This window comes from Poecile atricapillus, chromosome 3, assembly GCF_030490865.1.
Source record: "Poecile atricapillus isolate bPoeAtr1 chromosome 3, bPoeAtr1.hap1, whole genome shotgun sequence".
NCBI classification, from domain to species: domain Eukaryota; kingdom Metazoa; phylum Chordata; class Aves; order Passeriformes; family Paridae; genus Poecile; species Poecile atricapillus.
The window spans coordinates 59,797,072-59,914,525 of NC_081251.1; the positions used below are offsets into that span (position 1 = coordinate 59,797,072).

The 117,454-nt window shown below is 40.3% G+C and overlaps 2 protein-coding genes across 4 annotated transcripts; one reads left to right on the forward strand and one right to left on the reverse strand.

The window, feature by feature from the left end:
• The first annotated feature begins 669 nt into the window (after positions 1-669).
• On the forward strand, positions 670-21,911 carry OPRM1 (opioid receptor mu 1). Its single transcript, XM_058835184.1, has 4 exons — positions 670-1,028; positions 15,008-15,360; positions 16,270-16,790; positions 21,862-21,911. The coding sequence occupies exons 1-4, from the start codon at positions 709-711 to the stop codon at positions 21,898-21,900; spliced, it is 1,233 nt and encodes a 410-aa protein (XP_058691167.1). The 5' UTR covers positions 670-708; the 3' UTR covers positions 21,901-21,911.
• Positions 21,912-36,526: 14,615 nt separating this feature from the next.
• Positions 36,527-115,168, reverse strand: IPCEF1 (interaction protein for cytohesin exchange factors 1). Of its 3 annotated transcripts, none has more exons than XM_058834531.1 (11): positions 115,108-115,168; positions 78,047-78,097; positions 72,323-72,359; positions 71,490-71,659; positions 63,708-63,781; positions 62,497-62,568; positions 59,499-59,560; positions 55,670-55,758; positions 50,057-50,423; positions 42,088-42,281; positions 36,527-38,610 (listed from the first exon to the last, which is right to left on the reverse strand). In XM_058834531.1, exons 2-11 carry the CDS (start codon positions 78,068-78,070, stop codon positions 38,410-38,412), a joined length of 1,290 nt encoding a protein of 429 aa, XP_058690514.1. In that variant the 5' UTR covers positions 78,071-78,097; positions 115,108-115,168; the 3' UTR covers positions 36,527-38,409. The 3 variants fall into 3 exon arrangements, with proteins under 3 accessions (XP_058690514.1, XP_058690513.1, XP_058690515.1); XM_058834530.1 differs by having other exon boundaries at positions 50,057-50,426; XM_058834532.1 differs by lacking the exons at positions 72,323-72,359; positions 78,047-78,097; positions 115,108-115,168 and adding an exon at positions 72,129-72,276 and having other exon boundaries at positions 50,057-50,426.
• Between the last annotated feature and the right edge of the window lie 2,286 nt (positions 115,169-117,454).

A 117,454-nucleotide genomic window follows, 5' to 3' on the forward strand; every position in this document is an offset into this window, starting at 1 on the left:
AAATCCGATAACAATCAGACCAACATCTTGGGGAGAACATCCTTGGAGCTCTTTACAGAAGATCCTCTGAAAATCGTGAGGATCCATGAAACCCGAGTCATTTTCAAAGGACAATTCTGTTCATAACAACCCCTCCCAAAGCGTTGCCATACAGTTCATCACATTTGATTACAAGGATCTGTTATCTCTGTAATCACTGAGGACATCGTTTTGCCAAGACCCCTGACTCACTACGATAATCAGTGGCACACTGATCTCCTCTCTGCACCAGCAGTGCCAAGTCAGTCTCCCCCGGTTCTCTCTCCCCGGTGTTTGCCACTATACTTGTGGCGCTGGGGAAGGGAACATTTTAAGCTCTTTGCCTTCAAGTGCCCCCCGCAGAGGAGGGGAACACCGCCGGCGCACCGCCCGCCGGCCCCGCAGGTGCGCCCCGCTCGCCGCTGGGGGCGGCCGCCAGCGGCTCCCGCCGGCCTGGGCGGAGCGGCGGCGGGCAGCGGGCTCGGGAGGCGGCTCCCGCCGCTCCTGCGGACACGGCCCCTCCTCCCGGCCCGCCCCGCCCGCCGCACACATGTGCCCGCACCCAGCGGCGGGGCGCGCCGTCGGGGCGGGCGGGCGCCGTCGCCTCGCCGACACCGCGGCAGCATCGCGGCGTGCCGGGCGTCCCTCGGGCTCGGGGAGCGGGTGGCCGCGCTGACGCCGCTGCGAGCCATGGCTGTCGCCTACCTGCTGGGCAACGGCTCCGCGCCGCTCCTCGCCGGCGCCCTGGACGTCCCGTTCGCCGCCAACGCCTCCGCCTGCCGCCCGCCCGGGCCGCCCTGCCCGGCCTGGGGCAACGCCTCGGCGGCGCTGGGCTGGAACCGCTCCGAGCCCTGCGGCAATGGCAATGGCAGCGCGGGCGGCGGCGGGCCCTGCGCGCCCGCGGGCGGCGGCCCCTCCGTGGTCACCGCCATCGCCATCATGGCCCTCTACTCCGTGGTCTGCGTCGTGGGGCTCTTCGGCAACTTCTTGGTCATGTATGTCATCGTCAGGTGAGTGCCGCCCTGCCCCGCCCCGCAGCCCACGGCCGCTGCCGTCGGGGCGGAACCCCGCGCCGGGCGCCGGGACGCGGGACGGGGTCCCGGCGGGGATGCTGCGGTCCCGCTCCGCCGGGCAGCGCGCACAGGGGCACACTGCGGGGAGCGGACGGGCGCCGGCCCCCGCGGGAGAGGGAAGGAGGCTTTTGATAAAGGGCCGGAGCGGGTGATGGGGGGAGAGAAACTTGCGGTGGAACCGTGAGGGGCGGCCAGTCCGTCAGAAGCCGCTGCGCGTCCGAGGGTGTTCTAAGGACCCTCTGAGCTGCAGCACCTCTGCGGGCGGCTCTGGCCGACGGGGCCTGAATCCCGCACCTGTCCCCTAAGGAGCGAGGATTTAAAGGCATTGTAGCCACTGCCTGTGAGCGTGTACGGGTACTGGTTACCACACGGATAGGCTATCCTAGGCACGCATCCTCTTTCTTCCATCCACCTCTCCCAAATGCACGAACAAAATGTAAATGGCACCGCGGTGAAACGCTTCTCTGGCCGTGTTTGGAGAGCCTTTGCCTCATGTCTAGATCTGTATTTGTATATTGAAATACATTTATATATGTATAGACATACACGCGTGTACACGTGTATAAATACATGTGCCGTGATCGCGACCGCTTTCCGTAGTCCCGGCGTTCCGGCTGTGCTGCGGCACTTCGCAACTATTTACCCGCAAGAGAAAAAGCCCCCAGTGGGGCTATTGCGGGTCAGATCACGCGCGATGAATCCATTGCCCGTAAACGAGCGGAGAACGAGTGAGAGAGAGACGAAGGAGGCTCCCCGGGCGGCCTGGCAGCGGAGCGGAGCTGGGCGGTGGCTTCCGTGGGGGAACACTGCCACCTCCCGGGAGCCACGGGCCGGGAGCGGGACGGCGGGGCGCGACAGGACGGGGCCGACCGAGCTCATCCCCTTCGTGCCTGCTCGTCGTTTCCAAACCAAGCATCCATTGAGCCCTGGAGAGCTCAGCGGGCGCTTTGAAGGGGGGAGATGGGGATGGCCCAGGGGCGCGCTCCGTTCCTATCGAGGCAGCCCCAGAACTTCCAATTTCCCCCCCGTCTGGAGCGCCCGTTCTCCCTTCGGGCTCTGCGCTCCTCGAGGAATCGGGGCCGCAAGAAGCGGGGCTGTCTCTTGGCCTCGCTGGCAAACCAGCGGCAGCGGGCGGCTTTGTGGTGCCAGCTGTACAGAAAGCCGGGGAGAGGTGAGGGTGGTGGTCACGGTGGGGTGTTGCAGCAGGATGGAGGATGATTCCTTCGACACGCGTTAGGGATGTCACTGCAAAGCTTGTGCATCTGGTACACCTGGTGGGAACACGAGTAATATCCAGCAGTGGCTCAGACTAGAGCAGTTCAGAAACCTTGTGGGTTTAGCTGTACTTCAGAGGCTGCATGCACAGAACTGGGGAGATTCTCTTCTGTCTTGTGGTTTTGATCAGTCTGAAACTCAAGCTGTCTGTGAAGATTCATCTGCATAAAGGCTTCTGAGTGGGGGCATGACTGCAATCACCATAGCAGTGCTGAATGCATTCCTCTGGGAGGAAAAGCAGATGCACAGTGTAACAGAGACAGGAGAGCTGTCAGCAGAGAAATATGCCACAGGTTGTCCCTGGAATTATGTATTTATTATCCTGGACACAACCCATACTAGGTTCATATTTCTTACAGTAATTAATTGAATTACACTTGCACCACAAAGCCAAATCGAATGAGGCACTTGTGTTTAGATTTCTATCTAAAGAAAGCATCTTTCCCTGAGATCACAGCTTAGAAACAAAAGCCAGAAGCAATAGGTGAAAGCAAAAAATATATTTTCCTTTTCCAGAGGAAAACACAAATTAAGTGGCTTGTCCAAAACCATCAGCAATTTTATGGCAAATCCCCCATTTCCTGTGCAAGAACAGCTTTTGGTATGATAGAATTCCTTCCCAGTTAATACCGCACAGGTGTTTAGCAATTGGGATGACAAGGAATTTACATGCTAATGGCTGAATAGGATCTTAAGCAGCATAAAAATACAGTCCCTTTCTGTGCTTCTCTGTAGGTGTAGTGTATCTGGTCAGCAACAGAGAATTTAGTGATTTAGCTTGACAGTGTTTCAAATCATAGAATATGAACCTCTGAAATGGTGACCCTATGTGCTCGCATTCATTCCTGGTATCCAATATAAGAGGCCAGAGTTTTTCTGGACTGAATTTGTCATCATATGAAACTCCCCTTCTTTATCTGCCTTTCCCATCATGCGTACTCAGAAAGAACAAAACATTGAATTTCAAATTAATTGTGAGAGGAATTGAGGCTATTAAAAATTAAGATTTTTAAGTAATATTTGTACCTAGCTTGTCTTGAAAATACTAGGAATTGGGAGGTAGGCGCTTAGTTATTTGAAACTGTCCTACTCACCTTTCAGAGTCCAGCCCTGGTGGAAGCAACAGTGACTTCAGATCAAGTGTGCTGCATGCTAACATCTCACACTTGGTTTCTTTGGAAATAGTTTTAAAATTATTATGTCATCTTGTAAATATTACTACTCTTAAAATTTTTCCACAAGGCAAATCCAGGGGTTTGGAGCCAGAGCTGTGCAAGTGCCTGACACTATCAGTATCAGGGGACTATCACTGTCGCTCCACAATGCCACCCTGCTGTCCCTGCTGGGGCAAGCAGAGATCAGAAAGCAGATATGTCCAAGGAGAAGTTAGAAATGTATTGTGATTATCAATGTGAAAAGAAGGCTCTTCGTGCAAAGGAGATCCATGGATTTCCAATTTATACACATTACGTTATAATTGATGCATTCTCATCCACTCTCCTCATTCTGCCAGATGGTTTCTGTTCAGCTGAATGCTTTCATCCTTGAATTAATATTTACATGTTTGATATGTAGTGTGTGAGGTTAAACCTCATGTTACTTACACTGAGCTGTTTCCTTTCTCAAGTACCAAAAAAATGCCTTCAAGTGACAGCAGTAGTAATTTAATAGGTTTTACTGCCAGCTATAAATTACCTGTGATCTGAAAAATGTGTAGATAATTTTTATTTTCTGTTTTCCTCGTGTGCTCTGTTTGAATGTAAATTACTAATATGAACACAACGTTGTTATGGCTATATCAACAGCAAATGCTACTTCTAGCTGCTTCAGAGTACAATAAGACAGTGTACAATTAGTACCATGTGGCATTGAATTAATTTACACAGTAATCCAAAGGCTTTTCCAGCTTTCTCATCGAGTCGGTGGGATATTAGTCTCACAATTAGAGTGGAAATAAGAATATACCTTGTGATTAAGGCAATATGCTAGAAAGCTGCAATAGATCCTAGATGAAAATCTTAAGCATTGCATGTCTGGAAGAGAGGAGTAGCTCACAGAAGCCCCAGTCCTCCACAATCCAGATGCTCTGGGAGAACTGTAATTCCAGCAACAGCCACTGAAGCCACTCAAGTTCAGAGTGATTCCTCATTTGTTTTGCTATAAATTTTTCACATATCATAAACAAAGGGGTCTCAGGTTCTCCACAATCCTTTGTAGAGGAAGGAAATGTCTTGTTTCATTGAGTAAATGATTCTACTGCTTCAAGGAAAAAAAAAAAATGGCAAACAGGGAAAGAAGTCAAAGTCCACTTTCTGAAATTAAGAGAAATCATTCTATGTATCTCAAAACCACCTCTTAATAGTGTTTTGAAAAAAAAAAGAGCTGTGACTGAAGCATCATCTAATGTGGAAAGACTGTGCAACACTGAAAACTCTGGTTAGTTCAGCTGAGCTCAATCACAATTCAGAAAAAACTGTTTTATTAAGTAGGAGGGACTTAGAGTTGAAATTTATATTGTAGAAATAATTGATATCACCAGAGGGATAAATATTCTCACACATGTGCACAAAAGTGAGGAGTCTTTTTAGAGCGAAAAGATCTGGAAATTATCACAAACTTGAAAGTGGGTGAAAACAAGTGTTTCTGAAAAATAGGTTGTTTGCAAGGTGACATGGTGTTATGGGTGCAGTTTGTAAGGTGACTTTCAGCATCCTTTTTAACAGCATAGGTCAGGGAGCTTAGAAGCCAAGAAGTGCATAGAATTCCTGCTTTTCTTTCCTGTCCACAGTCTCATGAACTTCTCTGCATTTGCACAGCATTGCTTGGGTGTGTGTGTCCTGACTGTTCCACCGACTGCAAAGGTTCCACCCCCATGCTAAGAGCTGGAAGCCTCAGCAGCCTTATCCAGTCATGTCAATTATGAACTAATACAGCTCACAGCACCAGCCAGAGTAGAGCTGAGGGAGCACTGTTGGGCAGGAGCAGCAGAGGAGCTGAATTAAATCAGCAGCATAGCAAGGGGGTGACCTTCAGCATCCTGCCTTACGGAAAGGCAGGTGTCCCTGTTTGCATACTGTTTGTGAGAGAGTTTACTAACCTTTGCTAGTGGGTAAATGTTTAACAAGCAAGCAGCTCCCCTCCCTCCCCAAGATGAAGGAAAGCAGACAATTAAAATGGAATTTATGTTTTTATATTTTGTTTTTTAAATTGTTTTTACAGACATGATGAAAATTTGACCAAAAATATATGAGGTTGCAACCTGGGGGTAACACCCATCTCACTGAGGAAGCAGAGGCACCTGAGGGATGAGTGAGAGCTCTGCAGCCCCAGACTCATCTCCAGACCCTGTGCCTGGCCCCAGTCTCAGTGAGCTCCTGTACACAGGACAGCATTCCAGGCCCAGGTGCACAGACCCTCTGGCTCTGCTAGTGCCTACCACCAGACAGTCCTGGGCAGAAAACAACCCTTCTCACTCAATTTGCCTGTAAAAAGCTGCTTGATCCCACTGTACTTTTCCTGGAGTGACCTTATGGTAATGACTCCGATGAAAAAACAGTGCTAAACGCTGCCTGATTTTTTTTTTTAATTTCTTTATAAAAACGAATCAAAGGTTACCAACTTTTCAAGGCTTCAATAAGGGTATAAACTATTGTATGCACATATTGCTTATATTATATAATTATTAGCAAGCCAATGACTAATGAGCTATTTAGCTAACGTAATCCTCAAGTACAGTTTTATTTCATTTTAATTTACAGTGTTTTCCCAAACCATCAAGCATAACTTTTGCTGAACACTGTGGATAACCTTTCATAACTTCCTTAAATCAAAAGGTGATATGTTTACAAAAATCTCAAACATAACATGATGCAAGTCAAAATGTCTCAGAATCATAATTTAGCTTCCTAGCCTCTTTTCCAGCCATAGCCAGCAGCTGGTGTTTAGTCACAGAGTGGAAAAAATAGGGGCAACACTGTGATTATCCTTCTAATAGACTTTTAGACTGCAGAGAGACTTTGAGCTGCAGTTTGCATCAGCATTTATTCAGTAGCTTTTTGTGGACATTCCTAATATGCAGCACTTCCCCCAAGAAATGAGGATCAAAAATAAGATTGGAAGAAGAAGGTCACAAAGATTGCTGCTATTAAACAAAGCTGCTTCAAAACAAACATTTGAAGCATTTTTACTGATTATAACTTGGTTATTTTTAAGCTTAGGTGTTCTAAAAATGGTTGTTGTAGAGATCTTCATTAACAGACATTTTCAAAAAATTACATATTTTCATGATGGTTCCAAGTGAAAACAAGTTTTCAATGCTTGGTAAGTCTCTTCAAAATATAAATCCACTCTTGTATATTTTTTTAAAATCCAAAAGTAACTATTTTCTGAATTGTTCTGCTTAAGCTGAGCTCAAAGAAAGCTCTTTTTATAACCATCTGTGTCTTCTTTGGTTTATATGATGAAGTTTGGGTTTATGGTATTAAAAGTGGGAATATTATAATTATCTTTTGGAGACCCCTAGTCCCTTTTGGAAGTGGGCTTTTAATGGTGTTCACTATCAAGGAGTTCCACAGCTTAACTGAGCTGTGATAAGCATTCTCATTCATCTATTTAATGTTAAACACATCTAAATTTTATTTATATTTCCCTTTGAATTTACATGATGAAAAAAGTTAGAGATGACACACCATAGCTAATCAAATAACTGTGAAGGACATGAAATAGATTTTTTTCCACCTTCTTACTGAGAAGTGTTCAATTATCAGCTATAAGATCTCGTATCTCAGATCAGAATAAAACTTCAGAACAAAAATAAGTTTGTGTAAAATGGAACAATCTCCTCCTCGTCGTGTTATGTGGAGCAGTTCCAACTGAGTGAAGTCTCTTTTTTAAGAGTGGACAGGGAGCAGCCCTTGTCACCATGCTAATCTTCAGCCCTGGGATGTGCTACCCCTATAGAAAAATCATCTAAGGAGCCAATTACCCAAAAAATTCTCTTTAGATTGTGGTCTTAGTAACTCCCTCAGAGCCGCAGTTTCGGACACAATCTCACCCTTGCCATGTAGAGACTGAGTTCATGACTTCCAGTACTTCTGATTTGGTGTTCTCACATAACTGTGCTCTTTCTTCCTGTCATGCCAGCTTCCACCATTGCCTGCTTTTCCCTTCTCCCCACATCATAGGCAAGCCTTCCTTCACATTTATTCTCTCTCTAGTTCCTTTGCCTCACCTCTGTTGCTCTTTTCCAGATCACACTCAACAGCTTCACCAGAAGGTCTCAATCTCCTGTATGCAAGAGGCCATACCTTGTGTACCTTGTGTTACTTTGGTCTGTAGTGCCTGTGTATGTCCTGGCCTCCAGCCCCACACCACCTCCCTGCTGCCCTCTGACCAGGGGGATGGATTGCCTGCTGTTCCCTACCACACCTTAAGGGATCTCACATCTACTAGTGTTAAAACTGTCTTCAAAGGCTTGCCTGACAGCTTCCCTGCTGACCAGGGATATTTCATGTACAGTCCTTATCTCAGGTGATCAGTCTACAGATCAGGAGGAGGGTACCAGCACCTGGAAACCAGACAAAGTAGCTGATAACTTGTCCCTCTGGAAAAATGTCACCACAGTTATCAGAGGTGTAGTCAGCAGTTTTACTCTCAATCACACTTCCCTGAAGGCAGAGGGGAAAAAGTCAAATTGAATATACTGACAGTTTTCCTTTATGTGTCTTCCCAGCAAAGAAAAACCTTCGACAATAAGCACCTGCTGCTGGATAATGGCAATATATTGAAGTTAGCCTTTTTAGCACCATTGATTTATTTCAGAGAGATATGTTACACAATAACCGTGAAAGCAGCGACCTTTATTGGAGACCCATATATGCCTCAGCACCAGGCAAACAGAGACTCAAATAAAAGTGGTTTGACAAACAGGCCAGATTAAGTTCTGAAATAATTGGCAGGTAATTTTCCCCCCATTCAACTAGGCTGGAAGGGAAGGAAGTGTACCAGCAGATGACTGTTTGGGCACTGGAGCATACTTATTCCTGTCATTTGTTTTTTATCATTAAATTGCTTTTTATGATGTCTGGGAAAAGAAGTTAGGAGTTATAAGACATGGCAACATCTTAAATATTTTTGTGGCAAGTGATATAGCTGTACTGGTTCTTGACTGATTCTCCACCCCTTTTTGAAAAAAAAGAACGCATCACAACAGCTTTATTTTGTATGTATTTCTGACAGAATATTTTTCACATTTATTTAACTTTAGAAGGCATAAAAATAATAAGAAATCATAAAATAATTACCTGTTATGACTACTGTGAAGTTTGTGTTTGTTCTGTCTGAAGTAATCTCCTTGCTTGTTAATCCTCTCAGTCAAGGGAAAGGAGCAGCCTTCCTCCTGAAAATAGCTATTTTTCCCAAAAGAAAAAAGTTTGTTTTATTTTCTCCAGGGTAGGGACTAAACTCACTGTCTCAAACTGAACAGCAGAAAGAGGACTTCTATATGGTGCCTTTCAGTAGCAAAAAAAATAAGATCAGGAAGGACTACAAAGACACCAGCAAGTAATTTTTAGTCCAAAGTCCAGCACAGGAAAACAGGATGAGTCAGATGCCCTCACAACTCTCTTGGTGCCACATCGTTTCCCAAATGACTGGCACTGAAGTCTAAAGGTGGCTCTGACTAAAAGGCTTTTGTTTAGCTCACCCTGTCTCAAAGCTGAGGTATAAGGTAAGTTCCTGATGGGTTCTGAGTACAAGAAAAATGGCCTTGAGCTGGTGCTGCTTCCCAGGACGTGATGTGCTCTGCTTGGTTCTCCTGCATCCTGTAAGCTGGGTCTGCACATGCCTTGGCAGTGTCCTGGTGAGAGGAAGGGATAAGCTGAGAAGTCAGAGAGGGAAGTAAACTTTGGTGACATTCTGGCCAAATCTCATTTGTGCTAAGGAGGAGAATAAAGAATAAAGTGACAGTAAAGTGGGAGAACAAATTGTTAGGGAGAAAGAGGTAGCAACTGAAGCAAACTACAGTCCAGCAGTTCCCTGTCCTGTGCTCAGATCCAAACTGACCACATATACGCTCATAAAATGGACATTCCTTTGCCAGTGAGTGAAGAAAGGAGAGAAAGCTGCTCCAGGACAATGTATGTGAAGTATGACTGAGTATGTCTAATAACTAAACGCTTTGATTTTAGATCTACAGCACTCCCTCAGTATGTTATGCCTTGACAGTTAAGTGATGCCTAATATTTTTCATCTCTAATTAAACCCCTGTGACAGATCACAGCAGTGACTGGGTAGTGCTGTGCTGTGCAAGGCTTTAACAGGAGGAAACAGCAACTGCCTCTGTCTTTCTTAAAGGCAGTAAAAGCTTCCTCACGTCCCCATTTCACTTACTTTCCATGCAGGTAGTAAACGAGTGCGATGCAAATTGCACAGTTGCATTGCAACCAAGTGTGACCGCTTTCAGCTATATTGTTGTATCTGCTCAAGGTTTTGTTTAGTTTTTCAATTAGTTGTTGGTTTGGTTTCACTCAGGGCTTACTTGTTTAAATTACAGCTTTGTATAAGATCTCTTCAGTAGAACACACATCAAAAGGATGGTACCTCCAATCTGGGCAGCCTTACTGCCTAATAACCTATCAGGGTTGTGCACAAATTTATGGTGCTTGTAGCCAGAGACGAAATTCAGTGGCTTAAGGAATAAGCACTCAGAAGTACCCCTGACTAAAAAAATCAAAGACTTAAGTTTTCAAGCTGATTAAGTCATGTGCTTGCAGACAGGAAGGTTAGACATATCCAGAATATATATGACTTCAAGACTTCTAATAGGTTACAGCCTGCCACAGCACATGTTACAGCAGTGGCTGAGATATATTATGGGTCTTTCACTCTGTAGAGACCCATTACCATGGGAAGAAAAGAAAAGGATGATAAAATAGATGGACATCAGTAAAGTCCATCATTTGAGACCCTTTAGCTTAAAGGTGCTTTCCAGAATGTGGCTTGAGAGACTTCATTTCAGTGTCAAATATTAAAACTGGATTGGCAGACAGAAAAAATTTTGAGGGTTTTTACAGACCACCTTGAATGTGTCATGGCTTTGATCAAAGCTTTAAGGGCTCAAGAAAAATTGAAAGCACCTGATATCTCAAGAAAACATGTCAAAAAAGTCCCTTTTTCCTACTGTTTTTGAGTTGCATGTGCAAGGTGCACCAGAACAATCATGGAGGAAAAAAAGAATTTAAATTTATTCAACTAGGTATACTTCACATGTTTTAAATGTTCCCACCCAAGGCGACCTCAACTAATCTAATGTATGCACATAATGATTCTTCATTTGTTTAACAAGTCATTTATGCAAGAAGAGCATGAATTTGAAATGCTAACCTAATCTCCAGCATCAAGAGGAGCCGTGTCAGGTTGTCTGTATGCAAGACCTAACTGTTGGCTGTTGTTTCTTTCAGCAGCCAAACCATTTTTGAGAGTGACTGCTTTCTGCAGTGAATCTCCAGTGACTTTGTCCAGTTTTTCATGTATTTTGCACTGAACTTAAACACAGATCTTGAAGTAGTCTTTGTCTCCAAATTAGCATTCTGAAGGCAAAACCTTGCATGCCTTTGTGTTGCTCAAAAGTAATTATTACCAGTCTGTCATCAACCAGCCCATTAACTAAGTGCAAGACTGTTTCTGCTTTCCTTCTCATTGATGTTACTCAGAGAGGAAATTTTGCAAATTAGTTTGTAATGTTATGTATTACTCTGAGCTGCAGCACTATTATTATTATTATTATTATTATTATTATTATTATTATTATTATTATTATTATTATTATTATTATTATTATTATTATTATTATTCTTTGCACCAGCCCAGTGTCCAAGGATGCTGTAAAGCTGATCTGGTCCAGAAGGGCAGAAGGCTTTGGAGGAGAGGATAGCTCAGCAATCCACAGGGATGTAAACCACTTGACCAAGGAGCAGCAGGGGCACAGCTACGTTAGTTGTATAGACTACAGTAGCAGTATACAAACTCTGTGAGGCTTAAATAAAGTCTGATACAAACTAAAGATTTCATTAAATTTTAAGAAGCTCAAAAGAAGAGACTCCTAAAAAATATTTGAAGGTAGTAACTAAATTATTGGAGAGGACAGGCCAGAAGCAGGGCCATGGCAGGTGTCTCACATCTCTCCTGTTGCATGAGAAGTGGAAGGTGCTCCTGGCTCCTGTCCAAGGTGCTGTTACGCTTGGAAGCTGGAGTCTCTCTGAGGTTAATCTGGTGTTTTATTTGGTTTACAAACTACAGGTGGCCCGTGGGCAGACAGTTGAGGGATCCATTTCAAAACTTTCTACTAATCCTTGAATGCTAGGAACTTGGTGACTATCTGAGTTGAATTCTCACTCTTTTCTCCATTGTTTTTTCTTATTCCAAGCAAATCTTGGTTGAGTGCATCTGTACAGCTCAGGTCTTCAATCTTGAAGTCTACTTTAAAACTTTGTAGGATTGAAGTTAAAGACAAGGCTGAGCTTTCCCTAAAAAATTACAGACATAAAGTATATTTTTACTGTTGTAAACCTGATTTATTATCTGCTATTACCAACAAAACAACAGTTCATAAACAGGTATTTTATGATACAAAACCTGCACTGAGGAGTTAGATGGGTTATACTAGTAGGTGCCAGTATTATAATGAGCATAAATAATTTGAGTATATACCAAGAGCAATATTGCGCTAAATATTCACAAAAAGCCCCTGAATCATCACATTCTATTAGTCTTTTCATTACAGAATTGTAAAATAAAAGGCCACCCAAAGCCAACTTCTGTCTTCACTTGTAACCTTGCTCATTGTCATGCAAAATTTAATACACTTGATGTTTTAGATGATGAAAATTCAATGTAATCTAAATACCACTATTCAGATTTTCATGAGTTTGCAATTAAGGTTTTTTTTGCTACTCATATGTTAATTTTTAGATTCTCTAATGAGTTTGAATGAAAGTGTGAAAGCAGTGTCTTAAAAGATTGCATTTATAAATTTATAAATTTCTCAACTGTAGAAATCTCATCACATACACATCTAAGTCTGGATGATGGAAATGTTTGTTCTGCTTGTTCCAACAGGTAGACTAGTACCTTAGTAAAATGCATAATAACAGCTAAGATCAAGACTTTGAAAAGCTCCATTTTGATTGACTGTTACTTCTCATGCTGTTAAAATTACATTTAATCAATTGCTTTGGTATTTATTTGTTCATGCCAAAAAAATAATCCTGGGGACACTGGTAATCTACTTATTTGGAAAAATATATGTTTTACAAAATGTACCTTGCAGAAATAAGCCTCTTATAAAATCTTCAAATATTCCACACAGAGAAACGCCCAAATCCCATAGAATTCACTGAAAAGGATCCTGTAAATTTCAACAGGCTTTTGTTGATTAGGCAGTTGTGGAGGTAAATACTTTCTATCACCATAAGAACTCTGCTTCTATTCATTGTAAGAACAGCATGATTAGAAGTACAAAGATTACAGAGTACATCAAGCAAAACCCTTCATTGATAGTCTTTTAAGGCCATTAAACAAAGTAAGTCCAAGAACTTTTAAACTTAAACTGACAATGAAAATTAGATAGCAAAACTGAAAAATATGTGGCATTTAAATGGAATAAGACACATGCCCAGTGAAGAAACTTTATTCTACTCTATTCTATTTATTCAGTGTTTTTCTGTCTATCCTCTTGTCATGCTAACCTGAAAGTCATTTACATAATTGGTTGATGGTTTGGGCTTTTTTGCTGTATCAATCATTCCTTTTAAATCATAATGGCTTTAATTACTGATAACAAAGCTTTATCATTATTATCTGATGCAAGACAGACTTGTCCCAGCATCACCTGTGATGGCAGCAGCACTGAGCAGCATTCATTCCCAAGTGTGCTTTCTTGTCCAGCTGTAAAGCAGGCAGGCAGTCATCTAAGGTCTGAGCAGAGATCAGCAGCCCGAGTGAGGGCACAGAATCCTCATCACCTTTGCCTGTTTGTGCAGAGCTGAGAGCCACTGCCCCTCTGTCACGGTCCCTGCCCGAGCAGATCAGGTGGGAGCAAGCTGGATGTGCCTGCTGACAGCACAATCAAACCTTCAGTTTAGCTCTGAACACACCTTCAGCTACTCCTGGATGTCTCAGACCTTTGGAGAGGCACTCATTTTGATAAACCACAGGGCTTAGCAGAGATAACAGTAAAAGCAAAATACAAATGTTGCTGCTTTCATTCTCAGCTGGAAGATTCTTCAGCAAATTGCCTGAAAAATATTTTCTCCTCCCTCCAAACAGTTTTTAGAGTTGTAGCTTTTATTGTGTACCTCTCCCACACTGCAATCCTGTACATTTTTTCCAATTTCCAAAAAGAAGAGTTGTAGATGCTTGCAGCATTTACCTCCTCCTATATTAGTTACAAACTTTTTATATGAATGGAGTAAGAAAAGTTTTTACAGAACTTTCAGAATATGGAGTTTATTTACAACTTGAAAGTATCATGTTCAGATTATACTTTCTCACAGCAGCAGTCAAGATAGAGTTTGGATCTACTTGAAAATCTGTTTTTAAAAACCACCTTACATTGAAATTAGGATTGTTAGTGTCTTCTCATGCATAGTGCTAAAAATGAGAGAACAGATCCAGTACCAATGACTTAAAATGTTTATCATAAAAGCTTTTTAGGTCCATTCAACATGAAGTCTGCATTTCTGCACACCCTACCAAAAAAATGTTCCAAATGCCCATTCCCTACACAATTGGGATTTTTTGCAACTGACTCATGTTCTGAAGAGATCTAACTCAGAGAGATAAAACCCATGATATAGTGTATTTTATCTTTTTTAGTGTATTTTATCTATCATTTTGTCTTCCCTAGCAGGTTCCCCAACAGGTCTTTTGAAATGTGCTTTTCCTCTTGAAAAGCACTCTAAAAATTGCAAAATACTCAATCAAACACTCTTGTTACTAGTTTTGCAGAAATGGAAGGAAGTTTCATCAAAAGAGCAAGCCATCTGACCCCCCAAAATCCAAGCAGTCACAGGGCCCAGCAACCTCAAGCAGCAATCAGGGCTGCATGGCCAGGAATATTACTTAAATGGAAACGTTTTTTGTACCACTGCGGAAGTACAGCATCCACAGAAAAAGTGGGTCTCAAGTGTTGCCCATTTAGAATGACATTACTACTCCACAACCTACAAATAAATTCTTTATTTCTACAGAATGTATTTATTAGATAGACAGATATTTGGCATGACATCAGCAGGTACAGAAAATCTATCCATGTAGATATCAGTATCTGATCTATTAATACACAACTTTTTCAGCTTCTCAATTCTTTAGCATCTCTAATGTTGTTTCTTCTACATGTATCTTTTCCTTCTGCACAAGTTAAATCTTTTCTTCCTTACACCCTTTAGCTGATGTCTCACTGAACTGCCAACCTGTAGGTGAATCATAGCATGGTTGTTTGGTTAAAAGCAGAAAATGTGATCTTTGGCATTATGTAACACATTATTTTACAGAAGCTTCTTATAGATAATGCACTGAATTGAGTTTTATATAACAATGTCAGTTGTGGTCATTCACATCCTCTGCCAATTTTTTTTTTCTAGGTACACGAAAATGAAGACTGCCACCAACATCTATATTTTCAATCTTGCATTGGCAGATGCCCTAGCAACAAGTACTCTGCCATTCCAGAGTGTGAATTACTTGATGGGAACCTGGCCATTCGGTACCATCCTTTGTAAGATTGTTATATCCATAGACTACTACAATATGTTCACCAGTATCTTCACACTCTGCACCATGAGTGTGGATCGCTACGTGGCTGTTTGCCACCCAGTTAAGGCCCTTGATTTCCGTACTCCCCGAAATGCCAAAATTGTCAATGTCTGCAACTGGATTCTTTCCTCTGCCATTGGCTTGCCAGTTATGTTCATGGCAACTACTAAATACAGGCATGGTAAGTCTGGCTTTCATTCCTAAACTGAGTACTCAACATTTAAACTCCTTTCTGCATTGTTTGACTGTTGTGTAGAGGCATTGAATTAACTTCTGACTTCCAGCGTGCGTAAAGCAAGTATCAGTGCAGATGAGTCCCTTCAGCAATTTTGCATCTGGCTGTAGTTGATTAGACAAGAAGTACATGTGATCTGACTTTTACAACAAGCATCTCCAGCAACTTCTGTGGGTCCATGCAAGTCTTGCTGTCCCACTCAGTTACTGTAGTGTTTGGAAAAGCATCTGTGCCTGCCTGCCTTCTGCTGTGGGGCATTCTGCATTGCTCTACAGCACAGGAGCCTGTGCTTTACCCAGGATACTCCCACTGGGAGGCTGGCAGTTTTAGATATGTTACACCCTGTCCAGCAGGACATGATACAGGGCAGAGAGCACTTTCTTGACCACTGGTGCTCTAAAGGGGCAGTGACAGCATGTCATCATAAATCCAGACCCTCCACAGTGCATAGTTACCAAGTGTCGTGTCATTCTCTTCCCCTCTGCCCTGAAATGCCCAAACTTTCAGCATATATGGTGGCTTAACGATCTTCCTTTTCACCATGTTTTATACTCAAAGTGGAAATGAGTCAAAGTCTAAGCATTTATGACAATTCAGATCTCTTCCTTGTTTAGTATACATAAAATTCCAAGCCATAATTTGCAAAAGAGAACATGTTAATTTGGTTTTGTTTTCCACTCTACCCTACCAATGTTTATGCCAATGACAGGTCACAGATTGCTTCATTTTACATGTTTACTTAGGTGAAAAGTCTTCGTATATTTAATTAAATTATATTTAATTAAAGAAAGGTTTAAAGAAAAGGAAATGAAAACTGACCTGCATGTTCTTCTCTGCTGTTTTCTTTTTCCTCAGGATCAATTGACTGTACACTTACATTCTCCCACCCTGCTTGGTACTGGGAGAACCTCCTAAAAATCTGTGTATTCATCTTTGCCTTCATCATGCCAGTCCTGATCATTACCGTGTGTTACGGGCTGATGATTTTACGCCTGAAGAGCGTCCGCATGTTATCCGGCTCCAAAGAGAAGGATAGGAACCTGCGGAGAATCACAAGGATGGTTCTTGTGGTGGTGGCAGTGTTTATTGTCTGCTGGACTCCCATCCACATTTATGTTATCATTAAAGCCCTGGTCAACATCCCAGAAACTACTTTCCAGACTGTCTCCTGGCACTTCTGTATTGCTCTAGGGTATACAAATAGCTGCCTTAATCCAGTCCTTTATGCATTCCTAGATGAGAATTTCAAAAGGTGTTTCAGAGAGTTCTGCATCCCCACTTCCTCAACCATTGAGCAGCAAAACTCCACCCGAGTCCGACAAAACACTCGTGACCATGCTTCCACTGCCAACACGGTGGACAGGACTAACCATCAGGTATGACTAGCAGTGGAGATGTCATCTCTGGATCCAGGCCAGCCGCTTGGAGATGACATGTGTTCTGAACTTACCACTTACACTGATTTGTAGCTTTTGGAAGGTCTGAACACTTTCAGAGTGTTCAAGGTTATGTTTGAAACTGGTGTATGCATACACAGAGACCCCAGTCCTGCATGGTGCTAGTTGTTCTCTGCCCTGCTTGATGCTCAGAAGCCAAGGGCTCTAAAGGGTACCTTGAGTGACTGGGTCCAGCGTGCATGCATGTACAAAGCACATAAAACAGTGTTTCACTTGCAGGATGTTTGCAGCAGGTTGAAAATTAATCACAGATTTCCTGGTTCATACTCCTTGTCTGAGACAGGAGTGGCTCATTGCTACAATGAATAAAAAGATAAAAAACCGTGCTTGTTCACTTTTGATTGATGTACAAAGAAGGCCTACCTGGCCTTGTTTGTCCTGAAAGTCATGCAAGAAACAGACCTTGTCTACATGCAGTTCTTGTGTCATATAATTATGTGGTGAATAAGGTGGAGTTAGAAATGTGTGTGTGTATACATATATATATATATACATAAACATACATGAAAATATATACACACGTGTTAAATGCAAGTGTGCTATTTTGCCATTTCAGGCATACAAAGAAAATACCTTTTCCATATAGAAAAAGCCTTTAAGAAGTAGGAAGTTTATGGCACATCAGATAACAAGAGTTAGTTTTGGGGTTTTTTATTCAGCCTGTTTTTGCATAGTTTTTGCGAAGAAGCTCTTTTATACATGTTCAGTATCCATGGTCCCATGCTTAGTCTTGAGAATTTCCAGGCTCCATCTCAGCAAAACATGAAAGCAAATCTTAACATTCATGGAATTAGTTCAAGCACATTAAAAGCACTAGAAGTTTGAGTTGTCTCTGTAATTCTTTAAAAATAAGAGCAAAAGGCATGAGCCTGGTTCATTCCTTGCCATATCACCTTTCAGCAATATACTTAGGTTGCTCATGCAACAGTTTCTCACCGCTGCCACTTCAGCCACAAATTGGCTGCCTCCTTGAGGCGCAGAGCTCAGTGGCTTCTTGTGAAAGCAGCTGCCTGCCTGACACTCAGCTGCTGCCAGATAGCCCAAATAAGAATATTCCCATCTCCAAGGAGACTAAAGTAATTGCACCAGAAAGGAGGGAGGTCTAAATGGAGAAGGGCTAAAGCGAGAAGCTTTATCAAGCATCAACAATTGGTACTGTTCACCAGTGTCTGATTCATACATGCCAAACTGTAGCCTGTGAAATCAGCACCTGCTCAGTCTAGTGGTGAAACAGAACTGCCAAACTTGGCATAGGTGCACATATGTATGTAGGTATGTATGTTTGTATATATCTGTAGTAAATACTAGGTGTAGCAAATTACTGCATTCATCTGTTAATAATGCATTTGTAATCCTCAATTGAATCAAATTTGTGCATGCAATGACAGTAAGATTGTATTTCTGCCTAGTACAATTCCACCTTTCTAGAGTGCAGTGTCTCTTCTCTCATTTTCTACATTTAGTTATATGTCTTTATATTACTTCTAGATCTGTAGCCACCTAAACTTCTACCCATAGAAAAGATTAATGTGGTACTGCCTAGAGGCTGAGTGAAATAAAATCTGTTTCTCTGAGCACTGAGCAAGCACAGAATATGTGATGTTTCCCAGAGAGATGTTTCAGCCTACACCACCGAGAGACAGCCTGCTGGGGCAGGGATGGAGCAAGCAAGTGAACTGATCTTGAGAGTGGCAATAAGGAGGAAGCTAGTCCTAGAGTTGGGTTCTTTGCTGGTTAGGGTTTGGGTTTGTTTTTTTGTTCCTTCGGGGAACAGTGATGAAATAAATTAGTTATGAAGAAATAAAGTATATGTAATATGAAATAAAGAGAAGGAAAGGAAAGGACACTGAAGGGAAAGGAAAGTGAGAGGAAGAATGCTGAGGAGAAAGAGAAACATAAGGAATGAGGTCCAAGTGAGGCAGTAAGGATGGAAACTGAAGCAAAGATCCAGTCTGCATGGAACAAAAAGGGTGTGTGCAGAGCTGGAAGAAATTGACTACTTTGGTAGCTCTTCCTAGCAACTAACCATCAGTTTTCCCCAGAGCCAGGGAGAAGAAGACAGCACTTGGTAGCTCAGGTCCTCACAAGCGGATGGATAGATCTTTGCATGTTCAGGTGTTTGAAAGACTCTGGAGTGGCCAACTCCACTCACCACCATCCCTGCAGTCCTTGCTTTGGCAGCTGCTGATGCTGTCATTGGTTTATTTCTGCCAGATGTGCTCCCTGAATGCTGACCTGGGCCTTCTCCCTGGAGTTCAGCTCAGCAGCTGTTTGGTACAGTCATTCTCACTCTCCACAATTTCTATAGAGTGCATTCACAGCAAGCCATGTTCAAAGCTTAATATTAAACTTAATTTATCTTTTTTCTCCAGCAAACATTTCTGTAAGACATTTTTTGGTGTCTGCTTTTATCAGAATGAGAGACAAGATTGCCGAACTAATCTACACTAAAAGGGTTCTCTGGAATAGTAACTACAAGTGTAATACCTAATATTTTTATATTATTATTTTAAACACAAAAAAGCCCTAGAGTGAATGCAGCTTTAGCTCTCAGAAAAGAAAAAAGAAAAGTCCTCAGACAAACCAGTATTTCCTCAGACAGTGAGGAAATTCTTTTCACAAGGTAAGTGTTTTCTGTAAAAGAAAGTCTAGCTTGTGTATCTATTGATTGAAGACTGACAAACTCTTTCTTCTATGGACAAGCTCTTGGCATTTGTTATCAATTCTAATTTCAAGGCTGTGTAGTACTTGGCACACTTCATATAATTTTCTAAGAAACAGATGTTCTACAAGTTGTTTTTATGCCAAGTGAGAATTTGTTTCTCTTGCTAATGTTAATGAGAACTGCAAGGTTCAATCACATAAGGCCTAACACTCTTAAAGCATTTAAAAGCACTTAGAATTAATACTCTTAAGTATTTAAGTTGTTGGATGGAACAACAGTGTCTTCTATGAGTTCAAAAGCACCAACAGGAAATATCTTACATATTCATATTATTCTAAGTTAATATCATGGCCTTTGGTCTACTCTGTGGCTCCTTGGCATTACCAAAAAAGTCTAGATTAAGTGCTTATAGTTTTCAGGAGGGTTTATGCAATCTTGTAAGTGCATTTGCATGGAGAAGGAGTGATGTAATCCTGGGGGGGGAGAAAAATTGCTTGAAAAGCAAAACTGCTTTCTTTGAACTTTTCTCTATGACCAAGTATTGGCAGGGGAGGGGAATGAAGGACCAAATAGTAGCTTTTGCAGATGGCTGAGGGGTTTTGATGTTGTTGACATTAACTGATTTGTATCAAAATCTTGACAAAGATATTGAAATAGCTTTGACTTAAAATGCTCAGAGGCTCTCTGCATCAATTTATCTCTGAGATTAAAAGAAGGTTTAATTTTTTTTAAATGTTAGATAAGTTGATAGTTATTTTCCCCTGAAAACTAAGTTTTTACTAGTAGCTATGTGTTATAACAAAAAAATCTTAAATAATTAGGGAACTGGATTATTACAAATTATAGAAATCTGAGAAATTTAATTTGTTTCAATGGATTAGTTCCTTTGTGACCCATTTTTATGGCTGCTTTTATAGCAGCTTCACCGGAATGTATCCAAGCAACTAAGCAAATTATGTATAGGCACATCTTCAGGACTATTTAGTTATCCTGTGTGTAACTCTTCTTTTCAGTTTTAACTTCTGATGCTTTCTTGTCAACTACTGAAATGTCTAAATGCCTTAATGGAAACTGCAAATCCTCCCCATATTCTGAAAATGAGGCCTCAGATATGTTCAGTAACAAAAGGCTCAGCCCTGAAAGCTTTGCCTTTACTGCCTGGATTGGCAGACACATGTAAAAATAAAAAGGATATTGGATTTGAGAAAAATGTTTTAAGTTAAAACAAGGAAAAATTGAAAGCTAGTTTCACTGTGATTAAATAAATGAAATGTTTTCTTATTTCTTAATTTTCCTTGTGCTATATGACCCACTGTAAACAAATATGGGCAATGCTGGTGGTTCCTGTTGTAGAAACATGAAAAAAATGGGAAGCTTCTTTGGCAGGTTCACATCTACCTGTATTAACAGAGAATGGCCTTCCTGGGTATTTTTAGAAAATTAATATATCTCCTTTGTGAATTATACTGTATTTCAATAATAATTTTCAAGTACTGGTTCCTTTAAAAGCCTGTTTCTGGCGAGATAGTGACATCCATGAAACATTTGTCTAAGTTCAATAGATCCTTAAAACTGGGCTTTCTTTTGTAGCTGGTATGTGTTGATATGGGCTCTTTGTGGATATCCAGGCTTCATCTGTGCCTCTGCTTTCCATTCCATAAACCCTTGATTTGCAGTGTCTCCCACCCAGCTCTCAATGGGTTTTGGTACAAAATTTGCTGAGCAAAGAGGGTTTGCAGTCTTTCAGGACATGCCATGCAGTAAGCAGGTTTCCTTCATCAAAACATCTGTAGTGCTGCTGTGCCTGCATGCAAGTAGGACTCAGCAGGGAGACTGGGGACATTAAGGGCTGAGAGGTTGCTGGGTTTGATGGCTGATGTAAGACCACATCACACAGAATTTAAACTAGACTATAACTGAAAATCCAAAAGTTAGACACTGTTCTGATATAAGCACAGAATGTATCCAACTAAAATACTAATTCCCCTGTAACTGCTGCAGAAAGAATACAGAAAGGGAGTGAAATTTTTCCATGCTTGTGAAATTCATAGAGTTCCACCCTAGAAAGAGAACAACTGGCTCTATATGAAGCATATTCTAATTCTAATTCAAATTTCAGACCTACTGATATTTCTTTGTAATCATTTCCTCTGTTGCTTCATGGCAAAAGCATACTCTTGCCTTACTCTGGGCTATGTGCTTAGCTTTCTACATCAGGACTGCAAATGAGAAATCAATTCCTCCTAAAAAAAACACACGCACAAACTTGTGGGTTGGAAGATATCAAGCAATTGTTCATTGTATTTGCAATTTCTTTCCTTTCAGTTGGAACTTCAAGAAGCTGAAACTACTCCACTGCCGTGACAGGGTCTCCTGCTGCATGGCTCTCAGAGCAGTTGCCACTGCCACAGTGTGCTAGTGGGAACATGTAGGATATGCTTTCCCTCAAAAAAATACCACAGAGGAAAGTGCCTGCTTTTCCAATCTGTCAAAAATTGCTTCTGCAGCACATCTGCATTGCACATAACAGAAGCATGAGATGTAACAGCGAGCAGAGCCAGGAGGTACCGGGGCCTTCCCGGCTCCAGTGTTCGCAGCAGTCCTGCTTGCCAGGAGCACATACATTAGTCTAAAACAAAGCTGCTGGGCCTGTAGCAACCTGGCATTCCCTTGGTAAGTCACAGTGCTGTTAAAACAGGTTGGAAACAAAAATTCAAAGGCTAGACAACTATAGTTTGAAAAATAAGGTGAGCTTTTGAGGATGGAAAATAATGGGATATGAAGTTGTAATACTGTTGGGTACACTCTATTTACTCTTAAAATTTATTTGTTGAGGTGTTTTCTGTGCAGGTTATTTGCGTGCTGAGGTCTCACGAGGTCATGTAGAAAAACACATTTGTAGTTCAAGAGGACTTCTCTTGCGAGGGTTGCATGTTCTGCAGTTTCAATAGAAATTTTTTTTTCAGTGATCCCATAACAAAAAAATTAACAAACCCCACATCCAAACTTCATCTTCTCCTTCTAGTTCACATATATTAAAAAAAGATTTTAAAATCAAAACAACGAGCTATCACTTTTTCTAAAAGAGATGAGTAAATTAAAGTATTCTACATTGTTACTGATTGTCAAATGATCCCCAAAACAGCATATATTAACATAAATTTCATTGTGAATAAAAATGTAGCTATAAGCCTGTCAGAGCTTGCACAGGCTGATGATGTCTTCTCTTTCAAGTAGTTTCTCAAATTTCAGCTGCTCTGTCAGCAGCACTTTCAATTTGTAAGTAAACGACAACACCTATGTGAAGTACTTGGAGCAGTTAATGCATTAGACTTTAAAAAAAAAAAAATTAAAAAACAGTTTGCTAGACATCTATTTTTTCTTAACCAAACACATAGTATGTTTGCTTTTCTAGTTTACATGATACAGTCTGCATCTGCATTTTGTGTTAGCTGCTAAAACACATGAAGATTTCAGGAAGAAACATTGTGCTGCAGCAAATGCCTTCTTAGCTGTTTTCTCATATGAAAATTAGAAATACCCTTGTAGATAATTCGTGGTGCAATGGTATTTTCTAGATGTTGTTTGTTACTTGCTTTGTAAATAAATCATCAGTAGTTAACCGGGGGAAATGTACTTTGATGAATTTAAGTGTATTCTGAAATACAACTATATAGAGGAGGGTTGGGTTTTTTTTTTTTGTCTCTTTCTTTTTGCAGCGAAAATGTATTTCTTATTTTCAATTGTTAAAGTCTGTGTATCAATGAGGTTATAATGTGAAATTGTTTCTGCCGTAGACTGCATAATAAAGATTGAAGACCAAATCCTTGCAAGTTGTAAATTAAAGGATTATTTGGGTTTCATCACTGTGTTGCAGCTAAATATGTAGCCTATATATCAGCAGAATATAAAGCTAGATATAACAGAAGTGCCTTAATTTTTTTCTCTTTCTGTTGAAAATTCCACTGTGTGGTCATATATATTTATGTTTAATTTTTGTGTTAGTTTAGCTGTATCACCTCATAGGCATCATTAAAGCTTAAACCAGAGTCATCACCATTCTAAGAAGTTTTGCATCTAGTTTTTAAACAACATAAGATAGGCACTTGGAAGAAGTTGATAAATTGTTTTGCACCACACAGAAGTATTATTTAAATAACAAAATCAACATAGAGTACATTAGATTTAAATGGACTAACATCCTATGACATTATTACCTGATGGATTCAGAGCAGCCTGACATGCTCACATACAACAATCAAATAATTTTAAAATATTGGACAAATATTTGGAAAGTCTTAACTGATAGACCAAAAACATATTTAAGTGAACTTAAGATCATAGTTTTGTGAGTAGACAAAAGTTCAGCTTTCACAAAATTTACATAATTCATTGAAGCCATTATTTCTTCTTTACTTTGCATGAAGCACACAGGCAAAATACTGTGACTTGCCAGCAGACAGCCAAATATTTTCAAGGACATTTTCTGTTTCTGCAGTCCAACAATTGAGAAACCTGACTGTAAATATGTTTAGCAGTAATAATGTAGCCTTGATTGTTTAAGGATATGAGGAAGTAAATTTTATTAGCAGAGCACTAGCAAAAACTAAGAAAAATGTATTTTATTCCATAAGGCTTTACTGTTCATTGGTAGTGCTTTGCAGTAAGAGTATTACTACACAACTTCTGTATCTGCATTGTAAACCTTTAATAAAAGTGTCTGTTTCTTGTGGATTTGCACTCAACCCCACTGTTGGTGTTTGTGGTGAAAACATTCAATAGCCTTGATCCCAAACAGACCCCTGAGGGAGACCATTTGTCAGCAATGTCCATCGGGACACTGAACCTTAGACCACTGCTCTTTGGGTGTGGCTGTCCAAGAAGTTTGTCATTTATTGAGCAGTCCACCCATCAAATACATACATGCCAAATTTAGAGAGAAGGATATTGTGGGAGACAGTGTCAAAAGTCTTACCTGTGTCCAGATAGATGACACCCCAAGGGCCTTCTCTGATTCACTGATGTAGTCACTCCATTGTAGAAGGCAAGGTTGGTCAGGCAGGGTTTCCCTTGTTGAAACCATACAGGCTGTCCCAAGTCACCTCCAGGTCCCCCATGTGCCTTGACATAACTTCTAGGAGCTCCTTGATGTTCCCAGACACAGAGGTGAGGCTGATATCTTGGTTCCCAGGAGCCTCCTTTCCACCCATTTTAAAGGCAGGTGCAATGTTTCGCTTTTTCCAATCACCTGGGACTACACCTGGCTGCCATGACTTTTCAAATATGATGGAGAGTGTCTTGACAATTACATCAGCCAATTCCCTATTTATTTGAAGAAGTCTCTATATATATATATATATATTGAAGGGAAGAGGAAAATTGAAGAGATTTTTTACATAAATGCCCCTTCAGCACGAGGTGCTCAATCCTGGAGGACATTTTCCACTGCAGGGATACCAAGTCTCCATGAAACCAAATCTCTTTGCATGAGTTTGTCTCTCTTGAAGTTGGAACGTAGTTGAGTGTGATTGCAGGTGCTTTAGCAGGAGAAATATGCAGCTGAGTTGGCTTTGCACTGACATGTGCCAGTTTACTCAACTAACAAAGGGAAGGGAGAGTTCAACAGCTGAACTCCCCATCGTTTGGCTTTTTTGTTAATAAAGTCAAGGTAGCATGCGTAGGCTTACCTGTGCTACAGGCATCTGACTCTCATTTTGCATAATGGGAAGAAACCTTAGAAATCTATATCATGCCCTTCTGTATCTCCAAATTAATAAAATAATTAGGCACTTAGATTATGTCATGGGAAAAACAGTCTCAACTAGTTCTTGATAATTAACCATAAGGACTCAGGTAATCGGGAAAAACTATGGAAATCAACTATGCGCCAGCTGCAGTGGTAAAAGTGCTACTTTGGTGGCCTCCAGTGGGCCCCTGCCCCAATGTGGGTTGCCTGCAGACACAGTCTTCTGGGCAGGGTGCTACTTATTTTTCCCAGGTTTTGGTGTGTTGGGGTCTTTTTGATCAAAGCAGTTTTCTATATAAGGTGTTTTGCCAAATTTACAAAAAAAACAGCTTAGGTCTGATTTTCCAAAGACCATTCAATAATTTTTTTTAAGTGACCTACTTCTGCGTTACTTGATTTTCTCAGAACTATGTTTTTAAGATCTTTGTTCTCTTGAAATTTTTTTTGTACAAACAAACTGAAAGACTTTCTTTCAGTTTTTGCTTTGCCTCAAACATTTTCTTCAACATGTAAGATCAAAGTGATGACTTTTGTGTCAGGACTGTTAACAGCCTGGAAAAGATATCATCTGGGAATTGCCAGTACTGAAATCTCCAAACCAGGCGATAAGATCAGCACTTTACTTTCTACTGGTATCCAGTTCCTAATTTCACCAGCTGCTGTTTCTCCTGATCTTTTAAAAATTTCTCTTGATGAGTGATTCCATGTACTACATTTTGTCAAATAAAGTGGAGGCAAAAGTTCTTGGACTTCCATGTATTTTTGGCTGAACTTTTTACCTGACACAGGATGGTATTTTTTCTACTTTTTTCCCCCCACAGATTTCCAACAACGAATTGTTTTCTTTTGAATTTTTCAAAGAAGCAATATATTTGTGAATAAGATGCAGTTTAGTTCAGGATCATCTGAATTCTCTCTCACTTCTTGTCACCAATTCTCTGAATGTACATATCCAAATCACTTATATTAAATGTTTGTTTGGTTTACTCAATAGTGCAGAGATGATACAGGCTGTTCAAATTTAATTGCTTTTTTTGTATTCTTTCACTGGGATGTTTTCTTGTATCTGATGTTCCAGAAAAGAGAAGACAAAAGAACAGGGAACAGGCAGGCCCCGGGCATACACTGTTCACATGTAAATGATGCATCACGTTGTTTCTGCACATCAATTTACTGTCACAGTCTCTTTCTGTAAATATCTGTTTTATTTTTCCCTTGTAATGCTGTCAGTAGGCAGCATTAGAAGAACTTATTCTTCTCAGTTGAGTCAGAGTGATAAATCCAACCGGGTAGATCCAAGTGTGATACGGGGTCTGATGATAAAGGCCGACAAAACTTCTTACTCTGAAAGATTTACAAATCAAGATTGCTTCCCTGTATCATAATGCAATTAGATAAAAACAGAGAATGGTAGCATCATAACACTGACTAACACAAAAGCTATTATAAATGTTTATGAGACTTATTTTCAAGAGAGGATCAGACTGTATCATAGTATCCGCTTACGAAGGATCAAAATTTCATGCATTGACATTAATTCTTGGTAATGGAGAAGATGAACATCACCAGCTGATGTCTGAACAGGAGGTCTCCCATTGGTGTTGCTAATAACTATAACCTCCTTCTGTGCTGATGATCTTGGCTTAATGCAGTTCATTACAGAGCAACAGAAGATCAATTTTTTTAAAAGCACTTGATAGAGCATTTATGTGGCCTTTTATACTGCCATCATCATCTCTGTAATTTGGAAGTTGAATATGGGACAACTATAAGAAAGCTTTTTTTCTCTCCCGATAAAACAATGCCATAGATGTGGCAGAGAGCCCCCGTGTTAACTGTGTGAAAGTAGAAGTAGCAGTGGAATTACAGGATGCCCAGGAAAGTGGTTGAGTTCTGATCCCTGGAGGTACCTAACAGATGTATAGATATGGTCTTTGGAGGTGTGGTTTAGTGGTGGGCTTGGGAGTGCTGGGTTAATGGTTGGACTTGATGATCTTAGAGCTCTTTTCCCACCTAAGTGATTCTGTGATTCTGTGATTCTACTTCAGCTCTACCAATAGGCAGAAGAACAGGTGGTGTGTACAGTTACAGCCACTTCTCCAAAGACCTGTGCTCCAGACCCTTCACCATCTGGAAGTTTTAGTCCCTTCAATAGCAGAGGGTCTTTAAACAGTCAGAAAAAGAACTGTAATCAGTAGGAAGTGAAGCAATGGCCAATTCATGTGGCTCCCCTGTGTAATTATGTACTGGAGACTTTTCAGAAGATGTATCATCAAGGTATAATGGGATTTCAATATGTTGAGCCAATAATACGCTCCCTCCACACTTTTCTTAAAGCAAAACATCATGTGTTGGATCACTTGGACTTGGTAAAAGACTAGCAGAATGCTTGTGTAGAAAGTCTGAACAGAAGGCTGTAGCATTTGGGTTTGGCTTTCAAATCTCTGGATTGGTGAATTTGCCTGTGAGGGATGAGCAAAATACCATCTAAAGAAATCCTCACCATGTTTTGGTTTAAAAGTAGTAATACAGGTCACTAGTTGCAGTAAATTTCAGGTAACAATGGCAAATTTTCAGCCAATCTCTTCCAGGTCCTAAACTAACATACACCAATAATAAAACACAGTCTAGAATTGAGTGAGAAGTAAGCAAACAGTGTTAGTAGTTTTATTATGCAGGAAAATTCAGTGAAATCCATACTACCCATAATGAAGTAAAACTTTGGGCAAATTTTAAATGTCACATAGGTAGTTATCTCCACAGCTGTCTTACTAAGGGTTCCCTTTTCCACTCCTCCACCCCTTTTCCATTAACATTTCCTGCTTCTGCTTTGTAGTTGCTGTTTTACCACTGGTGTAAGTTCAGTGGAAGTACTCTTCTCCAACACAGCAGCAATCCTCTTTCTTGTCCTATTCTTTTGTAGAAAGGATTCTTCCTTTTAAGTGCATAGTTTCTGAAAATGTATTTGATGGCTGCCACTGGGCTTCTAGCAGAGATATCAGTGAGAGTGTTAGAAGAAGTATTACCTTTTTTTTAAGTTTATGATGAAAATAACAGTGAAATAAAATGTTATATAAAAAGTGTTATGAAGAAAAGAAGTATTGGGAGTGTTCAATAGCGTACAGGCTTTCTTCAGTCTCAAGGTGTTTTCTTGCAACCAATATCAGCACTTTCATCTGTGAATCTGTGGGTATGGGCAAATTTATGTGTACTCCAGAAAAGGCTGCTGGATTAGAAAGGATTAATTGGAGCAATACAGAATAAATATCTCTCTTTCATTTTGGTCTGTACTACTTTTACATTCCTCACTAATGAAGCACTTAGGAATTTAGCCTGATACTGCAGCTACAAATTTTTCTAAAACTTACACTGAATCAAAGAAAAAACTATATCTCTTTCTTCAGCTAATGCCAAAGGTGAATTTGGTGCAGTGGAATTAATTGGATGCTACATTAAGAACTGAATACAGATTTGTGTATAACTATTTTTCTGATCTTTATTGTACATTTTTGACAAAGTAGGAGTACAAAATTATTGCAAAGATCCTCATCCAAAGTCATTTTACTGTGAAACTCTGGGAGGCTGCAGGTGGCATAAGATCCCAGAGATAGCTATGTCTTTCAAGGCAATTGTGCAGTGTCTCTGTAGCTTCCCTTGAACAATAAACAGAATTTATCACTATCCAGGAGGTAGCATATCAGGGAAGGTGCAAACCCACACAGTAGGATTTCATGTCTTCCAAAGCAACAAAACCATTGGAAGACTGAAGGCTGGAGAAACTGAATTGTGAACCTTGCCAAAAGTGGCATCATGGTTCAGGCCGCACTCCAAAGTTCAGGCCCAGGGTACTGACCTATTGTAGCTGCCTCTTACATGTCTTTGGGACTGGACCTACTGCAGTCTCCCCTGTCTCACCTTCCCATCCTGTCTTGACACCAAGACACGGTTTACTATGTCTGGAGGCTTACCTTGCCAGGTGGTGTCTATGAAACAAATGGAACTTGGGAACTAAGGCAGTTTTGCATCCTGTGTTATCTCTCCATGGGGTCCTCTTGCCTTGTGTCATTAAGCTAGTTCCAGATGTCAGCTGATGTGCTGTCCAGTCCTGCCTGGGCTGTGGCCAAACCAGGTCACCCTACAATCCTCCAGAGCAGCCGTGCTCCTAAACCAGTCCATACCTTCCTGCATCTGAACTTTATTCCCAGGGGTTACTTCACATACTGATTTTTTTGTATGAACAGTGCTGTCACACAGAGTCTGCCTTCATAATTTCTCAGAGTCCTTATGGGATAGGCTTCCTTTCTCTCTTTAATGAGTGAAATTCCTACATTGTCTATTGAAGATGTCATTTGTGTCACTGTCTCTGAAGTGCTGAGCTCTATTTACTGCCTCAGCCCTGAGGCTCTCATCTGCTTCTTCCAAATAGTACCAGCACCATAAATCATTCTTTTTCTTGTCTTAGAAAACACATTTCAGAAACAACAGAGCCACCTGAATTGCCTCATGTCATCAGCAGCAAGAAGAACAGAATAAATTGTTCCAAAGAAAACAAATTATGCTCATGATGAAATATCACATCTGTCTGGGAAGGTGATATGTGTGTTTTACAACAGCATGAAATCTGATTTGGAGCTCCTCCTGACATTTGTAAAGTAAAATTTCCAAATTTCACAGCAAATGACACTATCAGAGTCATCTTCACAGCTGCTGTAACATATGAACTTAAGTGCTAGCCAAGGTGAACTGAATTTACTGTCTGAAAAGAATAAGATTTAGGAAAATGCACCTTAGAAACAAAGATTCTACTTCAGCAACAGGACCGCAAGAGCACAGGCATGCCTGTCATTTACCAGGACATGGCTGCCATTGCAAAGGCTGAGAACATTGGAAATGCCTGACTTTTCAGCTACTTTCTTGTGACACACCATGACTTTGGGGTTTCACCAGGCATTCACAGAGCATTTCACAAGGGACAGAAACACACCATGGTCCTTAAGTGCATTTTCCACAAAACAATCTCTGAAATCTGAACCCTCAGCTTTCAGGGTGGTCTGCAAAACAGCTTTAACAAACTGCTGGATGAGATACATGGATATTAAAAAACCAGATACTAAGAATCATCCCCATCCATTGCATGGCCAGTTGGGGTGTTTCACTCACTGGCTAATCTTGTGCCACCCATTTTCCATCAGACAATAATTTATACCCCTTTCCCACACTCCCTAATTTACCAGCTGTTTTATGTCTGCCTTTGCTGCTTTTGTGTTCACTTGCTCTTCCTCACAGAGAATCTTTATCTTCTGACTTCTGTTGCATTTTACTGTTTCAGGTCTGGAGAGGGTCGTTGCCCCAGGCAGCATCTCCATTTTCACACCTGAAATAAATACCATCACCTCCCTGAAAAATTCCCTCAAATGTGGGATAAGACCATAACAAACTTGGACACGTGAAGAAGAGGGGAAGGCAAAAACCTTGTACTGAGAATAATGAAGCCAAAAAAATCACGATCCTGCAGCAAACCGTCTTATTTTTGTTTCCCCTCTTACATACAAACCTGATTTCCCCCCTTGCTTGTCGTGCTGCCAGCAGCCAGCAGGCTGTGCTGAGGGATCACTTTTCTCCTTCAGGAACACGCAGAAGCTCTGTTTTCCCACCAGCAGTACAGACTCAAAGCACTTTGCCAAGAAGTGGAAAGGGGAAAGATACAGTTTTGCCCATCAAAACAACAGAGCAGTTTGTCAATGTACGCTGTACCCCATGTACTGATTGTACCAAGGCCTCTGATAGACAATTTGAAATATCCCCTAGTGACAACGAGGATATTTCTTGTGAACAGGAAGATAATACAGGAACTTTCTCACTGACAGTAGGCACTTTCTTCCAGCAATAAGAAAAAGCCACAATAATAATAAGAATGATGGCTGAGCCATTCCAAAATACGCACTGATGAGATAGGGTCAGATGCCGGGGATGGAGCCTTTCCCCTCTGTGTTGCCTGTGATCACGCTCATCCCAAGCATGCAGGAAGCAAGCCCAATAAAGCCCAACAGGTTTTTTCTAACCAGACAAAAGCCAAATGTTCAAATCATAATGAGCAACTCAATGATACCTTTATCAAACGTGGAACAGCTTGTGTTTTGTACCGCCACAAGAGGGTGTAAAGCAAAAGCAAGAGCCCAAGCCAGCGAGGTGTTACAGCAGGCATAAGGGTAGACATATGGTGCCCCACTGCCTTTCCTGACAGCATTCCCACAGCGAGCATGCCAGGAGGGATCCTGAAGAAAGATACCATTGGATGATTTTTTGTACAGTTTTGTTTTCAGGCCCAGAAACCAAATGCTTGGCCGTGCATTAGGCAGTGAAAGCAGGAGCACAGGCTGAGATCACATGAGAACTGTTTCCTCAGGTTGTCTTCACAACTCCCTGTCTAGCAGGGAGAAAAAATAGAAATCATTGGTGGAAGCAAAGGTATAACTTTATGGGAATCTGAGCCAAGCTAATGCTCTACTTCTGGAAGGAAAAAGTCCCCCTCTTCCCTCCCAGTTACACAGTTCTCTCTCCTTCTGCTTCTGCCTGCAGAATCCAGCTGCATCCCTTCTGAGGGTTCTGTCAGGCACTGAACCTCTCCATAAGGCAATTTTAGTTATCATCCCTGTAGATGAGTATCCAGCTTGTTCCCCGCTGCCTGACTTGGCTGAGCAGACAGAGGTGCCAAATGATGAGCTGATTAGCCCAAGGCAAGCAGTGGGAACATGTAGGAGGTTAGGGGAGTAGAGGGGACAGAGACAGGGACATTCTTTTTTCATTCTTTTTTCATTCTTTTTTCCTTCTTTTTTCCTTCTTTTTTCCTTCTTTTTTCCTTCTTTTTTCCTTCTTTTTTCCTTCTTTTTTCCTTCTTTTTTCCTTCTTTTTTCCTTCTTTTTTCCTTCTTTTTTCCTTCTTTTTTCCTTCTTTTTTCCTTAGGACAAGCTCATTTCCTAGGAGTCACACCTTCACCATACTGCTGGCTGGCTGGCCTATCCAACCAGATATCCAGCCTGAAACCCTTTCAACAAAAATACCTATCTTCTTTTAATTGAAACAGGCTGCTCTGTGAGCTTAAAAAAATCTCGTCATGTTCAATACCTGTCAGAAGAGATTAATCTTCCTAAAGGGTGCCTACAATAACCAATTAAATAGAGTTAACTAATTTAAAAGCAGTTTAAGAGGGCATTCCTCAGTCAAACCATTCATTGACTCTTCCTGGTTCCAGATTATACAACTTAATAATAATATTAGTCCCACACAGAAATTGCTTGTATAAAACACCAGCAAAAAATGATTTTATATATTCTATTTTATAGCAGCAAACTGAAAAATCTGCAGTGAAAATAAAAAGAAAAAAAAAGGCTGAGCAAAATATTCTCTCATTTCAGTGTTTAATTGACAAGTGCAAACACAAGGCTCTCGTTCTGCAAGATGTGTGTATCATTCCATGAAAATCAATTCACACGTGTAGGCAACAAGCAATAAAAAGGCAGCACTGAATGCCAACATTGTGCTGTGAGTTTTAAACCAGTGAAGAAAAAACCAAAAAATACTCAGTAGATAAAGTACTGAATTTGGATTCCATGTACTTTTGTGGTGCTGCAAGCCCTGCCACTGCCTGATAGAAGTCCTTGCAAATATTCCTCTGTGCATGGCTTTTCCTCTCTGCACAGAGCACGGCAGGATAGACACACCCATTCTTCCTTTGGGTCAGTCCTCAGCCCTGAAAGCTCAGCACAAGAGCACTGTTATTTGTATGCACAAATGGCTTTTCACCAGGTGAGTTATTTTGCTAAACACTCGTAAGTAAGGTGACTCACATTAACCTCTGCTAGACTAGTGCTAGTTTTTCTTCATGTGGGAGTGAGAGATGTGTTTTCATATCCTCTTTCTATTTAGTTGGGAAAAGATAAAATTGCCCTAAGCAACTTCAAGAGTCAGAATAATTTGGGCAGGTCCTAAGGACCTAGGACACAGGACCTAGGACACAGGGAGTGGTTCCTAAGCTATGGTATGATGACACAAACTATTTGCCCTATAGAATGGTATTCACCTACATCTTCAAAATGGACCTCATATGGATCAGATGGGGTACATAAGCTTCAGACACTGGTAGCTACAGTGTTTTCCCAGAGAAATGGATTTTCTCTGTTACAGGCTGAGTCATCTAAAGTCAACCATTTCCAGATCATAGATTAAGGGTTGTTGAGCTATCAGTGAACGTGCATATTTCATCTTGCAACACCTTATAAACCACTCCCTTTGGATTTTTATCAAGAGGAAATAAATTAGGAAAATATTCATTTTTCCAGAGCAGACAGGTCTTGGAATTTTTCTCATAGCAAATTTCAAGGAATGTAGTACTGCTTTCAACACCTTACAATTTTTTTTCAGTGTTGAAATGCTTAGCTTTTGGCAAGCTCAGCTCCTACTACCCTATGCAGAGATATGAATTTCAGCATGATCTTAGCTCTGAGCTTCTTCTAGTTTCTTTTTTTCACCTCAAATTTTGTTTCAATTCAGAATGAAGGACATTTTTAAAAAATTCAATAATATTGCAGCTTGAAACAAACCAAAATGGGATGAATCTTCGAGCATCAAGGAAACGCTCACTGACATCTTAAAATGTCTGCTGCTTTGAAATGCCCCACACAAAACAGGAAATTCCACTTTGGCTCTACTACTGTAAGAAAACCACTTTGGCTTCCTGTTAGAAGAAAGACGTGTCTCATATAAATGAAGTAAACTCAGGCCCTCTCTTGGTTACAGTTGGTTACAATTAGTTCCTTTTGTATGACTAAACAAGCAAAGGAGTAAAATAAAGCTCAAAGCCCAAAACCCAATCACACTACATGGAGTTTCCCTCATAGAAGTATGCTTACATGGGCTCCTTTGCTACTTGAAAAGTTTAAAAATACAGGTTTCCATATTAAATCTGTAATAGACATGTAAGCTTACAGGTTTACACAATAGACATAACACACCCACAATTTTTCCAAGTTAGAAATAATTTTAATTTCTGAATTTCCACAGAGTTTTAAATAAAATACCATTTTTGTTCTTTCCCTCCCTCCTTGACTGTCCCAAACCTGCCTTTTCTCTCAATATGTTGAATATATTTTGGTTTCCTCCAAAATTCAAATTATTTGTAAAAAAAGAGAAGCAGCACATTATTTATTCCTGTTTATTCCTTGTATCAGTTAGGGTATATTTAATTTATTCTTCAGTAGCTGTTACAGTGCTGTGTTTTGGATTCAGAATGAGAATGGTACTGATCACACACTGGTGTTTTGGTTTTTTGCTAAGTCGTGTTTATCCTAAGTAAAGGATATTTTTCTTTGTCTTGTTCTCTGCCAGTGAGGAAATACACACAAAACCAAACTGTCAGGGAGCATAGCTGGGACAGGTGACTCAAACTGACCAAAGGGATATTCCATACCACAGGAATATGGAATATCCAAAACCAGGGGGAGCTACCTGGAAGGGGGACCTGATCTGGGCTTGGGAAGTGGGGTCTGACAGGTCAGTGTGTGGTGAGCAAATGCATTGTACATCACTTGTTTGGGTTTCTTTCCTTTTTATTATCATTATCATTATCATCTACCATTGTTGCTGTATTTTACTTTATTTTAAATTATGAAACCGTTCTTGTCTCAGCATACAAGTTTTACCTCAGCTCTGCTCCCCATTACACAGGAATTGGGAAGGAAAAGAGAGGGGGAAGCAGCTGCATGGTGTTTCATCTCCAGCTGCACTTACAAATCATGACAAGGTGAAACCCTAGTACTGACTGAATCATCAGAGCTCCATGTAAAAATTATTCACAATACCCACATGATCTCTTCCATCATAGGAAAGGAAATGTGATCCCACCTCATTCTGGTATCTCATGAGATGTACATCACCAGAACAGAGAGATCCAATTTCCAGAAAAGCTGCAGAAACAGTTAAAATTAGATATTGTTACCAGAAATTCCAAAATCTCCATTGCTGGACTTGCTGCGCCAACTGGCTTTAATGACATAGGAAAAATTGTGCATGTGCACATATCCACACACACATACTTTCTCCCAAAAAAGTATATAAAACATGTCCCTTGAGGCAGATGGTTAAAGACTTCTTGATATTCACACACTAGGGATGCACAGCTCCCTGTGCTATGAGTCAATAGTGCAGGTCTTCCAAATCCAGACCAAGAAATACCAGTTACTCCAAGCATCACTGAGCAGAGAGCAGATTTGTCCAAATTTCTCCTGTTGAGGTGGCTCCCCGCTGTAGCTGTCAGCTTGTGCGTAATTCTGTCTCTGATTATGGCTTTCACGCTGCTGGGCAGCCCCCTGTGATAAACCCAGGCAAAACTGTCACAGTAATTAGCAATGCCAGAAAATTAATCCTGTTTCACTGCAATTTTCACTTCGCATTTTTCATGCTTTCCATTATTTTGAGTCTAAATAGTAGCTGAGGAGAGTGGAGTTAGACTTCCTGCACAGTATTTGCATAAAACCCATACTTTTGTTTTCTTGAACAAAGAAATTTGTTAAAATTATAACTGGGATTGAAGTCACCCACCCCATTCATGAATATTCTGTTCTTTTCTAAGCAGAAGTAGAGGCCAGTCTCAGCAGGTGTCCAAAACCTCAATAGTTCAACAATAAATATCTATTGACCATCTGAAGGAGAGTAATTCAAAAGCAATTTTAGGCTATGTAATCTGTCAGAACCTATAGAAGAGTTTGGGCAGTCCAAGGCCATCTCTTTGTCCCTAGAATTGGGAAAGCTGTTTTGTGTATGCTTATACAAGTGCATAAGTGTGAAAAGAGACAGCACAACATGTACAGGCCCCGTAGGCTTTTCTTTGTATCCTGCAAATCTACTTCAGTAAATGGAGTTGGCTCAGACTTTGCCCAGAACTGAAAGGCACTGACTTGTTTGGCCCAGCTCAACAGGCCACTTAAGCATGTTCTTCTTTTCAACATCTAAGTGAAGATGCTTTTGAAGGAAAATGGTGTTTACATGCTTTGTTTCATGAAAAACTTGGCATGTGTGATAGAAAATGTACATGCAATTTGACTTCAAATATTTATTAATTACTTAGCACCAGGCAGTTAAAAATGAAATGGACCGAGCAGGTCAATCCCTACACTCCTAATTTTCAGGGTGCTCTCAGAAATTAATTGACAACATTTCAGTGGGAATGGTGGAAGAATTATTAAAAAAAAAAAAACAACAAACCAAAAAAAAAAAAAAAAAAAAAAGCAATTACTCCAAACCAAATTGCACCAGGTATTAAGCTTGCTTAACTTCTAGTTAGAATTAGTGAAGTGAGGAAATCACTGCTCATATGATGATTTCCTGAAAAAAATGGCTTTTTAACCATCCAGGGTTTTGTGTCTGCTTCCCCATTTAGTCATTTTTCATCTATTTCCTTGCCTCTATTTTAAAATAAAAGCTGCTGAATATTAAAAACACAACGTCAACAGTAAAACTAATTACGACACTGGTGGAAAAGGTTTCATATGCTCCCACTAACACCATTATCTTTTGTTTTCTCAATCAAGCTATGATAAAACATAAAATGTATAAAGACAGATGAATATGGCTGCATCTCTACAGTGTATTTTGCTTTAAATGATAAACTGCATTGAAAACTAATGACAAAGAATATCTTTATGAAATAGCAACAGAAGTGCAGATTGTCACAGTTCATGTAGTGGCATTAATTTGGGAATGGTGGACTAATATTTGCTTTTCAAAATTGGGCTCTGAAAAGTTCCTTATACTGCAGAAGAGGGGAAGACAAAACCCTAAAACCTTGTACTGAGAGCAATGAAGCCAAAAAATCATGAACCTGCAGCAAAACCAATTTTTTTTTCCTGAAAGGGAAATCTTGAAACTTTCTAGAAAGCTTTTTTCAGGCCCTAAGTTGTACAGATTTTCTTCATCTAAAACTCAAAGCTAGAAAAGCAGAAGAGTCACAGCAGCTGTCTCAGGGTAGTTTCAGCTGCAGAGCCATTACTGTGATCTACAGTGGAACACAAAATAAAGAGGCATTTCAAGTCAACCTGTAAGCACTCACAGCTGAGTGGGTTTGGTCCACATGTGCCTATTTATATTAGGAAATTTAGCATATATAAATATATAAATAAAACATCTATACAGTACATAGTCACATTCATATAAGCCATAAAATCACATATATTTACAAAAATATTTGCAGCTTTGTTTTACACTTCCAAGTCCACATTAGGAGTTTAGTTGTTTAGCTTCTGCCTTGTGAATATGATCACCTTCCTTAAGTTGGACTCTGGGATGAACTTGTACCTTATATACTCCCATCTGTCAACAATAAGAAAGAAGAACATAATCTTCCAAGGAATTCTGCCAAGTCCATAAGAAAAGTTGAAACTTGTCTCACTGAAGAGTAAATTACATGTTAGCAAAAACGGAGAGAACTCTTCTTCATGTAGAAAGACAGTACCTTTTTGGTCTGAACTGTATATAAATTTGAAACTCATAAAACATCAGGCAGAGGCCAAACTGGGTGCCTGGCAGCTGTCTACAGTATCAACTCATGCATTATTACTCTTCCATTTGACTCAGTTTCAACTGGTAGAGTGGTGAAAGTAAATGGGTACAGAGATGAAAATGTATACATCAGGTTAACTTAGAGGGTAAAAAGGTAGAGTAGACTACATCCTGTTGGTATCAGTTTAGCTTCATTTCAAGGTAAGTTGTATGCTTAAAACAATCCCAAGGATCTCATATTTATACAGGACATATTACATAGTTCAGTGTCCTCCAGGAGCTGGACACTTATAATTTTCTTCTCCAAAAACTGAAAAAACATTCTTTGCTGCTTTGTTAAATACTCTTCTTACATATGCAGGCCACGTTCAGGCATGCTTTTTTGGGGAACTTGGGCAAGTTTGAGAAACTTGCCCTTTTGACATTAAGTAAGTTCTGCAAGAGCATTCAAAACTTTGGAGAATGGGTTGTTTTCCTTTCAAAGCACACTTGCAAAAAACAAGCCTCAAGATACAGCAGCTTAAATTGCTTGTACATGAAGACCCGTGGAGAAAAATCTTGCCATGTGCCACTGATCAAATAGCACTTTCAGTGATTGGCTGTGGAGTCATCTCTTGCTCCTCACTATTCTCGGTGGACATGTCCTGGACCTCCTGCTGCTGATAAATATCTTGGACCAGCATGATGTTTGTGCTCCTCCACTCTCTGTACTTCACTGCTGTCAACTTTGGGTCCTCTAGCAACTGGTTAATTGTGGCCAGGTCATGCTCCTTACACTAGGAAGAGAACAAGGCATTATTTCCACAGAAAATGTTGATACAATTGTCCCTAACAAAAAGTCTGAGAAAAATAGAGTCATGTCACAAGGAGACATCCAATTACCCATCCTCCTGGCAGCTTGTTCCCATTTTTTGGGCATAGGTCATCAAAGTTATGTTTAACAGCAAAAAATCTTTCCAGTTAAAGGTAAGTTATGATTTCATCTAGATTTTTTTTTATAGGCTTCTTAACAAAACTTGATGAGAGAATGGGAAATTTGCACATTATTATGCTGTCTCTCAACAAGACAGTACTTGCATGAAGCTAGACACAAAAACATTTATTTCTGTAATATTCTGTAATTATTTCAGTTCTAACTTTCTCAAAAAAACACTTATTCCATGTAATAAATGTCTCTTCTCTGGGAGCTGGACTGAACATAATTTTGGATATAATTTGTGCACTGGCAGTAGAGTGGCTACAGTACATGTGGCTGCCATCTACCACCAGCTACTGCTAATAAATCAAGTATCTACTTTTAGGCAAGAGCAGCTCAGACCATTTGTTGCAGGCACCCTGGTTCACTTGTAAGATGTGAGCAGTGATGGATGCAGGGACTCTGAGTCTATGTCACAGAACTACAGAATGGTTGAGCTTTGAAGGGACATCTGGAAGTCTTTTGATACAAAACCCTTCCTCAGACAGAGCCACCTACTGCAAACAGCCTAGAACTGTGTGCAGATGACTTGAATATCTCCAAAGATAGAGACTCAACAGCTTCTCTGGACAACCTGTGCTTGGTGACCTTCTGTGTTTCAGTTTGAACCCATCACTTCTGGTCCTGGTCACTGAACACCACTGAAAATAGCCTGGCTCTGTGTTCATTACACCCTCCTTTCACACACTGATATTCTTTGATGTCCTCACATGTTGTGGCATAACAAACTACTTTGCTTTTCCAGCCCATATTGCCTATCCATGCAATGGACCACAGGATAGAGAAGCCTCAGTGAGCAGGGATAATTTCTTAAGGAAGCACCATGCTGCACTAACAAAACTTGACTACTTTTTCCACGCTGCCTCCTTCCAGTCTGTGGGAAAGTGATGGAATAGTTGTAGCCATCTTCTCCTGCTGCCACCCATTCATCACACCCAAGGACACCCTGTGCTGGTGGCTGCCTTGAAAACACCCTGAAAGTACTCCCACACAATTCTTTCACCTTCTGATAGCATCAATCAGCTGTTTATACACCCATATCCCACTTACACTCTAGTGAAGCTTCAACTGCTCCAGTCTCTGTGACTCTTTATCTGCTTTTTAAACCCAAAAGCTTGTTCAAGTGTATTTTACACACATCCTACCCTCAAGACACAGTGCCAGCCCTTTTAAGGAGACTTCTGACATTGATGCAGGGATATGTGCAGTTAGCTTAAGAGGAGAGGAGATAAGGAGAGGGAAGGGAGAGGAGTATTTCTATTGGACAAACTTGGCAGCAAAAAGTCATGCCATGGAATTTCTCCTGTAGCACTAAAACTATTTCCTACATTCACTAAAACTGTGATGCACTTACACATAGCTTCCCTCTCTTCTAAAGTATTCAAAGCATGTTTTGTTAATGATAAATTGTGGCAGCAACATTAATCTGTTGTTAAATATGTGGAGTCAAAAGTCTAAAATTAAAATTGCATTGAGACTTGCATAAATCACTTCTCAAACTAATAGGGTTTTAATTAAAGCAGAGTACATATGGATCAGAAGCAAAAAACTCCTGATTTTTAAATTTTCAGTATATAAGTTCCAATTATCTTATGTCTTATATTATACATTAAGAAAATTGACTTTAAAAGCTCATAATTCCACTGATGTAAAGAATATGGCACTTTCCTACTGTAGGGACTTGACTTTCAGACAGGCTAACTTAAATACTGCTGTGTACAGAACTGTGATTATGAAGAAGTGCTTGTGCTTTTTTATTTGTCTTGTCAATACTCCAGTTTTTTAGTTTGAAGAAAGAAAAAAAAAAAATCAAAAAACCCTCCAAAGAGATGAACACTCCAAAACTAATTTTTCCGTATTAATAAAAGAGTTAGACAAGCCTAAGTTAACTGCAACTCTTATAATGCTCCCATGCTAAATCAGTTCACTGTTACCATCAATGCACCACCTTGCTTGTGTCTGACATTAAGGCTTCCGTTCAACCCCATACTAATGAAAGTGACTGTCTCACAAAGCACAACTCCATTTTGCACTACCTGGTTCTTAGATTTATTAGTGAGGCTCCTGTCAGAGAAATCCTTGCAGAATGTTTCTGTACATAATTTTCTATCCTATAAAACTGGCATATTTTTAAACTAACTTTCTGCTGTGTGGGGGGCTCACTTTATTAATGATGCAAATGAGTACTTCTGTAGTCACTGCCACATCACTGAAAACTCTTTGGTACTAAGAAGAGACTTCACCAGGTCTCATATGGAGCCAAGAAGATTGTCTCTCTTCCCAATTCCCTTTACAATTGTACTTTTCAGGAATTTCAATACAGGCTGAGGTGCCAAACCTAAAACTCCCATTGCAACTAAAAATCAAACCAATGATTGTGCTGACAGGATAAGTTTTTAGAATCATAAAGCTGCTAAGGTTGGAAAAGACTTCTAAGATCATCAAGTCCAACGATTTTGCATGCATTTCTCCAGCTTACAGTGCCTGAAGCCAAATACATCTATTTGAAACAAGATACTCAATTCCTGCTTCTAATGCATACGAAGAGAAACAAGTGAAGCCCCAAGTTTGCATTTATTTTCTCCTCCTTACAATATAAAGGCTATGGTTAAGCTTTTTGTTTCCCTCAGTACCATTCAGAAGCAGGCTTTGAAATCCCATGACACTTGATTCTGGCAAATAAACCACTTCATAAATTCCCATATTCCACACAGATTTACCATCTCTTTCATGGAACATCTCCTGAACCCCTGCACCCCTCCAGTTCGTGATACATTTCCAACATAAAAGCAGGATGCTTTTGTTATTAAAAATATTTTAGTTACAGGAGGTCTTTACATAGCTTTGGCACATCCTGTACATTCTCTGATAATCACATAAGGAAAAGTTTTTTTGGCTCAGGGTCATTTTCAAGTCCTTTATCATCAATGTACTTTGTCTGCTCTTCCTTTTTTAAGGCTCCCCTGTTTATTGCATTTAGCTGAGCTTGCAAGTTTTACAGTTAACTAAGAGTTTTCTTTATTAAATTTTCCAAATTGGCTGGAACTTCTGCAAGAAGAGTCCCTCCTGAGCCATAGCCTCTGCTTCCAGTTCAAACTGAACAACATAATGCAGATCAGTATTCACAATGAAGCAGAAAAAAAAAATTAAAAAACTTAACAAAATTCCTTGGGGTTTTCAGTAAATATGTAATTAGTTTGGCTGAAGTCTATACTGTTTCTTTTTCAGCCAAACTGCTTTTTTCTCTCTTTTCCCTTGGCAAGATCTGCAAACTCACCTTTAATGTGCTGTTCAGCATTCGAATTTTGTGGAGTTTCTCATTAATGGAGGGGTTTTTGCTGCGCTTGATAAATGACTTCCGAAGCTCCTTCTTGGTTGACAGTCGACGATCCCCAATGGGAGACAGGCTTGCTTGCTCCAATGACTTGTAAAGCCTCTCCATCTCATCATCATCATCACATTTTTCCTGGTCTGCAAAGAAAAGAATAAACTGGGTATGAGAACATGAATGTGACAGCAGATAACAGAAAAGGTATGTTCAGCCATCAGGAAGACTCTCAACCAACTCAAAAAATAATGGTATTAGAGTTAAAACTAAGGGCAATTAGGGTAATTTCTAGGCTAATAATGCCTAAGAGAAAGACATACTTCCAAACTCACAATGTTGTTAAGAATCAGGTTATGATCCAAACAGATGTGAGCCTGAATCTCCATGCACAGAGTGCTGCTTTAATGCTCTGAATATATCACAGACTTCAAACAACTGTCAGTAGCTCTATGTTTGAATGAAACAACTCTGATCACATCTACACCCATTCACCCCTCCCTGCATGCTGCACACAGTGAATTATGCTTCTACCTCACAGGTATGCTTCTAACTCACAGGGCAAATTCTCTTTGGTGTACTGATTCATCACCAGGTTTTTGGTAATTATTGAAAACAAAGTTTAAAAAAAAATTAGCAATTAAAAGAAACATAAAAACATTTCAGGGGCCCCAAGAGAAAGTCCCTAGAAAACATACTAAAGAAAGAACCCTTGGTGCATTCAATGTCTTGCCCCTGAGTTTCACAGACAGCAGCAGAGAATTTACTTGTAAGGAAGGCCTCACAGCAAAGTCTTGATTATCTCCACCTTAATTATTCTGATGGCTCCCAAGCTGCAAGACCATTTCCAAGGCAGAGAGTCCACGAAAGGAAGAGTGAGTAAACAGCCAAGAATAGCACAAAATAAGATGGAAATTGAAGCAAAGGCATTTCTCAGAATAAAACAAAAATGAACAGACAGAAACTAAAAATGTGCTGGGCATATGCAGGGGTGTTTTAGCAGAAGGCCAATTTTAGCATCAGACTGCGCAACTCACTTCTTGTCCATCAGTCCCCAGGGCTTCAGTGAGCTCTAAAGGAAAGTCTTACAGCTATTGCTGTTTTCAGGGTGCTAATGAATCCCTCAAGATCCACTTTGGATAACACTTAATCAAGTGTATTACTGGCAGTATTGGTGTTAGTCCTTCTCAACTGCAGTCCTTCCTATTCCCATTGAACTGGCTGGGCACTTTTTTCTCTTAAAGTAAACATTTACTTTTCTAAATCATCTGCAGTCAGCGAATATATTCTGAACAAAAGGAACAAGGCCTTCTGCTCACTCATGCTGCTGCAAAAAGACTTCTGCAATATGTCAACATGCTATGGAAGCTGCTTCTTATCTTTTCCATGTTTTATAAAGAACAGCATCCTCCTACATCTCTGTTCTTTCTAAATATTTAGGTTACGAGAAAGGTTTATGATATGCTGCAAATATTTGCCTTCACTGTGTTTCTGGCCTATTCTTCACTACTGTGGGATTATAAAAAGCCTACTGTAACTTAACAAAAAATAAATATTACTTCCAACACTGGTACATTGCTGGAGGAGGAAAAGGAGAACTGTTGTATATTTAACAAGCTGCAGGAAACAGAAAAAAAAATGGAAGTGTAAGGCATAATACACAGCAGTAGTATTTCCTGAAAGCTGTTGGCACATGCCATGAGGCTCATAATAACTAGTTTCCTGCCTGCTTTCTTGGGATAAAGCAGCTGCTTGTTTCATTAGCCAGCTTCTGCACAGGACTGGCTCAACTATGCTGTAGACATCACCCACCACAACTGTGCATAGTAACACTGTGAGAAATAAATTGATTTTTATCAGCTATCCAAAAAAGACGATGTATGAAGAAAAAAAAAAAATAAGTTGCTTCAATCCTGTTCAGCAACTTTTAGATAAAGTCAACCCACAGGGCATTTAAGGTCCCTGCTCCAGACGCCTTTTGAGGCTAACTCATGACCTTCTTTAGTGCCCTAAAAGGGTTACAAAGCAGCAAGCCTGAGAAAACAGCTTCAGTGAACACTCTTCAGCCAGGCGAAACATTCTGATATCTTCCGTGCACTCATGGGAAACTGTAAGGAGCACAGTAAGACTCAGCACAGAAAAGACAAAGCCAAAGTCAGAAAAACCCAGGAGAAGGCTCCCAGATGATGCACTTGCCCAGGAAAGTGTACTCAGCTCCTGCAGACTTTCAAGACTGCTACCAGAAAGTCCTTTCCTGTTTCTTATTTTTCCACCCTTCTCATCCTCCAAGAGATTAATCAGGGTCAGGTAATTTCAAAGGGAAAGGAATATGTCAGATTCTTCATATCAGGTGGATAAAGGAAGTTGTAATAAAGTAACTAAATGGAATTTTAGCAAGCTGCTGAAAAACAAGGGTGAGTGGAACTTACAGGTTGTGGAGTGCCAGGTATGGGTTACACAGCACTTTTGTCTCCATCTTTGACGAATTTCAACTACAAATCAAAGAGTATCCTAATATTGTGTGTTTGTGTAGAACAGTGCTGCTGGTGACAAAGCATATGTCTGCCAACAAACCTCTATAAACTGAGGCCAGACTGTTATCTATCTGGAATTTTACCTTCAGTGTACCTGAGTACCCCTGAGCCAAGGTCAGAAAGAAAAAGCCCACATTTTGCAGGCTTGAAGCTGTCACTGAATGCACTAGATTAATGCTGTAAATCTGAAAGGGGGAGAGGTATTGTAGGAACTGAAAAATTCTGATTTAGGGGAACTAAAACGCAATTCTGAGGTTTGATGCCATTTATCTGGAATTTCCTCTAAAAGGAGGTATCACAGACAGGAACAAACTCCCAGAAGGTCAACATGCCTATTCTTCACCTCCTCAGTTTTCAGCTTCCACTCTGCTGTCAGTCAACTTGCCACAAGCTGGAGACAGATATGAAGACTAAGATATTGAGTCTCCTCATCTTGGAGCTTCAATACAGAAGCTTGTCTGAAATCTCAACTTCAATGCTCTTTAGGCCTATGCAAGTGAAATTTTCCAGAACTTTCAAAAAGCAGCTGTGAAAAATAAAGTTGATTGTTTCCCAGTGGTAAAGATATAGGAATTGGAAATGTTTGGTAGAAGGGGCATTTTGCATTGAAAACCACCTCCCACAGAACATGTCTGACTAAATTTATCTGAAATGTAAATATTTGTTCTCCCATTCTGTAACTGAGATCTCACAGACCCCCAGCTGTGTATTAATCCCAGGGAAAAAATATTCTGCTTCTTCCTCCTGTACTTACTACTCTTATGAGCTTCTTGTGGCTTTGCCAGCACCTCTGTTTCTGATTCCGCTAACATTTTTGATGCCAGTGGTAGAGAACACATACACCCAAGACTGGGAAGAGTAGAGAGAAAAAAGTCATAAATTATTTTTGCCCTTACCTACTATCCACCCCCCTAGCCCTTCTTCATAGTGGTAGTATACTTTCCAATGAGAATATGAAGTCACCTCAGGGAAATTACATTTCCCACATAATTATGGAATAGAAAATACAGAAAAAAAATTCAATTAGGTGAGTATAACTCAGGCAAACTCCTCACTGGCAAATGCAGAACTAACGGAGGAAAGACTGGAAGAAAATAATAGGAAAGCTATGTTATCAGAAACAATTAGATGCTGTTGTCTGACAGTATAGTAGACTCAGCAGTGAGGGGCAGAATTTTAATAAATTGACGGAAATGGAAACAACATAAATAGGGTTCAGAAAACACCATAGTTTTCACTGTGATTTCTAAAGCTTTTTTGATGACAAACAGAATAATTATTTAAGTTGTTTCTCTGCACAGTTATTCTCACCACAGGCACATTTCTCAGCTAGTCTTAGCCATGATCTAACTATTTGCTATGACTTTTGCAGAGGGAACAAAGGGGCCAGAGCACACCAGAGGATCTGTTCTGGCTATTACTGGCACAGGCAGACTCCAGAGAGGAAGAGGATGTCAGTAGTGAGAACAGAAGGAATTGAATGGATCCAGCTCCTATTTAACCAACTCCTTCCCACAAAACCAACCCAGATAAAATCCAAGACATATTTGAAAAGCTGTCCAGGTTTGAAAATACCAGCACACTCAAGATCTTCCACAGCTACTGTGAGCTAAGGTAAAATAAACCAGAAGTGGTAAAATAAGAATGCCTTGCCAAGATGCACTAATTTCATGTGATCATGAAGCCCTCAGAAAATGCAAGGAAGAAGGATCTTACTGCTATAATAGCAGACACCTAAATAAATAGAAACACACATTCCTATTTTCTTATATAACCTCTCAGTTTCTGTGGCTTCCTTTAGCTGTTACGGTTTTGATCATAATGGTGATGCGTCAGAGTCATATACTTTTTCTTCCAATAGTTGCCAGAAAAAATACAAAGGATGGAGTTTGGCTGGAGAGTATGTCTAGCCATCCTGGAGTGGACAAGGCCAGCTTCTGGATACAGCGCACGTAGTCAGACAGCCGTTTGTACTCTCAGCTGCTTCTTGTTTGCCTTTCAGTTTCTTTGCATCACAGGCAGCTTAGAATCCTTTGTCACTGTGCGTGTAGCAAGCTGCATCACCAAAGCCTTAGATAGTCCCAAAAAAGTAAATGAATGCATAATGTTGGTCTCCTTTCAAAAGAGAAAACTGATAAACTCCCCTTCTTTGTATCACTTTCTGGTATGTAACATCTCCCTGGTGACTGGTGCAGAGAATTAATGCTCACAATGTTCATAACACCACTGAGAATGGTTGGAAAGATTGTTAAAAATATCATGTTATGGCTCCTTGCACCAGAACCTCACAGTTTCTTAGCAGAGTTCATTAAATAATTTCTGTTGGAAAAATAATCGTTCATAATTTAGTTGAATCTGTAGCTTTTTTTATGAGGTACAAAATAAAATCCATTTATTTCTGAAAAATGTTTCTTCCATTGTTTAACTCATCACTAAGGTTTCTTCACCGTTTCTGTACTTTTTCATTGTAAGCTCTTCCCACAAAACCACAGCGACTCTTTCTTCCTTCTAGGTACCAACTTTTCTTGGCTTGGTCTCCAGCCTCTTTCTAGACTTTGTCCAGAAGGAGTGCTCTTCAGTTCTAGATAATTTTAACCTCAACTCAAAGCTCTTATCAGCTACAACCAAAAATTCAACTTGTGGTTTTACTTTGAAAAATGTGGTCAGAAAACAGTGTGGCAGGGTGGTTTTTTATCCTCACCAGGAGAAAGAGAGAGCACAGACACATCTGTAGGTTCTGTGGGGGACTGGGACCAAAATCTATCAAAGAACATAACTGTTCTGATGACAGCAGGGCCATCTTTATACACAGGGGACATGTACTTTCAGGACAAATGTTGACAAAAGACAGACTTGTCTCCTCCTGGATGCAATCTCGAGACTCTGAAACATGTCAGAAATGCACTATTCAGAAGCACTCTAAAGCAAATAATACTGACTGTACTGACGTATGCCTTCTTATTTTGCGTCAGATAACAAGGGTGTTCTTACCAGTTTTTTGCAAATCAGGAGAATTTGCAGCTAGATTTTACCCAACAACTTGAATTCATCTCACAGTATTTGTGCACATGCTTACCAACTAGCTGGAGAGGGAAGTTCTTGAGGGATAAGCCACAGAAACAGAATTGCATCCTTTTTGATGACTTTCATTAGGAGCTGAATTATTAGTTAATATTAATCCTTCTTTTCCTACCTCATTATTAAATTGAAGTAGCTTAATCTCCTTGCAAAATATTTCCTCAATATTTTCAGTGACCACACAGCAGCACTCTCCACACCCAGCCCATAATATGCAGACTGATAAAGGAAAGACAAACCTGTCTTTCTTTATGGTGTATGTTTTACTTGTTCAGCAATGGGTTATGATGCAGACAAGAACTGGTGAGGTTGTACAGTTTCCATAGTGACTGTCTTGGTGAAATTATCTATTTCTGGGATTCTGTCAATGACCACCACTGTGGTTAGGACGGAAGTGCTCTGTGTTCTGCCATTAGGGTGGCTCATCAGCTAAGCAGTGAGCAACAGAAGAATTCGTTGATACGAATAAGCTTATCAAAATTAAACCATCTTGCACACTGCAGGGGTAACCAAAATGTGCCTTGATTTACATTGTAATCCCATTTTATTAGTTAGTATGATTGAGCCTATCAAACTGTACTTTAAATTATTATGAATGTGTCATGCTAATTCTATGACATAAAAATCCATAAAAGTATTTGTCACCCTTACATTACAATGGAAAGCAGTAACCTATGCATTATTGCAGGATTTCTGACAATATCAGAGGAACATATTCTAAGCAAAAGTTTAGATTTCTGAAGAGCAAACACTGAATCTTTGTCAACAGATATAAGCCACTATGTCATTTATGATCTACATTCCAACAATCCACTTGAATGTCCCCAGTAATGTTTTCCAAAGACATTACTTTATCAAATTTAACCCAGAAGGTAAAATTACAGAAAACTTCTGTAAAGACATATTTAATATGTCTTTGTGACATTTTCATTAGGGACTCCATTTCTGCCAGCCCTAGCCTTTTCACAGCTTGCAAACCCAGAATCAGGGGAATTCGATTCCACAGTAACCCAAAGCACAGCACTCTATTCCAATACATTGAAACAGCATATATGCTCACTCTGGATTTTAATTTTTTCTGCTCTTCATTGCTGCAGAATTTTCTAGCAGAGAAGCCTACAAAATGGATAAGGTAGGTGAACATAAATTGAACATAAATAACAATGAGTTAATTGTCACTTTTGATGAAAACTTTACTTTTCTTAATGTCCTTTTTGTTTGTGTAAAATCAGAAAAGGTACGACAACATAAAGGGGTGACAGCTTTCTAAGTGTTGCTATTTGTAAAACATAAGGGGACTGACAAGGTAACTAATGTGCCTCATAGTGTCATCTTCCAGTGTCAAGTTCACCTACAAAGAAGTAGCCTGAGTTCCCAACAACTCCAGTGCTGTTTCTTTCCACCACTGCATTACTTTCAGCCTAAGCTCTTAGATGTGACCTTCTTTTTCATTGTGCTGAGACAACCCTTCTCTTTCAGCAAAAAAGTACTCCAAATTGTTACAAGGATTTGGAATCATGGGAGGAGATGAGGCAGAGGAATGTTGTTGTTCCCTTATATATTACCCCTGTACACAGAATAATTGTATGCCAGGAACAGCTCTTAGGATTCAGCTGTTTTAATTCAGAAAGAAGAAGCTTTGCTCAAAAGGCAGGAGATATTTCCTCACTACACAGGAGAATTACAAACAGTAACAATGACCGAATTCTGGAGCCATGCCACCTTTCAATTAGCAGTACATTTCAGTAGGAGGATACTGTGCAGATACCTATTTGATTAAACAAAATCCAGTCTTAATAGACTTTCTGATTCAGGATTTCAGCTGTTTTCCCTTGATTGCAATGAAGTTTAATGAAGCAAATAGGGAGTATGTACTTTGAGTAAATGCAACAGCACATATTTGTAAAATTGGATTGACTTAACCCCATGTTCACCGTTCCCTACATATTACAGTTTTGTTAAAATGTTCATTCTGTGACACACTTTGTTAATATTTTGATTCAATCCTAACTAATAAAACATATCTGCATTGAAATAAAGACTGCTAATAAAATTATGTCTATGCTAAATTTATATACAGAGGTTATGATCTAACAAATAGATACCATTTGAGAAAAGCTGTAAAGTTACCTACCAACCAGACACTAGGCTATATATTAAATGTGCAATAAATTAAATGCTATAAATGACGTGCCACTGGAAAACTCTTCAGTGAAGAATATAGAGGAAGGAAGGGGAAAGGAAGTTAAGGAAACCCGTAACTCTTACATTGTGTGGCTCTGCAACAAAAATCTCTCTCATTAGCTCACCTTTGGCTAGTGGTTGCTGTCCTGTTGCATCTGGCACAGTTAGACAATGTGTATCTGCACTCAAGTAAGAGGTTTGGGATTCACCATTGGATTCAGAAAGCTGGACTTCCTGGCTTTCTGCTGCATCTCCACAGACCAGTCCTGGTGGCTCATCAGAGTGAATCTGTACACAGAATGTCAAAGGCTGGTCACCCTCTTCCGTGGCAGAGCTGTTAACCAGGTCAAGCCAGGACTGCCTCTCGGAATAAACCACTTTGGATGTCAAGGAAGACGATGATTCTTGGGAGTTGAAAGTGCTTTCAGGAGAGGAGAGAGAACAAGATGCTTCACTTGACAGAGTTGAGGTGAATGATGACTTTTGCTGATCCTGCTTTCCAGAAATGAAAGGGAGGGGGGCAGGGGGGGTGAAAAGGGACAGGAAGGGGGGAAGAAAAAAGAAAAGTTATTTACAAATTACTCCTGTTTCTAGGTTCTACATGTTATATAGTCATGCAGCTGACATACTAAAATTTATGTTATCTGGTTGCTTATTCATCCAAACAAGCCTGTGGTGTGGCAATCAATCTCCTACAGAGCAGTAACTTCAGAAACCAAGCCACCAGGAAGCCAAAGGCAAAAGGGATATAAACCTGACAATGCCTAGAAGCAAAGACCAAGGAAAACTATTATGCTGAATGTAGCCTTCTGTGGTAGGTCTCACACTCGCCTTCTTTCTTTAATTTGTCTTCAGTTTATTGGTCTAATCAAGAGTGAAGAAGAAAAACTCCAAATTAGCCACTGAACACAAAGCACTCAACAGTTCCACCAATGTAACAACCAGAGATAGACAGAAGGGACACCAAGCACTGAAGTACAGTAAAGAAGTGTGTTTCCTAGTCCATTCAAGGGATACTTGTTCACCAGGCCAAGAAGGCTTAGCAGAAAATATCAGAAATTGTGATGAGATCATCATGATATGAAAGACAGGTTTCTTGCTGCTGCAGAAATTCACTCCTTCTGCATACCATCTCCTACTGGCCAATGGCAGCATCAGAATACCAGACTTGATGGATCACAATTCTGATAAGCTTCTGTCCTCAATATTTATGTAGAATAGATCTGTGTAAGTATTAAAATAGATGATAACTAGATTGAAAATATTGAAACTTACTGAGAAGATGTTGCTAGGGAAATCTAGAAAAGCTGAAAACAGTAAATGCCTGGAATTCCTGTTTATAACCCAGTAAACCAGATAAAAGTTTTATTCAAATAAATCAAATCAAGAGTAACAATTTTTTTATAATGATTTTCAAATTCCACAATTCAGTGTTGTATACTGTAGTGTATACTACTTCCTTCTTATATTAAAAACAGCAAAACCTTCCTGTGCTTCTAATATAGCATCATGCAACAAGTAGTCAATTCAGAGGATGAGGAGGACTTATACCAGACTGTTAGCACTATTTGTTTATAGCAGTTTATTTGTTTTTGCAAATTTTCAAAACCATTCATAGAATCATAGAACTGTCAAGGTTGGAAGAGACTCTCAAGACTATCCAGTCCAGCCAAGTACCCAACACTTCCACTGCAACCCCTAAATCACATAATTCAGCCCTGGCTGTGGATCCTTCTTGAAGGTTCCAAAGGATGATGACTTCATCACCTCCCTGGGTAACTTATTCCAATCCCTGACCAACCTAGTGGTGAAAAAAATTTGTCTAATATTGAACCTGAATCTGCCCTGTCCCAGCTTAAGGCCACTTCCTCCAGTCCTGTCACTGTAGGCACTGCCCCCACCTGCTACAGCCTCCTTTCAGGGAATTGTTGAGGGCAATGAGGTCTCCCCTGAGCCCCCTCTTGTTGAGACTGAACAAATCCAGCTCTCTCAGCCATGTTCTCTGGTCCTTTCACAATTCCTGTAAGACTGTGCCAAACATTGCAGGACCCAGACATTTATATTCCCCTATGAAAAGTACAGCACTGTGTTTCAGGTGTGGTTTTGTTTCTGAAATAGAAACCTTCGCATATGCATCCTTAAGCAAAGGAGGAGGAAATGCTGTAGTAAACTGCGAGTGCTAAAAATGCCCTTGGGAGCACAGGTGATATGGAGCATTTCACCAAAGAGCTCCTATCACACAGACAAATTGTTAAAGCATTTATAAAGTCAAGCAGAACTACCGAACAGTAACAGCTCTTGCCCACATATTGTAGATGGTTTAATTTGCTCTAAATTGTTCAAAGCTGGAAAAGGAAGATATTGGATCTCACCTCCATTTTTCTGGAATTTGTCCATAAAAAAAGAAAAAAAAAAACGGAAAAAAAACCCCAAACTGTTATTGAAATTAAGATTGTGCCTCACTGAGGGGAATATATTTTTGTTTTCATTGTGTGTTAATTAAAAAATATGAGTGAGAATAAATATGACACCCAGAAGGTGTTTCTTTTTCTCTGCATATGTGTTGTGTTTTGTTTTCTCTTTGGCATGACAAATGTTTACCTGACTTATTTGAGTGACTCCTTTGGAAATTTTGCAATCATCCATATGATAATAAATTTCCATTTGGGGATGTTTTAAAAAGTAGATCATAAGGAAATCACTGGAGATTAATGAGTCTCTAGATATTTTTTAGAGAAAAAATTATGAACATGAAACTCTTCAACTGCTTTTTTGGCTGCTGCTGCAATCTATTGTCTCCACATATCTGATTTTTTTTTAACTGCATATCCATTCACACGTGAACAAATTAATGCAGGTGGTCAGTTTAACTTTTGTCCTACAGATGTTATAAATTACTTGTTCCTCACTTGCTTTTTTCCTCCACAGTATCCAAACCTATGCCAACACATGGAACCTCACGATCACTACTTTTATCTCCTGCAAATTTCAAAATGGTTTGAGTCAGCAGAGAAAAGAACAGCAATTACAAACTTTGTGCCAGAGGGACAGCAAAGTCTTTGCAGCTCTAAAATGTAACAGAGCCTACACCTGGGTTTCTGTTAGTTTCCAGAGTAATAGTTTTTGGGTTGGAGTTGATGGAGTTGAATAGGTTTGGAGGCCTTTCTGCTTGAAATAATAAAAAGAAATTAAGTTCAGTCAATGCCTGTGGCATTGAGCTGAGTTGACAAGATAAGTGTCACTTCCAAGTAGCAATTTGAGAAAGTTGAAGTAGGCCAAGTGCTGCACCCACAGAATATGAACCAAATCCACCACATTTTTGAGATTTCACAGCTTGGTTCAACAACTCTGCAACAAAGAAACAGGCAGAGAGCTGTGTTTAACCAGCCCTGCCTGTGACAATCACAGGCTTCAAGCCTAGAATTGAGTTTTTAGTAGAAGCTGCACTTTCCCAATGATTCCAGTGTTTTTCTTCTTTCAGCACTTGTCCAGAAGTGAAAGGGATACTAAATACAGTATTTAGAACACTCTGACTTGCAGTCAAACAGAGCTGTTCCTATTCACTATGTAAGTGAGCTGAGCCTGGGGCAGACCCACAGCAAATGGAGTTTATTCCAGCGGGCAGTTCTGGGGTGAAAAGATGACACTTGCTCAGGAGACACCAACCTTTGTCCACAAGGGAAGGGATTTTCAGGGATAAGAAGAAGGAAAATCAGCTGACAAAGGTAAAGGCTGAAGGGAAGATACCCTTTAAGGAAAAGCTTGAGAAAGCAGGATCCCTCAGCATCTGCACCACTGCCTGCCTCCCACGTGTTCCCTGCCTAAATGTGGAGGCCAGCACTCAAGAGGAGCATATGGGAAGGAGACAACCGGAGATCGCCTCTGCAGCAACAGACCAACAAGCAGCAGGAAACCAGAAAAACAGAAAACTAAAAACAGCACCTGTTTAAAACTCATCATCTGGAAAAACGCAGGCATTCGCTCAGAGGTGAGCAGACGGAAAACACATCTACATCCTCCTAAAGGCAAGCCACTGAAGTATAAAATTCGAGATGCTTTGTTAACTGACCCATGGCCCTGAATAACTGCGGGAGACATATTGCCAAAGTTCTTCTCTTCTCTGAAATTTATAGTCACTCAGTCACACTTAACTTCCAGCTAATGCAGGTAATAAATAAAGAGTAAGGTTCTACAGCAGTGAACTCCTCACACCCCCGAGTGCCAGGCGGATTGTTCTAGTGATAAATGTTGCAGGTTTCAGGAGAGGAAGTGAAGACTGACTTATCTGACTGAAAATGAGGGGGGCAAGTGGGTGGCTGTGTGACATGTGCTCCCAGCTTTATGTGAGCTACTTAGAGACCGCCAGACAGGCAGCCCTGTCCGTGACATCTCCTTTTATAAACGCCTGTGATTGCACAAGCTTCTCTAGCTCATCTGTATATATCGGATTTGCTCCTGCTTCGCTGCTCCTGTGCCCACCCCAGCTACTGGATGCCATTTCAGCGTGCCACAGAGGAACTTGTATCGCAGCAGTGAGGCAGCAGACACTTCCCTTCCATGAGATGCCGTGAGAATATTCAGTACCAAGTATATTACTGCACACCTCTCACTGTTAACTTTCAGGTAGTGAAGGGAAAGGCTTGAATCAGGATTCCTTATTGCCAGCCCAAACCAGAACAGTCATTTCTAAACACAGAATTATGTAAATTTGACTTTCAATTTTGATGGAAAAAAATATAAAAATTAAAAATACTGGTTACAGAGATTAAGGGATTGCCTCTTCTACTTGCAACAGCTGATTTCTACCACAAATGAAGCTTTTTTTTTAAAGCCTGCAAAGAGAAGGAAAAAACCCACCCCAAACCTACTAGTGAAGCTTCCTGTCATAGCAAATTAACAACTTTTCTTTCATTACTTAAAAAAAATTTAAAATGGAAAAATTTTTAATTTTTTGTTTTTTTAAAGCCACTTAAATTACATGGAAGAGCAATGAGACCACTGGGAAAAACAATGAGATAGAAACAAGATTAATAGAGCAAGAAGTAGATAATAATTAGGCAAGCTGATTTGATTAGACTCATGAGGGTTCATAGCGCTTATTTCAATTTACGAAATGAAGGGTGACAGGAAGGAATATTCTGGGACAATATGCTACATAGATTTTGGAAGAATGCCTATTTTCTTTTTTCATAGTTTATTTTTCAGAGGTAGAAGAAAAAAAACCAGATTTTTATCTCTGTGTGAAGAGGCCTCTTTCCCTTCTCTTCACTGCCATAAAAGCAGCTTCAAATTCAGCAGTCTTAAAAACAGCTCACTCAAATAAATAAATATGAAGCTGTTGGATATGTTACCAAGGTCACAAAAAGAGAGAGGCTTCAGGATGGATTTTTAAAAAAAGAGAGAGAATAGTATGAAAAAAATCAGCTTATAGTGGTGTGTTAAAAAACTTGTAAAGAAAAGACACGATTTGTGTATGAGGTAGAACAACACCTTCCTTTCTCCAGCAAGATAAAGAGTAAGGAGCTGATCTTTTACAGTGCAAAGCTCCCTGTGGTGCAGGATGTGCCAACTGTGTGCTCTGCCACGGGGCGGGCAGTCTGTGCATGAAGGTTTCGCTAGAATTCAGTGTGGATGTTTCCAGACAATGTTTTGGGTTATTTCTAGAGGTCCACCACCTCAGGAGAGTTCTGTTTCAACCTGCTTGCAACAAGAAACAAGGTAGTAACTGGAACACTTACCGAAGGAGGAGGTGGTGTCTGGACTGTGTAGGGTGGAGGTGGCGTGTCTGTTATTTCTGGATCGTCATGTTCACTTTCACTGTAGCATTCTGAGGTAGACATGGAAAATGAGCAAAAATAAAGAGTTAGACCAACAGATTACTCTTTGCAGCTCTGTGGCAACCAAAGATCACCAAGAAGGGTGTTCTGGATTTGGGACTACACTTCAAGAAATCAGTGTCTCCTAATCCACTTGTGGTAATGCTGGAGAGCTGTTGCAAGTAGCAGAGGCAATCCCTTAATCTCTGTAACCAGTGAGTTTTCCTGGAGCCAGCAACAGGCATTGGGGCTTTGGCTGCAATTTTGGAGTAAACAGATTGTTCATATCCAGCTTTGGAAGCTATAGAGCAGCCTTGTGAAAGCCTTTTGTATCGCACATAGATACACCATGCAGCATGGCACAACCTATGAAGAGGTAATACCAAAAGTAAACACAGTACTCTAAGACTACCCTACCTGTCTCTTTTTTTCTTTTCTTTTTTTTTTTTTTTTTAACGAAAACAAACTCATAGGAGCCTCAATATCTCTTGACTTTTGGCAGAGGCAGTCATGCCGTTATTTCTTTCAACTCTGTGTGCAGCAGGTGAAAACATTTTCCACAAACTTGTTTAAAGGTGGATTAAATGAAGTGATGATCATTGCTAAAATTAGACACAGAAAAAGGGAGGCAGAATGTTGCTGGTTCTTATGCCCAGGACCTGGCAACAGTAAACATCGGACAAGATCATAGAATAGTTTGGTTTGGAAGGGGCCTTAAAAGGTCATATAATCCAACTTCTCTGCAATGAGCAAAGACACCTTCAACTAGACCAAGCTGCTGGGTCCAGCCTGACCTTGTATGTTTCCAGGGATGGAAGTTCTGCCATCTCTCTGGGCCACCTGTTCCAGTGTTTTTCCAACCTCACTGTAAAAAATTACATCTTTATATCCAGTCTAAACTGGCCCTTTCTTAGTGTTAAACCATTACCCCTTGTCCAGTATACCTTGCTAAAGTGTTTGCCCCCATCTTTCTTACAGGTCCTCTTTGTGCACTGAAAGGCCACAAAGATCACTTTTGCTAAATCTCCCAACAGAAATGCAACTTTGACAGGAGGAAGCGCTCGCATCCTGCCCTGCACCACACGTGCAGGGTGACAGCACTCACCCCTACCCAACTGAGCTGGGGACGTGAGAGTTTGCAAAGACAAAGCTGGAGCTTGATGAGGACATTTTGGGTGCCAAGGGTCACAGAACAGAGGCTGCCCTTGTGGTGTCCATGGGATCCAGCATTGCCTTTTGCTGGCCACATGCACTCAGCAGCCTGTGCTGTTCAAGAGCCTCTGTCCAGCTCTGCTCCAAAGAGCAGGAGTTACTTAAGTCCAGCTGGTTCCTCATCAGAGCTGGACTTCAGGGTCTCACACCACTAGGAAGCAGTGTGTTAGTGTGGCCTCTGGACAGTCACCTGAGATTATTTCATCTAAAATTAACTCATTTAATACTCACATGCTTTATTTTTCTGCATGTTATTGTAGGGGGAGGGTGGGTGTTAATAAGCACAGAGTAAGGGGAATAAAGTTGTAAGAGAGTAGAATTTCATCCATGGGAGACAATTTTGTAACATGTTAACAAAGAGAAGCTTAAAGAGGTTCATTATTTTTCCTCCCTATACTTTTTGAAGAACTGTAGGGTTTTGAGTAGCATAGATTCTATTCTGTTTACTGGAGATATATGCTGGCACATCTAAGCATAAAGAATTGAAGCTGGCTGCAACAAGGCCTATATCAAATTCTAGCACTCTATTAATGCCTTTTTGAGTAACTCAGTAAAAAGCTTATGCTTTCTACAGCTCCCCTTTTAAACACACAAAACTGAACACACAAAACACAAACAACTGAAAAAGAATCAACAGCTGTTTCTGATACTCTAAACAGGCAAATGATAGGGGGGTGTGGTGTTAAAATGTACAGAAAGTACCTGAATACACAAGAAATGTTGCAGAAAGAGCCAGGACTCTGAAGAATTATGGTGTGTGATACATAGAGGAAGAACTGGTCAGCAGGAATAGAAGTGACTATGGGTACTGACAGTGTTTTTATGAAACACAGCAATGTTTCTGTAAGGATATGTCCACCCCGGCACCAGTGGGTGCTGCACCCACCCTGAAGGGAGCTGCTGGATCACCTGTGACAAAACACGCTTGAAAAGACAATGAGGTGTTTGACACCAGAATCAGAAGGCCTTTACCTGAGGGGGAAATGGGTGACTATCTTTAAAAGCTGAAGAAATATTGGCTAGGTTGTGCTATTGCAAAATTATTGATAACCTGTTGCAGAAGTTATTGAGTGGATTATTTTATATCTTTTGGATTATTTTTTTTTTTAGATTAAGATTGATGAAATGACTAATTTTTTATTGCTTCATAATTCTCAATTCAACCAATACAACCAGTATCACATTTTTTGAGGTTTAAAAAAATTTGTTTAACGTATAAAATTTTTGCTGTTTCCATTTTCCATTGAACTCTTCCCTTCATGAAAAGACGAACAACATATTTTCACATTTCCTCCCTGAGTACAAGTATTTGCAGTTTTTGCTACACAACCTAATATTCAATATAGCCCTTTATCCTAAAGATGATCCCGAAGAGTTTTGATAAAGTTGGCCTCAAACAGGATACAGGCAGGAGGAATTAGATGGTGTGTGAATTAACAAGTTTATTGACAAGAAACAAATGTGAACTGAAAACAAAGAAACTGAAGAGACTTGCTGAATTCTCCAGAAATCACTATTATCCGTGTTTACCAGTCCCAAAGCTGCTTTTAATGGTAGAGCATAAATGGAGCCAGATTAAATTAATCAATAATGTAATTACATGTCCCAAGCCTGGACACTAACGACAATCTTGAATTTTGTGATAAAGCAGAAGGGATACAGAGAGGAACACCCCATTGCTTAGACAAAACAGGCTGTATCACCTAAGTGGTCATATTACTGCAAATACCAGTTTCTTCTTCATAATGACAGCTCCTTCACAAGCTCAGCAGTTCTAAAAGGAGCACTGGGTAACAATACCCAAAAAATGGAGACTTAAAACCCAGGTGATGACACATATTCCTCAGAGTCCATTCTTGGTTTGATAACATTACCCAGAGTACCTCTCATTCTAAACCAGCTCCTCTTCCCAGATCTGTGATTTGACTGCTGTTATCCTCCCACCAGTGTTCTATTAGGTCAGGGAGCAAATTAAGCCAATAAATTAGTTTTTTAGAACTTTTAAAGCTTCTCATTCCATAATGAACTCAGGTTTGGCTCTGAAACAAATCGTAGGCTCCAGAATAGCAGTACCACCCCTCATCCCCCAACACTGAGGTTGTTGAAACCTCCAGGACTGGAGGGCACTGTTGGGATGGGTCTGCAGAGCACAAGGTGTTCCCAGGCCTGCAAGCTGCCATGCTGCAGCACAACTCCTGTAATATAACTCACCAGCTCAAAACCCGGAGCAGCACAGCTTGTCTTCTTCACACTTGGTAGCCTTAGCAAGCCAGCAAACTGCCAGAAAGTAGATACACACCTCTCACAAGATCACCTAGTGTCTCTCACTCATACAGTTTCTCACCATTTTTTCTGTTCCTGTGATTACTCTGCACTGTGACAATGTGGTTTCTCTGAGCTCAGACAGTAGACAGACCCAAGATGACAGTTCGAAAGAAAGAAAATAGATGACAAAAATTTGGCCAAGCAAAAACTGTGAAGAACACAGTTCTTGTCACATGTATATGCATTTACACACTGAAACCAGTTAGGAGCATACCTTCCTCGTTCTTCCTGTTCGGTGCCTGAGGGTCTACAGCCATTCCCAGCTTACTTAGCCACCTGTGTTTGAAACAGAGGGAACACAGAGTCAGGGATACTCTCATACTCTTCACTCTGGGTTTTGCTCCTTTCAGTTGTGTTCTATATCACCACATCTGTTTTCACTAGCCTGAAGACTAAATGTCAAAGTTTCTATTTCTTAGATCATCTTCTAGAAAGGCACCAGTTACCTCTATATTAATATTCCCTCTAGTGAGCAGGATTAGTTGCCTGGGGTATCTTTCCCTGAAACTGGAAAAAAGGTACCACTGATGACCCAGGAGTCGCATTTGTGTAAGTTAAAGAAAGGTCAGTGAATTAGTCCAGCTGTTGAGGTGTCATCTTTCACCTGAGATGAAGAAAAAGGCATGGGAGCCATAGAGAAGATGATGTCAGGTGCCCTGGCCAAAACTATGGCAACAGTCTGTGCCACTTGAAACCAAACTTTTTGATCATAACATATCACATTTTTCAACTTGCTATGTACTTTTGGTTTTAGTAAGTCTCACTTCCTGTATTGTTTTAAGCTATTAACCAGAGTGTTTTTCACTTATCTTCCTAGGTGGCTGCATTTTTCCAGTTCTAGAAACATTCCCTAGTTATACTTTTGTATATTATGTTTGCCTGTAGGTCATTCAGATCTATCCACATTTTAAGTAACTAACAACTGAAAAAGCTCAAGCTTTTAAGATTAAAACTCAAAGTGTATACAGAGAAAATATGAAGGGCAGGAATTTGTTACTAGAAAAGAAAATTTTGTTTGATTTTGGTTCTAGTAAAGCAATAGGGAATTTGCTAGTAAGATCAGCATCAAAGTAACTGCACTTTTAGACTGCAGTATGAGCAATAGAGCCACAAACAACTCAGAGAAACAAAGTGCCATTTATGTAAGAGTGATCTGTTGGCTCTTTCTGACAGCTAATCCTAACAGAATGATTTTTTTTTTTAAATAAAAATCCACTTTAACAAGGAAAAGATTTGTTAAAAAATTCTAGGACTTCATTAATTACGAGGTCAGACAGGTCACTAATAACTGTGTACAACTGGCTAAATGCATGCAGCTAGTCAGCATGCCTTTACTTTTCATGTGTGCATGACAATAGCAAATACATGACAAATTAATGAAAAAAATGACTGTGTTGATAAATCCACTGTTGATTTAATAGAGATATATGTACAGGTATATGCATATATCGATATATGCATGAAGAGTTACAAAAGGTCATGCTCCATCAAGCATTTATGCACACCAAGAATTCAACACACACAAATGCTCCAGTGAGTTCAGTGGAACCATTCACACGTGTATTTGCAGGACTGGAGCCAAGAGAACAGATGTCTTTTAGTCTGTTTTGACATATGCGTGAGATTGCATGTACTTTATGTATTAAATGCATGTATTTTATACTTTGCCAAGGAAAACATCATCAGTTGCAACCATGGGGAGTTAATACAGCATAGTGCAGGCTGCTCTAACACCAGGCTACCTAGCTTTAGGCCAAAATGAAATTTACTCAAGAAGTGGCATTGTAACAAAGTCATTCTGGGGCATAAGAGCTAAGACACCTGCATAGATTTCAGTCACTCACTCACAGGAGACTAAATATTTTCCACATGAGAATCTTCAGCTGGGCTCCAAACCGGCTGCTAGAATTTACTAATATCCTCCATTAGCTCTAATTTTCCTTCTCCATATGTCCTTCCATCTCTTCTCTCTTAACCAGGGTTACCCTCTCTACTGAAATATTCCTGTCCAGATGTCCCACATTCTCAGTCGTCCTCATCCTATCTGCCTCAGGAACCTGACAGTCCATTCAGGAGCTCTGGTGGGAAATACAGGAACACCGAAATGGATGGTTATCTCCCCACCAGAATGCTTCATGAGACTCCAGCTTGCAAAGGGCAACAGATTCTTTTTCATCTATATTTACTTGTATGCATCTGTAGAGTACAGATTTATTAATACATATCTGTGTACATACATTACTGTAATATTGTACATTTCTGTATCTATAGATCTTTCAGAAGGTCACACACATTCTCTCAATCTCTCTCTTCTTCTATTGTGGTAAATATGTATGAGGTTTATAGAGGGGATAAGTAGTCATTGCCCTGTGAAAAATCACACAAAGATCACCAGTAGAGTCATGATTAAAATCATGACCTGACTGTTGCAGGAACTCTCCTCCAATTTAAATTTCACTGCTTTGTATCTGGTATTTGGCCATTTAATGCAATAATATATGATGCAATAGTATAGAGAACAGACTGCAATCTGAAATAAAAATGACAAAGGTATGAGATATGTCCAAATCAGCCAAAATTGGATCAATAGAAAATAATATCTTTCTGATAGCTCAGTGCTTTCTAAAATGGAAGCATTCATATCCATTTTACTTCTACCATTGAGAACTATTTGGTTGTTAATCTTCTGGACATTTGTGGAAAGAAAATTTCTGACCTGTCATGAGGATCATCCAACTACAGCATAGTTCGGTGCTGAAGTTAATGATAATTTACATTGAAGAAAGAGACCTTTCTATTCATCTAACCCTCCTTGTTAGCTTGTTATGATACTCTGAAATCAGAAACTGTTATATTGTAGTCCTAGATAATTTATGGGACTTTTCTGTCTTTCCTTTCTCCCCTCACTTGCTATCAGCTTACAGCTCCCAGGTGCTGTACTTGCTATCAAATCTTAGCACCGCTCTAACAGAAAGAGATTTATACCAATAACTGTTGGGAAGATTAGTATCAAAACTGGGCTAATTATGCAATTCTGATTTCAATTATAATTAGTGAACAAAGAGCAATAGTTTTCTTCCATTTAGAAAAATTAGACTCAGTAATTCCCCAAATAACTTTGTCAATGGCTGCTTGACAGTGAAAGAATGAACTTTCAAAGGGTGTTCTCATGCATGAGACAGGATGAAACATGACCAGTCGCTCCTACTTACGTGTTCATTTCCAGAACATTTTCTGCTGCAAAATAAAATGTCTTGATCTGTGGGTGGCTGATCTTAATAGCACTTCAGGAATAGAAAAAGAGAAGAGATGTGAAGAAAACTAGTTTCCATAAAAAAGAAAATATAATAGCTGAATGAATTATTTAAAATATTTATTCACTCCACTGTAATAATCCAGATTAATTTGTCCATCAGTACAGCCCTTTCTTTAAAATTCTAGTCTATTTTTAGCTCATTTCCTAGGCCACACATTATTCAGAGAGTACAAACTACAGGATCTAAAACAGGAAGGAATAAAGACTAAAAGAGTCTTCCATTATCTCATTACATAATTCTGTTGCATTCCCATTCCTCAAATACTATGTGCAGTTTTGCTTCCTCCAGCGCTGAGATGTAAAGCAAACTTGAAGAATATTGGAAGAAAGCACCAGTAATGACCCAAGACATGGAACAGCTTCCATGTGCTGTGGTCAATCAGGCTAAGACCCCAAAGCATGGAAAACTGTTGACTGAGGGAAGGGACATGTGACACAGTAAAATCACAAGCAGCACACAGTAGGTGAAGAGTGACTGAGTTTTCTGACTTCTCCATCAGTAAAACGAAGGCTTTCTCTTGAGGGGCACAATTAAAATCATGCTGTACTTTATAACTTCGAACAACAGCAACCCCTCCAAACCTTTGAAGTGTGCTCAGAAGCAGCTGAAAGTCAGTGCTGCATATGGAGTCTGGAGATAATATTTTTTAATGTGCACCCTGCTAAAGAAAGTATTTATTCCCTGCACAACCAAAGGCTTCAAGTACAGCCCAAGCTCAGTTGCACCACAGCAGCCTAAAGAATAGTCCAGGCTTGGAAAGATGCAGCATTACTTGCACCACTGCTGACCTCCTCAGCTAAGAGGGGGCATCTGAGAACCACAGTCTACTCATAATCAGCAAATGAAAAAAAAGAGAAGAAAAAGAAAGCATTTGGCACACATCTGTTTTTTTTTTTTTTTTATTTGTGGCTTTAGCAAAGCACATCTGGCAGAGATTTTTCAAAAATATTTTTGCAATATGGTTTTCTTTCAGTAGCTCAATTAATATCTCATTATTTATACAACACAAAAGAACTCCCCACAGCTTCACTGTCAAAGACTGCTGAGATTCATTCCTTGCAATGTTGTAAAAATCATGCAAAACTGCGAACAAGAGACAAACTTACTGCTTTTTTTTGCATTCAATTGCTCGATCCACACTGAAGTCTGGAAGTCTTATAAATCCTTCTGCTTTTTCAGCCTTCCATAAAAGAAAAAAAAATTGAATATCACCACATCAGGTAAGATAGTAGACTCCAATGCTGAATAATATTTAACATGCAAGTGCTTGTTTTTGACAGCTTTTTATACTGTGAAAATATATGCTCATCACCATGGGGACACATTAACGCCTGATGAAATATTTCTACACCCAGCTATATTTGTGCATATCTGGGGTGCTGGAAAGCCACCACTCCTGTTGGTGCAAGTGGCAGAGTGTAAGCATAGATTATGTTGACTAAAGGATGAACAAGGGTTATATCATCTGATCAGGTCTGGATGGTACCTACCATCTCAAAGGCAGGTTTGTGTATGATACAGCATGTGTGTATCTCACACAGACATGTAACAGCAGCATGTAAAATGACCTATGTATAGCTGAAAAATACAATTCAAAAGTGTTCCAAGATGATTCTAAGTAGAAATGGAGGAGGGTGTTCCCTGTGTAATTGCAGCATGGACCATTTTGCAGGGTCACCTGTACAGAAGCAAAGCAGAGGCAGTGCTCCCAACCCACAAGGTGCAAGGGGGTCATCCCACGCAGCTGAGTTCTGTGGTTAAACACTGCAAACCTGCCTCAGAGGGCTTTGGTCATGCAGCTATAACTCCCTCCAGGAATTTGCAGGCATAGTACAAGAAGTCGCAAAATCCAGGCAGACATTTACATTTACAGTACCCTGTTTATATCCAGTCAGCTCTTCCTGCCTGCAAGGAGGTTTACTGAGCGTTGACGTCTCTGTTCTCAGTCAGCAGGACTCTGAGTCAGAGCATTGCTCCAGCAAAACAGAAGTGACAAGCCTCAAATCCCTGTTAGTGCTGCCTGAAATTGAAATATCTGAAGCAGAAACATCTTCCTTACTACATCTATCTACATACACCTGGTCATCTGCAATAAGATTAGGAGTCCTCGTAACATGGGCAACATATAATGTAGACAAAAGTCTGTAGGACATAATGTCAGGAAGAAAAGTACTTTCCAAACCACAGAGTGCTCATTCCTGACTTACATTTTTGCTGCTCCCAGCCATTGCTCGTAGACACATTAAAATTCTGAAAATGTACACTGAGTTAAAGCAGGTAAAATATACACAACAATTACAAAGGCAGAGGATAAATGAAGATGACTGACACTATCTCAAGTCTCATTATGCATGAATATGACAAGACTATAAAAAGATGTTCATCAAGACAAGATTTAATGCTTGGAAGTATGAATCTCCAAGAACTGAAATATGGATACAGAAAGGATATTTCAGAGGGTGGCTTCCCCTCACATTTGCATATCTGTTCTTTGGTATAGAATAAATCATGGCCCAACCATCATTCATGTCATTTATATGTATTAAACATTCATGTGAGAAGTTTATATTTTACATCATCACCAGTGAATGGTTTTGCTGCTCCCAGACACACACAAACACACACACACACACACACACACACACACACACACACACACATCAGTGGAAGGGGTTTTTCTTATTTTCTTTCAGTACAGGAGAAAAAATTATTTTTTTACATCTGGGCTGAAAATCTTTTGATTAGTAGTATTTGTATGAAAAGGTGCTTATTTGCTACTGTGGGCTTTTAACACTCTCTGATTGTATTCTTGTCTGTAAAACTGGTTCAGTGACTAATCGGGGAACTTTTGTTTCCATTCCGCAGGTTGGAATTTCATGAGACTAAAGTCATTGAGATAACAACTAACGAAACCTAATATTACCATACCAAATCCATAGTATATTAAGTATATAGGGATGAGCAAATAAATACTGGTGAGTAATGAAGGAGCGCTATTCTTGGGCTGCACTGTACTAAAGGTAGAGATTGTATTATCCAGCATTTCTGTTCCAAAAAGATGATCACTTACTGGATCCGGAACACCAAAATTCCTGTTTAGTTCCCAAGACCAGTCTGAGAATACCAGAGACCAAAAAAGCTCGAAAAAGCTGTCCATGAGGTACAGCAATCACTATTGCACACATTGCTGGATGAGAAATGCATACAATGCCAGTTGCTTCTCTGAAGTATACATCAATACTCCCAGTTTAAGAAAAAGTCATCCACGAGACCCTGGGTTGAAGGAATATACCCATACCGTGGGTATGCAGCAATAAATCTGTGGCCTGAGCTGGGTAAGCCATCAGGTGGGTGAGTGAGTGACTCAAGTGTGGGACAGATTTGGCCTTTCTTCCATGTTTCAAATCCAGTTACGGCTCAGCCAGTTCCATTTATCAGTGCAGTAACCACTGGCTTAGACTGCACACTACAAACAGTTTAGAGTGGTGCAAAAGCACTCCTGAGGGGATTAAGTCATGAAATGCCATTAGATAAGTCACTGTCTCTCCTGTCAACATATAAAAGTATTTGAGCATTTGGATTTTGTATTGGACTAGTGAATCACCAGCACCCCAAAAGCCAGTGTGGAGACACTCACCTGGAACACTCCCAGACATGCAGAAATGGAATTTGGGCTTGAACCACTGACTTATCCCATCAGTAATTTAGATAGATCCCTCTATCTAGATTCGGGGAATGCTCTCTAAATTAGTAATGAATATAGATCTGTAGGCTTTGATTTCAGCACTTTAATTTTAACAGTTGTACAACAGAGAAACCCCCGACTTCTTATGCAGTATTTGGCCTGTTCCAGTTGCTAAAAGATTCTGTTCTCACATACACATTCTCTCTCAATGCATTCAGATTTTATACTGGTTCTGTCTTTGATTTCATATTTGTTCACTTAAAGAAAAATTTATGTTTCATTTTTTGTGTGAGTGAAATACACTATTTGTACACATCCAAAATGTGCCATCTATTTAAATGAAAAAGAGAGGTTTGGTGGGTATGCAGCTTTCTAATTATCAGGGGGAAAAAAAAAAAAAACCCCACAGAAAAAAAGGAAAAGAAGTGACTTAAAATCTTGAAGCTTTTATTTCAGTCAGCAAATAGAATTCCAAATAAATCCTAGGAACAGAACATGCGGAAGTCATCTTTTCAGTCATTCTTGGGATAAAAATGACATTTTAAAACATTTAAAGCATATAGACACTCTGAGTGCTTGCTTTCCTCCAAAATGTTATCTCTAACATGACTTTAGCATGCTGTTATTTAACTCACACATTACATTCAAGATTCCTTCAGATTTTGATGGAAAGCTGTAAAATAGCCCTAAAAAACTCAGATAAAAGAGAACCTTGACCTGTTTTCTACTGAATCAGGATGTTTAAAAGAATAAGCTGTTATCTCTTGTGGGTTTTATGGAGGTTAGCTTAACATTAATCTGTGCTTTTGCTATTCCAAGTTGTAGAAAAATAATTTCATGAATAACAACAATCTCTGCAAATTCTTGTGGCAAAAAAAAAAGAAAGTGGCCATTTTTTCACAGAAAAAGCTTTGCACTTAAAAAAAAAGAAATTATTTAAGAAGCACAATGCATGAATCCAATGAAAGAGGCTAATGTCCTTTTGAGCTTGTCTCAATATGTTATCTAAATGTTGTGGCTTTAGGAGATTTATTAAGTCATTTAAAGGTAGTGTAATGCTGCAGCAGGATTTTAAAAAATAAAGTTAGAAAATGAAATATCTTGTTATTGTGGAACAGCTCCAATCTGCAAATCAGAGTAGTCCTCATGGCTTCATCAGTGTTTCAGCACTGCCCCCAGAAGACCCTATAGATGTTGGAGAAGCAGGTCAGAATTTTAGTCTTTTTATTCTCTCTGCCAAGTACACCAATGAGACATCCTATAGAACTGTGAATAATTTGTGTAAGATATTGGGCCATAGGTCCCCAAGTGTCTCAGCTCAACCAGCTGACATCAATGACTTTTTCTCATCCACATAAGCAGCTATTACAACTCAAAGGTAAAAGATTTTTCTTCTAAAAGACTGCAATTATACAGCTTCCAGCAAAGCTGTTGGAGCGAGGACCAATTTAAATGCAGTGAATGAGGAAAAAAAAACCAAAAAAACTACAAAGATAAATAGTGACAGTAGATCACAGCCTGCAACTCTTTTATTTTATATTTATATTTCTTTTCAGCTGAATCCCCATGACAACCACCATTAACACATACTGCAAAAATGTATTTCAACTCTATTTGGAAAACCAGTCAAGCTACCCTAAAGACCCACAAGCCAGAGGCATTTAGTCCTTTGTCCCATTCCAGCCAACACTACCAAACACAGTCGAAACAAGCACAAAGAGGCAGGAGCCTGGGATTACACGTGACAATCCTCCCCCATCACCTCTCTTGCTATGCAAGAGTACTAATTCCCTCTGGGGTTTCAGTATGAGAATTGAAACAGCTAAAGGGTCAGGCAGGATCACAAACTGTACTATTTAAACACTTGTCTTCAAGACAGCTGCCTGCAGAGAGCGGTACTGGAAAAAAAAAGAAACGAACACTAATGAAGAGCAGTTATCCAGAGTCTGGTGCTCTTGAATGCACCCAGAAAGTCAAAAAAATATATTTTCTGACATTTCCTGTGTTTTCAGGAAAAACTCTGACATTTCCTGGTTTGTTTTTTTTAGCAAAACCAACCCCTCTGTGCTTCCTCCTAGTCCAAACAACTTCCCATCCCCAGAATGGGAGTGCTTCCATGCTGCAAAGAGAAGTTTACTTGCCTCCTGTTTTATAGAAACAAGAAGGGTGTGTGGGAAGAGGTTCCAGGGCAGCCTACCCAAGCCTGCTGAGACCACTGGGCCTTGACCTCAGCTAACTCATTGAAAATTTATTCAGATTTGCCTGTGTTCTCTAGCTTTATTTCGATGAAGGAGAAGCTTGACTCTTGGGCTGTCTGATCTGCTATTGCTGACCTGTTTATTATTTTTATTCTTTTGAGCTGTGGCATTCACAAAATATTTTATGTTAAATTGAAGGAAATACCAGCTGCAAATGTCACAACAGGTGTCCTATATCATGTACCCAAATCTGCCTCTCATTAGAGACCCAAAACCAGAGAGGCTTGAAGAAAAATTAAACCAGACTGACAGAAACATCCTGAGCTTCAGAGGCACATGAAAACAAACTTGACCAAGAAGATAATGTTCAGATAAGGTTATCTACCCAAATCCAGAATAATGCATGTTCCCGTACAAATTCCACCCACTCTCTATTTTCTCCATCTCCATAAGAAAAAAGGTCCAGCACCCTGTTGCTATGCTACAGTTGCCAGTGTCTGGTTTTCACACAGCCACAAACAAGCCATGCTCATTTCTCACCAGAACCAAACTGGTCAAGCAGAGCTACAGGCAGCCAGCGTGCCCCAGTCCCTTTGACGTCAGCCCCACTCTTTCATCACCACCTTTAGCATCAGCCTCTGTAAAAGGGCTGGTCACAGGAAGCCTCAGTCACGTGAGAAGCTGGACTCCTGTTTCAACACAACTTTGGACAGTCATTTTGTGCACCCCCTGGAACCAAGGATTAACTTTACTGTAGACAGTGGAAGTGCAGGCAGTCCTAATGCCAGGCCAGAGACTTGGCAAGCAAGCGAATGTGTCACTGCAATTTCTCTTTCGTCAACCTAGGAGTGAGAATATCTGGGTCTAACTGATCTCACATACAACTCTGAGCATGCCTCTGGTCTCAAGAATTTATGAAAGCAGGCTTTAGCAAAGAACACCTCCTCTCCTTTTCCAAACCCCACAGTTACTGACATTCTGCATACGCCGACTGAATCTGTAGTTACATAGAGGCTGCACTTTAAGCTGCCAAAAGAAACCTTGAGTTTTTAACATAAAAAAGAGTGTGAGAGTTGGCAGAAGTTGAAAACAAAGAGGTACTACCAGCTAGCATGCTTAAAGCACAACTGTGATAGACACAAGACAGGAATATTTTGAAGCCATGTGAGCTCTTCAGGGGAAATTAAATAAATTGGAATGAGGCTGACACTTATTTTTCAGCCTTGTTCATTTGGGGGCAATCAGTGACAGTCAGGAAGTAGGCATGGACTAAAAGGATGAGTGCTGTCTAGGAGCACTGGAACCAGCATGACCATGGTTTCTCTGGATCTCAGGAGTGGAATTTAACCAGGCCAGAACAACTGAAGGAAGTGGAGGAATTTGCACTTCTCCCCCATCACTCTTCTCTTCCAAGAGGCAAACTTTTCCCACTCTTGCCTTTTTTATTTCCTCCCATCTTGATTACTCCCCAGGATTACTCATTTCTGATATTTTCTGTATCTAAAGAGACATGTCAGCCAGCCAGCTCACCTTTCTTAAAACTGCTTGGCCAGAAATACAACTGCAAACACAGATTTATAAGAGCCAATATTAATAAGGTTTTGCAAGGTATTAACGCTACTTATTAGCATTACTGCCTCACCATATCTTTCAAGCAGGGATACTGTTAGTATTAGGATAAAAGTGCCTTTTTAAAACTGTTTTCCCCCAATTTTTCTATTTCCTTTCTTTCTATGCATGTTTGACATAGTCTTGAAAGAAATCTATATCAGACTACCACTGTCATAAAAAGCAACAGCCCAAGACCAGCAGAGTTGCTTTCCTTTACCCCAAAAAGAAATAGTTAATATCATCTTGAAGTACCAGTCAAAGTTTTTATTTGTATTTTTAAAAAGTAAACAAGTATCCCTCACACACACACAAGCAAACAAAAACCCCACGAAAAACCACTAACGCTATACCCACAACTGAAGGGAGAATGTGAAATAGGCTGCGTGAGTAAAGCTTTGTTTAGGGTATGAGGATTTTTTTTAATGGCTTAAATGATCTCATTTTTTTCCCTGAAATAGTTAGCAAAATTTTTGATGGGGATTACTGCAGTGGAAATAAGTAGATGAAAATCATCCAGATTGCCTTTGATTTTTTTTTTTTTAAATTCTCTAAGAATTAATAAGGGTTTCTTTAATCTTTCATCCTTTGCTGTTCCTGTGACATGCTGATTTCCAGAGCAGCTACTTTGCATTTAGGGAACCTCATGTCCATCCACAATTTGGCTGCTGAGTTTCAACCTATGTTTTTGCTGGCATACTCTAATTCTCTTCACACTCTAATTCTTAGCTCTGTCACTCCATCATTTGAATGTGATAAGAGCTTTTTAGAGGTAGCAGTGCCAGACAGCAAAGTGAAGGGAATAACTATATTTGAATCTTCCTAGGATGGGCAATCAAGCCAAATCAAAATCTCTGCCCAATCAAACAAGCACAGAGTAAAGCCAGTTGTCCTCTACCACATGAAAAGAAAAAAAAAAAAAAAATAAAAAAAAAAAAAAAAGGGGGGGACAAAAAGTAAAAGAACAAAAGGAAAATAAAAGAAAAAAAGAAAAATAAACCAAGCAGACAAACAGAATAATCTCAGTATGGAAGAGGATGGAAAGAGAAACAGGAGAGACATTTATGAAAATTCAATTAAGAAGAAGAAAAAGAAGTGAAGAAGCATTCCTGTTTTGAGTCTTGACAACAAGTGTTTGCAAATTGCTTATACCCAGGAAAACATTTCTCAAATTCAAATGCCACCAGTGCCTTTAAAGAACAACTCTTTACAGTGCAAAACAAACAGCAAGTTAACATTTCACAAGTCTTCCAGATCCCAAGAAGTGTCAGGGTTGAGAAATAAACCCAGTTATTTGTACTCAGAGTGTACCTAAATTGTGACCCCAGCTTCCCTTGTCTCAGTCCCAGCAGATGCTGTTTGTCTGGCACCCGGGGCTGGCTGGACGCTGTACTCACCAGCTGACTGCTGTACCAATACAGTGATGACTCCTTTAGCACACACCAGAACTTTTTCCATTTGTTGCCAATGAAAGCTCCTTTTTCCTTCTTTTTGTAGAGCCATCCCTGGCAATCGGCTTGCCCCAGCTCTTTGCACGATATCCTCCGTCGGCTCATTATAAAGAACCCTGTGCCATTAAAAATACAGTGTTGTGCTTGCTTAAAACTGCATTACCAGGAAAGATGTTACTGCCAATTAAGGATATCATCCTTTCTTAGGAATCTCAGCAAGTCATCCAAGTATATCTTAAAATATACTTAGAAGTCATTGAATTTTATAATGGCTATGACAGCAACACACATTCATTTTAAAGGCTTGCTGATGTTCAGAAATAAAACAGTAAGCTATAGATAATGCAGATACTAATTAATGCTAAGATAAGTATACATGAGGTTTTGTAAATTAAAAATACAGCTTTTGATCCTTTTAAGAGAAGCAGGCATATATTTCCCCTCACACAGCTGCACTGAAAAGAATACATTTAAGTCAGTTAGAGAAAACTACTATGCCAAGTACATGAAAACCACTAGTGTGTTTGTCTGTGCAGGCAGCTGATTCTGCCTCACTGATTTCCAGCTTTGATTCAATTAACATACCACAAGGATTTAGTCCAAAGGAACAGCCCGTTGTCATTTTTCTCAGAATCGGTGTAAGAATCAGTGGAGTTAAAAAGCAGCTTTTCACCAGATGAGTAGCAGTACAAAATCCTCACCCTCCCAAGAATAAAACATACTAAGAAAATAACAAAAGAGAAATCCAGGAGAGAAGAGAAAAAACAATCTCTCATTACCTTGACTTTTCTTTTTTGCCTTCTGACGCAAAGGAACCTGTAAGAAATGCAGGAAGGAAAGAAAAGAGGAAATTTCAGATTGTGTTGCAACATTTGTGTAGAAAGGGGAGGGGGAAGCAAAAGAAGGACGTGGTGGTGATGCTGGTGGTATATGCAGGATGGAAACACATAACCCACTCACTGCTGAAGGGACGTTAGCAGCTGAAGCAAAAAACGTGTTAATTAAAATTGATGTATAGCTAGTTGAGCAAGAGAGCAAACACAAACCTATTACACATGTGTCTATCTACTTCTGCTTCCTGTTTTACATCCACAGGCAGCTTCTACTGCACTGTGCTTGCCTGAGTTGTATTCTGGGTTTTGAAGTTAAAAAATAGAAGTCAAAACTCCAGCATTTTAATGCTTCATTAAGCTCCATAAGGAGGATTTACAAACATTGGAAGATTAAAATACATGCCAGATGACTGATAGTCATTTAGCTGATTCTAAGAAATCCTGAAAAAGAAAAAAAAAATTATCTTCACCTTTGCCTTTTTTTATTTAATGCAGAACATGTATTTTTTCCCCTATGAAATAGTTTCATAATATTTCTTAAGAAATATCTTCTTACAAAAATCACACAAAATACATGGAAATTTTAGTCACTCCATAACTAACACAATTGAATTTATTTACGCATTTGCAGTCTACATATTTAATCCTGAATTAACACATAGAAAATGAAACTAAAAGAGAAGACCACAGAACAAAAAAGGAGGTAATTGAAAATGGAAGGTATGGATTTTGGAGTAAATTCTCCCAAGACGGGATGGTTGGTGGTGTGATTGTGGACAAAGTATTTGACTTCTCTTTGCCTTAACCTTTCCTTCTCTAGTGTAAGAGTGAAAGCATTTACTTTTTTCTATTTTTAGGAAGGGTTTGAAGCCTCTGGATGACAAATGCTGGTTAAAGTGACATATGATTTAATATGCTGGCCACAACGTTGCTATGCAAGCCGGTAGCTACCTGATCCACTGCAGAGCTACGCTATGAACATCCCTAATGGAGCCCCTCCGCCTCGCCAGACAGCTTCTCAGGAAAACAAAACCCCATTTCACATCACTCTTCAAAAATCTAATGGCTCTTCTCACAGGCAAGTTAAAGGTGAGTAAAGCTAGACAGCCTGCAGACAATGATAGAAGAGACCCTGTCACCAGTATTTACAAGAGCTACAACTTTCTGAAGCAGGCATCTCTGCAGCATGTACCACAGAGCACAGAGCCATGTATCACAGTCCTGTGCTTATCTGGTGCCTATTTGACCTGACCTGAACAATGCTCTTGTGGGAGGCTTTAGCAGGCATGAATAATCCCAGACTCCTGTTTAATCACTGAGTATTCTTTTTTCCTTTCTCTCTTTTTTTTTTTTTAATTCTACCACTGCCTCGCTCTCTCTGACTATTCTCCATGACAACACACAAAAGAAAAGCAATAAGAAAACACATCAGCTCTATTAAGGACTCTGCTATTTCCCCATCCTTTATAGGCCACCCTTCATGTCTTCATTCCAAAGAAACTTATGCCCTATTTAGGACACACAGAAATAATAAATGGCCTCAGGGAATCAATGGGTCACACAAACTAATTACTTTCCTTCAGAGCTATCCAAAATGATATTAAGAAAAACAAATATGAATCAGGTCTCCTGACCCAAAAACTATGCAGTAAAGCAGCATCACATCTCTGCCGTGGCACTATATTGGGGTCATTTCATCTGTAACTAATATAAAGTCATACAAAAAGAAGAGTGATACTGAGACAGGATGTGGTTCTCTCTACACAACTGAGGAGGAAGCAATCTTTCCACTAACCTTGTTGATAATCTAAAGAAAAACAACATGGTCTGCTGCTCATCTGTCAAGGAGTTAATACCCACATTATGTAAGTCATCAGTTGGGTCCCACTTTATATCAGACTGAGGCAAAAGCTGATCACCTAGTACGAGTCTGAGCTAGCTAAAAGAATTTACAAATTAATGTCTATTATTCTGTGGCAATGATGGTATCCTGCTGCAAGTCGATAGGGGTAATGAACCAACCCTCTTCATATATTGTGGGAGGAGTTGGGAAGTTAATGGTGGAATTCAGAGCAGTTTCTCCAGCCAGAACTGTATTTAGTTTGCCTGGATAAAATCAGTGGTAAATCTCTAACAAAATAGCTGCGGAATGAAATTTTTTGAATTAAGATACATTTCTCATTATCTTTCCAAGTATTCCTGAAAATTGAGGTAAATTTTCAACAAATTAGCACTAAGCTTGGAACTCTGCAACTTCTGGTTGTGTTTTAGTGCTGTTCAGAAACCCAGCTTCATCCTATAAAAAAATATGTGTTCTGCTCCACACAAGAGAAAGCTCTTATCCCCAACTGCAGCAATAAAATCCAGCATGATTCACAAAATTGCATTCTCAAATTTTGTTGATCTATAAACAAATAAAAACAACCTCTTTCTCCAAAGCACAGTGTTTGGAGTAAGATAGATACTTTATGAAATAAACAATTTTCAGTAAAACTGTTTTCATCTCAAACCAATAGAAAACCTATATTTAAATGAATCTACCACAAAATTCATAAAATGCATCACCAGCACACTTTGGATTCAATTTTCCATGAGAATACAACATATTAGCAAGTCTCCAGTGGCAAAACTTTTTTCAAGAACTAAATTAAAGTTTACTTCACTGAAAGTTCTTTTATAAAAAAGTCAATAATCTTTTATATCAGCAGACCTAGGTGAACATCGATTAAGAGATACTTATAAGTTTCACTGTTCTAGAGATTCATACCAGTGCAGAACAAAGAGAAAACTGTGCAAGGCACGGTTGTTACCAATAAAATCAGGGGTATAATAGCAGTTTCAGAAGTGAATGTACTATAACTAGCAGACATAGCCACTGGAACAATTTGAAACTAAACCAAATGTTGTGATTTTGCTTTTAACAATGGTGGATATTTTTCTATAATTTTCGAGTTCCTACGGGGAAGTGATTTATTTCATTATCACAGGTTCAACTGAAAAACAAACCAAGAACATCAGATGTATTTCTATTTCTTCTTACCAAGGGAAATTTGAGAGCAATAGTTCTCAGAAAGCTCTGGGATAACTGCAAAACATACACTTCTGTGCAAGACTGGTAATAGAGAGTAGGTTTCAATTATATTGATTATATTAACTATATTATTATATTAATTATATTTTGTAGGCTTTAGTTTGCTAAGGACTGAACAGGATGGGCTAGTGATCCTGCAGAACAGCACAGACTTCAAACTTGCTATCTATTACTCCTCCACTTGGCAAACACACCATGAGTGAGTTGCAAAGGAACCTGTTCAACTGTGCATTGTTCATAGCTGCTTCTGTGCCAGGCAGGCTCCAGCAATGAGCAAAAACATTTGAGAGAAGTGACAACTTCAGCAGAAGCTTCTGTCACTTTAGATGTCCTATTTTTCCTCAGAATCACCGTACAATTAAGACTGAAGGGATTTCAGGAGGTCATCTAAGTCCACTCCTCACCTACAACTGGTTTTCCAGGACCGTTTCCAGGTGACTTTTGCATTTCACCAAGTGTGGAGACACCCCACACTCTCTGGCCAACCTGTGACAGTGCCCAGTCATCCTCACAGTAAAAAAACATTTCCTGATGTTCAGAGGGAACCTCCTGTGTTTTAGTTTGTGTCCATTACTTCTAGTCCTGCCATTGGGCACCACTGAAAAGAATGATAAAATCATTAAGGATGGAAAAGATGTTTAAAATCATCAAGTCCAACCATCATCTTAACACCACCACCATGTTGGCCATTAAATCATGTTCTCATCTCTGCATCCTCCCTTCAGCTATTTATGCACATGGATAAGAGCCCCCTGAGCCTGTTGTCCTAGCCAAACAGTTCCAGTTCACTTAATTTTTCCTCATATCTTAGATATGAGGAATAATCCCTTAATAATTCTTCTGGCCCTTCATTTGGCCTCTTCAGTGTATCATGTGTCTCTTATATTGAGATGTCATTCCAGGGGTGCCCTCAGCAGCACTGCATAAATTATGACTTCCCTTGACCTGCTGGCAATACTTTGTCTAATGTAGCCAAAGATACCATTTATCTTCTTTGCAGTATGGGCACATTGTTGGCCCATGATGTCCATCAATATTTCCAGGTCCCTCTCTGCAAAGCTACTTTTTAGCTCCACAGCCCGCAGCATATACTGGTTTCCCCCAGCAGTATCATTTGCGCTCAAATAAAGCAACAACAGGGGATAGAAGTCAGAGGGCTGGACAGGCTTTGGCAGTCTCTGCACAACATCCTGGACCTTGCCCCCTCCCAGGCAGCAAGCATGTCTAGATGGTTGGTCAGGCCTACAGATGGATCCTTTGTCCCTCGCAGCAGGGAGTCACCCACTGCAGGGTCTTACCATTTCTTCCTGCTAGACCCACATGGTTTACAGCTAAGCGAGCCACGTCCTTTGCTAGGGGACACATCTGGCTCCTCCTCAATTATGAGGGCAGTCAATTTGTTCTTAGATGAGTTGGGAGCTTCCTCTTGATAAAAGAAGTCATCAACTTCCATCTTTCCAGTTCTCCAGAATATTTTCTTACTCTGCTAGCAGGCATAGGCACTGCCCGCTTTTCCATTGCAGGAGGGGGCTGACAGTCTTCACGCTGCTGTGTCTCAGAGAGGACCCTGTCTCTCTCCCTTCCACTTCCTCTGAAGCTGCACAGTTTGCATGTTCCTCCCGAACCTCCTCCACTTGCCAGCACGGCTCCTCCAAGAGGGCCTGCAGGGCTGAGGGACAGCTCCCTTGGCCTCAGGGAGAGGCTGCTGACACCCCCTGAAATCTGGGACTTGGAGGGCTGCAGCCACTCTGTGTGGAAGCCTCTGCCCTAGCAGGGACAGCTGTTTCTTCACCTTCTGGGGAAACTGCCCTGTTACCACCATGTCTAAGACTGTTACAGCCCCACAGCTTCAGTGGAGGCCCCTTAGTTCACTCCTTCTTCACACCCTGCTGCACGAACTGATGTCTCTGTTGGCTGCCCTCAGGGCAGGTCCCTCCCAAGCACCAGTTAAAGGATTCTTGACCCTTCCTAGTCAGAGGGAGCTGCATCAAAGGCTCCAAGAGCCCTCGGTCAGGGGCAGCCTGCAAACCTCCCCAGGAATAAAAATGGGGTGAAATAGGTATATGAGGCTGTTTCAGGGGAAATTTTTTAAAAGTCTATGTGGAAAAACAGGGGCATTGGGCTAATACTAAACAGCCCGCTCCATGTTTCATGAAATTCACAACTCACAATGCTTAAGTCTGAGAAGGCACCAAAGGCAGCTATGATCAACAGTTATATTCTACAGAGCTGTATTTTCTTTAAGCTTCCCAAGGGTTAGGCTGTGTGGCTAAGAAAATCCTTTGCTAAGCTTATGTATCTTAGGTTACAATTATCTCATCCATGGAGGGGTAGAACACGGAAGTGAGGGCACCCCTAGCATCAGGCATGTGCAGTAGATTTCATTTTTGCTTACAGCAGAACTGGGGCAACCCCTCTGCTTGGGCTGGCTCTAAGAAAGATCTTGTTTGGATACTGATGCTGTTCACATGTGCTATTCTTTTATGCTGCTCATGGTCTTTGTGACTACAAGGACATAATCCCAACATATAACCTCTTCAGATGATCAATAACACTAGCATAACTTCAATTATACTTACAAGAATATTGCCATCAGCTTCCATGAATGGTTTCAAAGCTCAGAGGAAAAGCTGTGAAAAGAGAAAATTTTGTGTACTTAAGCTCTGTATTATATTTTCACACAACATAAATCTTGGCAGTAGAGTAAAAATTATTTAAAACATTTTGTCCTTCTAACTCCACCCTCTGACTTCTTCCAAACCCTAAAAAAAAATTTTCCAAAGACAATCCCATGCTATGTGAACTGATTTTATTGATTTAGAAATCAATAAGCAGTAAGTAGCATTAACTCAAAACTACCCAAGCTTATTTCTATGGAATAAACAGAACAAAGCTCATGGGTGTGACCATTTTTACTTGATTGTGATAGGTTTTGAAGATGGGTGGAATTGGAGGTGTTGGGGGTTTTAAGAGGAAAGGCAAGAGAGAGAATAAATAAATAAAATTTAGAGTGGATTTTTTTGTTAATTTTGGTCTTTAGTCTGAATGAAATCTATAGGATTTGGATTCCTGCTTTGTTAAAGTAATTCCCAGCATTTTCCGGGAATAAAAATTAAGTAACCTTCTGGTTCTCCTGAATGGGATGAGACTCCTCATTTTATAATGGATTGAAATTTTCCTTTCTGGAGACCAAAATCTGTGCAGTGCAAGAGCAAACTCTGGATTCTATTTTCCAAAGACACACCAGGTTGTAGGTATCCATTCAGGTGGCAGATGAGGTGATTTAATTTGGTTAACTCAAGCACCTGTCAGCTCCCTGCATGGTTTTTCCTTTGGTTGGTAGAATGGGCAGATGATGAATCGGTGCAGTGTACAAGATGAATGAAAGCATACCAATGTTTTGGTGCCAGCAAAGTTCCTGTAAAACTCACCCTTGTGCATGTGAAAGAATCATGGAGGAAAATGGGAGAGGATACAAAACTCAGCTGAAGCAAGCAAGAAAGGATTTCCAGAAATAGAGCCACACTTCAGAAGAATTTCTAACAAGAACATTTTCCTGTTACTAGAACCAGTTATTTAAGATGTGTGCCACTCCTCATACATAATATTTGTCTTAGTTTGAAAATAAAGTCTTAAGAGAGAAAATAAAAACCCACCTACTGGCTTCCAGCAATTTCAAACCAAAAATAGAAAGGCAAACAAATATATATTTTTCTGGCTCGCAGCCGTTTCTGTTCAAAAGTAGAAAGAAGCACTTTCTATAAGTAGCTCAAGTTGAAGTAATATCATGATGAGGAGAGATGTTATGGCCAATAATTTCAAGGATGTTTAGAAATCATAGCTAGTACAAACAAGCAGAGGAAACACCTTGAGTTATACAAGTAAATTAACATTAAGCCTCAAACACAGAGCAAGAAAGAAAGGGGATAACAGACCATATCACAGTAATTATTGTGACGTGGCCCTTTTCCTGTCATTTCTTAATTTCATGTGTGCCTTGGGTTTGGGGAGGAACTGCACAGCTTTGAATCAGACACAGTATCAGAAGCAAGAGGAGAAGCATTAGTTAACTGGCAAGGCAATGTTTCCTCCTGTATGCTTTGTGCCAAAGGTGCTGAAATGGTTCAGCTAACCCTTCTCAGTGACTTTAACTCAAACATTTGTTTAGTTTCCAGAAACTGGATAAGCAGTTTTGAGCCAGCACCCAGTGTTCAAAGGCAGCATTGACTTCTCTCCCATTCTAGTTACAGAATATAATTTATTGTTCCCTGTGTAATGAAAGATACTTAAAAAAAATCACACAGTCAGTGCAGAAATAACTCTTAGACACTTAACCTGAGTTTGTTTCTCCTAAGAAAGCCCCACCTGAATGAGATTAGTTACTCTGTGAAAAGGCATTAGGATTTTTATGTCCACTCAAGTGTACTCAACTGTTTCAAAGCTAACATTTCGGAAGGGCATAACCTGCTTATCTCTGCAGCAGAGAGAAATAAGTGTTTATTTTCAATTTTGTACAGGTGCACTGTGGGAAAACTATCTATCCTTTCCAAACAGTCAGGTGAATTAGGAGAAGGAGCTGGATAAATGTGGCCACTCAAATAGAGCCCATCAATATCCACCTTAGTGGATGGCTCAGCATGACTCTTCAGGGGCTGTCTCTGGGAGCCACAGCCCCCTGCCCCTCGATCAGCCCTTCACACAGGCTGCAGCTGGGATCTCATGATGGGCAATGCCCTCACTTGTCCCTCTGTGAGGTGGTAGTGGTCACACCATGGCAGCCCAGGGTGTGCTCAGGGCTGGCAGCTTGGCCAACAGAAGAGCTTCCCATAAAAGCCACACCTGAGCTCAAGAGCTTTGCAAGTCAGTGAGAGGTTAGTAAGAGACAACCCTTCAGTTCACATCATCAGCAAGGTGTCCTGACTCCTAGCTGGAGCAGCTGCAGCAGAAGACTCAGCCCATTTCACAGCACTCACAGTGCTATGTTACAGCCTGAAGACCTGTGTGTACCCTTGTCCTGGCTTAGGTGGACACTGAACTTGAAGAGGAGTGTCACCCCAAAAGGTGAGTGTGGGATTCTAACCCTCTTACTAACACTCTCCACTTATAACAAGATAAATTCCAGGAACAGAAGGAGAGGAAAACCCTCCAGCCTACAGATTAAGGTGGAAGACGTGCAACAGGATTGCAGTCTGCTGTAATGGATGCTCATTTTGCTAAAACTGAAATGTGGAATAAATCAAAGAGAGAAAATTAATCATGGTAAACCCTCTCCCACTTCAGATGGCTTCAGAAACAGTAAACCCAACTTGAATCTCTCATTTTCTGGAGGCTAAACTGCAATGGATGCACTCAATAAAAGCAAAGGGGATGGATTTACATTATCAGCATAGATAAACCATATCTATATTTCTTTAGCTTTTCCAGGAGTTCTCTGAACCACCTGACTTCATTTCAGTCTGAATTGAATACAATGTCAAATGTGGTTTCAGTTAAAGGATTTCTAAATCAAGTTCTAAAGGGCTTTTTTTTATTTATTTTGATTTAACAACTGAACTATAAAAATCGGTTTGGATATTTTTATTAGTCTCACTTCATCCTTGCTTTTTCAAGAAGAGTAATAAACAAATGTGAGCAATAAACTAATGCAACAAACGTGGAAATGTGACAGGTGACTTATCAGAAATGTCTTGCAAGAATAGATAGAGGTAGTTTATTTGACTCATCATCTCTCCTAAAATATATAGAAATATCTCCATAAAGATCAAACGTAGTTTGAAAGGGTGGAAAAAAGGGGAAAAAAAAGATAACTCTGTGGTTCCAATTACTCTAATTGCAAAAATCAATCTTAATTCATTAGTAATATTCCTCTTGGGAAAATCAAAATCCACAAGGCCCTATGCTGTCTCTTGCCAATTACAAGCTACAGTGAGTATGTCAATCTGCAATGATCATGGCGTAAGCCTGCCAGACATGCCTTCCAGGCATCTTTCAGATGACATCTAGAGTGGACATATGCCTTCCCGCTTCTGAGCAAAATATTTGATATATGCAACATGACTCAGACTATTTGTGTCACAGAAGCACCCAAAATGTGCATAGCTAAAGCTCCTGTTCAGGTGGCATTGACACAGACTACTCAAAAAAAATAATTATATCTTACCAAGCAGCAAGCCAGGGCTGTAGACAACCTGGAAAATAAGCTCTAAGCTCTGTTTACATTTCTCACACTGGTCAGCAGTTTTAACCCCTGTGCTTGTTTTCTGTTCATTTGGCTGCCTGCAACAATCTGCACTTCAACGGGCAATGAATTGACAGGTGATATGAAACTAGTGAGAGTGCTACAAAAGTTTTCCCCCCAAAAATCAATGATTACTTAATCACATATTTCACCAGACATTAGGAATAGCATTGCCCCAATTTACAGCGGCGCTTGAAGCACTGTCCTGTGGCAAGGAGACAGCCTTACATAATAGTCCTAAATTATCACATTACCTCTAACTGGGGTTCTTGCAACAATGCAGAGGGAAAATTATCACAGTGATCACAAGCTCTTAATTGTCCTTGGGCTTACCAGAGATCAATTTAATCTGACAGAACCTTACCATTAACCACTATTTAGTCAGCTCTAGTCAGGTACTTAACTGGTTAATCAGCTATCTAAATTGACTGTCTAACTTGTACAAGGAGTTTCTTGGCCTGCAGATTCTCTCTCACATACAGGCTCACCAGGGAAGATGGATATTAAGGTGATACTTTGCCTCAGGGCAATGACAAATAGACACTAAGGTAATTTTCACAAAAGTTCATGGACCCATCCCATCCTGGATAAGGTTGCTCCACACACCTTAGTCCCCATGACTTCATGTTTCCAATTGCAGATGAAACTACAGATTCATCATTGGCATCAGAAAGAGCAAGTCTATGAAAATATAGTCATAAGACATAATTGTCAGAGTATATCTTTAGCTTTGGCCACAATAGATAACTTTAACCTCTTGAATAAGCATTACACTTTGAAAAGACCAAGGGGCTCTTTTCACAGGCTTAGCAGCAAGAAACTGCATTTTTCATATCTAATACATTTATATTTTATAAAACAATTGGTTATATCATTGTTTTCAAATGCATTTGGAATTACTCAATCCCCTCATGTGAAAGCAATTCAAAAAGATGGCTTCTGACTCTGTTTGGGAGAAGGCCAGGAAAAACTGGAACAAAGTTCACTGCTCCTGTGTTGGAGACAGAAAGGGTCTGGAGACATCGCCCTGCTTGGATCATGGCCAGGTCCTGTCAGCCCAGCTGGGAAGCCCAAGGGCAGCAGGTTATATGTGCTGACAGCTCTGAGCAAGCAGTTGCAGGAGTCAGTGCTCTCTGCCTTCAGGAGGAGAGGGGCTGGAAAGAAAGAGGAGGTTCAACAAAAGGAAGACATGCTCCAGCTGCCTCTATGGCCTCACAGACTAAAATGAGGAAGCAAAATGGCATGATTAATGAAGTGCATCTGCCCCAAATTCCTTGTAGTGTTGAACTGACTCCTAGTGCTGCAATGCCTGAAGGCCAAGGAAGAGTTTGCAGAAACATTGAATGCAGTGCTTCAATTCCTATTGCCTCCTAGCTGGCTTTTTGGTTTTGCTGTGGCAGGCAATGAAAGCAGGCAAAGTTAAGCTGGATGAAGCTTAATGGATGAAGAGTTAGTGTGCTGAAGGGGTAAGGAAACACTCCAGGGATAAAGAAGCACTTCCCTGATGTTCTGCTCTCTTCCAAAGATGCACAGGTTTTTGCTAGTCCAGAAGACGAAACACAGATGGGAGGAAGGGGGAAAAAAAGTAAAAAGCCTATAGACCCACCTGAGACAACAGTCTAAGGGGTTTATCTTGAAGCAAGTCCCTTGTGAAAAGATACAGATGAGGAGAGAGAACCATCATTCCCTCCTCTATTTTTTCAGATCAGTTGTTGAGCAAAGACAGTTTTGAGGGAGCACTGCAAGGTCCAGTGCATAAAGAGACAACAAGGACATGATTCACCCCAGCACAGGGGCACAGAACTGCTGCTCTATTGCAAATTTGGATTATTACAGTGAGAAGACCCTGAGATATCCTCACTGGAAGGCAGTTCTTAATAACCTTTGCTGTCATAGCATTGCAGGAGGTTTATGCATCCAATGGAAGGTAAAAATTGCAGGAGCATGCTTTCAACTCCTGCATTTGAGAACAACAGGCCAGCAAAAATTGTTACTATTTGCACCCTCTGAAGCTTAGATGTAAGTCTTCTCTCTTCCACTAAGGGAACATTCATTGTATCAATAACACTATATTGTTATTATATATATATACACACTATACACTATACAAAAGGCCAGCATTCACACTTCCAGGGAAATCTCAAGAGAACAGATTTTTAAAAAATAGAGCAGAATCATTATGTTGATGATTATGAGGATGAAATAGGTAAGAAACATCTGGGGGACTTGCTGCTTCTTCTATCAAAGAACTCCACTCCACATTCTTAAGAAACTGAAGTCTCGAGAATCCTGTCTGGCTCTTCATTAAAAGACCAGGAGCAATGAAGAGTTTATCTTCCTCCCACACATCAGAGCTCAGCAAATACATGTGCTGCACTCAAACATCACCTCTGCAATAGGGCAATCCCAGTGGGGAGAGGCATAGCAAGGATAAACTGCCCTGGCAAGTTTCACCAGAGGAGGGTGGAACTCCTTCTGCTCACAATGTCATCTGCTGAGCCATACAGATTAGCAAGTGGCCTCTTTTTTCCCATGGCCAAAAGGCATTTCCCCAGGAACAAGAGAATGGAATAAACTGGACTGCTGACACTACAACTTCTCCAGAGAAATTTAGCCAGAACCTATTCCTCAGTTCAACATCCATGTGTTAATATATAACACAGAATTTCTCCAAGGTCTAAGACAGGCAGGCCAGTGAGGTGGGCAGGCAACTGGGAGCCAAATGCTGTTCTCAGTGTGTCTGAGTTAGACCAGATATGGACTGCTGAGAGGCAGAAAAAATCATCTCTAGGATGAAATGTCAATGATGAGAAGGGACTCTTAGAAACATTTTGCCCAGAAATCCAGTTTAATTATCAAGTAGCTTGCCTGCTTCTGGACTGCTTTGGCAGTAGATTTGTGTTTCTTTTAAACAGATTGATTCTTTTCTTCAGTTGCTACCAGCCATATTTACTTTGACTTACATTTGCAATAAGCAAGAGAAAAAAGCCCCTTCACCACACAAAAAGATCACAGTAAGTGACATCTGCTACAATACAGACCCTCACCAGCGTGAAAAGGGGGTCTTGTCTAAGGTGGGTATCATAACAAGCTGGCTGGCCCTGAGAGTGGCAATAAAATTTAAAAAACCCCCTATGACTGGTTGCAAATGATGTCTGCATGCAAATGATTCCTGCAGTACTTTTCTTCAGCCTTCAGAGCCTGTAGGCATTTGGGATTTATTTACTGATTCTTATTTCTTAAATACCATAGCCTTTGCCAGAACATCTGCACAAAGAAATAAATCAATAGAGATAACTATTTGATGTTCCTGCAAATGAAGATCTGACTACATCAGGCACTTGCTTCTTGAATCTTACAGAAATGAACACTTCTGTGTACTCCTTTTCTGCAGTGTTTCCCTCACTGTAGTAAAATATGAAATGAAAGCAGTGAGCCTTTTTCTAAAGGAGAAACACATATGTTAAAATTACTTACATAGAAATAAAAACTGAACTTTTTCTTTCACAGGAACAATTTCAAGGTTTTCCCAGATCATCTGGATTTCCTTTTATGTCACAAGCTGTGTTTTACCAAATTTTTGTACTTATATTCCACCATCCTATGGTTCTCACAACATTCTACACAAAGTTAATTTGTGTGTCTTATTTCTCTTCTAAAGAGAGGCTTCCTCTCTTCTCTGTTTTTCTCCTAAAATGTTCCCAGCTCTTTATGTTCTTTTATATATAAAAGAGTGTTTTTCAATATAGAGCACCTCCATTTTTTCATAATTCTTACACATGTATTTTGAAGCTTTATAATAGAAAAACAAATAATCAACATAAATTCTTGACTTCTCAGTCATAAAAAATAATAATCAAGAAAATAAAAAATTATTATTATTACCTATTTGTATATCTCACAGTAATTGAAGCCTTAATAGTTATTCTTATTTCTGTGATCATCTTTAAATAAATTCTTTCAACTTGTTACTTCAGTTTTTCCTCTCATTGGCAACAGAACCCAATATGGTATTAAAATTAATAAATGAGAGGTAAACACTTGACGAAAAACAACCCCACATTTGGCATTTCCCATAACAGCAGAGCAATTTATAATATATAATTCATACCAATAACAATATAATTTCTAAAGTTAAGCATGTTGTGATTGAAAATGTTTATTTTTCAAATTATATTACAGTCCTTAAATTTAATTTTATAACTTATATACAATTAAGTACTAATATAAAATTCATCCAAATTCATAAGGAGGTTGGCATAAGAAACCTATTTCACATAAATTGGACAGACTTTTGACCATCAGTCTGTGATGTATTGAGATCAATGAGGATGAAAAAAAATTCAAGCTATTCCAAACCACTTCAGAGGACTCACTTTCAACATGCTTGTGTTGTTTTTTTATTAAATGTCTGCCACTCCAGAGTTTAAGCCCCAGTTCTTAGCAGGAAAAGAAGATCTGACCACAGGGATAGGATGAAAGTATGCTGAAAATGTTGAATTCAAGGTAGCCAAGGCTAAAACTCCACAGAGTCAGGTCAGAAGGCTGAACAGCTGTTCAAACTGGATGTCAGTCCAAGCTTCAGCACATTTCATTATGTGTTGCATGTGCAATCAATATGATCCTACTTTGTCACGTCCTGAAAAGTGAAAGCAGAGGAAGCAGCAGCAGAGGAAAGCTATGGACTCTGACTGAGCACCCACTGTCCTTGCACATCCTGGCAGCAGTATAGAACCCAAACAGAATATCATCTGACATAGCATAAAGTTATATTATGGCCCAAAAGTAGGAGCGACATGTCTCCAGATGCTGAGCAGCTGTCTCTGACACTGTGCCAAGGTTATCACCAGGAGACAGACCAGAGCACAACCTCCACCTGAAAGTCTATCTGATCAGAAGTCACTGAAGTGGAGAAAAAGCCCTATGGACTCAGCAATTAACCAGTACAAGACCAAGATTTTTCTGTGGGTTTAGGAACCCAAGACTAGAGTTAAATTGTTTCTAGGATTTCATTTTCACAATGCATCTTTGCATTTCATTTGCACTTCATTTGGAAACGAAGTGTATGCCAGGCACAGACAGCACATCCAGAACACAGAAAACTGCAGGAGGGTCTTGCTTACCCCTGCAATGGTGTGTACTCCATGGCAATTTAGAATACAGATTCAATCTTCATCTCAGCATTGCTTTAAGTGTGCTGGTAGCACTTGGGCAAAACCCACAAGACCGCAGGCAGAGACACAATACAAAAACCATGACTGAAAAAGAAAAAAAATCCAGTGCACTAAATTCCTAGTAAATAAATAAAAAATAGTGATACTTTCTGGTTCTCCATTGAAGCTCTCTTCCCTTCCCTCCCAAAATTCCCTATTGTGCTCTTATCTGTAGAGATGTTAAACAACCAATTTGGGAAATGCTGCATCTTACTAAATACAAACATCTTCACTCTGTTGCTTTCTGAGAAAATTTGATGATTTCATATCATCTCCTTTCTCCTTGCACTTTGTGAGATTCACTCAAATCATTTAAAGACTCTATTAAGGAGCTGCAGAAAGCTCAGACAATAAGCAAATTACTGTGTATTAGCTGAGACACATTAACTACGAGAGAGCTTTAAAGCAAACTGAATTGCCTGGTAGTTGTTTTTGCTTTAGATTAAGAGAAAATAAACACAATTAATATGACTCAGCTGGTACGGTATTTTGATGGTGCTTGTACCCAGAAGCTGCTCCTAGAAGAACCTGGTAGACTTGGATGCACCAGAAAATAAGAGCATGAGCTCTCTTGAGACCTTGCAAAAGGGAACAAGGATAACAAAGAGCTACACAATGTAACAAAGCAGGGGAATATGTAAAGTGATTCACAGCATTACCACACAAAATATTTTTTGAAGAAACTTCTCTGAAGTATTAGCAACAGGGATTGCAGTATGCTTGTTTCCATTACAATGGACCATGTGTACTGTAGGAACAGGGGAGAAAAGACAAGTGCAAGATACAGCAAGAGGATGTAGGCAGGAATCAGACACTCCAAGATAACAGCAGGACAATATTTTGGGTCTCAGTAAGCCTGAGGACAGGCATTGTTGGAGGTTTGTGTTAGCACCAGGGCTTTGAAAAATGATGAGATAGAATACATTCTGACGCTTGTAAAACTAAGAGAGGGATCCCAGGGAGTGAAGGATCCCAGGGAGTTCAAAATGAGAGTTCAGGCTCAGTATGTTTAATGCTGCTCAGAAGTATAAATAAATAAGATAGGAGATTAATCAAGGAACGAGAGTAGGAAAACTATCCTTGCAGTGAGTTTCTGAACTGATATGAGTTGATGAAATTACTTTTGTCAAGGCCAGACAATAGGAGATGTCAGTAAAAGTGACAATAGATAGTGACACTTGGATAACAGTATATTTCTGTGTATGGAGAGTGAAGTAATTTGAAAGTTTATGTGAAATTTAACCAATAGCTTGGAAATAAGGATAAAGAACTAAAGAAAGTGCTTAGACTGTGATAGGATTATCAGTATGATCTCATTGTCAGTAATGAGCAAGTATGACTTAGGAAAGGTAGAAATTGATCATGCTGGCTGGATTCAACTAGAGGCTGAGCCATGACATACCAGAAAAATGGGCCACGCTCTACATTTGGTTTAAAAAAGACAAAAAAAAAAAAAAAGAAAAAAGAAAAAGAAAAAGGAAAAAAAAAAAAAGGGAAGAGAAAATTCTGTGTTTAGGATTAAATCTGTCCTTCATAGGAGGATGTTTGTGAATAAAATCATTTGGGTAAAATGTGCAGAGGAATGGATCAGAGTACAGTACCATTTATTAGATCATAAACAGCATGTTGAGGTGTACCGGGACCTTCTGAAAGACATTTTGCACATGTTTTCAGAAAACAGATGGAGAACCATTGGCAGGTAGAATCACAGATGGAAGGTTTTAAGAAGAGATTTTCAGATGAAATTGAAGGTAAATGCCAGGATAAAATGAAGGCAGAGTGGACAGGGTTTTGTTTGCTGATTGTAGTCCATAGAAGAAATAAGAACATGCTTGCTGAGAAAGAGAGAAAGACTAGAGGAGGTTTTGGAGAAAAGCGAGATAGAGAAGTCAAAGGAAGATGATGAGGAAGCCATATCTGCAGAAGAAGCAGTTAAAGAAGTAGTCTTTTGTGAGTCAAGGCCATGTCATTATGTAGATTTTTTTTTCTTCCCCCCTAGAAGCAACCCACAAGAGCTGTTTGGAGGGAAAGGACACAAGAATATGGGGACAACTGAAAGCATAAGCACAGAGAAAGTATGACTCAGCTAAGCCAGAGGCAGGGGATAGAGCTGGAGGAGGACAGACGCAGACTATTCACAAGATTTATGCCAGAGATGCCCCATAGCAAAAGCAAAAGAAACAGACACTGGAGGACAGCCAGACTGTAACTTGATGATAGGAAAGAGAAGTGAGCAATTAAAGAGTAGAGGAGGCTGCAAAAGGGAAATATTTTTAGAAACGCATGTCGCTAAGGCATAAACGCAGCACACACGCTTTGATGAGCTGTGTCTCTGCATATACTGCTTTCCAGAGAAATTCTTAAGAGAAAAAAATGTGGCTCTCCCTCGGGCAAGAAGGAACTGAGATGCAGAAAGGGGTAATAGAAATAGTTTCACATGCAACATTACCTCTGTGCCCATCTCCCTGTCTAGTGATTCTGCAACACTCAGATTTTATCAGCATTAAGTGAGGCATCAGGGAGGACACCTTCTCCAGACATGAAACCAGTACTAGCTACACTGGCCTGTAAACAGCACTCCTGAGCTAACAGGGGTTGAGTGACTCCTTGAAGAGAGTTCTGTGCACAAAAGAGTGAAACTGTTCAGCATGTTATTCAGTGACAGCCCTTTCCTTGGTTTCTGCTCCTACCACATGATCCAACAGCAACTGAGAATCTCCTAGGATCTCCCCATGACAGGCTGGTGAGCAGCAGGCTGCAAATCCATGCCATTTAATCAAGCGAGTGCACAATACTGCTGTCTGCACAGTGCCCTGCAGCTGTGTCTTTATCCACAGCAGACCTTGTCCCACTAACCCACAACCAAGGCATTATTACTCTAGAGAGACCACGGGGGAGGGTGGAAGGGATGGATTTGTGGGGCAAGGGGAAACATCTGGAATCAACAAGAATAAAACAGAACATCTTAAAAGATGAGGAAGCCCTTCAGCCTGTATTGGCTTGATGCCTTCCCCCATCACCTTGCAGGGACTGCACAGGGCAGGTGGGGAGCCTGCCGTGCTGAGCACCTACAAGGAAATACACTCAAAGAGGTGAGAAGCAAATGTTGTGTTTTGGCAGCTAGACAGCCCTGCAAGAAATCAGGTCTCTCAGGATGCATGGGGACAAACAGCAAACATCTAGCAAACAGCTAGAACCCAAAATTCACTCGAACATTAGCAACCTGGCATTAATAGCTCTTGCCATTTTTAAAGTGAAACAGAGCTTTCCACCACCCTGTGATGGAAAAGGGGCAGCAGCAAGGCAGAGTGCTGGGCAAGCTGAAGGTGATACAGCATTTGAAAGCAGACAGCTTCAGCATGCCTGACCTGAGGCACACGACCTCCACATGCCACAGGACTTACACCTGGTCACACTGTGTGCGGCTCTGCCACCAGAGCCAACACCAAGAGAGGGGCACTGTGGGAATCTCCTTTCTTTGCATCTAGAAAGTTTCACCACAGGGGAAGGTACATTCCATAAGAAGTCACAAAACAATTTCTCTCTCCTTTTTGAATTGTCTCAATCCATTGAACATTGGCATAACTGGCATGATGGTAAATCCCTGCCAAACTGAATTGCAAGTCCTGCACAGGGATAATAGACCTTCCAAGAAACCAAATTAATACTACTGAACCCTACACTTCAAAAAGAACTTGTTGAAAGTAAGTAGGTAAGTGAATAATTAAACTAGATGCTAATCTCCACTTTCTCCAGAGGAACATTTTGTTGAGGAAAACTCAAATCCAGAGATAAAGACAGGGGTTTGGGTTTTCTGCTTCAGCACAAGGGACAGGAGATTCTAATTCCAGCTGTCCTTTTTTATGGGTAAGCCCATTCACACAGTATTTTAGCCATGTCTTTACTAATTCAATTTAATGTGTATGAGAGAAACATTAAAATTAATGGACTCAAAAATTCTTTTCACGTTGAAAACAGAAATAATTCTGCTCAGTGCTGTCACGAGAGCACAATAAAATCTACTCCCATATTGTGCCCTAAATTCTCCTCACACAATGCACTATACTTGCATGTTTTTCTCTAGGAACCCAAAATCAATAAAGGAACTGCTTCAATTTCCATATTACACATTTGTCTTAAAAAATATCAGCTTTACATGAAACAGTCATGAATAGATTGTCACTGTGTCCCTTGATGGATCTTAAAACATAACTGAATTAAACTTGTCCAGAAGAGAATAATTCATATACATGTTGTCCCTTGTCCCCACTCAATAAATTTTTTTTCTAATTATTTCATTACTTTTTAGTGATCCTTTTGCATTTTTAACCAACGTAGAGAGGGGGAGGGGACAACATGAGATCTTTTACACAGGCCTTTAAAATCAGGTAGCTACTTGCCCCTGTGAACTTCCTTTATTGTACCAAGTAAACATTGTTTCTAATCAGCTGAAACTAAGCTGTCTTTTAAAAAGAAAAAGAAAATGGACGTGACTAGACAGAAATAACAGCATTTGTCACTTAAGCAAAAAGAAATAAGCCACAGCCTTACCAGCAAGGAATTCTGATGAATAGCCACGCTTATCCCGTCAGCTCCATCCACCTTGCAAAGCAGAGAGGAAACTCTTACAGAGATCAGTTGCAATGATGAAATTGCCCAAGAGGAAACTCACGTCTCCTTTACAAGCCATGACTACACAAACCGCCAGTCAGGCAGCAAAGCAAGTGCTAAAAGCCTTGCCTACCAGAAGTGTTAAAGCTAGAACCCAGACATGTGGAAATGGGGTAGGAGATGTGAATAAAAAATAGAAATATTCCCAGATAGCTAGTTTTTAATATTTTTAGTTTGTTTCCCAAATGGAAGTTTGTTTTCAAATTGTGCTGTCATACATTCCTGAGCAGAGGCTTGTGGGAGGCAGAAGAAAGTATACAGCAGTCCCCGTGACAAAGGGCACTCTCCAAGCCCCGGCACAGTCTCTCTTGCTAACACATTCCTCAGAGCACCTCTCCAGTCCCCGTCTCCCGAGGGCCCCAGCCTTCACTCCTGAACCCCAAGGTGTGGTAGAGCCTGAACCCAGCCACACCAAGGCCAGGGAGCCCTTGGGACAAAAGGAAAGACGGAACATGAAGTGCTGTCTGTTTGGTTTTTCTGGGTCACCTGCAAGGTGTGTCCCAGGAAACCCCATCCAAGCAGGGATGACAGCAAGATCTGCAGACAAGCACATGGATCTAATAGTTTCAAACCAACCATCTTTAGTTACCACATTTCCTTTTCAACTAACCGACAGAGTGGAACATATATTAAAAATTTTAGGGAGATGCCTCTGTAAGTTACATATTCACTAGGCTTGTGGAAAAAAGGAAATGAAAACTCAGGACCTTGTATTTTTGGGTACTTTTCCGCCTTATGTATTCAACAGTTTTAGCCAAAGGTATGTGGACTTCAAGCATGAATATATATCTAGCACAAATTTCCAAGTAACTTTTCATTGCTCTGTCTATTCTTGACTTATTTCACATATCACATTAGTCTATAAAGAGAGAGAATGTACTCTGTTAAATTTTATCCTTCTTCAAAGCAATAGGTATTGCTAAAAATAAGTCAGGCCATCACATACTTTGAAATTATTTTTTCCTTTTTTACTCACTGGAATATTACAGACCAGTTTCCTCAAAGCAAGATGGAGGGATACTGCTGCTTAGGGATTCTCCTGCATTTTCTCAGATCTCTTTCTATGTCACAGCAAAATTCCAGGGTCCAGAGTCAGGTAAAGGAGATATACAGAGATCCCCATGCTTTACTATTCATGACACTGAAATTACAGTGCCACCTGTAGGACATCCATAAAAAAAAATTAATTTGGGCCTTGCTGGTGCCACAAACGTCAGTTATAATTATAGGGCTTTCTAGTAGTCTTGGCAGAAGTGTAAGAACATAAAAAAACAGATGACTCATGTCAGTCTACAGGGAGTTACTTGAAAGCTTTGTTCACATAGAGCAACATGCATCAGCACATCCAGAAGAGGATACTTTGCTACAAAGATGAATCTTTTGTGGAAGGAGGATGTGCCAGCACAATGCATTCACAGTCCATCCACTTCAGAGCTTGTGCCAGCGGAGGCAGGAGAGATCTGCCACATCCTCAACCACTTCCAGCCAAGAGACACATCACCCTTGAATCTAAGGAAAGTTTCCGTTGTGGTTTGTTTGTTTGGTTTTAACTTTTCCACTCTCAATTTAGTTTTTAACTATGGACCATGTTAACCCAGTGCATCACATCTCATTGACCGATGTTTACATTGCATTCATATGTTACTTTGCACCAGCATTGAAAAGCACTCATATATCCTCCAAAATATATTAATAAACTTATTTTATGTTGCTTTCCCTTTTCTTTTTTCCCTCTTTACCAAGAGAGTAATTTTTCATTTTCTAACTCATAGTTAAGGCAATGTCTGTAAAGTCTTCCCTCCAATGTATCATTTCAAGACATAAGGTAAGTAGATGCATCGTTGTAGCTAAATTTCCATTAATAACATTTGAGGAGGAAAGTACTCAACCAATTTACTTAATAGCTCTGTTGCTGCAAATGAACTTTACAAGAGGAGGTGTACAACATATTCAAGGGCATGCTTAATGTTCAGCTGTGGTCAGAAAACAGAACAAAATAATTTGACAGATGAGGAAGGGAACAGTGAATAATGTGATGGATTTAGAAATGCTTTTGTTTGGATCAATGGCAGTTTTGTGTGGAATATTACATAACACAGCCATCACCAGCAAACAATAGAAGGAATCTGTAAGACTAAAGAGAAAAGAGTAAAAAGAATGGTCAAGAATTGTGAGGGGGAAAAAAAAAGCTCTTGTAGGAAGATGGATTTTAATATAAACATGGATTTTAATACAAACAATGCTTTGTAGTGGGCCTTTACTGATAAGGGATTCAACATAAATAGTTTAGATGATGATTTATATAGGGAAAACACATCTCTTTCTCTGTCATGTATAACAAAAAGGGAAGGAACAAACAGTGGAAGCTGATAAAATGAAGAGAAGGAAGAGGATTCAAGCACAGTGTTCAGAACTTTGGTACAGAATTGGAAATATTACTCTGTGAAACAGGGCAAATAGTGATTCAATATGTGTAGAATTAAGTAATTCCCAGGAACATTAGGTCAAAACATTCATGGCAAATTTCAGAGCATAAAAACATTATTCTCGTAATTTTACTAGCTTCTTATGGCCACAGCAGTGGCAAAGAGTCAGAGACCGTCACTAACTTTTGAGGTAGATACACAACACAGAAATAAAAATTGCAGTAGAGTAAGTGACGCAGAGAGTGAAAGGAAATTATTTACATAGTTGTGCAAATACAGGGTGTAGAAATCACTAGGTTTCCACACAAGTAGTTATGGAAGGCTGGAGTAGAAAAAGGATTTCTGAAGGAACTTCCTGCCAACATGGCTACAAGGACACGGGAAAACTTGCAGGGGGGAACCAAAAACATTTAGGAATTTCCAATTCCTGTTTCTCTGACAAGCTGTCTGTGAGGAAATAAAGGATTGTTGTAAGCAGAAAAATCGGAATCATATGTGAGGCCAGCTCACAGAGATGAGTGACACTTGGTGAAAGCAGACAGGTCAAACTACTTTTCCATTGTGCTCCTACAGCAGATTCCGTTGGAGTTAGAAATTGCACAGTAGAAAAAACATGTCTGGTTAAAAATTCAAGACATACCATTTGGTTTTTTTTCCTTGAACTGAACAGCAGTTGTCACAGAAAAAATAAAAAAAATAAAAAACTCCCCCAATTTGCAGTTTATTTGCAATAAAATCCCATTACATACTGTATTTTTTTATTCAAAACGCTCTCTGAGTGCTTGTTTCTTACCAGACAGGAGAGCAAGGTATCATCTGAACTTTCCTTTGCCTACTCAGACATCTAAGTAACCAATGAACGTACCCAAAGGTATGGGAAAACTGCTGAAACATATCACTTAACAACAAACCTATTGGTTGAATGACTACTGTCACAGGCTGTAGAGACCACAAGTGGGATGAGATGAGACTCTGTCAACCAGTATGATTCATATTTGCCAAACGCACCTGCTGCAGGCAAACCAGGTGCTTTCGGCACTTAACATTTTTGATTGCACGATCCTGACTAGCACAACCATAAAGTTTTCTTTCTAAGCAGCAAAGATGTTCCAGCTTCTTTTCTATTCTTTTCTATTTTAACTTGTTTCAGTTAATGAAGTGAATCTGAAGCAGAGAGCATTAACCAGCCATTGAATACTCCAGCGTTGAGAGAATGGTGGGGATTTATACACATCGCCTCAGTTTTGTATTTCTCTTTACCCCAGATCAAGTCACCCTTATGGGAGGGTTATTGGCAAAATCAAAGGGGAGGAAATCAGCTGTATATTTGCCTTTACCACTTGGCTAAATCCCAGTGTGAGATTCTGAAAATAAAGTGCTGAGAGACAACATGAGACTGAAAACCTTTGAGCAGGGAATCAGTTCTCAGAGGCTCCAGGCCTGATTCTGGCACTGACTTACCACTTGACTTTGAACCCACTTCTACCACAGCTTTACCTCCATGCTTTTAAAGGAGGTACACAATAACTACCTACATTGGAGGAATTTTATGAAATTTTAGTAATCAATTCCTCTAAAGTGTTTGTAGCTCCCCAGATAAACTGCTTCACAGGCAGGAAGCATATGAGCTGCCTTTGTAAGGACAGCACTATCAGAAAAGGAAAACATCTTTAAGTGGCCAGAAAATTGCTTAAACATCTTGAAAACAAACAGTTGCCAAAGTTAAGCATTAGACACTGGTTTTATTGTGGCACTATACTAAACAAAGACTTCAGCATCCGTACAGAATCCTAAATCCCACTCTGTGCTTCAAAGTCGTTTCTTGCACAGCCTTATGCCACCGCTTTCCTTTCATCTTTGATAAAAAGCCCTCAGCAGCTGTAGTCACGTTAGTGCTACTGCTGCTTGTTGTGGCTGTATATGCTTGAAATGCCTGCCAGAGAGCCTGCAACACTGTAAATGTTGGTGTGGACACTTTTATCACTAACCCAATGACAGAAACTGGGTATTCCAGATGCACTGGGAATGTGGTGGGCTTGCAAGCTGGCCAGCAGGCCATAAGGATGGAAGCACAGCCAGGAGATTGAGTGACATGATTATACCCCTCTGCTTGGTTTGAACCACATCTAAATGCTGTGTCTAGTTTGAGGCACACACCCCAGTACAGGAGAGATGGTGACACAATGAAACAAGCTCAGAAGGAGCAAAGAGATGGTTGGAGCTGGATGGTTGGTTCTGTGTGAAGCTGAGGGACCATAACACCTCCAGCTTGGAGCAGGGACAGCTTCAGGGGCCCTCTCACAGCAGCCCTCCACCACCTATGAGGTCATCAGCAAGACTATGGAGGTGGCTCTTAGTGGTGGCACACAGCAAAAGGCTGAGACACAAGAAGCAGAAGTTGAAACAGGAAAGGTACAGGCAGAATAAAAAGAAAACCTCCTCCCCTATGAAGACAGTGGGACACAGTGGGTCACCCAGAGAAGTTGTGCAGGCTCTGTCCTTGGAAGTTTTCAAGCCCTGATAGGATAAAGCCCTGTGGGAGCTGGTGGTTTGAGCTCATAGCTGAGCCTGCTGGGAGCTGCAGGTTGGACTGAGGCTGCCTACCTGGGCGGTGCAGTGAGCCTGTCATTCCTTGTTAGCTCCAAACCTTCATCTGACCAGCAAATCACCCAAAAACCTCTAGAAAAAATACTAAAATGTCTGCCCAGAAGAAGATGGACACATATATTTTCAAAAAGCAGGATATGTATGAACACAAACACAAGTTTAGGACAATCTGAGACTTGTACATGTGTTAAAATCTCCGCTAAAATCCAGCCATAAAATATCACTATTAGGTATATGATAATGAACTAAGACTATGCAATTTCAAAAAATATGCTCCCTTAGAAGTTATCTTTTCTCACCATGGCAAACATCCTTCTTCTTCATTCATATATTTCAGCTGTTCTGCCAAGTCATCCCAAGTTTTTAAAGTGTATTTTTTCACACACACAAAAAAAGAGATAAGGCCTCTATCAAACTATTTGGTACTTAAAAAATTATTCAGGAAAAGAGGAGAGTTGTTGGATGTAACACTTTACTTGAGAAGAAAAAAAATTAAAAAGGAAAACTTATGAACAACATGCACAGTTTTTGCATTCTCCCTCAACTGTTTTGATTCCAATTGCAAGGTCATTTAGCAAAAGCAAAAATTAAAAGAAAAAAAGGAAAAAAATTATTTTATTTCCTGAAAATGAAAATATCTTATAGTGCTTAAAAGTTTTCTAAAAACATCCCATATTATTTTCACATATCTTAAATCTATTTTTTCAAATAGCTCTAGGTTGTGCTCTAAGATTACTAAGGTTAGACCACCTGCTTTCTTGTAAAGAACACAAAAGAAGGATGTCCCATTCCAGCTGCAAGATAAATAGATAAAAAGCCAATGCAGCCACTGACTTATGCTATTAAAGTCAACAATTCATCAGCAATTCATCAATAAACTTTAATTACTTTATATATAAGTCATTTGGAGTGCATTGAATTCAATTATACTATAGGGTCACACGAGTTACACCTAAATTCAAATACTACCAGGATATAGTCATCTGAAATTCAGAGTTTTCAAAAATTTATAACATGCAAAAGGTCAGTTTTTGAGACATTTTAAGAAAAGCCTGTCATACGTTTTGGCTGTTCGGGATTTTTTGCTGTTCGCACATCTATTTATCAAATAATGTTTTTTTCAAATTATGCTACCATTAGGCATATGCACATCATTTAAATTCATTTGGGTTAACTGAATTTGCCCAAACAAATTCTGTCCCTCATTTTCCCTGCAGGCATTCCCTCTGGGCTGAGCTGACTGCTGAGCTCTCACACCTCTGAGGGACAAAAGAGGTCACACAGCAACGCCAGCACCTTCTCCAGGAAGAGCAACAACCTCAGCTGCTTTTGCCATTTCTCATCAGTATTTTCTGCTGAGGTTGCAAAGCATTCACAATTGCTGCTTCCTCTTTCTCTCTCTTCCTCCCCCACAGCATTTGTCCCAGGCCCAGCAACAAACTTAGCAGGTGAGGACAGTGAAGGCTGCTCTCCAGTCATCCTTTCTGCCCAGCTATCATTTTCACCCTTGCTCCACTCTCCCAGGTTATTTGCATTTTTCATGCTCAGCAGTCATAATAATAAGGCAAGAGAAGGGAACAAAAGCATTTTGCAATACATCTTAGTAAACGTTTGAGTCACTGTGGTCCAGTGGTTAAAATCGCCCTCTATTTTGAACAGTCTCCTATGTTAACACTTAAGTGTAAGACTTAAAGAAATGCATTTGGGACTCGCTGATCCTTTTTTACCAAGCCTTTTTTTTCTTTCAGGTTCCTTAACAGGGGAATTTCACCTTGGTAAAAACTTAAGCTTGAAAAGCTCCAAATAGCATAAGGAAAACAGCTCAGTGTTAAGCCCATGGTATACATGAGGAATGTAAAAATGTTAGGACTAGATTGCACCCTGACTAAACAAAACCATAAAAGCCTGAGAACTTGTGACACATCTACCAAGACTGCTACATTGCTAATGACAGCAATTCTGTGCAAAGGTGCTGAAGCCTCCCATGCAGGCACGGCTGAGGACATCCCACCTGGGTCTCCTTTGTAGTGATTGCTTAATCAGCTCTCAGAAAGTCTCCCAAACAATCCTTGATTATGAAGACAATATTATCTACAGTATTGTCAACTCTAATTGTCAAACTCTTCATCACAAGCAATTATTTATTTTCCTTTCATATCAGAACTGTGCAGTGTTCAGCAGCCCTGAAAGCACCTCGGCTAAACAGGGAGCACTTGGAGGAACTCAGGGTAAAAAAGAGAGTTATTGACCTTTGGAAGAAGGGGTAGGCAACTCAGGAAGAATACAAGGCTGTTGTTAGGTCATGTAGAGAGAAAGGAGGAAGCTCAGCTAGAACTCAGTCTGGCCACTGCTGTGAAAGATAATAAAAAAGGGGTTTTAGAAAAACATGAACAACAAAAGGAGGGTCAAGGAAAATGTCCATCCTTCATTGTACGCAGGGGGGAACATTGTCAGCAAGGATAACAAAAGGCCTGAGGTACTTAATGCCTCTTTACCTCAGCCTTTAACAGAAAGACCAGTTATCCTCAGGGCAACCAGGCCCCCAGGCTGTGGTAGACAGACACAGGGATCAGAGATAAAAGCCTGCAATCCAGGAGGAAGTAGTTAATGACCAGCTGAGCCACACAGACACAAGTCTACAAGGCTGGAGAGGATTCACCCAAGGATACTGGCTGGTGGAAGGACTCGCCCAGCCACTCTCCAACATTCATCCTCAGTCCTGGTTAACCAGGGAGGTCCCAGATGACTGGGTATCAGCAAATGTGCTGCTCATCTACAAGAAGCATTTGAAGGAGGATTCAAGGAACTACAGGCTTGTCAGCCTGACCTTGGTGCAAAGGCAGGTCATGGGGCAGATAAACTTGACTGAAAAAACACAGCAAGTACAAGATAACCAGGGGATCAGGCCCAGCCAGAAGGGGTTTAGGAAAGGCATGTTCTACTTGAATAATCTGATCTCCTTTTATGACCAAGTGACCCATGTCTGCTGGAAAAGGGAAAGGCTCCAGATTTAGCCCACCTGGACTTAAGCCTTTGATATTGTCTCCCACAGATTCTCCTGCAGGAACTGCCAGCCCATGGCTTGGACAAAGTGCACTCTTCAGTGGGTTAAAAACTGGCTGGATGGCTGGCCCAGAGAGCCCAGTGGTGAATGGAGTTCATCCAGCTGTAGGCACGTCACGGGTGACGTTCCTCTGGGCTCAGTGCTGGGGCCTGTCCTGTTTAATACCTTTATTGATAATCTGGATGAGGGGATCAAGTGCACCCTCAGTCAGTTCATAGGTGACACTCAGGCAGGAGTGTTCATCTGCTGGAGAGCAGGAAGGTCTCCAGAGAGATCTGGACAGGCTGGATCAATGGTCTGAGGCCAGTGGTATGAGGTTCAACAAGGCCAAGTTTTAAGTTTTGCACTTGGGTCACAACAGCCCCAGGTAGTGCTACAGGCTTGGGGAAGAGCAGCTGGGAAGTGGCCTGGCAGAAAAGGACCTGGGGGTGCTGGTCAACAGCAGCTGAACATGAGCCAGCTGTGCCCAGGTGGCCAAGAAGGCCAATGGCATCCTGGCCTGGATCAGCAATAGTGTGGCCAGCAGGAGCAGGGCAGGGATTGTCCCCCTGAACTCAGCACTGGTGAGGCCACACCTCGAGTGCTGTCTCCAGTTCTGGCCCCTCACTACAGGAAGGACATTGAGGGGCTGGAGCACGTCCAGAGGAGGGCAGTGAAGCTGGTAAAGGGTTTTGAGCACAAATCTTGTGAGGAGCAGCTAAGAGAGCTGGGGGTGTATGGCCTGGAGAAAGGGAGGCTCAGAGCAAACATCCACAACTCCCTGAAGGGAGGCTATAGCCAGGTGAGGATTGGTTTCTTCTCCCAGGGAATCAGCAACAGAACAAGAGGAAAATCCTCAAGCTGCACTGGAGATGTTCAGGTTGGACATTGGAAAGAATTCTTTCAGTGAAAGGTTGGTTAAGCATTGGAATGGGCTGCCCAGGGAGGTGGTGGAGTCACTACCCCTGGAGATGTTGAAGAAACTACTGTACATGGCATTTAGTGCTGTGGTTGAGTTGACAAGGTGTTGTTTGGTCAAAGGTTAGATTCAACAGTCTTGGAGGTCTTTTCCAACTTTAATGATTTTATTTGGTGAAAGTACTGAGGTTCAAGCCCTTGACAATGAAGCAGATAAAGAGCCCTTCCACTGTCCTCCAGCCCTGTGGCCAACATGACTCAGTGACATTACCACACGTGTCCTTGGACACTTCAAGAAGGGCTTGGAGCTCCCCAACCCCACTGCTGCTCCTACATGTTTGTTCCACCACTATAAACAATGTCTGAAACCCAAAAAATTTGTTATGTGAGGCTTTGGGCTTAACAGCAGTGCAACAATCTCTTCACACGCATGTATTAAAAGCTCCATCAACTCCCGTTATAGAGGAATTCCCTGTCTGCCCAAAAAAAAAAAAAGATGGAGGGGAGCAAAGGTGAATGGTTACAGAAAGAGTGAAAAATTACAAGTGAGAAGGCAGGACAGAAGATGTGATTAGATAAGCCAGTGGTACAGATTCCCACTTTGCTATACATGTTTCTTCCAAGAGCCTGCACCAGCTCTGGGCTGCAAAGTTCAAAGAACCATATCTCTTCCCATAATCTTCCATAGATTCCCAGGCAGTCTCTGCTTACTAGGATACCCATCCACCTGGCCTTATAATTTCAGTTCTCTAAGAAACTCTACACATTTTCTCCAGTGTCACCACTTAAAAGAAGTTATCTTGCTGTACTACAGCCTGCTACAACATCTGTAACCACATCTATAACTTCCCTGGTGCTTCTCAGAGTCAGAAACTACCAAATGCCCTTTGGGTGTTCTCGCTTGTCTTAGTCCTTGGCACAGCAGCCCTCCACCCTCCCTGTGCCACCTCCCTGCCACCACTGTGCTTTGTCTCACATATCAACATTGTTCCCAAGGCTGACACAGAAACAGTATGTGCAAGCCACTTCCCAAAGCTGGAAACTACAGCAGGACTCTGCAAATGAGGTCACAGGTGGTGCACAATGCTGAGAGGCCCCATGCAAGCCCTCACAGCACCAGCAGCATCTCCAGAATTAAAGCAATCTCCCTTTGGCATTGCAAGACAATGCAATATTGTTAGAGAGAAAGGTACATGTGCCAATTTCATCCTCACCTCTTTCTAGAGAGCTCGACCCAAGACAGCTACATAAAAAGAAATATGGATAATCTGGGTGTCCCAGGGTGCAGAGAGGAAGTATTTGTGGCTTCAATAACAAGCTGAAGATATTTGATCTAGTGGATTATTACATTTTCTTATTTACTTAATTATACACCAGACGTTGAGAGGAAATAAAAGTGGCATTTTTATTTAGTGTTCAAGCTGTCAAAATAAAGGTAAAGTGGCAATCAACAGAACACAGGAAAAGAGTCAAGAACAGAGATAATATCACTGAGGTCTCCATGAGGAATTTTGCCATTCCACAGTCTGGGCACATCCTGAAGGAAGATTTGCAGAGCTTCATCATATGAAGAGCTTCATTTCTCAACAGCTTGTCCTTCCATAAACTTTTCTTTGGTTTTTGAACCCATTTATGCATTCACCAAAATGAAATCTATACTCACTCCCACAATTTAATTTTGCTGTGTGTGAAAAGGTACTTATTTTTTCTTTAAATTTACTGCCAGTTTTGTTGGGATTTTTTGCTTGTTGAGTTTTTTTTAGGTATTGGTTGTGCCTTTGTTTGTTTGTATTTTTTTAATAAATGGTGCATGCTAGTTTTCCTGTGGAAAAATGGACATTCACTGCCACTTTGTAACCACCTCTGTGGTGGTCATAACTGACAGACCTCTCACATTACCTCTCAATCCTCTTTTTCAAGCTGAGGAGCCCCAGTGCAGAGAATCCCAAGTTCCCCTTTTCCACACCTTGTTTCCAGCCCTCACTTCCCATGGTTTAATCAGCTGTTAGCCCACAAAAGAGCTGTAGCTGACTAGCTGTTATGGGCCTTTGGCTATAGCCCTGCCAAAAGGTGTCTGGAAATCCAAGTCTGCTGCAGTCATACACACAGAGGCAAGCAGTGCAATCGCCTACCAGCAATGAATCTATTGAGCAAAATCTGCAGTGCCAAGTATCTGCCATGCACACAAATAAATGAGTCCTGTCTCATGGACTCATAATCAGTGTACTCCTGGAGCACATCTGGTTAATTTTATTCAAAGGATTTTGTATCATCATCATTTTTCGTGATGCAAGATCTGTCTGCCATGAGAACTACAGCAAGGGGATAATCTGGAGATTTGCTTCAGGAGTGCTCTCCTTATCTGAATTAACACACCTGCATCAAAACATCCTATCAGCTGGATGCACCTCCAATACAGGTTAGCTCATCAAGCCAAAGAATGCTGGATTTATGAAGAGCATCATCTTTACCCAAATAAAGCCCAAAACCAGTATGTCTCGATACATATGAATCCACTTGTCTATTAATTTGCCTCTTCTTACTCCTCTAGTACTAATTCAACTAATAAATTACATGTCACAGTGTCTATTTTAGCAATTCCTTTTCCCAGCTGCTCAAGAATTCTCCACGAATACTGATGGGTGCTCATGATCTACAAGCTTATTTTACTTGTTTTAAAATTAATTCTTGTAGTAGTACACTTTGGGATGGCTCCATAGACTTCCTCCACCAAAAAAAAAAAAAAAGCTTTTCTTTAGAAACATCTACTAAAAGCTCATAGAATGCTATTTCTTAGTCTTATAATCTTTTCCTACTTCTTTTACAATTCAAACAGTATCAAAATCTTTCTCTGGTTTCTGTTTCTAATGATGTGAAAGAATTTTGCTATGACTTCCTCCCCAGTCCACTTCTTATGACTTTAGCGATCAAACAAAAAAGACTAAATATCTACCAGAACTTATGGTCTTTTCTATTTTTATTATGCTGGATATGACTCACAACTTTTGAAAAAAACACCTTATTTCTAACAGACTGCTGTAATTTGCTGTTTGTGCATACCATTCTTGTCATGTTATTATTGGCATTTTTTAAATCTTCCTTGACATGGATACATATTTTCTCTCAGTTTCTACTAATTGCACAACTAAAGAGCCTTGATGCCATTTCAAACAGCTTGTCCTTTTAGCTGTTTCTCTTATTTTTCTCTCAACACACAGTCACATCATTTAGGTCCACTTTTTAAAGTTACTTTACTTGATTTCTTAACTACCAGATTGATACTGAATTTGAAGTTAATGTGTTTCCAACATTTGTTTAACTTAATAAAGATGAGATATACAATGCTTTCTTTGGCATTCCCCTTAACCTCTGCCATATGGAATATAAATTTTATCCAGGGTGTTGGTTTTGTTTTGGTTTGGTTTTTTTTGATAAGCAGTTCCCAGTAAACAATCTTGATAATAGAAAAGTTTTTGTCCATCATCAAAAATAAAGTTCCCTACATATTAGGTACTGGTGTTAGTTTTCTCAGGAATCCTGAGTTGGAAGATTAACAGTTATAATAAAAGCCACGATAACAGCTTCACCCCAGTGCCAAGGCAGGGATGAGGGAGGCTGCAGGAGGCAGCAGGACACTGCTACCCCACACTCTGGCGCTGGTGACACCTGGCAGGAGAGGACAGGGGTCAGGCTCTGCTGGGAAGCAGCACCATGCCCCAGCCATATGCAGAACATCTGCTCATCTCTCCTGCTAGGAAAACCTGCTTGTTTGATAAATATTAGGTTGCATGTACATATGAAGCATACATTTGTACAGCAGTGAATTTGCAAAAGCCTTTCTTTCCCACCCCTCAGGCTGTCTGGGAGGAACAATCAGCTGTAGGTTTCTCTGCAGACTAACCCCACATTAAAAATCTGAACCAGCATGACCCAGCCTTCTTAGGCCATGGAGTGCTTAACCATTAACTACTTGTTGGACCACAGCAGATTTCTATCAGCAACACTTTTCCTGGTCCAGCCACTGCATTAAGGTTGGATGAAGCACTGGTTTAAAGAGCAGAATGTGAAAGCTGGTGGAGCGCCCTGCTCCAGCAGAGCTAAGCAAGGATTCTAGGCTTGCCTACAAGACTCAGGATTCAGTGGGATGCTCCTTGGGACTTCTTATCCTCTGAGAGGAGATAATGAGGGTCTAAAAAGATATCTAGTTGCTGTGCATGACTCCAGGAATTCCACTTAAGCGAAGCATGGTAAAAGTTGGTAATGTGGAACTGCATTCATTTGTGTAAACTGTTAGAGACTACAGATATACAAGATATTAAAAAAATCATTAGTTATAACCATTTTTTAAATCCCAAAAATAGTAGTCAAATTAAATATTTAATTTAATCCTTTTCCAATCCTGCCTTATCACATATTTCTCTTTTTCTGGAGAAACTCTAAGGGATCAAACATTGCCCATAGCTAAAAAGCTTTTAGGAACTAGGTGTGAAGATATTTTAGAAGAAATGCCACATATAAATCTGACTGTACCAAAATCTGTAAGAGATAACAGGTTCATTTCAGTGATTATACCCATGAGAGGGTCCCCCTCCCACAGGTGTCTGCTCAACCTCCTGCTGTAGAAGGTGACAGCAGTATGGGCATCTTGTCCCCAAAGACATGGTGCTCTGTACATACACAATGGAGTGGGCAGTGGTTGCACCACAAAACACAAACCCTAAGCCATTTTTTGCACAACTTTTCCATACCACAGCTCAAACCATCTCCTTCCCTCTTCTCTAGTAAGGAAAACTATGTGTTCTAATTCACAATAATTCAACAAATAAGATTTAGACACTGACAATTTCTGTTACCACACAAAAAAACAAAAAGTGGAATCACTCCAAACAGATCAAAGTAGAGACTAAAAATCTTGAAAGAAAATTTAAAGTCATCCTGGACAGACCAATATCCAACTGTATTTTTTTTCTTAGGGATAATCTGCAGATTTAATTTTTTCAAGTTCTTCACTAAATACAGTTCAGCTGAATCGTCTGCAGGCACAGAAACCCCATCAAGCACAGAGCATTTCAAAGACTGAATAATGGGTGGTGACCACTGCCATGCACTACTGAGTTATCCACAGTAACAGAATAGTTAGGAGATTGGCAGCAGGGAAGACAGCCCAGCTGCAGAAGAGCACTGGTTTACAGTTCAAGGCCTTTCCATTCCCCCATTTGCTTTGCTGTTCTGAGCAAGCTCAGTTTACCTCTGTCTCAGTTCCACAAATCATCCAAGGAAAGCAATGGCTCTTCTCTCCTGCAGATGGAAGTGTTGTGAAGGGCAGATGTAAATCCACAAAACACTAAGGAACTTCACTCCCCAGATGTGGGGATTGCAGTCCCCAGCCAGCACCCAAAACAAGTACTTGTTATTAAATGCTGGCTGAGACCTATCCACCTCATTAACAGCAGCAATTAGCCTTTCAACACAGGAAATAAAAATATGCAAAGAGGCAAAATTGCTGACCAAACTGTCATGAGCTTAAGATAATGAAGCTGATGGCAATGCCATAGCTACAATGACACAGAAGTCAGCTCCCAGAACAAGAACAGGAGGTACTCTCCCACAGAAACAGCTCTGGTCCAGAGGCTACCAGTGCTCCAGTCCTCACATAACAGCATTAGTGCCCATGCATTCTTGACAGCCATTTTTCTTAGGGTTATGTGCAACATCTGCTTATGATGTCTGAGAGCAGAGCCTAAGGAAAAAACTAAATTTTTTAAACCTACCCATCCTTCTCCTACCGAAAGCCTCCAGCTTCCAGGCACCTACAAAGGAAATTCCTCCTTTTTTTTTTTTGTTGTTGTTTTTTTTTGGCAGGGAAGCCAGATGATAGAGCTGAACCTGTGTGTTCAATTCTAGTTTCATAACAGTCAATCTCGAGAAAACTCTTCCTTTTACCCCCCCATTTAAAAATTTCAGACATTGCTAGATAGTAAGGAAGTTTTCTCAACTTACATAATGCTTTGCCTTCTCTTCCTCTTCCCTTACATCCTCCAAGTGGATGAAGCAGATGACCTGGGCAGAGCTCCACGAAGACTGCAGTAGGAAGAGCAGTGATTCTTGCTACCTTCTCACCAGTTGTGCTACAGACCTCCCAGGTATGAGCAGGAGATGAAGTGAGCACCAGACTTTCTCAACCATGTGGGGATGCTCCACGTCAGCCCTTTGCTTTCTTTCTTCAGATCTACTGTCCTCACCCCCTTTTCTTACTCTTCAGTTCCAAGAATTGTTTTACCTGCTGAGCTCACTTCAGTTCCAGGAACATCTGTGACTGAGAAGCGACCAATGGTTCAGAGCAGCCACTTTTCCCAAGCCTCCATCAGCCCAGCTGCAGCAGGATCCAAGTTGCAAGTGTGACAACCAAGAGGGGAGAGAAGCTCTGGGAGTTTGCTCTGGCACAGGCTAAGGCTGGGAGGACTGAAAGAGGACTGACGTAATGAGACCTATATAAGGCTTTGTGACAACTGGCAGTTGTCTCAGTGGTTTTACAAGTATCAGTTGTATTTACTCCAGCTGAAGTGTTGCTGCCTGCAATAGAAATTCAGCTTTCCTATGACTGCTTCTCAATTCAACATTCATGAAACAGCCAACACCCTTGGTCAGGATCAAGGGCTCATCATGGCAGATACTAGGTAGATAAAGAAGCTGACATCATCCCATCCCAAAGACTTGGCAGAGATAAAGAGGGAGTAAGATGATGACAAAGTACCTGGAAAGGGAAAAAACAAATCCAACCATGTTCCCTCTTGGCCTCTATCAAAATAATGATTATGTGTAAAGCCCTGATTGTATGCATATACGTAAATAAAAATCAAGACTCATACTCAGCACCGGGAAGTTGTTTAGCTAAAGTCTGCAAGCTCTTGCCTGTAATAATCTTTCTGCCTTCTGACTGGAGCCAAGAAAAGGGTTTAGCATTTTTTCTTTTCTCCAACCTAATACTATTTGTAAATGTGTTTTTCTTCTATCTTTCCAGTTGGTTTTATTTATGTAGACATGCCAGTGTGGTAAATTTCAGACCTATAATTTGTGGCTTCCTGACTTGGGGATGACTCTGAAGTAGTTCTTATGTGGCTGTTCCTCCAGCTGAATGTTTACACACACATACACTGTGCATAGCTTTTACTTATGTGCATGACCAAGGGTTCTGCATGCTTCACATAACTTTTCAGAGTCTACATGTGTTTCTGATCATGACAACACATTGAAAATATGTGCCTACAAAACACATTTTAAATGCATTTATACAACACAGTATGTGCTTACCCTTGAGGTGTGTTCTATATATAGAAAAGCTGAAGATTAGGCTTCCTGTTCTCATTCTTTCCCTTTAAGTTCTTCTCTTGCTATTTATTGTATCCATGTTTCCATTACCACTCAGCTATAGGTTATTTTTCATTGGCATAAAATCAGTCAAACCTGAATTCTGATAACACACATGCACATGATAAAGCATGAGACATCCCCTAAGGAGATATCTGGACTTTCACATTTGAGTCAATTCAACAACAGTTATAGTGTGGGAATCAGCTCAATGTCTGCTGAGACCACACCTCATAAGCTTCAAGGTATCAAAAAGTATAGTTACGAAATACTATCAGTGTTCACTGTCACCAAGGTTTAAATCTCTTTTCTTAAAAAAAAAAAAGTAAATCAATAAATTCAGTTTTGTTTTTAATGGTTTTAAACAGAATGGTTTTTAACAATGATTTAGCTCCGAAGTCCTTTTTTTTACTTGGCTGTTTTAGCTTGTGGATGAGGCCCAACAAGCCATTCTAAGTTTCCCTCCAGATACCAAACTTGGAGGCATTTATAAGAACTTTGACACCTGAATCTTGCAATATGCCACATGCAGTATAAAAACTCAGTCACCCTATCAGCCCCAAGAAGGAAACACAAAGAGCCATGGCTAGGTCTTGATTGGCCCACACTTCTGAAAGCATTCACTCTTCTAAGACTTTACAGTATGAGAGTTAAACATTTCTTTCTCCACCATGACCTTCCTTTTCCTAAGGCTGAGATGCAAGAAGGGAAGGCAGGCAGGCTGCAGCATGCAGCCCTGGGAGCTGCACTCATAACTTCCCAGTCCCCAGTAAACAGCTCCAGCCACCTCTGGGGCAGCCTTCCCCCAGTGAGAAAATACATATGGCCACATACATATCACCACAGCCTGAAGACACTAACACTTTAAACTAGATAAGTTTAACAAAATCACTAGGTGTGTTCCAGAACCTTTGGACTAATCTTAAAAACTCGAGCACTCCTAAAAGTTAACAGGGCTACATAAATGTATTCACATGCTGATAAATGCCTGCAGGACCAAGACCTAAGTTAAGCAGATTCTACAAACCTCATTATTTACAGAATACGATCTGACACATGTATGTTCCCTTTTGGTCATCATTATCTTGAATGGATTTTTTATTTATGTGCATGACTAGACAGGCTGTGTTTCGTATGAATACCAGCATTCATCCACAGAGAACAATAAAATGTCTTTCTCCCACTGCAAAAGTTTGTCTGGGAGCAGAGACCCACAGAGCTCAGCCAAGCAGTCAAATGCCACAAAAAAATCCACATAGGAAATCACGTAAGCAAACAATTTCCAAAGTACTTGTACACCAGGCTGTGATACATAATCTGCTTCTTGCACTGTTATGGACAAGCCAATTTTTACCATTCAGATTTTACCATTCAAATTTTACCATCTGTTTGAGCAAAGAGAGGGCTGAGAGGACTAGAAAATCCAGCCAGGGTTAGTCACCACTGACAAGCCCTCAGCAACTCCACCAGCTGAGTAGTTCCTGTGGTGCTCTCCTACAGCAGAGTCACACACATAAAAGCCTAATGGCTGCAGTCAGACAGCAAGTGCCAGCTGCTCACACAATGATATTTGAAAAAAAGGTTAAATAATACAGCAGCAAAACATCATCCAGAAATTCCAGATGAGGGCTAGCCTTCTGCACGGATCCATGGTACAGCCTTATCCTGGCAAGGAGGAGGCATCATTCCTCCTCCTCCTCCATCCCTGTGAGCAGCGCCTGGAGCTGCTGCTGCTCTTTCCTGCAGTGGGAGATGTCCAGTGGAGAAGACAAACAATGGGAAGAGAAACAGCTCACTCCGGATCTCTCTTATAGCATGTTGGTCCCAAACATACTCTGGACTACACTACCTCTCACCCATTAACTTTCTCTTCCTAAAGAGAAGGCTGGACCTGCTGATAGGATCATTGGGAAGAGTAAAGTACTGACAAGGAGCTGTTCTGGATAGCGAGGAAGCTGAAGGACATACAATGGCAAGTTTGAGAGAGAAAGGCTCAAGCATGTCCTGAAAGCACAAGTGTTCCCAACCGTGCTGGTTCTGTGTATCCTAGAGCCAGTCAGGTATCCAAGAGGCAGAGACTGATACTAAAAATAAATAATTAACCTACAGTCTCAAGCCAAAAGCCATTGGGAATAATTTTGTTCCCCAAACATTTACTATGCTTGGGCCTTCTTTAAAGCCTGGAATGGAATTTCAGACCACTGCATGACCCAAATTTTATCTAAATCCGTAATTTTTGGGAGAAAAAAAAACAACAGGAATTTTAAGTCAAATTATCTTCTAATCAAATTAAGGACCACTTTATCTAGTTTCTTCCATTCTGTTAAACCCAGACTCTCTTATATTATAAATTAAATTCAGAATAATCCACTTTTTCTCTTCATTCTGATGATGGTTTTTTGGGAGAATAAATAGATATTTATCAGTAAAAAGGAATAGAAATAAACCATTTTATTTTAAGAAGGTTAAGTGGCGCCTGATAGTCTACAATCTGACAAGTTAAGCAAACAAGGAGAAGGGGAAACCCTACCTTGTAAATAAGGCAATTATAAATCTAGTTTTAACACTGGAATAAAGCCAAAATCTAAGTGTGAAGGACTGAGAGAAAAATCTGTTGTAAATTCCTTCAAGTGAAAGTCCCTATTTAAAAGGCAGAGAACGTATTTTAGAAAAGTCATGAAGTCACATGAGTTGTTTGGGTTTTTTTCAAAGCACAAATCTAGATGAAATTTGACTTCTTTTTAAACAGGCAAAGATACACACAGCTGCACTTGTGTAACTCTTACACTAGAATGAGAATAGCAACAATTAAAAATAGGTTTTGCACTGAACTTTTGTAGGTACTTCAAATACCTACAGAGTAGGAATTGCAGCCTCAATGATTGTGAAAATTTCTTCTTACATGTTCTCAATTGAAAGAAAAAAAAAGAGACATATACCTCTCATATAGGCATATAGTAAGAAATTACACATAAGCTCTTTCACTAAACTTTCACTTGAGCCTGGTTTTATCCTCTTTCTAGGTAAGGGGGCTGTGTGGGCAGGGAATATGACAACAGCAGACTCGTGTTCCTTGACTATAGTTTGTAAGTCTAAGTTCTTTGGAAGGTTTGGAAAGATAGAGCTGACAAGTCATGCCATTCCATCTCAAATATTATGGTTGAGTAGTTTAAACAGAATTCAGTACATGGGTATTTACATTCACCCACAGGCATACACACATGTAAATACTTTTTATACTTCTATAAAGCTCAGGCAAATTCCACTGAAACTAGGAAACCAGACTGGAAAATCCACTTACATTACACCTTTGCATTTTAGTCATAAATTAAAAAGACTGTGGGTGTTGTGACTAACTGACAGAGAGTAAATTGAGCCACTGCATGGTGTTTACCATGGGGTAAGCTGTTGCCTCTCCTGATTTTTAATTGGAGGTTAACTTTGGCACACTCCACTATAAACAAGGCCTGGCACTAAAAACAAAGAGACAAGGAATCGTTTCATGGATGAATTCCCATAGTTCATCAAATATTCATCACTTACATTGCCCAGATATATTGTCAAAGGTGATAAACACACACGTATCAATAACAATAGTCTGATATTCTGCTCCATTCCTCATCACAGAGGTACCCAATCCTGATTCCAAGAAAAGGAACAGCACAGTGTGCAACCATACCAAGAACATGAAAGGTCTGGCTCCAACTCTCAAAAGCCCTCCTGAGCAAGTATAGCTGAACAGTACCTGGATCCTGGCCCCTGTTTCTATTTACCTTATCTATAATTGCACATGTGTACAAAAGTGACTCTGAAGTAGATATAGAATGACCCAGCAACACTTCACACACCTCCCACACAACACCAGAAGGCCTCGTGGCAAACACACCAGTCACTTGTTGTCACTCCTGATCAGTCATGATGCTGACAGATCTCACACACACACAAAAAGTTACTGCAAGAAAGGGTCCTGGCAGAAAAGTGATGGCAAATCCCAGAACAAAGCTACTGTAACACCACAGGAGTCTCAGACTGACCAGATGGCAAGACTGCCACATTTCGGGCAGTACATACATACTTGAACATGCCCATCTTACTTGGAGCTGTACTGTGGCTCAAGCAAACATGAAGAGACACAAATATCTCATAAATTTATGAATACTTAAAAAAAACAGAGGTTGTTTTTGTTTTTTTTAGCTTATCAGGCTGTTACGCTCTTGTATTGTTACATTGCAAAGTATATTATTCCCCCTCAAAAATTAAAACACAACACCCTTAATCACAGGTTGTTCCCACTAATAAATTACCTATTTAATATGTTTACATAGGCTCTTTTCCACAGTACAAGTCATGTTGAAATTGCCCTAATTAAAATATCTCCATTTATTTGCATGACTAATTAGTACTTATCTGTAACATGGCACTTTATATCTTCAAAGCACTTCAACTGCATATAAATGGATTATCTGAAAACTTGCCCAAAAATGTATCTTGAAATCTGATGCAGAGACTCAGCCATTGTTTCCTAAAATAACTACTGGCTTTACGTGCACTCTGAATCGTAGTGAGGGCAATACTGAGAGGTCTGCAGAAGCACGTGTGTTACTTATGGAAAGAGTAAATATTCCACAGAAGAGATAAAGGCAGCAGACCAGAGAGTGTTCCTTGATGACATGAAAAAGCAGATGGCTCAGTCCTTTGAGTGGTAGTAAAGACAAAGTCTATCCCACTTCCCACCATGCTTTTTGCTGAAAAGAACTGTCACACTCATGTGCAAATGAAGTCCCACATCCCTAAAATTGCTTGCAAGAGACTTGCCACCATTCTTTCACTTCCTCCTCTTTGGAACTTTCTACAGACTTGAATGTCAAAATATTCAGGACATCTGGTGCTGCTTTCTGGAAACCCTGGCCACTGACAATTTGCACTGCATGAGAAATTAATTTCTTGGTATCATGCCACCCGTGTGTCTCCCATAAAGCTCATACCCCTGGGCCACCCACTGGCTGAAAGAAGATGAAGGTGGGTATTTTTTGCTTCACAGCTTGTTTTAACAAGGAACTTATATACAGAAACAAGCTACTTCCATAAGCACAGAGCTGCCTTACCTGTCTGCAAGTTATTTTCCTCTTTAAAAATTAAAAATTACATTAGAAATGGCAGGGATGTGGGGATGTGTCTTTCAACTCAGGAAGTAGTGTAAAAGAGAAGATTTTGTAGGTCTAGCATCTTGATTTTAAAAGGCAAACTATATTTTAGAGCTATCCATATACCTTCTCTTGCCAGAATGTAGCACCATTCCAAATACTTTCCTTCAATTAAGAGGAAAACCGACATAGTTCCTCAAAACAAAAAGTGGTGTTTTTGAAATGTTCTGCAAGTGCCTCAACTGAAGGAACGACAATGTTAATTTTTGATGATGATTTTACTCTAGGTAAGTACAAAACTGCAAAATTACCAATTCTGAATGTTACTGCTCCCTGTCCCTCTTTCCTGTGCGGTGGCCTTGAAGTGCATCTTCTCACACATTCATTTGATTGCTTCAGGGTCCTCTAAACCTCCACATTTCACTATTAATAGTTATGGTGAAGCGTGCATGGTGGCTTTTATCCAGAAGGCCTGAAAGCACTTGATGAACTCTACCAGGATGCAATCACATACAGCCTACTCACATCTCTGCAAATTCATAAGGTTGTAGAAACATCAAGAGATCATTAAGTCTGTCCCTCCCAGCAGGATCAATTATACTCAGGCTACTTCTGACAGAGGCTGCCTAACCCGTTCTTTAAGACATCAAATAATGGAGGTTCCACAGCTCCCTTCAGCATCTTAAACCAGAGCTTAGCTCTCCCTGACATCAGGTTTCTCAACCAAATTCAACCTCTGTGCTGTAATTTAAGCTTATTGTCTCTTGTCCTATAAATTTCATACATAAATCTTTAATGTTTGTTCTTGTGATACCAATGCAGTCATCTTTTCTTAAGACTATGCAACATAGCTTGATTTAATATTTTCTCAAAGGCCAATGTTTTCTAAGCAAGAGGGGCTGTTGCCCCTAGCTGAAACTACCTGCTGTGGTAAGTACTTCATGTTATTGCAGGCACTGCCAGCCCTAAATTGACAGTCACCAAAAGGAATGGAAGTGCCCCCCTTGCACAGTAAATGAGAGGCTCTCTTGAAGAATCTGCTGAGAACCAGAGGCCCAGCCCTTTTTTTCCTGTTCTGTGTTGGTTAGAAATACAAGTAATTTGCCATCAATTCCCAGGCAGTTCATTAATCACACTGACAGTCACACAGTTTGGTTTAGTCTCAAAAGAAGATTTGAATGCCTGCTGGTTGCATCCCTCTTCAGCTTTGGGAAAAAAGAAAAACCCAAAGAAAAGTCAGACAAACAAGATCTGAGCAAAGCCTCTCTGTATTGCTTTTTCCATTCTGCTGCTCTTTAGACCCTTTCAAATGTACTGATAAGTACAATAGAGAACAACTAAATCCCCAACCCAGCACACTCAGGAAGTTAAAACTACAAGACAAGGCTTGCTAAAAAAAAAAAAATCTGACCATCTAAATAAGTAAAACAGAGAGTAATAAAGGGATAGATCACTAAAAAAGAAGAAAAATACTTCTTCGCCAATGTCAATATAAACAAAATATCCACAGAAAAATAGATACATCCTAAATGTAGAAAACTAAGGATGCGGCTTCAGAGAGTACATGTGGGGTTTTCTGCAAAACTACTGCTCCCCCCAACCCTGTCACATGTCTGTCCCACCCCTAACCTGGGAGTTTTTTTCAGCACTAAACAGCCCTTCACTACCACTGAGCTTCAGCAAACAGGTACATTGGGTGCTAACTTTACAACATGAGCAGCAGATGAGAAATTGAGTTACCATTTTTTTGGTGGGTGACTGAGGCAACGAATCTTGCAGTTTCCCTCCTTATTTCAAGAGGGGAGCAGGAGACACAGAAGCTACCAAGTCTGAAGGACCCCCATCCCTAGCACATATCCCATGTCTCCCACCATGAAGAACTGCTAGAAATATAAAGAACAAAGCATGCCTAAAATGTTCATAAAGCATTATTACTTTAAAATAAAAACTCCTTATAACCTAGTTGCAATATCTATTGCCTCTTCAATCCTCTTAATATAGCTTTAACTTACCACCAATTTAGAGAGATCTCAGGAAAACCATTAAGTTTGCACAAATGAAGCAATAGCTTTTGCCCCCACCCCGGAGACTCCTTTCTGTCTTCCTTTTCCTCCCCCACCCAAGCCCTGAATACAGGAAGAGAGATCACCAGCTGCCTGCTGAAGAAAACAACTACCAAATAGTGTGCATCATTCAGATGGCTTGGGTGATTCAGCTTTTCCATGTGAACTTTAAGTGGCACAAATGGTGCTTTGTGCATTTCTGAATCAAACATGTATTTAATAGTCCAAGTACATAACACAATTTCTACTTGAAGAACAACTTTTCATCTTAAATAAAGCAGCGTATCTGTTGCCTTACAATGACTCCAGTTCTCAAACCAAACAATAATTACATCTACCTGTGTTTATGTATTGCAGCATCTTCAGCCTTTAAAAATGCATTTCATATTGTTCTCAAAAGTTGAACTGAGTTGTACAGTGAAAAGAGGATCTAGTGATGAGATTATAATTTTGAAAGCCACCTGATGTGATGTGCATTGGTTTTAGAGTGGGAGGGCTGGGAAGGAACAGAAAATCCAGGTGTAGCAAGCAGTCTGCTCTCCCAAAATACAACAGCAGCTTGATCATAAGCATCCCACAATTATGTGCAACTCACTGTCAAGAAACTTGTAGGAGAATAATATTAAAAGTTTCCAGACAGTAGGCTGAGATATGAAACCCCACACAAATGCAAAACACATACACGTTTACTTTGTGGTTTTGTTGTTTAGCACTGCTCAGATAAAGAATTAGTGCCTGGTTTTACTTCTCTTGTTTCTTTGGCCTTTATTAATTTGTGCAAATGTTCATTTGAGTCTTCTCTTCATCAACAAGATCCTATTTTCATTTCACCCTTTCAATCATAAATCAAAAACAGCTCTAAGTAACCAATCAGATTTGACACAGAAAGTAGAAGGGACAATCAGACCTAGTGCTGAGGACAGAACCTCTTGCCTGACAAGCCCTGTTTACTTAGCAGGAGAATTTCTTATTTATGCTCAAGTACAAAAGCAGCACAAGCATGTCGAACACAACACTGCTTTCTGCAGGCACCTAAGTGTGACAATGCCAAAACTGCCTGAGGTGCTCAGCAAGGGCACCTTGAGCAAAGGGAGAAGGTGGCAACAAACTGAATAGACTAATCATCACTGGAAATCATTCAAGACCTAGAGAAAAACAACTGAAATGTTGCTTGGCCTGTGCTTTGAAAAATGGAAATGAGCCTCTGGGATCACATAGTGTGCCACCTTCCACTAGAGCAGCACCTCGAATTTTGTCTTAAGGGTGCAACCTAGGCAAGAGTGTTGTAATGAAACCAGATGTTTTTGCAGCATCTCTTCTCCCACTAATGGTTTTTATACACTTTTTGTGATTTTATAACTGACTTCCACTTCATTATAAATGTAGGCATGTTACGCACATCCAACCCAAAAAGCTGCATCAAACTCGTCAGGGTGATGCAACTATCACCTTACAGCTCCTGCCCTGAGACAACACTGCCAGAGTCAGCCTCATCAGCCAAGATGTCTCTCTTCACAGCCAGATACATGAACAGCAAACGCTGTGTGAGACCAGAGGGTTTCCAAAATCTTCTGCATTTTGAAAACACACCAAATACTGCATTGCAAACTAGATGAAAAAGCCATGTTTGCAGGAGTGACCTGTGGGAGAAGTCATGAGCTTTGGTTACTGCGCTTGATTCAGATTTTTTGAACTTCAGACTTTTGGTGATGTTTGTTTTCACTCCCTGACATTTCTTGATAGGGAGAAAGAGAGCAGGAATACTTCTCATCACAGCTTCCCATCACACATCCCCCCACATCGGTCAACCACTGGGAAAATGAGTCATGATGCTGAAACCTGAGCCTCTTCCACATCCTTCTAAAAGCCTTATTTCCCACACAGACCCCATCCATTCCAAGCACAGCAGCCAGCCTCGGTCAGCAGCAGGTCAAACATATCACTTGTGGCCGGATTCACCCATGTGTGAGCACCCCGGGGTCTCTGCCTCGCTGCCTCTCCCAAGCAGCCCCAGCTCACTTGTCCCCTTTGCTTTAATAAAGGCCTCTCTGTGCAGCACTAGGTGGAACATGCCTGTGCCACACCAGGTGCTCAAATGCTGCCAAACCTTTTTGGTTTTTAGATAACAGCTCACTCACATCACCTCTGCGCTAACACTGTGTGACACCTCATCCCTCCACAATGTTCCCACACCTCCACAGGAAAACAAACTGCAAATCACAGATCTTGTCCTATTAGCCTTTTATTCGGAGGCCTGTCACTCATATCTTGAGCATGAGGGAGGGAAGACAGGGGC

What these genes read in the sequence shown, in the direction of transcription:
- OPRM1 (XM_058835184.1), top strand. Translation starts at nt 709, where the DNA reads ATGGCTGTCGCCTACCTGCTGGGCAACGGCTCCGCGCCGCTCCTCGCC. An exon ending in GTCATGTATGTCATCGTCAG is followed by an intron (nt 1,029 to 15,007) that starts GTGAGTGCCGCC and finishes TTTTTTTTCTAG; the next exon opens with GTACACGAAAATGAAGACTG. An exon ending in TGGACAGGACTAACCATCAG is followed by an intron (nt 16,791 to 21,861) that starts GTATGACTAGCA and finishes CTTTCCTTTCAG; the next exon opens with TTGGAACTTCAAGAAGCTGA.
- IPCEF1 (XM_058834530.1), bottom strand. Translation starts at nt 78,070, where the DNA reads ATGGAAGCTGATGGCAATATTCTT. An exon ending in AATGTTCTGGAAATGAACAC is followed by an intron (nt 59,561 to 62,496) that starts GTAAGTAGGAGC and finishes TTTCAAACACAG; the next exon opens with GTGGCTAAGTAAGCTGGGAA. An exon ending in ACAGCAACCACTAGCCAAAG is followed by an intron (nt 42,282 to 50,056) that starts GTGAGCTAATGA and finishes TTTTCTTTGCAG; the next exon opens with ACCAGGAAAAATGTGATGAT.